Below are 144,179 nucleotides of genomic sequence, written 5' to 3' on the forward strand. Positions count from 1 at the left end.
ATAATGATGATCATCACACTTTATTTACTTACAACTCAAAAATTACAACTCGATACTTAGAACAAGATATGAATCTATGTGAATGCCTTCAGCGGTGTACCGGGATGTGCAATGATGCATGAGTGACATGTATGAAATTTATGAATGGTGGCTTTGCCACAAATACGATGTCAACTACATGATCATGCAAGAAATATGACAATGATGAAGTGAGTCATAATAACGGAACGATGGAAAGTTGCATGGCAATATTATCTCGGAATGGCTATGGAAATGCCATAATAGGTAGGTATGGTGGCTGTTTTGAGGAAGGTATATGGTGGGTTTATGGTACCGGTGAAAGTTGCATGATACTAGAGAGGATAGCAATGGTGGAAGGGTGAGAGTGCGTTTAGTCATAAAGAACTCACATACTTATTGCAAAAATCTACAAGTTATCAAAGCAAAGTATTCCACACATGCTCCTAGGGGGATAGATTGGTAAGAAAAGACCATCGCTTGTCCCCGACTGCCACTCATAAGGAAGACAATCAATAAATAAATCATGCTCCAACTTCATCACATAACGGTTCACCATACGTGCATGCTATGGGAATCACAAACTTCAACACAAGTATTTCTCAAATTCACAACTACTCAACTAGCATGACTATAATATCACCATCTCCATATCTCAAAACAATTATCAAGTATCAAACTTCTCATAGTATTCAATGCACTTTCATGAAGGTTTTTATTATTGCCATGTTGTTCTAAAGGACTCTCAAAATAATATGAGTGAAGCATGAGAGAACAATAGTTTCTATAAAACATAACCACCACCGTGCTCTAAAAGATATAAGTGAAGCACTAGAGCAAAAACTATATAGCTCAAAAGATCTAAGTGAAGCACATAGAGTATTCTAATAAATTCCCAATCGTGTGAGTCTCTCTCAAAAGGTGTGTACATCAAGGATGATTGTGGTAAACTAAAAAGCAAAGACTCAAATCATACAAGACGCTCCAAGCAAAACACATATCATGTGGTGAATAAAAATATAGCTCCAAGTAAAGTTACCGATAGACGAAGACGAAAGAGGGGATGCCTTCCGGGGCATCCCCAAGCTTAGGATTCTTGGTGTCCTTGAATTTTACCTTCGGGTGCAATGGGCATCCCCAATGTCGGTGTCAAAACCGGCGGATCTCGGGTAGGGGGTCCCGAACTATGCGTCTAGGCGGATGGTAACAGGAGGCAGGGGACACGATGTTTACCCAGGTTTGGGCCCTCTTGATGGAGGTAAAACCCTACGTCCTGCTTGATTGTTCTTGATAATATGAGTAGTACAAGAGTTGATCTACCACAAGATCAGAGAGGCTAAACCCTAGAAGCTAGCCTATGGTATGATTGTTGTTGTTGGTCCTACGGACTAAACCCTCTGGTTTATATAGACACCGGAGGGGGCTAGGGTTACACAGAGTCGGTTACAAGGAAGAAGATCTACATATCCGTACTGCCAAGCTTGCCTTCCACGCCAAGGAGAGTCCCATTCGGACACGGGACGAATTCTTCAATCTTGTATCTTCGTAATCCAACAGTCCAGCCAAAGGATATAATCCGGATGTACAGATACCCCCTAATCCAGGACTCCCTCAGTAGCCCCTGAACTAGGCTTCAATGACGATGAGTCCGGCGCGCAGATTGTCTTTGGCATTGCAAGGCGGGTTCCTCCCCCGAATACTTCATAGAATATTTTGAACATGAGGATCGTGTCTGGCTCTGCAAAACAAGTTCCACATACCACCGTAGAGAGAATAATATTTCCACAAATCTAATCTACTGACGTACCCTGTAGCGTGACATCACACCATAGCCAGGTCTTTATTCGAATCATTTTTCATAACCAATCTCAGCGTGTTTCGCGAGGCAGTTTCCTTGGCACGTCTTGTCGAAGCAGAGATCGTGTCCCCTTTATTACGAGATTCTCATCAATATGGACGTGGGTAACCCAACCGTGCCTATTGGTAGGACTCCCAGATCTTAGTCATGTCCCAAATGGCTATGAGGAGGACGCTTGATATTCACCCTCTTTATAAAGGGGACAGGGATTTTTCTTTTATCCCTCTCGTGCTTAATCAAATCCTTCCCCCCGCATCGAGTTCTAACACCCAAAACGCAGGGTCAGGTGCTTCAGACCTTCAACTATGTCCGGATCCAACCTTCAAGGTCGGTGGATTCCTTCCTCCGTCATGGAGAAGGACATCAAGAAGTTAAGAGAGGCCAGATATCTGACCGCCGAAATTTCGCATCGGCTGCCTGCCCGATGGCAGGCCGTCCCTACTCCCGAACCCAACGAGAGCGTCGTGTTCGTCTCCCACTTCCTCCGAAGACTAGGCCTCGCTTTGGATCCCTTTGTTAGGGGTCTTATGTTCTATTATGGGCTAGATTTTCACGATCTGGCCCCAGATTCCCTTCTTCACATCTCGACATTTATCGTCGTATGTGAGGCCTTCCTCCGCATTACCCCTCACTTCGGCCTGTGGCACAAGACCTTCGATGTGAAGCCGAAGATGATCGAGGGGCAGCATGCAGTGTGTGGAGGCGCTTTAATAAGCAAAATTGCTGACGCTCCATGGCCTGAGGGTTGCTTCCCAGAGGTGTCCGGGTTGTGGCAGCGGGAGTGGTTCTACATCACAGCTCCCCGAAGTGCCAAGTGGGTAGCTGCCCCCACCTTTCGCTCAGGCCCCCCACCACAACTGATGTCATGGATCAGCAGGGGGCTGGGCTGGGGTCTAGCCAAGGACGTGCCAATACTACAAAGCCATATCCGAGATCTCTTCGAGAGAGATTTCAGTCTGGTTATGGTAGTGCAAGTTATGCTAGTTCGTCAAGTCCAGCCTTGCAAACGCCGGCCCCTTCGCATGTGGGAATTTAACCCGGAAGGACCGCGAGCTGTTCAACATTTACTCAGCATGACGCACGAAGAGATGTACAAATTGTTCTTCGGACCACAAATAATGTGTCCGGACATCACTGAGGATGCAGGTCTGAGCTGCAATCGCCCGGATACCCAAGTAAGTAGCCCCGCATCCGAACACACTGTCCGTTGATTTATCGAAACATTGCCCTAAAAAAGCCGCTCTTTGACCAGGATTGGATATCAAAGGCGAAGTTGATCAGGTGTCCGGGCCCCCTCCCTGAGACCTCACCAAATCCCGTGCTAACCAAGATGCTGGAGATTGCGCCTTATCAAGCGCCTTGAGGAGAGGATAAAGGGGGGAACAAGGAGGCTAGCGCCTCCACGAAGGAGGTTAGCCAGGTAGGAGGAACTGAAATTTCCTCTCCCCAGTGAAGGAAGAGAACCGCCTCTGAGGACCCGGAGACAATGGTCTCTAAATGGGTGAAGAAATCTCCGCCCGAGGGTCCTGCCCTGGGGGATACCCTGGCCGCACTATGCCCTCAAGGGGATCATCCCTCCACGGAGCTGTAAGTAAAAGGGTACTTAATAATGAAAATATTTCGCTTTACCTCTGAGGAAAATAACCGAAGCATTTATCTTGCAGTTCGGATCTTAGCCCTTCTCCGCAGAGCTCGTCTTCAGGGGATCTTCTTCCAGAGATGATGGAGAGCGAAACGCCTCCTCCTGCCATACCGCCTCATGAGGCGGGCGACCCCGAGGTGTCATCGCAGAGGGTTTCTCCTGATCTGGCAAGGCCTGAAGGCAATCCTATGGCCACCCGAAGTCCTCAGTATCCGGCTCTTGAAGAGAGCAATCAAAAGAGTCCGACACCGTCTGGTGTGCGGTCGGACGTATTGAGGGATCTGCTAGAGCAAGCGGCTATCTCAGAAGAGCACCACACGTTGATGGGTATGGTGATTGAAAGGATTTCGTCCGCCGAAAGCGGGTTGCATGAAGCCTTTATGAGTCTACTGATGAGTTTTAAGGTACGTGAAATGATGTACATTTTTGACAGTACCGGACATTTTTAGATGTGCCCTATGTAGATAGTAGCCCCTGAGACTCTGGTTGTCGTCGAAAACGGCGGCAAATAGAGGATCATAGTCCCAGGTAATAACCAGACCGCCTTTATGTGCCGGTGGTTGAAGCTCCAGTGGCTAGCCGGACTGATGGGTTTGCCGAACTAAGGCGGCAACTAGATGCGGCAGATGCCGACATCGCGCTTGTTAACAAGTGGCTTGACGAGGCACAGGGTAGGTGATTTTTCTGGTGATTGTCACATAATAAGAGCAGCATGATGCCAGTATCTTTAATATGTTGTGACTGCAGATGGAGCTGCCACCGTGGAGACCCTTCGGGCGGAGCTTGCCCGAGCCAAGGAGCAAGCAAGGAGTAGCAATGCGGCCGCTTTGAAGGCGGCCGAAGAGTTAAGGGCCGAACAGGCCGCGCATTGCGAGAGCAAAGAAAAAATAGCCAAGATGGCTGTAGAGTTAAAAGATGATGCTGACCGTTACCAGCTTCTTGAAGAAGAAAACCGGGCGAAGGCGACGGACCTGGAAAAGGCCGGGTGGCTGCCAAGGAAGCCCGCTCCAAAATTAGAGCGACGAAGGAGGAGCTGCATCAAGCTGCGGATATTGTATCGGGGAAGCCCTTCTTGTTGCGGACTAAGTTTGGGGATCCGAAGTATGCGCCTCTGGACTGGCTATGGAGTTCTGCGGATTCCTACGTGGATTTGGCTGCAAGTGCTGCTGATGCGGCCGAGTACTTCAAGGATCGGAAAGATCACGAAGTGGAAAAACTGTTTTGGTCACAGTTGCATGCTCCAGCCCGTCCACTGCTATTGAATGAGCAAATGGCCGAGTGGGCCAAGCTCCATAGATTATCCGGACTTGCCATGAGGTCCGCTGTGGATCATCTGTGGCCGAGAGGGCCAAGGCCGAATAGCTACTTTAGCTTAGTGCAACAATTCCTTGGTGTTGTGCCACACATCGCTGCTGTAAAGAGGTCGGCGTGTATAGAAGGCTCGCGGATGGCCCTTGCCCGTGTCAAAACATACTGGGCAGAGATGGATGCCACCACTGTTGCGGCACAGGGTTCGGCCATAGGCCGAGTGGCTGCCGAGCACTACTTTGAAGAAGTTCTTGAAGGCGCTCATTCGATAGAGGCTCAGTGCTCGAATAATATTATGTTTGAGTGACATGTATTCTCATTGTAAAAACAATGTTTTATTGAGTTTATCAAGGCTGTATTTATACTTTTGCCCGAAAGTACTATGATGCCTCCTGTGCGGCCGTTTATGTATATATGTATATAACCTGAAAGATGGCAGTCGTCGGCTTCAGCCCCCACGCACATAATGCGGGGGTGTTCGCAAAAGACGCATGTTCACACTTGATCCAACGTCTTGGTCCATTAAGGAGGTGATAGCACAGCAAACTAGGCAATCAGACTATAATGCTTTAACACTTTCACTTAGCCGGAGGAGTTTGACAGTGGGGCTACTATATAGCCCCTGGTGGCTCCGCGCTCATCCGAATTCGGGGCGCGTACATGCCTGGCCGGGAAACGGCCCTTCGTTAAGGCGGAGGAATCCCGAAGATTCCGCTAGGTCATCGAGTGGTTGACCAGTCGCGCGCTATATCATGACAGTCAATTTTCAGCTTTCTCTACTGAGGTGCTCGTCCGGATGAACCAGGGCACAATCGCAGTAGTTCTCCTGGTGCCGCCCTAGCCGATAGAGCGGAACGTAAGGAAGCAAAACACAGGAGCCAGGAAAACCCAACATTTGACCAAAGACATGATTCGGAGCTGATGCATATAAGGCCAAACTCACGATGTCGAACACTCCCTAAGGTATTCGGTCTTTATGATGTAAACCGGGCTAAACAGTGCCCTTTGTAATAAGCCCCTGGTGTCCAGGTACATGCAATATTCTGACATGGCCACATGCCAATACGTCAGCATCCTTCTCAGTTGTACTGAGAATCCAGGGGATGTGTATCAACAAGAGACAGTAAAAAAGGTTTACGCAGGGTCTTAATCTAAAAAGAATCCTTGGAACGGGTCCCTGCTGCACGTCTGCGCCTGTGTCTCCGTTGTGCCATATCCTGGACGGGTGTAGCACGATGATCATCTGAAAAAGAGAGGAACCTAGTTGAAAAGTTGTCGTGTAAAAGGTAGGTTATACTAAATAAACCATGTACAGTTCAAGATGAGTAAAGTTGAGCCTAATTGCCAATTTTTTTACGCGCGTTGAGCCCCTTGTATTGTTACAGGGGTATAGCCATCAAACCTGTATCAATTACATATCGCTGCACCGGACTCGTCTAACCGGCGGAGTCCGGGAAGTGAACACAGTGTTGGAGTAATGCTTGACGTAGGTTGTTCTAGGATCACTTCTTGATCATAGATTTCTCGTACATGCTTTGCCTTCTCTTCTCGCTCTCTTTTGCGTATATGTTAGCCACCAAATACGCTAGTCGCTTGCTGCAGCTCCACCTCATACCTTTTACCCTTCCTATAAGCTTAAATAGTCTTGATCGTGAGGGTGTGAGATTGCTAAGTCCCCGTGACTCACAGATACTTCCAAAACCAGCTTGCAGGTGCCATTGAACTGTGCAGATCACTACAGGAATCAGCTACTTTGCCATCTGCCACGGCAGACGGCAAAGGCATGGATGGCTAACGGCAAAGGTCTTTGCCGTCTGCCGCGGATGGCAAAAGGGGACGGCAAAGTAAGGTTCGGCAAAGAGCTACTTTGCCGTCTGCTTCGGGCGGCTGGCGGCAAAGGGGCCTTTGCCATCAGCAGCGGACGGCAAAGAGTGCAGAGGGCAATAAATGCGCTGTTACTCCGTTAGGTGGTTAACGGCAGGCCTTTGCCGTCCGCCGCTGACGGCAAACTTCGGAAGGCCTTTGTCGTCCGCCACTGTAGGCAAAGTTTTTACTCTTTGCCGTCAGCCACTGTAGGCAAACTGACCAAATTGGTCAGCCTCCCAGGAAGCACAGTTGCCTGCCACGTGGCCTCTTTGCCGTCGGTGGCAGACGGCAAAGAGCCTGCATATTGTCTCTTTTTTTGTTTTTTTTAATCCAACAATTTTCACAACAAATATATATGACATATATAGATATATTTAACAACAAACATATCACATAGCAAAGTTTCATCAACATAGCAAGTTCCATCAAGTTCCATCCATACACATTGTTCCATATACATATTACATAGCAAAGTTTCATCAACATAGCAAGTTCTATCATAGCAAGCTAGATACAATGCAAAGTTTTAGCAAAGAAAAAGCAAGCACTCCATCATAGCAAGCTAGCTTCCATGAAGTGAGTGAAATCTGCAAAATGGTAAATAAGAAAGTTAGAAATAGGTGAATAGAACAAGAAGAAGACTAGAACAAGAAGTATATGTCATTTATGAGCTAACTTAGGTGAAATGGATCATATATGAGCTAACTAAGTTGAAATGGGTTGTTTATGAGCTAACTTAGTTGAAATGGATCATTTATGAGCTAACTTAGTTGAAATGGATCATTTATGAGCTAACTTAGTTGAAATGGGTCGTTTATGAGCTAACTAAGGTGAAATGGATCGTTTTTGAGCTAACTAAGGTGAAATGGATCGCTTTTTAGCTAACTTAGGTGAAATGGATCATTTATGAGCTAATTTAGTTGAAATGGGTCGTTTATGAGCTAACTAAGGTGAAATGCCACGTTTTTGAGCTAACTAAGGTGAAATGGATCATTTTTGAGCTAACTTAGGTTAAATGGATCATTTAAGAGCTAATTTAGGTGAAATGGATCGTTTTTAGCTAACTTAGGTGAAATGGACCGTTTAGGAGCTACTCTAGGTAAATTGGGTCATTTTAGAGCTAACTTGGATAAACTGGATCATTTATAAGCTAACCTAGGTAAGATGGGTCATTTTGGAGCTAACCTAGGTGAAATGGGTCATTTTGGAGCTAACCTAGGTGAAATGGGTCATTTTAAAGCTAACGTAGGTAAAATGGATCATTTAGGAGCTAATCTACGTAAAATGGGTCATTTTAGAGCTAACTTGGATAAATTGGATCACTTATAAGCTAACTAAGGTAAAATGAGTCATTTTAGAGCTAACTTAGGTAAAATGGATCGTTTATGAGCTAACTAAGTTAATTATGCAATTTTTGACATAAGTAAGCTAAGTACATATCGTTTTAGAGCTAACTTAGGTAAAATGGATGGTTTATGAGGTCAGTAAGCTTATTAAGTCATTTTGGAGGAAAAGAAGCTAACTCTAGGTCATTATGGTAAGCATATTGGAGGAAATAAAGCTAAGTCTAGGTCTTTATGCATTTGTTAAGCAAAACACTAGAGAAACTTACCGTGATCACGGAGGTGTAGGAGCGGGCTGGCTCGCGCCGGTAGCTAGAGAAGGATCGTGCGATGCGTTTCTGGAGTTAAGCTGCACCAAAGATCATTTCCAATGTCTCGTTAGCATTATGACACTCAAATGTTAAGACTAGCAAGTAATGTCCATTCAAATTAAACTCACCGTGCTCCCAGGAGCAATCACTGGCATCGGCGGAGCGGTCTGACCGGACTTCTCGCACACAGACTGCACATTTGGTTTTCACAACAGAGTCATACTAGTTGGTAATGAGACTCAAATGTTAAGACTAGCAAGTAATCTGCAGAAGAAACTTACCACAAGGAGCTCGTACATGGCCCTTGCCTGCATGTCATTCCGTGCCCTCTCCTCCTCCAACATCTTTGTCGTCCTCTCCTCCAACTCCCGCTGCCTCTCCACCGCCTCCGCCAGAAGTTTCTCCGTTGTATCTCTCTGACTCTGTATAGCAGCCTACAACAACACTCACATGACCATTTGTAATCATTGATGGAATCGCACACAATGTAATGGAGAAAGATAGCTGAGTACGTATAACTAACCTTGAAGGCGAGTTGGACTGGCCGTTCACGAGGCCTTATCTCAGGAGCGGAGCTCGACTGGCGCGCCTTGATCTCCGGGAGAGTGCTAGGACAATAGATAAGTCCATCTCCCATGGCTATGGAGCCATGGGACCTCCCGCCACCAGATATCATCAGCAGCTCTGTATCAATGGGACCCTGGCTCGGGTTAAAGTCCTCCCCTTTCCTCGCCTTCCCATGATCTCTATATTGCATGAGCTTGTCATGGGCGGAGATGTTGGTGAAGTTCTTTGGATCATCGAGGTCAGACGCAGAGAATGCCTTGACTTTCTTGTAAGGGCCAGTGTGGGCCATGGCATACAGGTCGTACACCTCTAGCACCTTATCTGCCTTATTGTAGCGTGCCTGAAAGAGAGAAACAAAGTAAATTAGTAATTAAAGGGCTAAAGCTAGCATGACGAATAAATCGAATCATGAAGCAAACCACATACCCAGTTCCGCCCGTACTGAAATAAGTTGGAGCTGCCTTGGTGGTGTGGCACACCTTCCATTTGGGCACATTTGTCCTTGGCCTCTTTGTGGGTGGCCAGCCATTCTTTTGAGCACCACGCATTGACCAACACCTCCCAACAATCCATCCGATCCGCACACCATCTCGGAGGGGCCTAAGTTAGCAAATAGAAACTTGAGCGCTACGGCTATGAATTACTAAATGAAGGAAGTAAGTACAAGCCAACTTGCGACCGGCCTGAAGCCAACGAAACTCAAGAGATCCCTTGCATGTGGGGCATGGGAACCTTCCATGCACACACCAGCCAACGAATAGCGCATACACCGGCAAGTCATGCGTAGAGTACATGTACCAGACACGCATTATGAAGTTCCGTTTGCTAAAGGCGTCGTATGTCTTGAACCCATTATCCCAGGCTTCTTGCAATTCGTCCTTAAGCGGCTGCATGTACACATTCATATTTTTCCCCAGATAGTTGGGCCCTGGAATTATCAACGTCAGGAAAATGTTCTTTCTTTGCATAATCTGTCCGGGGGGAGATTGAGTGGAAAGACAAATACGGGCCAACAACTATATTGAGCTGCCGTCATACCAAACACACTGAACCCATCCGTGTTGATGCCGACTCGAGGATGCCTCGGATCTGCCGCTTTGTCAGCATGTAATTCATCAAACTTTTTCCACGCAACACCATCCGATGTGTGTACCATCATCAGATTCCCATCTGCATCTAGTTCGGTTCTTTTGCCTGTTTTGTGCCATGTCATCTGTCTGGCCGTCTCTTCGACCATGAAAAGACGTTGAAGTCTTGGTACGATTGGCATATACCGAAGAACACTAACGGGGATTTTGGTCTGTGTCTTCTCACCCATACCGTTGTCTACCACAATATACCTGGAAGACTTGCAAATGGGACAATAGTTCAAGTCCGCATAGTCAAGCCTAAATAAGGCACATCCTTTCTCACAGGCATGTATCTTCTCTAGGGCATCTTCAGTGCACGGAGGATTTTGTCCGACTGGTACAGGTTTGCAGGCATTACATGGCCTTTGGGTAGAAAGCGTCCAAATACTGTCATAATTGCGTCATAGCATTCTCTGCCCAAGTTGAACTGAGCCTTCAGAGCCATTACTTGTGAGATGGCATCCAACTGACAAAGCTCAGTGTGCTCGTGGAGCGGACGTTTTGAAGACTCCAACATTTCATTGAAGGCCTTTGCAGATTCCTCCATCTCCTCGTCCGGATCCCGAGCATCATCATAGTCTTGCACCATGTTTTCCATCCCGGTACCATGCTCGTCGGTGCGACGACGACCCACCTCAGCTCGGTCACGTTGGGCAGACTCACCATGAAATGTCCACACTGTATAATCGGGCGTAAAACCACTCTTCTGCAGGTGTTTTCCCATTTCAGCCTCTGTCTTCTTGTCCCAATTGCCGCACCGGAAACAGGGGCACCAGGTTTTCTTCTGGCCATTTGCAAATGCGGCTTGCACAAACCCCTTGGTTTTTGTGAACCATTCAGCGCTCCAATTGTTCTGACCAGTGTGACCGGTACACATCCACGCACGGTCACTCATCTTGACTTTCAGAGCTACTGGACACACAACAATTATATATGTAATTCACCATGTATATATTCATCAGTTGATCTACTTTGTCAATTTTATTACGTCCATGCAACCTACACTCTAATAGGTAATGATAGGTCCTAATCCCACCCGTGTATGTGTAGATTGGGTTCATTTTCCCATGCTATGCTCCGGATCCGACGCAAAATTTCGGCAGCACCTCCCCGCTGTTCTCCTGATACACGTCTCTGCAATAAATAGAGAGGATGTGTACCCGGAGAACAACAGGGGAGGCACTGACGAAATTTATGCGTCGCATCCGGAGCAAAGCATATGGGAAAACAAACCCAATCTACACATACTCGGGCTGTCCATGGATAGCGTTGGACAATTCGAAAGAATCAAGGTTATAAATATGCAAATGCATGCATATTTATAACTATGACGCTTTCGAATGGGAGACACATATTGGTTACACATACTGATGATTCAAGACACATATATAGCTAGCTATCAAGTTTCATCGGAATAGATCAAATAATTAATGGGGGAGGAGGACATGTCATTTGTGCTCACCCACGAACGAAGGGGCAGAGCTCATCAAACGCACGGCGAGGTCGTTAAACACCAAACCTCGCAGCGATGAAACAACTGCACATTTAAAACTACCCGATCAACACAATTAGATATGATGTTTTTCATAACAAAATCGAAAAATATATGACCTAACTAATAATTCACAAATATATGACCCCGTTGGCCTCTGCAAGGCCAAAGAACACCTTTTTGGGAGGTGTCGGGGGTCGGGGTGTCGTGTCGGGGTCGGGGTGCTGTTTCGGGGTCGGGGGGTCGGGGTGTCGTGTCGGTGTCGGGGTCGGGGTGCTGTTTCGGGGTCGGGGTGTCGGGGTCGGGGTGTCGGGGTCGGGGTGTCGGGTCAGGCTCGGGGTCGATCGGGGTGTCGGGTCAGGCTCGGGGTCGATCGGGTGTCAGGGTCGGGGTCGGGGTCTCGGGGTCGGGGTGTCGGGTCGGGGTCGGGGTGCCGTGTCGGTGTCGGGGTCGGGGTGTCGGGTCAGGCTCGGGGTCGGGGTGTCGGGGTGTCGGGGTCGGGGTCGGGCTCGGGTTCTCGGGGTCGGGGTGTCGGGTCTCGGGGTGCCGGGTCGGGTTCGGGGTGCCGTGTCGGTGTCGGGGTCGGGGTGTCGGGTCAGGTTCGGGGTCGGGGTGTCGGGGTCGGGGTCTTAGGGTCGGGGTGTCGTGTCGGGGTGCTGGTCGGGGTCGGGGTACCGTGTCGGGTCTGGTTTTTTTCCCCTCTTTTTTCCTTTTCTTCTTATTCCTCTTCTTCCTTTTTTTCCTTCTTCTTCTTCTTCTTCTTCTTCTTCTTCCTCCTTTCCTTTTTCCTCTTCTTCTTCTCCTCCTCTCCACTTTTTTCTTCTTCTTCTTCCTCTTCTTCTTTTTTCTTCTCCTCCTCCTCTTCTTCTTCTTCCTTTCCTTTTTCCTCTTCTTCTTCTCCTCCTCTCCTCTTTTTCTCTTCTTCTTCTTTCCTAAAACTAAACTAAACCTAAACCTAAAACTAAAAAAACAGAAAAAAGGAAAAAAACTAAATCTAAACCTATAACTAAACTAAAACTAAACCTATAAACCTAAAACTAAAACTAAAACTAAATCTAAACTAAACATAAACCTAAAACAAAAAACAGAAAAAAGGAAAAAAAAAGGAGGCAGAGTTCACCTGTGGTGGAGGAGGGGGCGGGGCGGCCTGGGGCGACGGAGGAGGGGGGCGGGGGGGCCTGGGGCGCGGCGCCGGGCGGCAGTGGCGACGGGGCCGGGCCGGGGCGGTGGGGCGCGGGGAGGCCGGGGCGCGGTGGCGCCCAGACGGAAGGGCGGCGGGGGCGACGGGGCGGGGGGCGGTGGGGCGCCGGGCGGCAGTGGCGACGGGGCGGGGGGCGGTGGGGCGGCGCGCGGGGTGGTGGGGCGACGGGGGTGGCGGCGAGTGCTGGGGGCGGCGGCGCGTGTGTGAAGAAGAGAAAGAGAGAGAGGGGGGCGGGGTGGGGCGCGGCCGTTAACGTTAGTGGGGCCCCTCCCTCTTTGCCGTCCGCCCCCCTTTGCCATCCGCTTATTTTCTCTTTGCCGTCTGCTAGCGGACGGCAAAGAGGGGGGGCGTTAGGTTTTTTTAAGTAGCTCGTCACTGGGGCCCCCTCCCTCTTTGCCGTCCGCTAGCGGACGACAAAGAACTGGCTGATGGCAAATTAGGTCTTTGCCATCAGCCAGTTCTTTGCCCTCTGCTTTTTGGTAGCTGATGGCAAAGAGCTTCTTTGCCGTCCGCTAGCTGACGGCAAAGAGCTGGCAGATGGCAAAGTACCTGATTCCAGTAGTGGATGACACAACCAAGCTCAAGGAGGAGCTCGATGAAGATATTGTCCTTTGTGTTGTTTCGTTCTAGTTGATCAGTAGTGGAGCCCAGTTGGGGTCGATCGGGGATCTGTGTAGCATTTGGGGTAGACTTCCTTTATTTTGGTTCCGTAGTCGGACCTTGATTGTATCTGGTTGATGTAATGCTTTATTCATGTAATTGTGTGTGAAGTGGCGATTGTAAGCCAACTATGTATCTTTTTCCCTTATGTATTACATGGGTTGTGTGAAGATTACCTCACTTGCGACATTGCTTTCAATGAGGTTATGCCTTTAAGTCGTGCTTCGACACATGGGAGATATAGCCGCATCGAGGGCGTTATAAGTTGGTATCAGAGCCTTCCCCGACCTTAGGAGCCCGTTGCCTGATCGAATCGCTGGCATTATTGAGTCTAGAAATGTTTTGAGTCATTTAGGAATTATATAAATCGGAGAGTTAGGACTTCTTTTTACTCCTCAGTCCCTTCGTAGCTCTGGTGAGGCATCCTGACGTAGAGTTTTGACTCTTCTCTTCTCAAATTTCACTAAAACAATTTAGGATCACGCGTGTATCTTGGAATCGTTCCGATCGATTTGTGACGAGAACATTGTTCTTGGTGCCTCCTGTCATTTAGGGGTTGTGGCAGTGTCCCGGGGAGTTGAGCTCCGAGGTGTTGTCGTCACAATTTTATCGTTGAGATTCTGGAATACCTGAGTTTAGTTTCGCCGACATTGAAAATCTCTTTTATGCAGTTGTTGGTGAGATAACCTCGACGCCACCCAGTACTGGGGCGGGAGTTCGGGAGTATTGCCATAACTTGTATAACGGATGCTTTTCGAAGGTTGAGGTAAACGATTTCCGAAGGTTTCTTGGTTATGTGTTGAAGGATGGATACAGCTGGATGTAGGATTTGCTAGTTTTGGGTAGGACATTATGCTTCCCCTGTATCCCCAACACCTGATTGCATAACCGGAATGTTTCGGGAGTTTATAAGTGGGAATTCAAGTAGCTCTTAGGATATCTTTCCGACAGATGTATGATATGAAATTGGGGTTCGACATCTAGTGGTCCGCCTATCCACGGTTGGTTTTACAATGGTCTCGTTGTGTCTTAAAGAGTCCTTGGCTATGTTGACTCGGGGACGCTTCGTATGTCATGTGCACTGCCTTGTACATGATGGTGATGTACGATTGAGCCCGTGTAGTCCCCACCACGAAAACTTCAGACGAAATCTCTATCATATGTTTGTTCCGGCTTATTCTGCAAGCCAACCCTTTGTTTTTGGTTTTGAGTTGTGGTATTCGAGTTGCTTCGAAGTCAAATGTTGATTCCATACCTTTCCTAAACGGTGTTCTCATACTCCTATGTGAATACCGAACCTTCATGATAATCGAGACTGTCTGGTCAATCCTTTTCAACCGGTGTGCTTCTCTTCAAGTGGATCCGAACATTTCAACATCAGCAAGATCAAGTATCAGTTCTTCTCAACGGTATTTGTTTCATCCGTCTCAAAGTTGCCTTTGTTTTTTCCGCCCACCCACCCCTTTTTCTTCGAGGACTCGGATTTCTTTATCAAGTATCCTTTTATTCTTGGGAAGTCTCTCCATCCTTTTTCCGTCAATATTCTTATCCGGTGATTCTCATGAAGATGCTAACGGAGTATCAAGTTAATCATTCTTCATTCTTTTTCTTCTCCGGTGAATCCAATTCAAGCTTTCGGTGTTGATCATATTCTTTTCCGTATTTCAAATGCCTTGTCATGCCGGTGCACCTTATATTCAGTCATTTCTCGCTATTCAATTGTTCCGGAGTGTTCAAGATATCTTCAAGATTCGTGTTCACACTCTGCTTTCGTTCAAGATCTTTCGAGGATGTTCCCTCATTCAAGCCATTTATTTCAACCGGTGGAATCTCTCTTTTCAAGCAATCATTCCAACGGTGTATCTTTTCAGTGGGCCCTAACACACATGTCTTTTTCCAGGATCTTACCTGACTCTTCTTATTTTCCCGGAGTTATTCTCAAATTCTCTTCCATGTTTGACGTAAGAATGATTTATCATAAGTCAATTTCCTTTCTCCAAGATCGGTTAAATTATTTTCATCGTTGGCTCAACCTTTCCATTCTTCATTCCGGAGTGCCTAAAAAATTCTCAGTGGTGGTTTCTCGTTATCTTTCTCTGCATTTGAAGACCGAAGAAGATTTTTCCTCCATATCGTACTCCATTCTCTTCAAGATTAGTGGTTCTAGCTTAATGCCTTCCTCTCATAATTGTTTTCGATTGTGAGAATTCTTTTCACCCATCCGGAGTAATTCAGGAGTATTTTTTAGTTTGATTATCCGGAGGCCATCATCTCAGAATTATTCATTCTTAGCTTTCAGCTCTCGTTCTCCAAATCTTACCGGTGCATCATTCAAATATTCTCTAATCAATTCATGATCTATTGGCTCTCATGTATCTAAATCCTAGCAAGCATCTTCGTTCATTTGCTAACTTTACCCGGTGTTTCTTTATCTTTCATTCGTTCTTTCCAATCCTACCGGTGGTTTGTGGAAGACCTTTCTCAAGTTTATGTTATATCTCTCTTCAATCCTTTGCAACAGGAATAAGTAGTGTGCCAAATCCATTGTTTATCATCAATTTAATTGATGAAGGACAAGCATAACATAATTCTTATTCTTGTTCATCCAAGTGATTAATTCCTTATTTCGGGGGTTCATTGAAAAAATTCTTGGTTTCTTTTGCTCATATTTCTTTCCCGGAGTTCCAAGTTTCCACTTTATCTTGTTGCGAAGCTCCATTTAAATCATCGCAAGGTTTCACCTTGTGTTTTCAACTTCTCTTTCCTTTCGTGTGATCATCTTTTTGTTACCGGAATTCTTCATGGAGGTTCGACATGATGGTTCATCAAGGATTTAATTCCTTCTCCAAGTCTTCATTGAGATTCTTTTCTAAGGAGCTCAAGCATTTCTTTATCTTGCAATCCGGAGTGCAATTCTTTCTACCGTATCATTGGAGGTGGTATTATGTCATTCTTGATAATTTGAGTTCATGTTTCATGATTCACATGTTGTAAGAATGAGGTATTTTAAATCCATCAACCTCTTCGTTGGAGGTATCTTGTGCCATGTTTCACCTAAAGTCTTCCCTACGGATTGTTGCTATTTATGGTGCTCATAAATGACCCAATTTCTTCTTTTATCCTACCGGTGAAATAAGTTTCTCGTCTCCTTCTTGATATCAAGCCAATCTATTGTTTTGTTAGTGGCAGAATTTCACCTCATAATTTTGAGATGTCTTCCATAAGCCCACATCAAGCTTATTCTTTTCGTTGTTGATTTTCCAACAACTCCGTTCGACCCTTCTCCTTAAGATGCCTTTGCAAGGTCATTTGAGGTAAAAGATATTGTTTTCTTCCCCGTTCCTTTAATTCCATTCTTTCATTTCTTCCAGAGGCATTGTGATGTTGCTTTTTTTTCTCATCATCTTGAATGGTGAGGATCGTGTTCTTTTCATGTTTATCCGTTTAACTGGAGTGTTGTGTCATCTCTTCAAGATCTTTTCATCTTATCAAGTTTCGTATAACTTTTCAACCGGAGTGCTGCCCGAATTGGTTCTTCCTTGTTCCTCTTTTCTAATGGAGTGTTTTCAACTTTGTGCATCTTCGTTGTATTCTTTCATTCAATTTGTTCAACCTCTCAAGGTTCATGGTTTCACTCATTTGTCAAAGAAGCAACTTAGTTTTACCTCTTCTCTTTCTCTTTCATTTTTCCTCCGATGCCATCCTAGATCTCGGGACGAGATCCTCTCGTAGTGGTGGAGTGTTGTGACGCCCCAAGACCAGAGCTTCAGATGCCTTCCAGGGTTTCCGGGTTTTGTCGTGTGTTTTGTTTGGTTCATTGCTTTCATCATTGCATCATGTGCATTGCATCATGTCATCATGCCATCATGTCATTTCTTTTCTTAACTCAACTAAATATTGGCATGGACCTTTGATCCATTTAAACCGAGGGAATTCACATGGTGATTCTCTTTACAACATATCCTCTCGATATTTAGAGAGCTATTATAAATATTCCATCAACTTTGGAATCACCATAACACACTTGCAATTTAATTCCATGCCTCTTATGCTTCAAGTTGCACCTCCAAACTTTGCCAACAATTCTTTTCCCATTTTCTTCGAGGCTCCTCCTAAATTCTCAATATTTTTGGACCTACCGAATACCCACTCCTTATTCAAACTCATTTGGATTTAAATTCAAACGAGTTCGAATCCAATCTTCACGTACACGCTCACTTCTATTTTCTTGGTCCAAGCTCATCTTTGCGAGTCCGAGAAATTTATCCCCGTGTCCAAATTCCATCCCTAACCCTCTCTTTATATTTTTTTCTTCTATCTATATATTCTCTCTCTCTCTCTCTTTGGTTAAGAGAAGAGAGTGTGAGAGGGAGAAAGAGCCCAGCCAAGATCCAGGCGCATCCCCTTCTCTTTTGGGCCGGCCTCCAAGGCCCAAGCGTGCTCCCCCCGTAACCCTAGCCTGATCCCCATCTCACCCTTTCCCTCGTTTCCCTCAGCGCCGCCAGAGTCTGCCATCTCTCGCTCTCTCCCCGATCTCCTCCCTCCTCTCGCTTCCTCCCTCACATTCTCAGCGCGACCAAGGGGGGATCCCAATCCCCATGGCCATGTACCTCGTCGCTGCACGTCCCATGCCACTACCGCCGCCCGTGACGACCCTTCCCCGCGCCTGGTGCTGCCATTCCTCTCCCTCACTCCCTCAACTCCCTCGACAACGCCCGTGCCCGATCCTCATGGCGCCCCTGTTCCCCGCGCCCGTGTCCCTCGATGCTTGCCGTAGCTGCAGCTCGTTCTCCAGCCTCGTCAAATCCCAGCGCTGCCGGTGCCTCCTCCTCCCTTGCTCCTGGACGCGCCCGGCCGCCCGCAGCCGCCGTCGACCGCTCCCAGAGGAGCCGGCAGTTGCAGCCCTGAGCCCTCTGCTTCTTCCCTGCCGGCGTCCGAGGCCGCAGCCTCCCCTGCCGCGGCCGCCTTTTTTCCTCGCCCTTCCATCTTCGCTGCTGCGCCAGCTCGCCTCTGCTCCGCGCCGGTCCTCCTCTACCATGGCCTCGGCCTCCTCTGCATAGCTCCGCCCTCGCCGGACCTGCTCCATCCTCCGCTGCTGCCGCGAGCCACCATGGCATTTTTGCTATGTTTGCCGCCGTACCTCCCGCTGGCCCCTGCTTTGCCATGGCCTGTGCCCGCGTTTGCTGCCTCCCGCCTGGCCACTTGTCTGCTTCCGACCAGAGACTCTTTGGTTCTGCATTGTTTTGGGTCAGCAGGAGAGACGCCAAGACCTGTAACCGGGACCATCAGGCATTTTCTTTGAGCTTTTTGCCAAGTACCATGACGACGTGTCTTGTTCATCTACCGCCGTTTTCGGAACCGCTAAGAACGGCAAGTACCTCGGCAAGTACCTTGACGCCCGATGCATAGAACGACTACCGTCGCCGACGACCCGAGTATCACTACCGTCGACCCTCGAAGACTCCGTGGACGTAAAGATGCTCACCGTGACCTCGAACATCTACGAAATGTGCACGACTACAAAATGGGTACCACTACCATTGCCGAAGACCCGTGTAACGGTATCGTCAAGTCTGACTACCGTCGCGTGTACAACTACTTCCTCTACCATCGCCGAGTACCACTACTTCCCACGACGATTATGAACGACTACACTGTTTGACCGGAACCACTCCGCGAACACACACTTCGAAGGTATAACCGCCGAGAACGACCGCCCGTGGACGAATGCATGTGTGATGCATGAGATGCTCGAGCTTGCGCCGTGCCCGAATTGTTGGTGCACGTTGCCCCTCTTTTGCCTTGTCACCATCGTCGACTCGTGGGACACCCGGTATCCAGGAGTGCCCCACCATCTTTTGCACGCATCTGCATACTTCTCCTTTGCATCGGTATCTCAATCGAGTTACCGGAACCGGAACGTTGCAGTGGCACCGTTTTCGTTATCGTTGCCGTGGCACCCATTTTCTTTCCACCACGGTGACAAATGCCTCATAATATGCTCTTGTTAACATTTTCTTAAAACTTGCATAACTTGAACATGTCATCCGCATCATGATAACAACATCAAGAATGTTTAAAATTGTTGTTTGCATTAAATTACTAATGCATATGGGGATTTACCGGATTTGTTGTTTGTTATATCCGGCCCCATTTAAATTGTTTAGATGGTATAGTTTTGTTATGCCTCACCTCTTGCCATGTTTAACAACATTTAATATTGTTGGGCACCTAAATGAGAGAGAACTAAATAAGTCCCGTGGTGTTTCGTCAATATGCAACTCGTTGCATATTGAGCTCCACTTAACTTGTAGTTTTGCTTGTGCACTTTGCCATGTCATGCCCTCTTTAAACCGGACATGCATCATACTTGGTTGTGCATCGTGCCATGCTTATGTGATGTTTGTTTACTATGTTGTTTGCTTTTTTCTGGGTTGCTTCTCGCGTTAGCTTCGGTTTCGTTCCGGAGTTGTGAGGATCCGTTCGACTACGCCCGTTTGTCTTCTTCATGGATTCCTTCTTCTTCCTTGCGGGATCTCAGGCAAGATGACCATACCCTCAAAATCACTTCTATCTTTGCTTGCTAGTTGCTCGCTCTTTTGCTATGTCTATGCTGCGATACCTACCACTTGCTTATCATGCCTCCCATATTGTTGAACCAAGCCTCTAACCCACCTTGTCCAAGCAAACCGTTGTTTGGCTATGTTACCGCTTTACTCATCCCCTCTTATAGCATTGTTAGTTGCAGGTGAGGATGAATTTTGTTCCTTGTTGGAACATGGAGATGTTGTTCCTTGTTGGAACATGTTTACTTGTTGGGATATCACAATATCTCTTATTTAACTAATGCATCTATATACTTGGAAAAGGGTGGAAGGCTTGGCCTTATGTCTGGTGTTTTGTTCCACTCTTGCCGCCCTAGTTTTCGTCATATCAGTGTTATGTTCCCGGATTTTGCGTTCCTTACGCGGTTGGATTATAATGGGAACCCCTTGATACTTCGCCTTGAATAAAACTCCTCCAACAATGCCCAACATTGGTTTTACCATTCGCCACCTAGCCTTTTCTTTCCCTTGGGTTCTGCAGACTCAAGGGTCATCATTATTTAAACCCCCCCCGGGCCAGTGCTCCTCTGAGTGTTGGTCCAAACTAGAGCCCCTTGCAGTGCCACCTCGGGGAAACTCGAGGGCTAGTTTTAGTTGTATGGATTGCTCATCTGAGTGTGCCCTGAGAACGAGATATGTGCAGCTCCTATCGGGATTTGTCGGCACATTCGGGCGGTGTTGCTGGACTTATTTTACCATTGTCGAGGATGTCTTGTAACCTGGATGCCGAGTCTGATCGGAATGTCTTGGGAGAAGGAATATCCTTCATTGACCGTGAGAGCTTGTGATGGGCTAAGTTGGGACACCCCTGCAGGGATTGAACTTTCGAAAGTCGTGCCCGCGGTTATGGGCAGATGGGAATTTGTTAATGTCCGGTTGTAGAAAACCTGAAGTTGATCTTAATTAAAATACATCGACCACGTGTGTAACCGTGATGGTCTCTTTCCGGCGGAGTCCGGGAAGTGAACACGGTGTTGGAGTAATGCTTGACGTAGGTTGTTCTAGGATCACTTCTTGATCATAGATTTCTCGTACGTGCTTTGCCTTCTCTTCTCGCTCTCTTTTGCATATATGTTAGCCACCAAATAAGCTAGTCGCTTGCTGCAGCTCCACCTCATACCTTTTACCCTTCCTATAAGCTTAAATAGTCTTGATCGCGAGGGTGTGAGATTGCTGAGTCCCCGTGACTCACAGATACTTCCAAAACTAGCTTGCAGGTGCCGTTGAACCGTGCAGATGACGCAACCAAGCTCAAGGAGGAGCTCGATGAAGATCTTGTCCTTTGTGTTGTTTCGTTCTAGTTGATCAGTAGTGGAGCCCAGTTGGGGTCGATCGGGGATCTGTGTTGCATTTGGGGTAGTCTTCTTTTATTTTGGTTCCGTAATCAGACCTTGATTGTATCTGGTTGATGTAATGCTTTATTCATGTAATTGTGTGTGAAGTGGCGATTGTAAGCCAACTATGTATCTTTTTCCCTTATGTATTACATGGGTTGTGTGAAGATTACCTCACTTGCGACATTGCTTTCAATGCGGTTATGCCTCTAAGTCATGCTTCGACACGTGGGAGATATAGCCGCATCGAGGGCGTTATATTGGATTTCCCTGGTATGAGTCTAGAGACCCAAGAACTCCCCAATGTTTATCATGGACAATCCATCAGATATGTCAAGTTGATCACCCAAGCATCATGGTCCATAGTTTCTTGGATGCACCATTTCTTCTTTTTGGAGAGCTCAAAGAAGGTCGGAGCAACGTGTCAGGGTCTTTGACAATCAAGCCAAGGGTAGTCCCAAAAGGAAGCCTTCTTCTCATTACCAACATGGACCTTCGTGATGGCATGAAAGAGCTCCATATCGTCATGGGTACAACGGTTTCCCGATCCCACCCAAGTTTTTTCCGGTGAAACCCATTCCAATCAAGGCCACCGGAGCCTTAGTGCACGAGAAAATTTGTCAAGATGTAGGATACCAAGGCCACCAAGCTTGGTCGGTCGGCACCCCAACTCCTAGTTCACCTTGCACTTGCCTCCTGAGACTCTGTCGGATGCCTGCCAAAGGAAGGCCCTACGAAGCCTGTCAGAGATAATCTTGGTGCCTAGAGCCAACTCAAGGGATGTGAGATGATATATTGCTTGCGAGGTGAGAACAGACTGCGCAAGGGCGTGCCTCCCACCTATCGTGTAGTTGCGTACTAGCTAGCGGTTTAGCTTGGTGGCGGCCTTATCTTCGAGGTACTGAAAATGATTTCGCTTTGATTTTTGAATGGAGAGCGCCATGCTAAGGTTCTGCATTGAAAAGGTAGCGATTATGGCAGGGAGGTCACTGTGGATGTACAGAAGGTCAATGCCATGGCATCAAGTAGATGCTACTTGACTCTTATGGAAGTTGTTAACAAGGCTGGTCACGTTGCCGAACTCCTTCAAGATTGCAAAGGGTGGAGATGTCCTCTAATAGATAGCTACAAAAAAATTGATGCATCATCCACATAAAGTGAGGTTCGGTATTGCACACCTCGGCCATGTAATTGGTTCAATTACTCTGAGAGGTGGCAAAGTCAAGGATGCACTGAATGGGGTCGATGGCAAGGATGAGTAACCACTAGTACATCGACATGCTATACAAACGGTTTTTAACCCCTTTCCGCAACGACGTTTGGAACCGTCGCCAAGTGAGTGTGGGCGATAGGAGGTCCTTCCCACACGACCTAGAAACCATCGGGGATAGGCCCTCCTGGCATACCGGCTGGGGCAAAATGAGCTCGTTTGCGATCTGGCGGGGCATGGAAACCCAATTTTTTCCATTCATATGTACATCCCACACGGTGAATCCCATAAAATCATTCCTGTGCGTATGTATATCACACACAGTTTTTTGTGTGGAAACGTTTGTGCAAGGTGGCCTAACGCAACCAGTTCTCTGCCGGAAGCCGTGTGTGATTGTTAGTTGATCGAACACGCCTACTTTCTAGAAACTGTGCGAGTTGTTTGAGTTCATCGCCCACGGTGTTGTCCGAGTAACCGTCTGCAATAGAAAGCCCCAATAAGCAGGGTAATTAGCCTATTATTGATAATCCATGTACTAATCAAATTGATATATATTTCTTATAAAACACACCAGATATTTCATATTCATATAACAGCAACCAGGATTTCATAATCGAATTATATCAGGTAGCTTCGACACTTAGTTACGCCATGACACAACAGCACCAAGTTTCACATGCAACATAAAAAACCTTTGGAAAGTAGCATCATACATGGTAAACAGACAGATGAATCTCATCTGGGAAACTGCAGAAGCGGAAGGCAAATATTGAGCCTTCAGTGATGTTGAATGTCCTTGCAACTTTAGGCTAGTGGCTATGGATAATTGCCCGCCCAACCTTCTTCCTCTTCAGCAAGACTTCAATACCTTCCTCGCCTCTTGACCATTGATACGTCCATTTTGCATCATGCTTTTATATCGATATTTATTGCATTATTACACATTATGTCACAATACTTATGCCTTTTCTCTCTTATTTTACAAGGTTTACATGAAGAGGGAGAATGCCGGTAGCTAGAATCCTGGGCTGGAAAAGGAGCAAATATTAGAGACCTATTCCGCACAACTCCAAAAGTCCTGAAACTCCACGAAAGTCAGTTTTGGAATATATTAAAAATAATGGGTGAAGAAAGCACCAGAGGGGGGCCACCCACTTTCCACGAGGGTGGAGGGCGCGCCCTACCCCCCTTGGGGCGTCCCTGCCTCGTGGGCTACCTGGAAGCCCCCGGATGCCCATATTCTGGTATAAGGTGTCTTTTCCCCTGGAAAAAATCACAAGGAAGCTTTCAGGACGAAGCACCGCCGCCTGGAGGCGGAACCTTGGCGGAACCAATCTAGGGCTCCAGGGGAGCTGTTCTGCCGGGGAAACATCCCTCCGGGAGGGGGAAATCGTCACCATCGATCCTCTCATCGGGAGGGGGTCAATCTCCATCAACATCTTCACCAGCACCATCTCCTCTCAAACCCTAGTTCATCTCTTGTATCTGATCTTTGTCTCAAAACCTCTGATTGGTACCTGTGGGTTGCTAGTAGTGTTGATTACTCCTTGTAGTTGATGCTAGTTGGTTTATTCGGTGGAAGATTATATGTTCAAATCCTTTATGCACATTAATACCCCTCTGATTATGAACATGAATATGATTTGTGATTAGTTACGTTTGTTCCTGAGGACATGGGAGAAGTCTTGTTATAAGTAGTCATGTGAATTCGGTATTCGTTCGATATTTTGATGAGATGTATGTTGTCTTTCCTCTAGTGGTGTTATGTGAACGTCGACTACATGACACTTCACCATTGTTTGGGCCTAGGGGAAGGCATTGGGAAGTAATAAGTAGATGATGGGTTGCTAGAGTGACAGAAGCTTAAACCCTAGTTTATGCGTTGCTTCGTAAGGGGCTGATTTGGATCCATATGTTTCATGCTATGGCTAGGTTTACCCTAATTCTTCTTTCGTAGTTGCGGATGCTTGCGAGGGGGGTTAATCATAAGTGGTATGCTTGTCCAAGGAAGGGTAGTACCCAAGCACCGTTCCACCCACATATCAAATTATCAAAGTAACGAACGTGAATCATATGAGCATGATGAAAACTAGCTTGACGATAGTTCCCATGTGTCATCGGGAGCGCTTTCCTTTTTATAAGAGTTTGGACAGGCTTGTCCTTTGCTACAAAAAGGATTGGGCCATCTTGCTGCACCTTGTTTACTTTTTTTACTTGTTAACCCATTACGAATTACCTCATCACAAAACTATCTGTTACCGATAATTTCAGTGCTTGCAGAGAATACCTTACTGAAAACTGCTTGTCATTTCCTTCTGCTCCTCGTTGGGTTCGACACTCTTACTTATTGGAAGGACTACGATAGATCCCCTATACTTGCGGGTCATCAAGACTCTTTTCTGGCGCCGTTGCCAGGGAGTGAAGCGCCTTTGGTAGGTGGAATTTGGTATGGAAAAATTTATATAGTGTGCTGAAATTTACTGTCACTTGTTACTATGGAAAATGATCCTTTGAGGGGCTTGTTCAGGGTATCTTCACCCCGACCAGTAGAGCAAAGAGTTGCTCCTCAAACTACTGAACCTACTCAAAATGTTTACTTTGAAATTCCTTCAGGTATGATAGAGAAATTGCTAGCTAATTCTTTTATAGGAGATGGAACATTACATCCCGATATGCACCTAATCTATGTGGATGAAGTTTGTGGATTATTTAAGCTTGCAGGTATGCCCGAGGATGTTATCAAGAAGAAGGTCTTCCCTTTATATTTGAAGGGAAAGGAATTGACATGGTTTAGGCTATTTGATGATATTGGATCATGGAACTACAACCGATTGAAATTGGAATTTCATCAGAACTTTTATCCTATGCATCTGGTTCATCGTGATCATAATTATAGATATAATTTTTGGCCTCGCGAAGGAGAAAGTATCGCTCAAGCTTGGGGGAGGCTTAAGTCAAAGTTATATTCATGCCCCAATCTTGATCTCTCAAGAGAAATTATTATTCAAATTTTTTATGCTCGGCTTTCTCTTAATAATCGCTCCATGCTCGATACTTCTTGTACTAGATCTTTTATGATGAAGACTATTGAATTCAGATGGGATTTATAGGAAAGAATTAAATGCAACTCTGAATATTGGGAACTCGATGAAGGTAAGGAGTCAGGTATAACACCTAAATTTGATTGTGTTAAATCTTTTATGGATACCGATGCTTTTTGTGAATTTAGCACTAAATATGGACTTGACTCTGAGATAGTAGCTTCTTTCTGTGAATCATTTGCTACTCATGTTGATCTCCCTAAGGAGAAGTGGTTTAAATATCATCCTCCCATTGAAGTAAAAGTATTTGAACCTATTAAAGTTGAAGAATAGACTATCACTTATAATGTTGATCCTATTGTTCCTACCGCTTATATTGAGAAACCACCTTTCCGTGTTAGAATAAAGGATCATGCTAAAGCTTCAACTGTGGTTCGTAAGAGTAATGCTAGAACACCTCCACCCTCTAAGAAAATTAAAGTTGAACCTAGTATTGCTATGGTTAAGGATCTCCTGGTCGATAATATTGATGGGCATGTTATTTACTTCTGTGATGAAGTTGCTAGAATTGCTAGACCCGATACTAAAAATAAACATAGACCTGATGTTGGCATGCCTGTTGTTTCTGTTAAAATAGGAGATCACTGTTATCATGGCTTATGTGATATGGGTGCTAGTGTCAGTGCAATACCTTATACTTTATATAAAGAAATTATGCATGATATTGCACCTGCTGAAATAGAAGATATTGATGTTACTATTAAGCTTGCCAATAGAGTTACTATTTCACCAGTTCGGATTGTTAGATATGTTGAAGTCTTGTGTGGGAAAATTAAATATCCTACTGATTTTCTTGTTCTTGCTTCCCCACAAGATGACTTTTGTCCCATTATATTTTGTAGACCCTTCTTGAATACTTTTAATGCTAAGATAGACTGTGAAAAGGATATTGTTACTATTGGTTTAGGGGATATGTCTCATGATTTTAATTTTGCTAAATTTAGTAGACAACCCCATGATCTTATTGGTCTTGCTTCTATTGTCGTGCCTCCTAATGATCCTTTAGAAAATATTTGCTAGACCATGAAAATGATATGTTTACGAATGAAAGAACGAAAATAGATGAAGTATTCTTTAAATAGGGACCTATTTTGAAACACAACTTGCCTGTTGAAATTCTAGGGGATCCTCCTCCACCCAAGGGTGATCCCGTTTTTGAGCTTAAACCATTACCTGATACTCTTAAATATGCTTATCTTGATGAAAAGAAGATATATCCTATTATTATTAGTGCTAACCTTTCAAAGCAGGAAGAAGAGAAATTATTGAAAACTCTCAAGAAGCACTGTGCTGCTATTGGATATACTCTTGATGATCTTAAGGGCATTAGTCCCACTCTGTGCCGGCACAAAACAAAATTGGAGAAAGACGCTAAACCCGTTGTTGATCACCAACGACGGTTAAATCCTAAGATGAAAGAAGTGGTAAGAAATGAAATACTAAAGCTTCTGGAGATAGGTATAATTTATCCTGTTGCTGATAGTCAGTGGGTAAGTCCTGTCCATTGTGTCCCTAAGAAGGGAGGTATTACTGTTGTTCCTAATGATAAAGACGAATTGATCCCACAAAGAGTTGTTACAGGTTATAGAATGGTAATTGATTTCCGCAAATTAAATAAAGCTACTAGAAAGGATCATTACCCTTTACCTTTTATTGATCAAATGCTAGAAAGATTATCCAAACATACACATTTTTGCTTTCTAGACGGTTATTCTGGTTTCTCTCAAATACCTGTATCGAAAGAGGATCAGGAAAAGACCACTTTTACTTGCCCTTTTGGTACCTTTTCTTATAGACATATGCCTTTTGGTTTATGTAATGCACCTGCTACCTTTCAAAGATGTATGACTGCTATATTCTCTGACTTTTGTGAAAATATTGTTGAGGTTTTCATGGATGATTTCTCCATGTATGGAACTTCTTTTGATGATTTCTTAAGCAACCTTGATCAAGTTTTGCAGAGATGTGAAGAAACTAATCTTGTCTTGAATTGGGATAAGTGCCACTTTATGGTTAATGAAGGTAGTGTCTTGGGGCATAAAATTACTGAAAGAGGTATTGAAGTTGATAAAGCTAAAGTTGATGCTATTGAAAAGATGTCGTGTCTTAAGGACATTAAAGGTATAAGAAGTTTCCTTGGTCATGCCGGTTTTTATAGGAGGTTCATTAAATACTTCTCAATAATTTCTAGGCCTCTGACTAATCTCTTACAAAAAGATGTTCCTTTTGTCTTTGATGATGATTGTGTAGAAGCATTTGAAATACTTAAGAAAGCCTTGATTTCTGCACCTATTGTTCAGCCACCTAACTGGAATTTACCCTTTGAAATTATGTGTGATGCTAGTGATTATGCTGTAGGTGTTGTTCTAGGACAAAGAGTTGATAAGAAATTAAATGTTATCCAATATGCTAGTAAAACTCTAGACAGTGCCCAGAGAAATTATGCTACTACTGAAAAAGAATTTTTAGCATTTGTATTTGCTTGTGATAAGTTCATACCTTATATTGTTGATTCTAAAGTAACAATTCACACTGATCATGATGCTATTAAATACCTTATGGAAAAGAAATATGCTAAACCTAGACTTATTAGATGGGTTCTCTTGCTACAAGAATTTGATTTGCATATTATTGATAGAAAGGGAGCTGAGAACCCCATTGCAGACAACTTGTCTAGGTTAGAGAATGTTCTTGATGACCCACTACATATAGATGATAGCTTTCCTGATGAACAATTAGCTGTCATAAATGCTACTCGTACTGCTCCATGGTATGCTGATTATGCTAATTACATTGTTGCTAGATTTATACCACCTAGTTTCACATACCAGCAAAAGGAAAAGTTTTTCTATGATTTAAGACATTACTTCTGGGATGACCCACACCTTTATATAGAAGGAGTAGATGGTGTTATTAGACGTTGTGTACCTGAGCATGAACAGGAACAGATCCTACGCAAGTGTCACTTCAAGGCTTATGGAGGACACCACGCTGGAGATATAACTGCACATAAGGTATTACAATCCGGTTTTTATTGGCCTACACTTTTCAAAGATGCCTGTAAGTTTGTCTTGTCTTGTGATGAATGTCAAAGAGTTGGTAATATTTGTAGACATCAAGAAATGCCTATGAACTATTCACTTGTTATTGAACCATTTGATGTTTGGGGCTTTGATTATATGGGACCGTTTCCTTCCTCTAATGGGTATACACATATTTTAGTTGCTATTGATTACGTTACTAAGTGGGTAGAAGCTATTCCAACTAGTAGTGCTGATCATAACACGTCTATTAAGATGCTTAAATAAGTTATTCTTTCGAGGTTTGGAGTCCCTAGATATTTAATGACTGATGGTGGTCCACATTTTATTCATGGTGCTTTTTGTAAAATGCTTGCTAAGTATGATGTTAATCATAGAATTGCATCTACATACCACCCACAGTCTAGTGGTCAAGTAGAACTGAGTAATAGAGAGAGTAAATTAATCTTGCAAAAGACTGTTAATAGATCTAGGAAGAATTGGTCCAAGAAACTTGATGATGCATTATGGGCCTATAGAACTGCATATAAAAATCCTATGGGTATGTCTCCGTATAAAATGGTTTATGGAAAAGCATGTGACTTACCTCTCAAACTAGAACATAAGGCATATTTGGCCATTAAAGAGCTCAATTATGATTTCAAACTTGACGATGAGAAGAGACTATTTGACATTATCTCACTTGATGAGTGGAGAACCCAAGCCTATGAGAATGCCAAACTGTTTAAAGAAAAAAGTTAAAAGATGTCATGACAAAAGGATACAAAAGCATGATTTTAATGTAGGTGATTATGTTTTGTTGTACAACTCTCGTTTAAGATTTTTTGCAGGAAAACTCCTCTCTAAATGGGAAGGTCCTTACGTTATCGAGGAGATCTATCGTTCCGGTGCCATAAAGTCAACAACTTCGAAGGCACAAATCCGAAGGTGGTGAACAGTAAAAGAATCAAACATTATATCTCAGGTAATCCCATAAATGTTGAAACCAATGTTATTGACACCATAACCCCGGAGGAGTACATAAGGGACACTTTCCAGGACATTTCAGACTCCAAAAAGGAATAGGTATGTGGTACGGTAAGTAAACCGACTCCAAAATAGTTCTAATAGCATTTTTTCTCTATTTTGGAATATTCTAAAAATAGGAAAATAAGAAGTATTCCGAAAGGGACATGAGGCATCGACGAGGGTGGAGGGTGTGCCCTACCCCCTGGGCGCGTGAGGGAGTCCTGGATTAAGGGTTCCTCGGGCGTCTGGCCTGTTGGACATGGGCCGGACTGTTCGGCTATGAAGATACAAGATTGAAGATTCTCTCACCCGTGTCCGGATAGGACTTTCCTTGGCGTGGATGGCAAGCTTGGTGTTCGGATATGAAGATTCCTTTCTCTGTAACCGACTTTGTACAACCCTAGTCCCCTCCGGTGTCTATATAAATCCGAGGGTCTCGTCCGTAGGGGCAATCATAATCATATATGATAGACTTTTAGGGTTTTAGCCATGAAGATCTCGTGGTAGATCAACTCTTGTAACCCCCATACTCATCAATATTAATCAAGCAAGACGTAGGGTATTACCTCCATCAAGAGGGCCCGAACCAGGGTAAAACTTCGTGTCCCCTGTCTCCTATTACCATCAACCTCAGACGCACAGTTCGTGACCCCCTACCCGAGATCCGCCGGTTTTGACACCAACATTGGTGCTTTCATTGAGAGTTCCACTGTGTCGCCGTCAGAAGGTTTGATGGCTTCATCCATCATCTTCAACGATGCTGCCCTAGGGGAGGTTTTTCTCCTCGGCCAGATCTTCATATTTGGTGGCTTCGCACTGCGGGCCAACTCGCTTGGCCATCTGGAGCAGATCGACAGCTACGCCCCAGGTCACCAGATTAGTTTTGGAAACCTGGATTATGTCGCTGATATCCGAGGAGACTTGATCTTCCAAGGATTCACGACCCCAACCTCCGCTCTGGCCTTAGAGCCGGAGTGCCTCGCCAGTATCAAAGACATGATTTCTAAACCCGCCAGACTATCTGTGGCCACTAGGCCCAGTACGGGAGAGCCGGAGGAAGTAGTGTCACCGACGTCCATCACCAAGCCAGACTCTTCCCCGCACACCGGCTCCGAACTCTCGGAGTCAGCATCGTGTGAGCTCGGCCTAGGAATTCCCTTCTTGCCATACCCCACAAATTCTTTTCTCCCTTAACAAACCTTGCCTTTAAGCGAGGCCCTAGACTTGATGCGATCCCTCGTGATTACGGAGGGGCAAAGTCCGAACTACGCCCAGCCCGGACTAGGGGCAGAGAGCGGGGAATTTTACGTCCCACCCACCACCCACTTCATCGCCACAGTAGAGGACTTAACTGACATGCTCGATTACGGCTCCAAAGACATCGATGGTATGGACGACGATGCCGGAGAGGAGCAAGCCGAAAACCTACCGTTTACCGGATGCTGGACGGCCACCTCTTCATATGACATGTACATGGTGGATGCACCCAAGGAGGGTGACAACGATAAAGAGAAAAGTCTAGAGGATAAACCTCTCGAGATACAACAAAAGCTCCAACGACGCCGCTCTAAATCATGCCGCAGCAAAGACAGCAATACCGGCACGAGAGACAACAACACCTCGGACGATGTCGAAGACCAAGAAAACCCCGTTCAGCAAAACTCTAAACAAGACAATCGGGAGGGTGGGCGAGTTAGCCCTGATGAATAGGCTGCAAACGAAGACTCGGAGGACATTAATTATCTTCCACCCTTCGAGGGAAAGGTGAGCCTCGGCGATGAAGACTTTATCGTGCCTGAGGAACCTCTCGAGCAGGAGCACTTTAAGCAACAGCTAATAGCCACTGCAAGGAGCCTGAAAAAGAAGCAGCAACAGCTTCAAGCTGACCAAGATCTGCTCAATAATAGATGGACTGATGTCCTGGCAGCAGAAGAATATGGCCTCGAGCGCCCAACCAAAAGTTACCCGAAGCATGAACTGCTACCTCAATTCAATGACGAGGCACTTGAGCCCGTACCATCAGCGCATAATGCGGCTGATCGACCACCACGTGGCCGGGACAAAATGACAACTCAAGCCGAACGCTGGCCCATCCTACCTCGCCGTAAAGGCAGAGATAAAGCTGCTCAGGGATACACGTATGACCTGCGGTAGGACCTGAAGAATAAAGCAGGTCCGGCCAGATCGATCTATGGATCGCGGGGGCGTGCCACGATGCGAGACGACGGCTATCAAGCCGAACATGGCAAGCACAATCACGTCTGAGCCGAAAGCCGCAGATGGACTCCATCCGAACTACGTCACGATCTGGCCCAATATAGAGGTGCCACACACCCTCTCTTCTTCACTGATGAAGTAATGGAACATGAATTCCTAGAAGGGTTCAAACCCGTGAATATCGAATCATATGATGGAACCACAGATCCCGCGGTATGGATTGAAGACTTCATTCTCCATATTCATATGGCCCGCGGCGATGATCTTTATGCCATCAAATACCTCCCCCTAAAACTCAACGGGCTAGCCTGGCACTGGCTAAACAGCCTGCCTGAGAACTCCATTGGCAGCTGGGAGAACTTGGAAGAAACCTTCCTTGACAACTCCCGAGGTACATATGTTCGACCTCCGGATGCCGAAGACTTAAGTCACATAATTCAACAGCCCGGAGAGTCAGCCAGGAAATTCTGGACTAGGTTCTTAACCAAAAAGAACCAGCTCATCGACTGTCCGGATGCCGAAGCCCTAGCAGCCTTTAAACATAGCATCCGGGATGAATGGCTCACCCGACACCTCGGCCAAGAAAAGCAGAAGTCCATGGCAGCCCTCATGGTGCTTATGACCCGCTTTTGCGCCAGTGAAGATAGCTGGCTAGCCCGTAGCAATAACAAGGCAAGCGAACCTGACACTTCAGAAGCCAGAAATAGCAACGGCAAGCCCTGACGCAACAGGCACAAGCGTCGAAACAATGGTGACAATACCGATGACACGACGGTCAACGCCGGATTCAGTGGCTCCAAGTCCGGACAACGGAAGAAGCCATATAAAAGAAATAATCAAGGCCCTTCCAGTCTGGACCGCATACTCGACCGTCCATGTCAGATCCATGACACCCCTAATAAACCAGCCAATCATACCCACCGGAGTTGTTGGGTCTTCAAACAGGCCGGCAAGTTAAATGCCGAAGACAAGGAGAAGGGGTCGCAAAGCGAGAATGATGACGAGGAGCCCCGTCCACTGAACACAGGGGGATAGAAGAAGTTTCCCCTCAAGTCCAAACGGTGAACATGATATACGCTACCCATATCCCCAAGAGGGAGCGCAAGCGCGTGCTCAGGGACGTCTATGCAATAGAGCCAGTCGCCCCAAAATTCAACCCATGGTCGTCATGCCCGATCACCTTTGATCGCAGGGACCATCCGACCAGTATCCATCATGGCGGTTCAGCCACACTAGTTCTCGACCCAATAATTGATGGATTCCACCTCACACGAGTCATGGACGCTGGCAACAGCCTCAACCTACTCTATCAGGATACAGTGCGCAAAATGGGCATCGACCCATCAAGAATCAAGACCACCAAAAATACCTTTAAAGGAGTTATACCAGGTGTAGAGGTCCGCTGCTCGGGCTCAATCACATTGGAGGTCGTATTCGGATCTCCAGACAACCTCTGAAGCGAAGAGTTAATCTTCGATATCGTCCCCTTCCGCAGCGGCTATACACACTGCTTGGACGAACCGCATTTGCCCGATTCAATGTGGTGCCACACTATGCTTATCTCAAGCTGAAGATGCCCGGACCACGCGGTGTCATAACAGTCAATGGAAACACGGAGCGCTCCCTCTGTACCGAGGAGCACACCGCTGCCTTGGAAGCAGAGGTATAGAGCGGCCTTCACAAGCAGAACCTTAATTCGGCGGCCATGCTCCCGGACACTGTCAAACAAACCTGGACTACCATGTGGCAGGACAGCCCAGCTCGTCAGGAGTTCGATTAGCAATTCGACCTCCGTCTCAGTCCCGACCAAGTGGCGGCATACGTACCGCGCGTACATAACTACACACTAAAAATACCATGGGCAGAGACGGAGGCATAACCATACTGTGGTCCACAATACGGCTCGACCTTCCCAGGACACACATACGTTTACTTTTATTTTTATCTTTTCTTTAGGTTTCTTTTCACAGGCCCCTCTCAACGGCCTGATAAATCGGTCCTTTCGAAGGACGAATACACCAAGGTGACAAGTAGCACAGACGTATGGGGGAATCTCTAGATGTCCTTCTTAGCGATCATTCTACCTGTTTTCAGGACCCGTACGCAGCTCCCCCTTGGTCTTGGCATGTTAAATAGCCACTATTGCTTATCACACTATTTGTACAAATACGCTTTAACGTATTAATCAAAATCATAATGGAAACAGTTTGCGGCCCAATTTATGTGGCATTAGCTTACTACTTCATTTTTATTTCGTTATTCTTATTTGCACCCGTACACTTTGGTGCGTCATAATTCGCCAGGGGCTTTATTGCGCCCCATACTATGGCAACAAGTCCGAACACTTTTACAATATAGTTCGGCCCCTGAATTTAGCATTATATGCATTGGCTCCGAATCATGTCTTTGGTCAATAGTTGGGTTGCCCGGCTCATGTCCTTACTACCTTACGTTCCGCTCTATCGGCTAAGGTATTTGAGGGAGAACTACTGCGATTGTGCCCTGGTATATCCGGATGAGCAACTCAGTAGAGAAAGCCGAAAACTGACTGTCATGCTGCGGTGTGAGCCGGTTAGCTCTTCGGAGGTTAAAATCTCTTGCGATTTTTTCCACGTTATGCGACGGGTCGGCCTTCACCCGATCAGGTGTCTACAGCACCCTAGTCCGGACTAAACGAATACTATGGGCTGCGCCTACATTTCTATTGTCAAACTCATATGGCTAAGTGCGGGTGATAAAGCCACATAGTCTGATTGCCTGGTTCGTTGCGCTAAACACCTCCTTTAAGGACCAAACTTTTGGATAAAGAGTGTTTTAGATTCATCCCGAACACCCCCGTACTACCTACGTGGGGGCTAAAGTCGACGACTGGCCAACTCTCAGACTTAATAAAATGGCCGCACAAGAGGTAAAATTTTAAATAATAAACAGCAAAGCGTTATATTACATATCAGCCTTGTCTTCATCATACAGGAAGTGACAATATGAATGATTTCATTCAAAAATAATGTCTTTTGAACACTGCCCTTCTACAATACGAGATCCCTTCAGGACATCTTCAAAATACCGCTCGGGCATGCGGTGCTCCTTACCCGCGGGCGGTCCTTCGGTCGCAAGCTTGATGGCGTCCATCTTCGCCCATTGTATCTTGACACGGGTGAAGGCCATCCCCGCACCTTCTATGCAAACCGATCGCTTGATGGCATCAAGCCGAGGGCAGGCATCGACCAGCCTCTTCACAAGCCCGAAGTAGCTGTTGGGTACGGCTTTGGCAGGCCATAGCCGGATTATAAAATCCTTCATGGCTAGTTCGACCAGCCTATGCAGCTCGACCAGCTATTTAAGCTGATCGCTAAAGGGCACCGGATGTTCCGGCGCAAGGTAATGCGACCAGAACAGCTTCTCCATTGAGCTCCCCTCTTCGGCTCGGAAGAATTCCGTGGTGTCAGAAACACTGCGCGGCAGATCCGCAAATGCCCCTAGAGAACTCCAAATCCGGGTCAGTAAGAGATACCTATTCTTCACATACTTGCTTTGCATAATGAAAGCCTTACCCGCCGCGATTTTCTCGGCCTGTTGGATTTCCTAGAGGGTGCCTTGGGCTTCGGTCCAGGCCTCTTGTGCGCTTTGGCTGGCCTTAGCGAGTTCGGACTCTTGGTCCGCATTCTGGCGCTCCAAGGACTCACATTTCTTCACGGCATCCTGGAGCTCCTACTGGACCTCACCAACCCTAGCCTCATGCCTTTCACGGGCAGCTTGTTCCTTTGCCGCTCTCTCCTCTGCCTCGGCCAACGCCTTCTTGAGGGCATCCACCTTGGTCGCCTCCCCTAATAAATATCATAGCACTGTGGTAAGCACAAAAATATTCACCCTTTCCGGGCACGCACAAGGTCATTTCATACCTTGGGTGTCCTCCAACTGCTTTTTCGCACGGCCGAGCTCTTCCTCGGTCCTCTCCACCCTCTGCTTCAGTCTAGAGACTTCGGCAGCATGGGAAGTCGCGGCTAGCAGGGATGCCTGCTTATTCACAAAGACATATATGGTTAGTCTCCTGCGAAAAACTATTTGATCCTCTGTTCGGCTCTTCTTTCCAAACATCGGACAGAGTCTCAGGGGCTACTGTCTATACTATAACTTTCTTTTCACATAAATGCAGTGCTTACCTCAAAGCCTATTAGAAGGCTTGCGCAGGCTTCGGTCAGTCCGCTCTTCGCGGACTGGATCTTCTCAATCACCGCACCCATGAGGGTATGGTGTTCCTCGATAATGGAAGCACTTCGCAGCGCTTCCAGTAGAGTATCCGGTGCCTCTGGTTGGACAGAGGTCACCGTCGGAATAGGCATACCTCCTTCTTTCGAAGGAGGCTGCTTGCCAGATTCCGGAGCTGTATAGGTCTCCTGGGCCGTATTTGGCTGGGGGCCGAATTGGATATGGCCCCCGTCGCCAGTCTCCATGGGGATTCGCTCTCCCATGTGTCTGGCGGCTGAGATTTCACCCTCTGGCGCCGCCTTGACGACATCGTGCGTCCCTCCCTAGACTGGGGTCCTTCGGGACAGTACCTCGGTATCATCTGTGGCCCTGGGAGTGGAGGCCGCTGAGGGAGTCCTGGACTAAGGGGTCCTAGGGCGTCCGACCTGTTCTCCGTGGGCCGGATTGATGGGCTGTCAAGACACGAAGACCGAAGACTATACCCGTGTCCGGATTGGACTCTCCTTGGCGTGGAAGGAAAGCTAGGCGACTGATTATGAAGATTCCCTCATATGTAGTCGACTCCATGTAACCCTAGATCTCTCCGATGTCTATATAAACCGGAGGGCATAGTCCGGATAGGACAGATTCATTACCATATACTCATAGGCTAGACTTCTAGGGTTTAGCCATTACGATCTCGTGGTAGATCAACTCTTGTAACACTCATATTCATCAAGATCAATCAAGTAGGAAGTAGGGTATTACCACCATAGAGAGGGCCCGAACCTGGGTAAACATCGTGTCCCCCGTCTCCTGTTACCATCGATCCTAGAGGCACAATTCGGGACCCCCTACCCGAGATTCGCCGGTTTTGACACCGACATTGGTGCTTTCATTGAGAGTTCCACTGTGCCGTCGATGAAAGGATTCGATGGCCCCTTCAATCGTCAGTAATGACGCTGTCCAGGGAGGAACCTTCCTCCCCAGACAAAACTTTGTGTTCGGCGGCTTCGTACTGCAGGCCAACTCTTTTGGCCGTCTGGAGCAGGCCAATAGCTACGCCCCTGGCCATCAGGTCAGATTTGGAAGCTTGAACTATGTCACGGATATCCGTGGAGACTTGATCATCGATGTATTTGAGTCCGCGGCGATCGCTCCCCTTCTCCCCGATGAACATGACTTAAATCTGTCATCGAAACACACCCAGGAGATGGATCCTGCTGCTGCAACGGCCTCAGTACCGAAACAGGTTATCCCCTCCGAGGCCATAAAATCCACGGACTCGACATCCTACAATGCTTGCGTCGACAGAACTCCGGACTCGTATCCGGCCATACGTTCCGGACCAGAAGCATCTGCGGACACCGAGCTGGATCGGTTATCGATTTTCAAATTTAGCGCCGCAGACATCTTCCAGCATTCGCCTTTGGGTGACGTACTAAATTCTTTGAAGAAATTATCCTTGGTGGAGGACTCACGACCGAACTATATCCGGTTCGAGCTAAATACGGATGATGAGGAATTTTGCTTCCCACCCGCCACCCACATCATAGCCACCGTCGATGACTTAACCGATGTACTTGACTATGGCTCCGAAGACATCGATGGTATGGACGACGATGCCGACAGGGAGCAAGGCCAAGTCCCGCCATTCACTGGACGTTGGACGGACACCTCTTCGTACGACGTGTACATGGTTGATACACCTAAAGGATCTGGCGACGATAAAGGAGAGCCAGATAAGAATAAAACTTCCGAGACGCAGTCCAAGCACGGGCGCCCCAAACGCCGTTCTAAGCCTCGTCGCTCAAAGGATGGCAACACTGGCACCGGAGAGAATAGTACTCCGGGAGACGCCGAAAACAATGAAGACCCTGTCGGCGCTGCATCCGAACAGGAGGAACATGACAACACACAAAACAACCCTGATGAACAGGCCATAGAAGATAACTCAGAGGACGATAGTTACCATCCACCCTCCGAAGAGGAGATAAGCCTCGGCAACGAAGACTTCATCATGTCGGAGGACCCTCTGGAGAAGAAGCGTTTTAAACTCCAGCTCATAGCCACAACAAGGAGCCTGAAAAAGAAATAGTAGCAGCTTCAAGCTGAACAAGACCTGCTCGTCGACAGATGGACCGCCGTCCTGATAGCCGAAGAATACGGTCTCAAGTGCCCAGCCAAGAGCTACCCGAAATGCAAACTGCTACCTCAATTTGATGAGGAGGCACCGGAACACACATCTCCCTCGCGTAATGCAGAACGACCACCGCGTGGTCGAGACAGGAAGGCCGACCGGCCACCCCGCGGCCGGGACGAAGCGGCAACTCAGGCCGAACAGCAGCCTGCCCCACTGCCTTGCAAAAATAGAGACGGAAGAGTTCGGGGTCACACATACGACCTCCGTAAAATCTTGGACGATAGAACATGACACACAAGACCGATCTACGGATCGCGAGGGCGTGCCTTGAGGCACGAGGTGGGCTACTTATTCGGACGTGATAAATCTAACCACTCCCGGGCTGAACACGGCAGACGGACTCCATCGGAACTACGCCATGACGTAGCCCGATATAGAGGTGCCGCACACCCTCTCTGCTTTATAGATGAAGTACTGGACCATGAATTCCCCGAAGGGTTCAAGCCCGTCAATATGGAATCATACGACGGTACAACCGATCCCGCAGTATGGATCGAGGACTTTATCCTCCACATCCACATGGCTCGAGGAGATGATCTCCACGCCATTAAATACCTCCCACTAAAGCTTAAAAGGCCAGCTCGGCACTGGCTTAACAGCCTGCCTGAAAATTCCGTCGGCAGCTGGGAGGACTTGGAAGAAGCTTTCCTAGACAACTTCCAAGGAACTTATGTCCGGCCACCAGACGCCGATTACTTAAGCCACATAGTTCAACAACCTGGAGAATCAGCCAGAAAATTCTGGACTAGATTCCTAACCAAAAAGAACCAGATCATTGACTGTCCGGACGCCGAGGCCTTAGCAGCCTTCAAACACAAAATCCATGACGAATGGCTAGCATGCCACCTCGGCCAAGAAAAGCCGAAGTCCATGGTAGCCCTCACGGCACTCATGCCCCACTTTTGCACGGGAGAGGACAGTTGGCTGGCCCATAGTAACAATACGACCAATGAAACAAGCCCCTCCGAGGCCAAGAACAGCACCGGCAAGCTTCGGCGCAGCAGAAACAAACGCTGAAGCAATGGTGATAACACCGATGACACAACAGTTCATGCCGGGTTCAGTGGCTCCAAGTCCGGCCAGCGAAAGAAGCCCTATAAAAGGAGCAATGGAAAACAATCCATCTTGGACCGCATACTTGATCGTCCTTGCCAAATTCATGGCACCCCAGACAAACCGGCCAACCATAACAATAGAGATTGTCGGGTCTTCAAACAAGCCAGCAAGGCAAATAGCAGAGGTAGGGACGGGGAATCATAGAGCGAGAACAACGACGAAGAGCCCCGGCAGCCAAGCACCGGGAAAAAAAAGAGATTTCCCCCTCAAGTCAAAATGGTGAACATGATATATATTACATATATCCCGAAAACGGAGCGCAAGCGCGCACTCAGGGACGTCTATGCGGTAGAGCCAGTCGCCTCAAAATTCAATCCATGGTCGTCATTCCCGATCACCTTCGATCGACGAGACCATCCTACTAGTATCCGCCACGGCGGTTCAGCTGCACTAGTTCTTGACCCAATTATTGACGGGTTCGACCTAACTCGAGTCCTGATGGACGGTGGTAGCAGCCTCAACCCGCTCTACCAAGACACAATGCGGAAAATGGGAATTGACCCCTCATGAATCAAACCAACAAACACCACCTTTAAGGGAGTCATTCCAGGCGTAGAAGCCCGCTGTACGGGCTCAATAACGCTGGAAGTAGTATTCGGTTCTCCGGATAGCTTCCGAAACGAAGAACTAATCTTTGATATCGTCCCATTCCGCAGCGGCTATCATGCTCTGCTCGGACGAACTGCATTCGCTAGAATCAACGCGGTGCCACATTATGCTTATCTTAAACTGAAGATGCCCGGTCCACATGGCGTTATTGCGGTAAATGGAAATATGGAACGCTCCCTCCGTACAGAAGAGCACACTGCCACCCTAGCAGGAAAAGTACAGAGTGGCCTTCTCAAGCAGTGATATAATCCGGCTGCCGAGCCCCTGGACACCACTAAGAGAGTTCGGACTACACTGCAGCATGAGAGCTCGGCTTGTCACAAGCCAAACTAGCAATTTGGCCTCTGTCCCAGCCCTGATGAGGCAATGGTGTTAGTACCACGCGCATTTAAACTACACACTCAAAACGCCATGGGTACAGACGGAGGCACAACTCGATCGCGATCCACAGTATGGCTTGATAGACCCTGGGATTCGCACGTTTCTGCTTTTTATTTTTACGGGTTTTTCTTTTCCTTTTTCAAGGTCTATGCGGACGACCCGTTTGCAGAACACACCAAGGAGTCAACGAGCTCTGGCGTACAAGGGAACCCCCAGGTGGTGTCTAATAAATGATTAATATACTTGTTTTACATACTCACATGCAGCTCACCCTTGGTTGCGGCATGTTAAATAGCCTTACTTGCTTATCGCATTACTGGTACAAAGTATGCCTCGACATACCGATTATACCACAAAGGTGAATAAATGGTGGCGTCAGCTCATTACTTAATATTTTCCGTTCCCTCACATCAGTATCTATTACTCATTGCACACGTACACCATGGTACGTACTAATACGCCAGGGGCTTCATTATACCCAGCATCACGGCAATAAAAGTCCGAACTCTTTTTCAGTACAGTTCGGCACCCCGAACTTATAGCATTATATGCATCGGCTCCGAATCATGTCTTTGGTCAATAGTTGGGTTGCCCGGCTCCTGTGCTTACTACCTTACATTCCTCTATATCAGCTAGGGTAGTTGTCGGTGTCAAAACCGACGGATCTTGGGTAGGGGGTCCCGAACTGTGCGTCTAGGTCGGATGGTAACAGGAGGCAGGGGACACGATGTTTTACCCAGGTTCGGGCCCTCTTGATGGAGGTAAAACCCTACGTCCTGCTTGATTAATATTGATGATATGGGTAGTACAAGAGTAGATCTACCACGAGATCAGAGAGGCTAAACCCTAGAAGCTTGCCTATGGTATGATTGTTCTTCGTCCTATGGACTAAAACTCTCCGGTTTATATAGACACCGGAGAGGGCTAGGGTTACACAGAGTCGGTTACAATGGTAGGAGATCTACATATCCGTATCGCCAAGCTTGCCTTCCATGCCAAGGAAAGTTCCTTCCGGACACGGGACGAAGTCTTCAATCTTGTATCTTCATAGTCCAGGAGTCCAGCCGAAGGTATAGTCCGGCTATCCGGACACCCCCTAATCCAGGACTCCCTCAGTAGCCCCCGAACCAGGCTTCAATGACGACGAGTCCGGCGCGCAAATTGTCTTCGGCATTGCAAGGCGGGTTCTTCTCCAAATTCTGTGTACCTGTTGAATAGTGTCCGGTTTCTTGTAAATGTAGTGCTCCTTGGCTTCTACGCCCAATAATGGCCGTTTTCCACGTGTCAAACGAATATGAAAAGTCAGGGTGTTTTTTATATTTACACCCCTAGCCGCGTGAATGACCGCCTATTTAAGGGGACGAGGATTTAGATCCAAACCACACCTTCTCCCTTCCGCGAGTATTCATCAGAGCGTATCCGACAGAGGTCCATTCTATCATGGCCAGCCGCCGCAGCTCCTCCTCTCGCCCTTCCAGCCCTCAGCCTGGAGATTGGAAGAGGTGCTCCATCCCGCACAGCGAGCTAGTGAAGCTCCGGACCAAGGGATTTCTCCCCCCGGCCTATATGGTCCCGGTTCGAGCCGGACTTGCCACCTATAATGGTGGAGAGCAAGCGGAGAGCGCCCCCAATCCCTCCAAAGGAGAGCGGGTATGCCTTGCCCTTACTTAATAAGACGGCTCGGATTTCCAATTCACCCGTTTCTCCGGGGGCTTCTGGAGTTCTATGGCCTCCAGCTGCACAACCTCACGCCTGCCTCCATATTGCATATCGCGGGCTTCGTAGCCCTTTGCGAGCTGTTTTTGGGCTGCGAGGCTCATTTCGCGCTGCGGAAAAGGCTATTCTGCCTTGTACCCCGCTCTAAGGAGGGGTCCATATCAAGTGGGCGGAGCCGAAGTGTGGCGCATCACCGGGACCGGATATCTATCCGGAACCCCAAAGAAGGCGTCTGAAGACTGGCCTTCGGAATGGTTTTATATAGAGGATGTCCGGCTGCCGGATCCTGTCCGGATCGGCCTCCCTGAGTTCGACAGTGCTCTCCTAAAGAAGCGCCTAAGCTGGCGTCCACGGAGCTCTTAGAGGGAAAGTGACAGGGATGTCATTTACCTGATGGGCCGGATAAGATTGTTAGCTCATTTCGGACTGACCATGACCGGGGTCATGGCCGCATGCATCATGCGAGGGGTGCAGCCGCTTCAGTATAGAGGCCGCCCCATGTGGGACTTCAATGGGGAGGACGACGCCACCCGCTACGGCCGTAAGGGGCCGGATTCGGCTGCCGCTCTAATAAAGACCGTGTCCGCTTTGTACAAGGGAGAAGAGGAGGAAGTTCTGCGCGTCCACCCACAGGGTGGATTTTCTATGTACAATCCCCCAAGTTGGGTAAGTGGACACTTTTACTTGTCCATCCGTTTTATATTCCCATTGTTAAATTTTTAGTCTAACGACTTCAACGCAGGAACTACGCCAGGCTGTTAAAGAAATAAACAGAAGCATAATCGAGCTTGATGCCCATGTTTTTGCACCAGAGTTTTACCTCATCGGCCGTAAAGTTCGTGCCGTTATCAGTGATGATGCATTGGGGGACGCCGTAATGGTGTACAACCCCGGATATAAAGTCTATCACCGGTCCGGATTCGGCCGTCTTAACAGGCTTGGCTTCTATCCATTTGGTGAACTTATCCACCATGACCAGTAAGTATTTTTTCTTGTGGGTTCTGAAAGTGCGTTATATGGACTAGAGGGGGGGTGAATAGGCGATTTTTATGAAAGTCTTCAAAACGTGAGAGTTGTGAAGACAAACAGTGAAGATTATGCCTATTACTATGCAGCGGAAGTTAGATTACACTAGTCCAGCCATGGTCATGTATTCAATAGAGTGAAAGCGCAGTGACAAACAGCTTCAGTGTAATAAGGATCAGGTAGGAAGAAGTTATGAAGCCAAACAGATCATACATTCATGTTGTGAAGACAAAAGATAAAGCAAGCATGCAATGGCTTCACAATGAATAACTGTAAGCGAAAGGAAGTGAAGATGAAACCAGTGACACGCTGAAGACAATGATTTGTTGGACCAGTTCCAGTTGCTGTGACAACTGTACGTCTGGTTGGAGCGGCTAGGTATTTAAACCAAAGGACACACAGTCCCGGACACCCAGTCAAGGACACTTAGTCCAAGACACCCAGTCCTCACCGTTTTCTCCTTGAGCTAAGGTCACACAGACCTCGCCCAATCACTCTGGTAAGTCTTCAAGGTAGACTCCCAAACCTTCACAGACTTCGTTCACTGGCAATCCACAATTTCTCTTGGATGCTCTGAACGCGACGCCTAACCATCTGGAGGATGCACAGTCCTCAAGTGTAATAAGTCTTCAAATCACACAGACACGAAGACTTAAGTGATGCCCAATTTACTCTGGCTCTGGGTGGTTAGGGCTTTTCTCCTCACTGGGAATTTTTCTTTCAAAGGCTTCGAGGTGGGTTGCTCTCAAATGACAAAAGCCGTGCACTGAAATCTGAGCAGCCAACTCTTTAAGGTTGTGGGGGGGTGGACTATTTATAGCCACTTGGCAACCCGACCTGATCTGTCCGAAATGACCCTGGGTCACTAAGGAATTGACACGTGTACCAACGGTCGGATTTCGAACTCACACGGCAACTTTACTTGGGCTACAAGTAAAGCTGACTTGTCTGAGTCTGGACAAGATTTTCTCTCATAGGCTTCGCTCGAAGACATAGGATTTGAATTAGGCATCACTTCAGTCATTCTGACTGGTTCTTTTCGACCCCACTTAACAGTACGGTGGTTCCTATGACACAACATGAATGAAATAAAACTATGAAGGATCTAGGTCTTCGAGTTCCAAAAGCTTCATAGGGAGTCTTCTCATGTCATTGTCTTCAATATGAATATCTTCATAAACCACCATTGTCTTCAATGTCTTCGTACATTTTTAGGGGTCATCTCTGGTAGTAAAACCGAATCAATGAGGGACTTCTACCTGTGTTTTCCTGCAATTCTCACAAACACATTAGTCCCTCAACTAGGTTTGTCATCAATACTCCAAAACCAACTAGGGGTGGCACTAGATGCACTTACAATCTCCCCCTTTTTGGTGATTGATGACAAACTAGTTGAAGTTTTCAATGGGGAACATAATTTGTGAAATCGTAAAGGAATTTGTCTTCATAAGTTGCAAGGGCTCCCCCTGAAGATGTGCATATAAGTAATTTGCCTTTTGAATGCAAATGCACATGGCAGGTTGTACTTGTGGAGATCCACTTCAACTTATGATGACAATCCACTATGCATGTGAAAGTATATGAAGATAATGTCATGCATAATGGAAAATGGACGTCTGCAGTAAGAGATGTGTGCGGAATTTATCGTCGCACATGCGGAATTTATCTTCGCATAACGGAGTGACAAGCAGGTAGCAGACGGCCATCAAGGCTAAGTGTTACAACTCAAAGAAGCAAATGTAGCAAGAACGGGAGTTGTAAGCACGAAGCAAAATGTAGCAAAATATAGTGGCACCCGCCCAAAGTGACCCGCTTGAAGACTATAACCATCATATGCTTCTCCCCCTTTTGTCAGTGATGACCAAAAAGGTTTGAAGACATAGAGGTTTCTACGCGTTCCCAGGCGCAGCAGGGTCGGTGGAGTTGTTTGGCGGTGGTGCAGACGAGCTTGGTGCAGTTTCGACGCGCGTTGAAGCAGGTGGAGATGATGTAGCGTTGTCTTCCTCTTCAATGATCCGGGCAGACACGGTGGCAGCAGAAGAAGAGAACTCTGACTCTTCAAGTGATGGTGTGCTGCGCATCACCGCTCTTCTTGGAGGCGTGGAGTCAATTTGAAGTGCTCTGTGAAGCCATCCTCATGCAGTTCAGCTTCAGGGCACATCATGGTGAGGCCCTTCCAAGTGCGGCGACAGGTCTCGTGTGTGACAAATGCATTCTTGGTTGCCATATTTCTGAGGCGATTGACGTCTTGCATGATGCTTCTCATCTGCCTCTTGAGCCAGTCGTGATGCCTATCTTGCTTTTGGTGAAGAGCCACAAGAAGCTCTCTGTCATTGAGTGCATGAGCGCGCTTCTTGGGTCTCTTTGCAGCTGTGCTGTTGGTGGCTTCAGTTGATGCGGGGGCACGTGTGGTGCCAGCCATTGGATACACGCGAGAGAGAGCTTCAACACCTTCAATATTTTGAGTGAAGCTCTGGTGTTCTGCATTCTGAAGACTTAGTGGTTGCTTGGCCGGCTCTGGATATATTGCTTCAGCAGATGTGTCCATATCGGGCAAAAATATCTGTGGAGCTGATTGATGGAGTGTTTCATCAATTGAGCAAGGAAAACGCTTGGTGGCCATTACGGCCGATTATCCAGGGCTACTCCCAGCCTGGCAGGTAACTGAAACCGGAGTCCCAGCCCTTTGAAAAGGGATCTGTCCTCGCGTGTTTTCGATTGCCGTATGACAACCGTGTTTTGCAGGGGAGGTCCTTGAGATGGGAGGCCGAGCCTGCGGCGACTAGCCAACGAGGGGAGGCAAGGCCCCGCGAGCTGAAAAGAAGTGCGGTCCAGACTGAGGCACCGGCGCAAAGGTATAGCACGCCGCCTTATTCCCAGGTGTTATTCCTTCGAGGCATATTAACGCTCGTGCTCTCTTCGGGACGAAGAGACCTCGCCGGACTATATCCGGAGAGGCTGCCAATCGCGCCTCCACCAGCCAGGCTCCAAAGCCTGGTCCGTAAGCGGAGGCGAACACGAGGCGCGCACCGGACGCTTCTCCGACGGAGGATGCGGACAGGCTGTCTGCCACCAATTCCGAGGTGGAGAGTGCCCTGAACCACAGGCGTCGCCGAACAGTTCTTCGCGACGCTTGTTTCTCCCAAGAGGCATTGGATGCCTTCAATTCGGGAGACGCGTACCTCCGTGCCGCTCAAAATGGTCTAGCCAGAGCCACGGAGCAGTATGTGAAAGACATACGGGTAAGAAAATTTTGGTAATTATATATATATACCAGTAGCCCCCGAGTCTTGAAACAGTTAGAATAACTGTTTTAAGGATCATTTGTTATGCAGGTTCTTACAGAAAAGAATACCCTACTGTCCCAGGAGCTAGAAGAGTGCAAAGCCCAACTTGAGGCCGCACTAGCCGCGGCAGGGGAGCCCAAGGAGACCCCCTCTGGTAATATATGCTTCGAAAGATAAGTATTTTGCGAAGTGCGGCATGGGTGCAAATCTGACAAATGAAATTGCAGATGGCGCCGGATTAAATCCGGAAGTGCAACAACTCCGACGCCAGCTAAAGGCTGGTGAGAGCATGCTGACAAAGGTGAGGCGCGAGAAGAACGATCTCCAAGATGCCAACACCAAGCTGGGCGTTGAACTGAAGGACGTTCATGCCCAGCTGTCGGACTCCATGAAGGAGAATCAGCGGCTTCGACGCGGCATATATAGTAAGTGCTTAAACGAACTTTGAAAAAAAGAGTTCGGCGAGGAAGTCGACTAACAGAGTAATGTCTATAGGTATGCTAACAGGTCATCCTGCAGAGGAAATGCCCGGTTCTACGGGTGACCTTCTTCCCGAGCTCTCACAACTGCACGAGCGAGTTCGGCAGGTGATGCAAGGCGTTGCCCAGGCCTTGTGGCCATCCGTCTCCATGCCCGAAGGCCTTGGAGAGCTTGTAGAGAAGCTGAAGGGAGCTCGGCGGCGCTTCCGATTGTGGAAGATGTCGGCCTGCCGTCAAGGCGCCAGGGAGGCCTGGGCCATGGTGAAGACGCGGTACATGAAGGCTGACCCAAACCACATGGCCGAGGTCGGACCTGTAGGGCCCGATGGGAAGGAGATCCCTGTGAGCTTAGTATACGACCAAGTAGAGTTGGCTGCAAAGTATTCCCAATAGGACTGTAAACTAGACAGCCTGTTAGATGGTATTGAAGAGGAATACAATCGGTCAGATTGACTATGTAATTTTAATTGACATGTGTAATGCCTTCTAGCCGGATTGTAGATCGTTTGTCATGGCCGACCTTTTCGCTTCAACCTCGGGACCTGACGGTCCGAAGTGTGCCCGAATACCCTCGCGGTTATATAGGAACCGGGGTATGCATGGAGACCAGGCGTAGGGGTCATTAGTGCTTGAACAGACAAGTGCCCAACTAGTTATGTTATATTACATGGTTAGTAAGAAACATCTTCCAGGGAGAATAGTTCCATTAGGGGTTCCTTTCCCTGGGAGGCATGCCCTAAAGTGCATGTCCATTCTGCGAAAAGAGACGCAGGAAAAACATCTGGGGGCGTATAGATAAATAAGTGAAAGAAAAGATCATCTTTAGTTCACTGACCGAATATTCCCTTAAGAACGCTAGCTTTCGGCTTCACCTAGTCTGAGGTACACATCCGGCTGACCCGGCAGTAACAATCGCAGAGGTGCTCCCTTTACCACCTAGCCGAACAATCGGGAACGTAGGGGTAAGCACAGGAGCCAGGCAACCCAGCTTGGCCAAAACTTAAGTCATATCGATGCATATAATGGTGAATAAAAGGTACATGTGGAAGTGTGACACATGTGTTGGGCATGAAGCCCGTATAAATAAGCTTCTGTTTAAAGAAGCCCCCAGGTTTAATGAGCACGGATAGCACGTCACTTTATGAGCCTTTGAAGGCTATAAGAGAAAGATAGGAGAAGGAGAGAAATGTAAGACAGAAAGTATATAAAAAATGGACAGAGGAAGGAGACAAACACAGAGTCCGGCGCTAGGCATAGAATCTTCATAGACGGGCTGCGTTCCATGGGTTCGGCTCGAGTCGGTTATCCGATGCATCTCGCAGGCGGTATGCTCCACCAGTTAGGACTTGGTCGATTATGAAGGGACCTTCCCACTTGGGCTTGAGTTTGTCCTTTTTCTTCTCTGGCAGGCGTAGAACTAATTCGCCAACGTTGTAATTTTTGGCCCGTAATTCTCTGCTTTGGTATCTTCGAGCCTGCTATTGATAGAATGTGGAACGGGCTTTTGCCACATCACGCTCTTCCTTCAAGGCGTCCAAACTGTCCTACCGATCGAGCTTGGCTTCTCTTTCTTCGTACATGCGCACTCGAGGTGAGTCATGAATTATGTCGCAGGGAAAAACTGCCTCTGCACCGTACACCATGAAGAATGGTGTGTATCCGGTGGTGCGATTCGGCGTTGTCCGCAGCCCCCAGAGTACGGAGTCGAGCTCCTCTACCCAGTGCGTATTAGATTCCTTAAGGGATCGCACTAATCTGGGTTCGATGCCGCTCATGATAAGACCATTTGCACGTTCGACCTGGCCGTTGGTTTGTGGGTGATAGACAGAAGCATAATCGAGCTTGATGCCCATGTTTTTGCACCAGAGTTTTACCTCATCGGCCGTAAAGTTCGTACCGTTATCAGTGATGATGCATTGGGGGACGCCGTAATGGTGTACAACCCCGGATATAAAGTCTATCACCGGTCCGGATTCGGCCGTCTTAACAGGCTTGGCTTCTATCCATTTGGTGAACTTATCCACCATGACCAGTAAGTATTTTTTCTTGTGGGTTCTGAAAGTGCGTTATATGGACTAGAGGGGGGGGGGGTGAATAGGCGATTTTTATGAAAGTCTTCAAAACGTGAGAGTTATGAAGACAAACAGTGAAGATTATGCCTATTACTATGCAGCGGAAGTTAGATTACACTAGTCCAGCCATGGTCATGTATTCAATAGAGTGAAAGCGCAGTGACAAACAGCTTCAGTGTAATAAGGATCAGGTAGGAAGAAGTTATGAAGCCAAACAGATCATACATTCATGTTGTGAAGACAAAAGATAAAGCAAGCATGCAATGGCTTCACAATGAATAACTGTAAGCGAAAGGAAGTGAAGATGAAACCAGTGACACGCTGAAGACAATGATTTGTTGGACCAGTTCCAGTTGCTGTGACAACTGTACGTCTGGTTGGAGCGGCTAGGTATTTAAACCAAAGGACACACAGTCCCGGACACCCAGTCAAGGACACTTAGTCCAAGACACCCAGTCCTCACCGTTTTCTCCTTGAGCTAAGGTCACACAGACCTCGCCCAATCACTCTGGTAAGTCTTCAAGGTAGACTCCCAAACCTTCACAGACTTCGTTCACTGGCAATCCACAATTTCTCTTGGATGCTCTGAACGCGACGCCTAACCATCTGGAGGATGCACAGTCCTCAAGTGTAATAAGTCTTCAAATCACACAGACACGAAGACTTAAGTGATGCCCAATTTACTCTGGCTCTGGGTGGTTAGGGCTTTTCTCCTCACTGGGAATTTTTCTTTCAAAGGCTTCGAGGTGGGTTGCTCTCAAATGACAAAAGCCGTGCACTGAAATCTGAGCAGCCAACTCTTTAAGGTTGTGGGGGGGTGGACTATTTATAGCCACTTGGCAACCCGACCTGATCTGTCCGAAATGACCCTGGGTCACTAAGGAATTGACACGTGTACCAACGGGCGGATTTCGAACTCACACGGCAACTTTACTTGGGCTACAAGTAAAGCTGACTTGTCTGAGTCTGGACAAGATTTTCTCTCATAGGCTTCGCTCGAAGACATAGGATTTGAATTAGGCATCACTTCAGTCATTCTGACTGGTTCTTTTCGACCCCACTTAACAGTACGGTGGTTCCTATGACACAACATGAATGAAATAAAACTACGAAGGATCTAGGTCTTCGAGTTCCAAAAGCTTCATAGGGAGTCTTCTCATGTCATTGTCTTCAATATGAATATCTTCATAAACCACCATTGTCTTCAATGTCTTCGTACATTTTTAGGGGTCATCTCTGGTAGTAAAACCGAATCAATGAGGGACTTCTACCTGTGTTTTCCTGCAATTCTCACAAACACATTAGTCCCTCAACTAGGTTTGTCATCAATACTCCAAAACCAACTAGGGGTGGCACTAGATGCACTTACAATCTCCCCCTTTTTGGTGATTGATGACAAACTAGTTGAAGTTTTCAATGGGGAACATAATTTGTGAAATCGTAAAGGAATTTGTCTTCATAAGTTGCAAGGGCTCCCCCTGAAGATGTGCATATAAGTAATTTGCCTTTTGAATGCAAATGCACATGGCAGGTTGTACTTGTGGAGATCCACTTCAACTTATGATGACAATCCACTATGCATGTGAAAGTATATGAAGATAATGTCATGCATAATGGAAAATGGACGTCTGCAGTAAGAGATGTGTGCGAAATTTATCGTCGCACATGCGGAATTTATCTTCGCATAACGGAGTGACAAGCAGGTAGCAGACGGCCATCAAGGCTAAGTGTTACAACTCAAAGAAGCAAATGTAGCAAGAACGGGAGTTGTAAGCACGAAGCAAAATGTAGCAAAATATAGTGGCACCCGCCCAAAGTGACCCGCTTGAAGACTATAACCATCATATGCTTCTCCCCCTTTTGTCAGTGATGACCAAAAAGGTTTGAAGACATAGAGGTTTCTACGCGTTCCCAGGCGCAGCAGGGTCAGTGGAGTTGTTTGGCGGTGGTGCAGACGAGCTTGGTGCAGTTTCGACGCGCGTTGAAGCAGGTGGAGATGATGTAGCGTTGTCTTCCTCTTCAATGATCCGGGCAGACACGGTGGCAGCAGAAGAAGAGAACTCTGACTCTTCAAGTGATGGTGTGCTGCGCATCACCACTCTTCTTGGAGGCGTGGAGTCAAATTTGAAGTGCTCTGTGAAGCCATCCTCATGCAGTTCAGCTTCAGGGCACATCATGGTGAGGCCCTTCCAAGTGCGGCGACAGGTCTCGTGTGTGACAAATGCATTCTTGGTTGCCATATTTCTGAGGCGATTGACGTCTTGCATGATGCTTCTCATCTGCCTCTTGAGCCAGTCGTGATGCCTATCTTGCTTTTGGTGAAGAGCCACAAGAAGCTCTCTGTCATTGAGTGCACGAGCGCGCTTCTTGGGTCTCTTTGCAGCTGTGCTGTTGGTGGCTTCAGTTGATGCGGGGGCACGTGTGGTGCCAGCCATTGGATACACGCGAGAGAGAGCTTCAACACCTTCAATATTTTGAGTGAAGCTCTTGTGTTCTGCATTCTGAAGACTTAGTGGTTGCTTGGCCGGCTCTGGATATATTGCTTCAGCAGATGTGTCCATATCGGGCAAAAATATCTGTGGAGCTGATTGATGGAGTGTTTCATCAATTGAGCAAGGAAAACGCCTTGGTGGCCATTACGGCCGATTATCCAGGGCTACTCCCAGCCTGGCAGGTAACTGAAACCGGAGTCCCAACCCTTTGAAAAGGGATCTGTCCTCGCGTGTTTTCGATTGCCGTATGACAACCGTGTTTTGCAGGGGAGGTCCTTGAGATGGGAGGCCGAGCCTGCGGCGACTAGCCAACGAGGGGCGGCAAGGCCCCGCGAGCTGAAAAGAAGTGCGGTCCAGACTGAGGCACCGGCGCAAAGGTATAGCGCGCCGCCTTATTCCCAGGTGTTATTCCTTCGAGGCATATTAACGCTCGTGCTCTCTTCGGGACGAAGAGACCTCGCCGGACTATATCCGGAGAGGCTGCCAATCGCGCCTCCACCAGCCAGGCTCCAAAGCCTGGTCCGTAAGCGGAGGCGAACACGAGGCGCGCACCGGACGCTTCTCCGACGGAGGATGCGGACAGGCTGTCTGCCACCAATTCCGAGGTGGAGAGTGCCCTGAACCACAGGCGTCGCCGAACAGTTCTTCGCGACGCTTGTTTCTCCCAAGAGGCATTGGATGCCTTCAATTCGGGAGACGCGTACCTCCGTGCCGCTCAAAATGGTCTAGCCAGAGCCACGGAGCAGTATGTGAAAGACATACGGGTAAGAAAATTTTGGTAATTATATATATATACCAGTAGCCCCCGAGTCTTGAAACAGTTAGAATAACTGTTTTAAGGATCATTTGTTATGCAGGTTCTTACAGAAAAGAATACCCTACTGTCCCAGGAGCTAGAAGAGTGCAAAGCCCAACTTGAGGCCGCACTAGCCGCGGCAGGGGAGCCCAAGGAGACCCCCTCTGGTAATATATGCTTCGAAAGATAAGTATTTTGCGAAGTGCGGCATGGGTGCAAATCTGACAAATGAAATTGCAGATGGCACCGGATTAAATCCGGAAGTGCAACAACTCCGACGCCAGCTAAAGGCTGGTGAGAGCATGCTGACAAAGGTGAGGCGCGAGAAGAACGATCTCCAAGATGCCAACACCAAGCTGGGCGTTGAACTGAAGGACGTTCATGCCCAGCTGTCGGACCCCATGAAGGAGAATCAGTGGCTTCGACGCGGCATATATAGTAAGTGCTTAAACGAACTTTGAAAAAAAGAGTTCGGCGAGGAAGTCGACTAACAGAGTAATGTCTATAGGTATGCTAACAGGTCATCCTGCAGAGGAAATGCCCGGTTCTACGGGTGACCTTCTTCCCGAGCTCTCACAACTGCACGAGCGAGTTCGGCAGGTGATGCAAGGCGTTGCCCAGGCCTTGTGGCCATCCGTCTCCATGCCCGAAGGCCTTGGAGAGCTTGTAGAGAAGCTGAAGGGAGCTCGGCGGCGCTTCCGATTGTGGAAGATGTCGGCCTGCCGTCAAGGCGCCAGGGAGGCCTGGGCCATGGTGAAGACGCGGTACATGAAGGCTGACCCAAACCACATGGCCGAGGTCGGACCTGTAGGGCCCGATGGGAAGGAGATCCCTGTGAGCTTAGTATACGACCAAGTAGAGTTGGCTGCAAAGTATTCCCAATAGGACTGTAAACTAGACAGCCTGTTAGATGGTATTGAAGAGGAATACAATCGGTCAGATTGACTATGTAATTTTAATTGACATGTGTAATGCCTTCTAGCCGGATTGTAGATCGTTTGTCATGGCCGACCTTTTCGCTTCAACCTCGGGACCTGACGGTCCGAAGTGTGCCCGAATACCCTCGCGGTTATATAGGAACCGGGGTATGCATGGAGACCAGGCGTAGGGGTCATTAGTGCTTGAACAGACAAGTGCCCAACTAGTTATGTTATATTACATGGTTAGTAAGAAACATCTTCCAGGGAGAATAGTTCCATTAGGGGTTCCTTTCCCTGGGAGGCATGCCCTAAAGTGCATGTCCATTCTGCGAAAAGAGACGCAGGAAAAACATCTGGGGGCGTATAGATAAATAAGTGAAAGAAAAGATCATCTTTAGTTCACCGACCGAATATTCCCTTAAGAACGCTAGCTTTCGGCTTCACCTAGTCTGAGGTACACATCCGGCTGACCCGGCAGTAACAATCGCAGAGGTGCTCCCTTTACCACCTAGCCGAACAATCGGGAACGTAGGGGTAAGCACAGGAGCCAGGCAACCCAGCTTGGCCAAAACTTAAGTCATATCGATGCATATAATGGTGAATAAAAGGTACATGTGGAAGTGTGACACATGTGTTGGGCATGAAGCCCGTATAAATAAGCTTCTGTTTAAAGAAGCCCCCAGGTTTAATGAGCACGGATAGCACGTCACTTTATGATCCTTTGGAGGCTATAAGAGAAAGATAGGAGAAGGAGAGAAATGTAAGACAGAAAGTATATAAAAAATGGACAGAGGAAGGAGACAAACACAGAGTCCGGCGCTAGGCATAGAATCTTCATAGACGGGCTGCGTTCCATGGGTTCGGCTCGAGTCGGTTATCCGATGCATCTCGCAGGCGGTATGCTCCACCAGTTAGGACTTGGTCGATTATGAAGGGACCTTCCCACTTGGGCTTGAGTTTGTCCTTTTTCTTCTCTGGCAGGCGTAGAACTAATTCGCCAACGTTGTAATTTTTGGCCCGTAATTCTCTGCTTTGGTATCTTCGAGCCTGCTATTGATAGAATGTGGAACGGGCTTTTGCCACATCACGCTCTTCCTTCAAGGCGTCCAAACTGTCCTACCGATCGAGCTTGGCTTCTCTTTCTTCGTACATGCGCACTCGAGGTGAGTCATGAATTATGTCGCAGGGAAAAACTGCCTCTGCACCGTACACCATGAAGAATGGTGTGTATCCGGTGGTGCGATTCGGCGTTGTCCGCAGCCCCCAGAGTACGGAGTCGAGCTCCTCTACCCAGTGCGTATTAGATTCCTTAAGGGATCGCACTAATCTGGGTTCGATGCCGCTCATGATAAGACCATTTGCACGTTCGACCTGGCCGTTGGTTTGTGGGTGATAGACAGAAGCATAATCGAGCTTGATGCCCATGTTTTTGCACCAGAGTTTTACCTCATCGGCCGTAAAGTTCGTACCGTTATCAGTGATGATGCATTGGGGGACGCCGTAATGGTGTACAACCCCGGATATAAAGTCTATCACCGGTCCGGATTCGGCCGTCTTAACAGGCTTGGCTTCTATCCAGTTGGTGAACTTATCCACCATGACCAGTAAGTATTTTTTCTTGTGGGTTCTGAAAGTGCGTTATATGGACTAGAGGGGGGGGGTGAATAGGCGATTTTTATGAAAGTCTTCAAAACGTGAGAGTTATGAAGACAAACAGTGAAGATTATGCCTATTACTATGCAGCGGAAGTTAGATTACACTAGTCCAGCCATGGTCATGTATTCAATAGAGTGAAAGCGCAGTGACAAACAGCTTCAGTGTAATAAGGATCAGGTAGGAAGAAGTTATGAAGCCAAACAGATCATACATTCATGTTGTGAAGACAAAAGATAAAGCAAGCATGCAATGGCTTCACAATGAATAACTGTAAGCGAAAGGAAGTGAAGATGAAACCAGTGACACGCTGAAGACAATGATTTGTTGGACCAGTTCCAGTTGCTGTGACAACTGTACGTCTGGTTGGAGCGGCTAGGTATTTAAACCAAAGGACACACAGTCCCGGACACCCAGTCAAGGACACTTAGTCCAAGACACCCAGTCCTCACCGTTTTCTCCTTGAGCTAAGGTCACACAGACCTCGCCCAATCACTCTGGTAAGTCTTCAAGGTAGACTCCCAAACCTTCACAGACTTCGTTCACTGGCAATCCACAATTTCTCTTGGATGCTCTGAACGCGACGCCTAACCATCTGGAGGATGCACAGTCCTCAAGTGTAATAAGTCTTCAAATCACACAGACACGAAGACTTAAGTGATGCCCAATTTACTCTGGCTCTGGGTGGTTAGGGCTTTTCTCCTCACTGGGAATTTTTCTTTCAAAGGCTTCGAGGTGGGTTGCTCTCAAATGACAAAAGCCGTGCACTGAAATCTGAGCAGCCAACTCTTTAAGGTTGTGGGGGGGTGGACTATTTATAGCCACTTGGCAACCCGACCTGATCTGTCCGAAATGACCCTGGGTCACTAAGGAATTGACACGTGTACCAACGGTCGGATTTCGAACTCACACGGCAACTTTACTTGGGCTACAAGTAAAGCTGACTTGTCTGAGTCTGGACAAGATTTTCTCTCATAGGCTTCGCTCGAAGACATAGGATTTGAATTAGGCATCACTTCAGTCATTCTGACTGGTTCTTTTCGACCCCACTTAACAGTACGGTGGTTCCTATGACACAACATGAATGAAATAAAACTACGAAGGATCTAGGTCTTCGAGTTCCAAAAGCTTCATAGGGAGTCTTCTCATGTCATTGTCTTCAATATGAATATCTTCATAAACCACCATTGTCTTCAATGTCTTCGTACATTTTTAGGGGTCATCTCTGGTAGTAAAACCGAATCAATGAGGGACTTCTACCTGTGTTTTCCTGCAATTCTCACAAACACATTAGTCCCTCAACTAGGTTTGTCGTCAATACTCCAAAACCAACTAGGGGTGGCACTAGATGCACTTACAATCTCCCCCTTTTTGGTGATTGATGACAAACTAGTTGAAGTTTTCAATGGGGAACATAATTTGTGAAATCGTAAAGGAATTTGTCTTCATAAGTTGCAAGGGCTCCCCCTGAAGATGTGCATATAAGTAATTTGCCTTTTGAATGCAAATGCACATGGCAGGTTGTACTTGTGGAGATCCACTTCAACTTATGATGACAATCCACTATGCATGTGAAAGTATATGAAGATAATGTCATGCATAATGGAAAATGGACGTCTGCAGTAAGAGATGTGTGCGGAATTTATCGTCGCACATGCGGAATTTATCTTCGCATAACGGAGTGACAAGCAGGTAGCAGACGGCCATCAAGGCTAAGTGTTACAACTCAAAGAAGCAAATGTAGCAAGAACGGGAGTTGTAAGCACGAAGCAAAATGTAGCAAAATATAGTGGCACCTGCCCAAAGTGACCCGCTTGAAGACTATAACCATCATATGCTTCTCCCCCTTTTGTCAGTGATGACCAAAAAGGTTTGAAGACATAGAGGTTTCTACGCGTTCCCAGGCGCAGCAGGGTCGGTGGAGTTGTTTGGCGGTGGTGCAGACGAGCTTGGTGCAGTTTCGACGCGCGTTGAAGCAGGTGGAGATGATGTAGCGTTGTCTTCCTCTTCAATGATCCGGGCAGACACGGTGGCAGCAGAAGAAGAGAACTCTGACTCTTCAAGTGATGGTGTGCTGCGCATCACCGCTCTTCTTGGAGGCGTGGAGTCAAATTTGAAGTGCTCTGTGAAGCCATCCTCATGCAGTTCAGCTTCAGGGCACATCATGGTGAGGCCCTTCCAAGTGCGGCGACAGGTCTCGTGTGTGACAAATGCATTCTTGGTTGCCATATTTCTGAGGCGATTGACGTCTTGCATGATGCTTCTCATCTGCCTCTTGAGCCAGTCGTGATGCCTATCTTGCTTTTGGTGAAGAGCCACAAGAAGCTCTCTGTCATTGAGTGCACGAGCGCGCTTCTTGGGTCTCTTTGCAGCTGTGCTGTTGGTGGCTTCAGTTGATGCGGGGGCACGTGTGGTGCCAGCCATTGGATACACGCGAGAGAGAGCTTCAACACCTTCAATATTTTGAGTGAAGCTCTGGTGTTCTGCATTCTGAAGACTTAGTGGTTGCTTGGCTGGCTCTGGATATATTGCTTCAGCAGATGTGTCCATATCGGGCAAAAATATCCTATGATTGCGGGCTGAGGGTTGATAGGAGATTACAGAGTGAAGCTTGATCAGCCTCATAACCCAAGGAGCATAAAACTTTAAGCCAAACAGTTCTGAAGCAGATGCTGCAAATTGACGGATGAAGAGATCCTGTGCATTGAAGCATTTGCCATGAAGAATGCAGAAGATGAGAGTCTTCATTGCACCATCAATCGTTGCATATTGAGAGTGTCCCTTGACTGGCCAGAGAGTCCGCCTTATGATGTGATATATTGTTCTGGGCAGGTACTCTAAGTCTTCAACGAAGAACCTGGTTGGATAGGGTGCATTTGGAGGAAATGGCTTCATCATTGAGAGCATCTGACTCATATCTGGCTCAGGACGCTGAAATATGCTCTCAATGGCTTCAGCATGGAGTTGGCACCCTTCTTCAAAGAATTCGCCAGGAGTGGGAAGGCCGGTAAGCTCAATTAGGTCGAAAGCATTGGCTTCATGATGGATATTGCCTATCATCCACTCCAGGATCCATGTCTTCGGATCTCTGTTATAGCCTTTGATATGCAAAGTGGCATAGAACTGGAGCAGAAGCTCTTCGTTCCAGTGCTCTTCGTCAGTGATAAATGGAAGCAAACCCACTTGCTTGAAGCAATCCAGTGCTTCTTCCAGACCAGGCAGACCTGCAACAGCTTCAACCTCAAGGCGCTTGTGAGGAAAGATGCGGCCTTGGTTGTAGAGGATGCATGAATAATAGCTGCGCTGTTGATGGCTCCAGAACCTATCTGATACAATCCGTTCCCTTGAATAAGGGTTCTTGGAGTGGTCGAAAAACGTGTTATCTGCCCTGAAGCCGTTGATGTTGAAGGAACCAGGAGCTGATGCAGGACCTGGGAACCTTGGTAGTCGTGGGATCGGCTTCTGGACCTGGGGCCTGTGCGCAATATGATAGTTGAATTGTGGTCCGGCAGCAGACTCAGGCACAGAATGTTCAGGAGCAGTAGCTTCGGTGTCTTCTGAAGCTGTTGTTGGGGAGGGCTCCACATTTGCTTCGGCGTTGATTGTGGCAGCCTCAACATTTTCAGCTTTAGGCACGTTCTCCTTGAGAACTGCTTCTTGTTGGTGCGGGGGAGTTGGAGCTTGTGGTATTTCAGCTTGCTCTTCGGCTGATGCAGCCGGAATGTCTTCAGCAGCCTGAGCCCTTGGCCCTCTGCGAAGCCTATGGAGTGTAGGCGCCGGTGGAGTTGCAGTGGGTTGGGGCTCATCTTCCTCCTGTGGGCGATCTGCCCACGACTCATCTTGTGTGATTGGCGTCAATGGACGACCAATACTAATCTGTTCGCTTGTCTCAAGCTGAGGAAGGGCTGCATCACCTTGTACATTGTCTTGGGGACCAATGTCTTCAGCAGCATTGGGGTTGGCTGCTGGAATGTCTTCAGCGTGCGGAGCCTCTATGTAAGCAGGCTCATGCACTGTCAACTGACGATCTGCGTCAGGATAGTGGACGCAGAGTGGTTCAACTATCAGGGGCTCTGTGGGAGCAGCCCGAGATCTCTTGGTCTTGCGCTTCTTGATGATGGGTTCAGAAGGAGAGGCTTCAGAATGTTTTCTGTTTTTAGCTTTAGCCTCTGCAGTCCGTGTCTTCTTGTGCTGTGAGGCGGTTGATCGACTCTTTGGCTTCGAGCCAGTCGTTGCAGCGGGGAAGACAATCGGAGCATCAGGTTCTGACCTTGGCGCTTCAGGTTCGGGCACAGCCGCCTTCTTTTTCTTCTTCGCGGCCATCCTAGGGTCAATGCCGGGACGCCCAAGCGCCTTGCGCTTTTCTGCCTCATTGTAGGCTTGCACGCAGCGATCAGCCAAAGTCTTCATGCGTTCTCGCGAGCCTTGAGCTTCGGCACGCGTCTTCAGGAAGTTTTCTTTCAGCTCGTGCAACATGATCTTGAATTTTTTCACTTCTTGCACACTGAGCTTGGCCACGTGCTTCTTGAACTGAGCCTTTTCATGATCAATTTTCTGCTTCAGTTCTACAATTCACTGGGCTATTGCAAGTTCTGAAGCGATTGCTCCTTGAAAGGCAACGCTGAGGCCTATGGGTAGCTGCAGATCATTGAAGCTTATGTCTGGTGTGTCGAACCATTCATCGATGAAGTTGTGGATGATGGCGACATCAAACAGAGGCAGATTGTTGAAGATTTCAGCCTCCTCCTTGCTCTTGATGAGCTGCTCAAGAGCATCATCTCCAAGATCTTCATCGCTTGAGAGATCAATGGCTTCACAGCGCAGAATGTCAGCAGCTGTGAGCTCTTTGCCTGTGTGTGGCTGAGGCTTCTTGGCTTTTTGGGGCTTAGACACTCGTGATAAGCCTTCTGACTGCGCACTGGCTTCAGGAGGTGCAGTTGCCAAAGGCTTCACTCTTGCGATCTTGGGAGAAGCGGCTGGCTTTGAAGCTTTTGGAGCTTTTGGCTTCTTCTGCTTTGGCTTCAGAGCAGCAGGGGCGTCATCTGACTCAGTATCTGCTGGAGGGTCATTCACAGCAGTTCCTTGGACTAGGATGCGAGTGATGAGGCCTGCAAGATTGGCATACGGCCCGATGATATTGGGATCGGCGTTGCGTGTGCCATCTGCCCTTGGTGAGGAGGGACCAGGGTTGAAGTCAAGCCCAAATTTCTTCTTGTTTATCTTCGCTGACTGTTGTGCAAACTGAAAGTTGCGCTTGAAGAGATTATCATTGCGGCACCAAAGAAGTGATGACGGATGTGCCTCAGCTGGCTGTGGTCCTCTCACCATGCATGGATAGAAGCCTTGAGCAATGGCTTCGTCTCTGGACCTGGGTACGAGATTTTTGTACAATACATCTCCCCACGGTCTCTTGATGGCGCACTTCTCCGCATATTCCTGAGTGACGAAGCGGTAGTGGAACCATTGCTCTGCCCAATATCTTCGAATCCATTGGATTCGTGTCTTGCGCTGACCATAGCTTTCTTCAGGATCAGTTTTGTACATCTCTGCCAATTCATCAGGCAGATCTTTGGATGTTTCACCACGTCGCTGTCTGCCTCCCTTCCTTGCTGCTGTTTCTGAAGCCATGAATAACTTGGAAGGCTTCAAGATGTTCAAAGGCTTCAAAGGCTTCCTTTTGCAAGAACTGGCTTCAGGCGAGTTGATGTGATGCTGCAAGTACTCTGCAAATGAATGCAGACTGAGAACCAAAGGATTCTCCCACGGACATGTACCACACTTGGAACTGCTAGACGAAGTGAGATTTGAGGCCGAGCAGTTCGATCCTCCGTGCCCTAACTTGGCGACGGAAGACACCTACGGCGACGGCGGAGAGAGCGATGTCCGCTGTCGGCGTGAAAACGGCGTCGGAGAGGTTGCGGCAGTGAAGCGCTTCGTCGCCGGCGTCGTCGAGTGCTAGCGGTGGCGCTACGGTTTGTGCGAGGGTGGAAGAAGGAGATAATGACCGCAGTGAATCGTGTATTTATAGGGATAGAGGCGGCACTGCGCTATTACACAGGTACCCCTGGCGGTTCGCATTTGAGGCACGCGTGGCCAGTTAGAGGAAGATTGGGATTTGTTCCATGTCCCACGCACGCCTAAATTGTCGGGCGGTCGTTCCTTCTTCTCCGGATCTTATGTGGAGGAATGAGCATTAAAAACGGACTTTTATGGTTGTCACTATGTCTTCAGCTGACAAGGACACAGTGAAGACATTTGACAGTTTCAACAGAATGCATATGACTTGGAGAGATAGAGTTTGAGATAGAAAGCATAGAGAGGTTAGGGTCCGATCACATTCACTTAGTTCAAAAGATTCAACCAAGAAGACATAGCTATAAGTGAATGCTGTAGAGGACAGAACATCAGTACATATATATCCATATAATCAACGCAGTGAAAATAATCATGAAGACATATTGAGAATGAAACCAAACCAATTGTGAAGACATTGAGAGGTAACGCCATGAGAGAAACACTTCAAAATGGAACGTTTGGTGGTGGCGTTACCCACCGTATAGGAAGTACTAGACCCAGACACGGCGCACAATTATCGTGGCGCTCCGAAGTCAAATTCCACATTAATGTATTCACACTAAGAATGTATGTCTTCATTGTTTGAAGATATATGCTACTTCGTGTGTTGCACATCTAAGTCATCAATATGCTTAAGTGTTAGGATGTGTGCCTGATCACAGGACATTTGAGGATTCCAAGATATTTAGCTCACACCGTAACTTGCAAAATCTCTTCTCATCCAAGGGCTTTGTGAAGATATCTGCCAATTGCTCTTCAGTGTTGACGTGTATGATATCAATGTCTTCCTTCACAACATGATCTCTGAGAAAGTGATGACGAATTTCAATGTGCTTTGTCTTCGAGTGCTGAACTGGGTTGTTGGCAATCTTGATGGCGCTTTCGTTGTCGCAGTAAAGTGGCACTTGCTTCAGATGAATGCCATAATCCTTGAGTGTTTGCTTCATCCACAGAAGCTGAGCGCAGCAAGATCCAGCAGCAATGTATTCAGATTTAGCAGTGGAGAGAGGTACACAGTTCTGCTTCTTTGAAGACCAACATACAAGTGATCGTCCCAGAAAATGACATGTGCCTGATGTAGATTTGCGATCAACTTTGTCACCAGCATAATCAGCATCCAAAAATCCAACCAGATCAAACTCTGAGCCCTTTGGATACCATAATCCTAGAGTTGGGGTGTGAGCCAAATATCGAAGAATTCGCTTCACAGCTAAGTGATGCGACTCCTTTGGTGCCGCTTGAAATCGAGCACACATGCAAACACTAAGCATGATATCTGGCCTAGATGCACATAAATAAAGCAAAGACCCAATCATGGAGCGGTATACCTTTTGATCAAACTCTTTACCATTGTCGTCGGGACCCAGATGATGCTTGGCTGGCGTTGGTGTTGTGAAGCCTTTGCAGTCTTGCATACCGAACTTCTTCAGGCACTCTTTAAGATATTTCTCTTGAGATATGAAGATGCCGTTGCGTTGTTGCCGTATTTGAAGACCGAGAAAGAACTTCAGCTCCCCCATCATGGACATCTGATATTGCTCTTGCATCATGTATCCAAACTCTTCACTATACTTCTGATTGGTGCAGCCGAAGATAATGTCATCCACATATATTTGGCACACAAACAGTTCACCATCATATGTCTTCGTGAAAAGAGTGGGATCCAGGGAACCAGGTATGAAGCCTTTGCTCTTCAGAAAGTACTTGAGTGTATCATACCAGGCCCTAGGGGCTTGTTTGAGGCCATACAGTGCCTTGTTGAGCTTGTATACCATATCAGGATGTTTTGGATTTTCAAAGCCAGGTGGTTGTGCAACATACACTTCTTCTTCAATCTTGCCATTGAGAAAGGCACTTTTCACATCCATCTGATAGAGAAGTATGTTATGATGATTTGCATAGGCCAGCAGTATGCGTATGGCTTCAAGCCTAGCCACAGGAGCAAATGTTTCATCGAAGTCAATGCCCTCCACTTGAGTATATCCTTGAGCAACTAGACGAGCTTTGTTTCTGACAACTTGACCATGCTCATCTTGCTTGTTGCGGTATATCCATTTGGTGCCTATTATGTTGTGCTTCCGTGGATCAGGACGCTTAACCAGTTCCCATACATTATTCAGCTCAAACTGTTGAAGCTCTTCTTGCATAGCTTGAATCCATTCAGGTTCCATGAAGGCTTCTTCAACTTTCTTGGGTTCTGATATTGAGACAAATGCGAAATGCCCACAGAAGTTTGTTAGCTGAGTTGCCCTTGAACGAGTGAGTGGACCAGGTGCATTGATGCTGTCCAGTATTTTGTCAATTTGTACTTCATTTGCAACACGAGGGTGTGTGGGGCGAAGACTTTGCTCTTGCTGATCTATGTGGTCATTTGAAGGTATATCTTCAGTCTGAGCATTGTCTTCATGTGGATCAGGTGCTGAGATGATAAGTTCTTCTTCAGGTTGAGCTTCAGAAGGTACAATTTCTCCAGTTCCCATAAGCTTGATTGATTCATTTGCTGGAACTTCATCTAGCACATTTGGCAATTGCTCTCTTTGTGATCCATTGGTTTCATCAAACCGCACATCCACTGTTTCAACCACTTTGTAGTGGAAGAGATTGAAGACTCTGTAGGAGTGCGAATCCTTTCCATGTCCAAGCATGAAGCCCTCATGTGCTTTTGGTGCAAACTTTGAGGTGTGGTGTGGGTCCTTGATCCGGCATTTTGCGCCAAATACTCTGAAGTAACTGACATTTGGCTTCTTGCCAGTTAGGAGTTCATAGGATGTCTTGTTCAGGAGCTTGTGAAGATAAACACGATTGATTGTATGGCATGCAGTATCAATGGCTTCAGTCCAGAATTTTCTTGGAGTCTTGTATTCATCTAGCATTGTTCTGGCCATCTCAATGAGTGTTCTGTTCTTGCGTTCGACGACGCCATTCTGCTGTGGCGTGTATGGAGCTGAGAATTCATGTGTGATGCCCAAGGTGTCCAGATATGTATCAAGACCAGTGTTCTTGAATTCAGTGTCATTGTCACTTCTGATGTGTTTTATCTTGGCGCCAAAATTGTTCATAGCTAGATTTGCGAAGCGTCTGAAGACATCCTGCACTTCAGTCTTGTAAAGGATTATGTGCACCCAAGTATATCTAGAATAATCATCAACAATTACGAAGCCATAGAGGCATGCAGAAGTAGTAAAAGTTGAGTAGTGAGTGGGACCGAAGAGATCCATGTGAAGCAGTTCGAAGGGTTGAGTAGTGGTCATGCTTGTCTTCGAAGGATGTTTTGCCCTTGTCATCTTCCCTGCTTCACAGGCACCGCATAAGTGATCTTTCTTGAACTTGACGCCTTCGATGCCTATGACGTGCTTTTTCTTCGCAAGGGTGTGGAGGTTCCTCATGCCAGCATGCCCAAGCCTTCGATGCCAAAGCCAGCATTCTGAAGCTTTTGCAAGAAGACATACTGCAAGTTGTGGTCCTGCTGAGAAATCTACCACATACAAATCACCTTTCCTATACCCTTCAAACACTAGAGATTTGTCAGATTCCATTAGCACCAGGCAGCGATATTTGCCAAACATTACAATCATATTCAAATCGCAAAGCATTGAGACAGACATTAAGTTGAAGCCAAGGGATTTAACAAGCATGACTTTATCCATGTGTTGATCCTTTGAGATTGCAACTCTACCTAGACCCAATACCTTACTTTTACCAGTGTCAGCGAATGTAATGTGGCTCTTATCGGATGGACGTAAAGTTGAGTCCATAAGAAGGCTTCTTCTGCCAGTCATGTGATTTGTACACCCACTGTCAATAATCCATTCTGAAGACTTTGAAGTCGCTGGTATCGTACCCTACAGTGCAGTTAGGGGGATAGGCTTCACGAAGAGTGTTGTGAAGCATAAACATTTGACGAACCAGTGGGTTATGAAAACTTAGATCCAGATTAGGACTAATGGGGAGAGTAGCATGCGATTTAGGAACGAAGTACATAATGATGCCATTTGGGCATTTTATCTTGCGCCCCACAAGATTTTTATGGTCCCCAGCAATAGCATCAGAAGATTTTGTTTTTGTGCTGGAGACCTTTCCCTGCAAAGGAGAGTTAAGCTTTCTTAACCACCCACATCTTCAAGGGTGGCTTAGAAGCTATAAGTCTAAGTGTAGCATCTGAGAATTTTGGCTTTGAAACCTTAGCAAACAGTCTAGCAGGGGGACAATAATACTCATAGGCATAAGCATAATAATTTTTGGTCATATGAATATGACGGTTCGATGAATCGCTCTCATATTCATATGCCTGAGTATGGTTTCCCTGCAAAACATTTGCGTTAGTGTGACTCAGGTGAGTCCTCTGTCTGTATGAAGCATTTGGACCATATGAAGCCTTTGGTCTGAGGTTTTTCTTCTTCAAGTGAGGTGTCATGAAGACATTCATAGGAAGATTTTCCAGACATGTTTTTGGAACCCAGATCTTCTTCATAGGCGGTCCATTCCTGCAATTAGTACTAATGTACCTGGCAAACACTTCATCATTCTGATTCTTAAACAGTTTATAGTTTGCATCAAAGGATTCATCAATGATAATTGGGTTAGCACAAGTGAAGCCAGACAGATTGGATGGATCTGCTGAGGATTCCTGTGCAGCAACCCAAGTGGTTTTGGGGTACTGCTCAGGTTTCCAGTAATACCCATCTGCATTAATTTTCCTCATGAACCCAACACCCTCTTTCCTAGGGTTTTGGTTCAGAATCTGCTTCTTAAGGACATCACATAATGTCTGATGCCCTTTCAGACTTCTGTACATCCCTGTTTCAAGCAATGTCTTCAACCTAGCATTCTCATCAGCAATAGCAGTGGTATCCTCAGCAGAGGGGTTAGTTACCACATCAACAGTTGAAGATATTGAAACAGTAGTAGCAGTGGAACATTCAGCAACAGAAGCAGCATTATCACGCTCAATGCATTTAAGACATGGTGGTTCAAATCCTTCCTGAGCGGGACTGATCTGTTCAGCGCGAAGTGACTCGTTTTCCTTTTGAAGATCTTCATGAGCCACCCTTAATTTCTAAAGTTCTTGCTTCCTTTGAATATAATCATAGGAAAGCTTTTCATGAGTTGTTGAGAGAGTATCATGACGATCTTCAAGTTCCTGATACTTAACGTGAAGGTTTTTTATGTCTTCAATTAAGGATTCAGATCGAGTCATTTCAGCACCCAACAGATCATCGCTTCTGTCTAACAATTTTTGAATATGTTCCATAGCTTTCTGTTGTTCAGTTGCAATTTTAGCAAGTGTTTTGTAGCTAGGTTTTGAATCACATTCAGAGTCATCATCACTAGATGTTTCATAGCGAGTTGTGCGTGTGTTTACCTTGGCACCGCGTGCCATGAAGCAGTAGGTAGGAGTGAAGTCGTTCTTGTCATTTGCGTCGGTGTCGGTGATGCAGTCATTGTCTTCAGTATTGAAGATGGACTTGGCGACGTATGCTGTAGCCAGACTCGCAATGCCAGAATCAGACTCCTCCTCAGACTCCACCTCTGCCTCCTCAGATGTGGACTCCTCCTCTGAATCCATCTCCTTTCCAACAAACGCACGTGCCTTGCCAGATGAGCTCTTCTTGTGTGATGAAGACCTTGATGAGGTTCTGGAAGAAGACTTTGAGTATTTTTTCTTCTTCTTGTCGTCAGAATCATATTCCTTGCTCTTCTTCTTCCTTCTGTTCTCATTGTCCCACTGTGGACACTCAGAGATGAAGTGTCCAGTTTTCTTGCACTTGTGACATGTTTTCTTCTTGTAGTCATGAGCAGAAGCTTCATCATTCCTTGAGCTTGATCGTGAAGATTTCCTGAAGCCTTTCTTCTTAGTGAATTTTTGGAACTTCTTCACTAGCATTGCAAGTTCTCTTCCAATGTCTTCAGGATCATCAGAACTGCAGTCAGATTCTTCTTCAGATGAGGAGACAGCTTTTGCCTTCAAGGCGCGAGTTCGCCCATAGTTTGGACCGTAGATATCTCTTTTCTCAGAAAGCTGAAACTCATGTGTGTTGAGCCTCTCAAGTATGTCAGATGGATCGAGTGTCTTGAAATCAGGACGTTCTTGAATCATCAGGGCCAGAATGTCAAACGAACTATCAAGTGATCTCAGCAGCGTCTTGACGATTTCATGTTTGGTGATCTCAGTAGCGCCGAGGGCTTGAAGCTCATTTGTGATGTCAGTGAGCCGATCAAAGGTGTGCTGGACATTGTCATTGTCATTTCGTTTGAAGCGGTTGAAGAGATTGCGAAGGACACTGATTCTTTGATCTCTCTGGGTTGATATGCCTTCATTAACTTTGGAGAGCCAATCCCAGACCAGTTTGGATGTCTTCAAGGCACTCACACGGCCATACTGTCCTTTGGTCAAATGACCACAGATGATATTCTTGGCAGTAGAGTCCAGTTGAACGAACTTCTTGACATCAGCAGCAGTGACACCTTCTCCAGCCTTGGGAACGCCGTTTTTGATGACATACCATAGGTCAACGTCGATGGCTTCAAGATGCATGCGCATCTTATTCTTCCAGCAGGGATATTCAGTTCCATCGAAGACGGGACAAGCAGCGGAGACTTTGATTATCCCTGCAGTCGACATAGCTAAAACTCCAGGTGGTTAAACCGAATCACACAGAACAAGGGAGCACCTCGCTCTGATACCAATTGAAAGTGCGTTATATCGACTAGAGGGGGGGTGAATAGGCGATTTTTATGAAAGTCTTCAAAACGTGAGAGTTATGAAGACAAACAGTGAAGATTATGCCTATTACTATGCAGCGGAAGTTAGATTACACTAGTCTAGCCATGGTCATGTATTCAATAGAGTGAAAGCGCAGTGACAAACAGCTTCGGTGTAATAAGGATCAGGTAGGAAGAAGTTATGAAGCCAAACAGATCATACATTCATGTTGTGAAGACAAAAGATAAAGCAAGCATGCAATGGCTTCACAATGAATAACTGTAAGCGAAAGGAAGTGAAGATGAAACCAGTGACACGCTGAAGACAATGATTTGTTGGACCAGTTCCAGTTGCTGTGACAACTGTACGTCTGGTTGGAGCGGCTAGGTATTTAAACCAAAGGACACACAGTCCCGGACACCCAGTCAAGGACACTTAGTCCAAGACACCCAGTCCTCACCGTTTTCTCCTTGAGCTAAGGTCACACAGACCTCGCCCAATCACTCTGGTAAGTCTTCAAGGTAGACTCCCAAACCTTCACAGACTTCGTTCACTGGCAATCCACAATTTCTCTTGGATGCTCTGAACGCGACGCCTAACCATCTGGAGGATGCACAGTCCTCAAGTGTAATAAGTCTTCAAATCACACAGACACGAAGACTTAAGTGATGCCCAATTTACTCTGGCTCTGGGTGGTTAGGGCTTTTCTCCTCACTGGGAATTTTTCTTTCAAAGGCTTCGAGGTGGGTTGCTCTCAAACGACAAAAGCCGTGCACTAAAATCTGAGCAGCCAACTCTTTAAGGTTGTGGGGGGGTGGAGTATTTATAGCCACTTGGCAACACGACCTGATCTGTCCGAAATGACCCTGGGTCACTAAGGAATTGACACGTGTACCAACGGTCGGATTTCGAACTCACACGGCAACTTTACTTGGGCTACAAGTAAAGCCCACTTGTCTGACTCTGGACAAGATTTTCTCTCATAGGCTTCGCTCGAAGACATAGGATTTGAATTAGGCATCACTTCAGTCATTCTGACTGGTTCTTTTCGACCCCACTTAACAGTACGGTGGTTCCTATGACACAACATGAATGAAATAAAACTACGAAGGATCTAGGTCTTCGAGTTCCAAAAGCTTCATAGGGAGTCTTCTCATGTCATTGTCTTCAATATGAATATCTTCATAAACCACCATTGTCTTCAATGTCTTCGTACATTTTTAGGGGTCATCTCTGGTAGTAAAACCGAATCAATGAGGGACTTCTACCTGTGTTTTCCTGCAATTCTCACAAACACATTAGTCCCTCAACTAGGTTTGTCGTCAATACTCCAAAACCAACTAGGGGTGGCACTGGATGCACTTATAGGTTCCGCCTTTAAGGGGTCCAACCATGTCAAGCCCCCAGACCGTAGAGGGCCAAGTGATGGGGATAGTTTCGAGGGCGGTGGGTGGCATATGGCTTTGTTTTGCAAAAAGCTGGCAACCGACGCATCGTTGGACTAAGTCCTGGGCGTCTGCCCGGGCCGTCGGCCAATAAAAGCCTGTACGGAAGGCCTTGCTTACAAGGGACCGAGCTGCAGCGTGATGTCCGCCGAGTCCGGCATGAATTTCAGCCAGGAGGTTCCGCCCTTCCTCTTCGGAGATGCACCTTTGAAGGACTCCGGTAGTGCTTTTCTTATAAAGCTCTCCCTCATGGACTTTATAGGCTTTAGATCGCCGCACTATGCAGCGTGCCTCATTTTGGTCCTCAGGGAGTTCCTGCCTAGTAAGGTAGGCGAGAAATGGTTCTGTCCACGAGGCGATGACGACCATTATTACGTGGGCTGAAGGTCTTATTTCATTGGCAGAGCCTCCAATTGTGCCAGAGTGTTCGGTGTCGGGCAGTGCCGTTGGGTCCGGGCTGCTATTGCCAGGTTCCCCTTCCCATACTACGGACGACTTGAACAGCCTTTCCAAGAAGATGTTGGGGGGGGACTACATCGCGTTTTGCGCCGATGCATGCTAGGACATCTATCGCCTGATTATTTTCACGAGCTATATGGTGAAATTCGAGCCCTTCGAACCGAGCTGACATTTTTAGGATAGCGTTGCGATAAGCTGCCATTTTTGGATCTTTGGCATCAAAGTCTCCGTTTATTTGGGATATTGCGAGGTTTGAGTCCCCGCGCACCTCTAGGCGATGAATGCCCATGGATACTGCCATCCGGAGACCATGTAAAAGGGCCTCATATTTGTCTGCATTGTTGGAGTCTGTGTACATTATCTGGAGTACGTATTGAACTGTGTCTCCTGTGGGGGACGTCAAAATGACGCCAGCCCCTAGACCAGCCAACATTTTGGAGCCGTTGAAGTGCATGACCCAGTTTGAATATGTGCCGTACTCTTTAGGGAGTTCAGCCTCCGTCCATTCTGCGACGAAGTCGGCCAAAACTTGCGACTTGATAGCTCGCCGTGGCTTGTAAGTTATGTCAAACGGGAGGAGCTCAATGGCCCATTTTGCAATCCGGCCCGTCGCGTCGCGGTTGTTTATAATATCGGTAAGTGGCACTTCCGAGGCTACTGTTATTGAACACTCTTGAAAGTAGTGTCGCAGCTTCCGGGATGCCATAAATACCATGTACGCAATATTTTGATAATGCGGGTACCGTGACTTGCACAGAGTAAGGACAGTGGACACGTAATAGACCGGCTTTTGAAGGGGGAATTTGTGTCCGTCCATTTCTCGCTCGACGACGGGCACTGCGCTTACAACCTGATGGGTTGCTGCAATGTATAATAGCATTGGTTCGCCAATGTTTGACGCGGCCAGGACTAGGTTTGTTGCCAAGATGGCTTTTATTTCGTCGAGTCCGGCCGTGGTTGCATCCGTCCACTCGAAGTGTTCAGGGCGCCGAAGGAGGTGGTAAAGGGGTAGGGCATTTTCTCCTAGGCGGGAGATAAAGCGGCTTAGAGCCGCCACGCATCCGGTTAATTTTTGTATTTGTTTGAGGTCCTTCGGGATATCCAATTGTGACAGAGCTCGGATCTTGGCTAGATTTGCTTCAATTCCTCTACCGGATACAATGAAGCCCAAGAGCTTTCCGGCTGGAACGCCGAAAACGCATTTTTCCGGGTTGAGCTTGTTGTCGTATGTTCAGAGGTTATCGAATGTTAGCCTCAAGTCGTCTACTAGAGATTCGACATGTCTTGTTTTAACGACCACATCATCTACGTATGCCTCCACTGTTTTGCTGATCTGGTTTGCCAGACATGTCTGAATCATGCGCTAATATGTTGCGCCGGCGTTTTTGAGCCCGAAGGGCATTGTGTTGAAACAGAATGGGCCGTATGGTGTGATGAATGCCGTTGCGGCTTGGTCTGACTCTGCCATCTTTATTTGATGGTAGCCGGAGTATGCGTCGAGGGAACACAACGAATCGTGTCCTGCGGTAGCGTCGATAATTTGATTGATGCAGGGGAGAGGGAAGGGATCCTTTGGGAAAGCCTTGTTAAGGTCTTTGAAATCAACGCACAGGCGCCAGGATTTGTCCTTCTTTGGTACCATCACCAGGTTTGCTAGCTAGTCCGGATGTTTTATGTCTTTGATGAATCCGGCCTCCAATAGCTTGGCTAGTTTCTCTCCCATGGCCTGTCTCTTAGGTTCGGAAAAACGCCGAAGAGCCTCTTTGACTGGCTTGAATCCTTTTAGGATATTTAAGCTGTGTTCGGCCAGCCTGCATGGGATTCCTGGCATGTCTGAAGGGTGCCAGGCGAAAATGTCCCAGTTCTCTCGTAGGATCTCTCGCAGTGCGGCGTCTATATCAGGGTTTAACTGTGCCCTGATGGAAGCCATTTTATTGGGGTCCATTGGATGGACCTGGAATTTGACTATTTCGTCCGCCGGTTTAAAGGAGGTGGACTTGGATCTTTTATCGAGTATCACATCGTCCCTATTCAACGTGGAGCATAGCGCAGTCAGTTCCTCAACCGCTAGGGCTTCGGATAGCGCCTCGAGGGCCAGTGCGGCTGTCTTGTTTTCGGCGCGGAGTGCTATGTCCAGATCACTAACGAGAGTGATAATTTCGTTAGGCCCGGGCATCTTGAGCTTCATGTACCCGTAATGGGGTATTGCTTGGAAGACTGTAAACGCTTCCTGCCCTAGCAGAGCGTGATATGCACTATTGAACGGGGCCACCTGGAACGTGACCTCTTCGGACCTGTAATTATCCGGTGTGCCGAACACCACATCTAGTGTGATTTTTCCTGTACAGCGCGCTTCCCGACTGGGGATTATTCCTCTAAAGGTTGTGCTGCTTCGCTCAATGCGGTTCAAGTCTATTTCCATTTTTTGAAGGGTTTCCTCATAAATGAGGTTCAATCCGCTGCCGCCATCCATGAGTACCTTGGTAAGACGAAAGCCGTCCACTATTGGACTGAGGACCAATGCGGCTGGTGCTCGGGCTGTTCGGAATTTAGGTTCATCACTGGCGTTAAAAGTAATAGCCGTGTCACTCCATGGGTTTATTGTTGCTACTTGGTAGACTTCGGCAAGGCCGCGGAGTGTTCTTTTTCGCATATTATTTGATGCGAAAGTCTCGAAGACTGTTAATACCGTACTGGTTTCTCAGGGGTGGCTTTCTGTGGCTTCTGGAATTAGAAGATCTTTGCCAATTTTTGCCACCTGCCGGAGTATCCAACATGCTCTAAGGCAGTGAGTTGGTGTGGCGCCCTCTGCACTGTGGATTTTACAGGGTCCATTAAGCCATCCTTCCAGTATGGTTCCGTGCCCTGTAGAGGGCTTTTGCTTTTTGGTATTAAACTCGGGTGTCTGGCGATGATGCACCCTTTTGTTTCAGACTGGGTTTGTATTCAGGGTCGGATTGTCCCAAAATTTTATTTCGGTTTTCCAGGCGCTTTCCATCGCACAGTACTTTCGTACTATGGACGCCAAGTCAGTGAAGCATGTAATATCACGGCGACTTATGGCGTTGAGGATTCCCTTGTCCATGCAATTATTGCAGAAGAATAAAATTGCATCTTCCTCGCGGCAGTCCTTTATCCTGTTCATAACCAGGAGGAATCTGGCCCAGTAATGATGTACTATTTCTTCGGGCTCTTGCCTAATTTGGGATAGATCGCTTATGTACGGGTGGGTGGGCGGAATCAAATCTGAAACCTCACCCAATCTAAGACCCGGGGGCCAAGGAGTTTCCGAACTCGGAAGTTTGGATTCTTGGATGCTGTCCAATGAATCTAGCCCGTCACCTGACTTTAAGTTCAGGTCTTGAGTGATGTCCTCCCCTCCGCGGGTATCCGACTTGGAGGGATCGGGAATCCGGACATATCTAGTCCTTAAGATAGATGAAGGGTTGCCGCACTGTCCCTCAACCATGGCAACGTGATGGGTGACCTGGGGGGAGTTAATCTCTCACAAATCGGGTTTAGACCCAATCTGGTTGTAATCCGTAGTGACTCCCAGGGCGGCGAAGCGATCCAAGAGCTTGTTTAGGGAAGAGAGCTCCATTGGATCTAGCTGCTCGGCGAATTCTGAGCTGACGTGAAGATTGCTTTTGATGACCCGAGAGGTCATCGTCGGCGCAGCAGCCGAACAGGTGGTCATAAGGAAACCGCCTAGCCAGAGAGTTTGGCCGACAGCCAAAGCTCCCTTAGCAACGGCGTCGTCTTTAAAGACGGGATGAGGCATCCTTCCTGATGTCGACGGCACAAAGGAACTCTCAATGAAAGCACCAATGTCGGTGTCAAAACCGGCGGATCTCGGGTAGGGGGTCCCGAACTATGCGTCTAGGTCGGATGGTAACAGGAGGCAGGGGACACGATGTTTTACCTAGGTTCGGGCCCTCTTGATGGAGGTAAAACCCTATGTCCTGCTTGATTAATATTGATGATATGGGTAGTACAAGAGTAGATCTACCACGAGATCAGGGAGGCTAAACCCTAGAAGCTAGCCTATGGTATGATTGTTCTTCGTCCTATGGACTAAAACTCTCCGGTTTATATAGACACCGGAGAGGGCTAGGGTTACACAGAGTCGGTTACAATGGTAGGAGATCTACATATCCATATCGCCAAGCTTGCCTTCCACGCCAAGGAAAATCCCTTCCGGACACGGGACGAAGTCTTCAATCTTGTATCTTCATAGTCCAGGAGTCCGGCCGAAGGTATAGTCCGGCTATCCGGACACCCCCTAATCCAGGACTCCCTCAGTAGTAAAGGGAGAACTACTGCTATTGTGTCCCGGTTCTTCCGGATGAGCACCTTAGTAGAGAAAGCCGAAAACTGACCGTCATGATGCAGCGAGAGCCGGTCAGCTGTTCGTGAGGTTCCAAATTGTTGGAGATTTTTTCCGCTTCTTGCGAAGAATCGGTTCTTCCAATTTGGCGTGTATAGCGCCCCTAATTCAGCCTTCCAAACACCAGGGGCTTCGCCATACTTTATTCATTGTCAAACTCCTATGGCTAAGTGAGGGCGGTAAAGGACGCATAGTCTGATTGCCTTGTTCATTGCGCTAAACACCTCCTTTAAGGACCAGAATGTGGAGTAAAGAGTGTTTAGATTTATCCCGAACACCCCCGTACTATCTATGTGGGGGCTGAAGCCGACGACTGTTCATCCCTCATATTTAATAAACGGCCGCACAGGAGGTAAAATTCAAAATTATTAACATTATATTACATAACATCTTTGTTCCATATTACAGGGCAAGAAAATACATATGTTCTCATGGGAATATAATATCCTTCGAACACTTCTCCGCCGCAAGACGGGACCCCTCCAAGACACCATGAAAATAGTGAGCGGGTCGATGATGCTCCTTGCCCTCCGGCGGCCCCTCGGTCATCAGCTTCTTGGCATCTAGCTTCGCCCAATGCGTCTTGACATAGGCAAAAGCCATACTCGCACCTTCAACACAGACCGACCGCTTCACGGCTTCGAGCCAGGCACTCATGAGCCGCCGCACAAGTCCGAAATAGCTGCCAGGTATGGGATCGGCAGGCCACAGCCAGACTATAAAGTCCTTCGTGGCTAACTCTGCCAACCAGTGCAGCTCGACCAGCTGCTTTAGCTGGTCACTGAAGGGTACCGGATGTTCAGATCCCAGATATTGGGACCAGAATAGATTCTCCGTGGACATCCCTTCCTCGGCTCTATAATGCTCGGCCGCATCCGATACACTACGCGGTAGACCTATAAATGCCCCTGGAATACCGAAATTCAGGGTAAGTACAAGGGACGTTGATTCTACATACTTGCTTAGCATGGTGAAGGTCTTACCCGTCGCAATCTATTGGGCCACCTAAATCTCCTGGAGGGCGCTTTGAGCTTCGGCTCGTGCATCCCGAGTGCTCGGACGAGCCTTCGCCAATTCGGCCTCTTGCACCTTACAATCGCGCTCCAGGGCCTCAAATTTTTCTATCGCGCCCTGGAGCTGTTGCTGCGCCTCGCCAACCCGGGTCTCGTGCTTCTCGCGCAAAACGCGCTCCTTGGCCGCTTTGTCCTTAGCCTCGGCCAGCGCCTTCCTCAGGGTTGCCACCTCGGCCGCGGCCCCTAATAAAGATTATGACACTCTCAGTCCGGTGGGACTATTCATTTTCTCGAAATGTACCCACGGGTTACTGTATGCCTTGGCTATCCTCCAACTGCTTTTTCACATGGCCGAGCTCCTCCTCGGCCCACTCCAATTTGTGCTTCAATCCGGAGACCTCCGCAGCATGAGCAGTGGAAGCCTGCAGCGATTCCTGCTTATTCACATAGACAACTCATGTTAGACTCCTGAGATTTTTTGATCCTCGGTTAGGCTTTTCTTCCCGAACACCAAACAGAGTATCAGGGGCTACTATCTATACTGTGATATTTTTCCTATAAACACATTACTTACCTCAAAGCCTCCTAGTAGGCTAGTGCAGGCTTCAGTCAGTCCGCTCTTAGCAAACTGAACCTTCTCTATTACCGTGTCCATAAGGACACGATGTTCATCCACGATAGAGGCGCCTCACAGTGCCTCCAACAGATTATCCGGTGCCTCTGGTTGGACAGAGGTCACCGGTGGAACAGGCACGCTCCCTCTTTGGGGGGAAGGTCGTTCGCTGGACCCCGGAGCCATATAGATTTCCGGAATGGTATCCGGCTGAGGTCCGAAGGGAACTCAGACCCCCTCACCAGTCTTCCTGGGGGCTTTTACCCCCATGTGTCCGGCGCCCTAGGAGTCATCCTGGGGTGTCACCCCGATGAACTCCGGAACCTCCCCCCGGCCTGGGAAGACCTTTTTGGACATCACCTCGTCATCACCCCTGGGTGACACGGGATGAGCAGGTGGCGGAGGTATGCTAGCCATCTCCTCTGTGTCTAGCGAATCCTCTGTCGAGGATCGCGGAGAGTCACCGCGTGCCGGACTGCAATGACAAAAGTTCACAATATGTCAATATTACAAACCAGGGAGGCCAGACTTTTGCGAATTCTGGTACTCATGAAGCGGCCCGGGGCTTGGTCTGGCGAGTTCATTCCGGACTGCTGTCGACGTCCCATGCGTAGTTATCCGCGAGGGAGCCTTTAACCCTTTTAGGCGCTTCCGCCTCCGAGCTTGTGGAGGCCTCTCTCTTCTTCCTCCCCGCTTCAGGTGGGGAGTTGTTTTCCTCTTCCTCTTCATCGCCGTCGTCAGCGGACGAAGAGGAAGTCTCGCTTTCGGACGTCTCGTCCGGAGTGCTTTCCCGACGAAGGTCCTTCTTGGCCCCTCGGACCGCCTTCTTAGTCGTCTTCTCTGGCACCTCATAAGGCATGGGGAACAACATCTTCTCCAATAATGGGGATACCTGGTCCTCGGGTAGCGGAGCCGGACAGTTAATCTTCTCGGCCAACTTAATCCAGACCTAAAAATTAAGGAAGGAAGCTTAAGGAACTAACCGGATTGGGCTGACGCTTTAAGCTAAGCCCGCGGTCTTCGGTCGTAGGCGGTGGATCTCACCGGCCTTGAAGAGCACCTTCCAGATTTATTCGTGCGTTGTGCTGAAGAGCTCCTGTAGCGTCTAGTGCTTGGCCGGCTCGAACACCCACAAACTATAAGTCCGGCGTTGGCACGGAAGGATCCAACAAACAAGCATAACCTGGACTACGGTGACAAGCTTGATCTTGTTCTCTATCATGTTTTGGATGCACGTCTGGAGCCCTGTCGGCTCGGCCAAGGGCCCCCAGGTTAGGCCTCGCTCTTGCCAAGAAGTGAGCCGCATCGGGGTTCTGGATTGAAATTCGGGGTCTGCCACCCAGTTGGCATCACGCGGCTCGGTGATATAAAACCACCCAGATTGCCACCCCTTCACCGTCTCCGTGAACGAGCCTTCGGGCCAGGTGACGTTGGGCATCTTGCCTACCATGGCGCCTCCACACTCTGCTTGTTAACCGCGCATTACCTTCGACCTCACATTGAAGGTCTTCAGCCACAGGCTAAAGTGAGGCGGGATGCGGAGGAAAGCCTCACAAACGACGATAAACACCGAGATATTGAGGATGAAGTTAGGGGCTAGGTCATGAAAATCCGGCCCATAGTAAAACACCAACCCACGGACGAATGGGTGAAGGGGGAACCCAAGCCCACAGACAAAGTGTGTGAGAAACACAACCCTCTCATGGGGCTCAAGAGTGGGGACGATCTGTCCCTTGGCCGGGAGTCGATGAGCGATCTCTTTGGCCAAATATTCGGCCTCCCGGAGCTCCTTGATGTCCTTCTTCCAGACGGAAGAAGTCATCCACCTACCTCCAGCTCCGGATCCTGGCATCTTTGGAGTATTTCTTTGAACGAGAGAGAAGCTAAAGCTTGGGCGCTGGAGCTCAGGGACGGAAGGGCTAAGGAAGAGAAAGGGCGTGGGTGGAAGAAGGGAGTCCTTACCCCTTATAGAGGCCGCGAATGTCGAACGCCCCTCTACTCGCCTTAAACTCGCCTATTCCCAAGGGTCGTATAAACGACACGGTTGGGTTACCCATGCCCGCATTGATGAGAATCCCGCAATAAGGGGACATGATCTCTGCTTCGACAAGACGTGCCAGTAGCAACCGCGTATTGAAACGTGGGATGGCAGAAGAAAAATGGTTCGAAATTATGACCGGAAGGGCATGATATCACGTTGCCGAAAGCTGTCAGCGGATAGAACTCGTGTGGAAAAAATATATTCTCTCTGCAGTTGTGCATGGTGTGTAACAGGTCCGGATACAATCATCACGTCCGAAGACTATCTTGGAAGTTCGGAAGAAGGGGAACCCGCCTTGCAATGCCCAAGACAATCTGCGCGCCGGACTCCTCGTCATTGAAGCCAAGTTCAGGGGCTACTAAGGGAGTCCTGGACTAAGGGGTCCTTGGGCGTTCGACCTGTTATCCATGGGCCGGACTGATGGGTTGTGAAGACACGAAGACCGAAGACTATACCCGTGTCCGGATTGGACTCTCCATGGCGTGGGAGGCAAGCTAGGCGACTGATTATGAAGATTCCCTCCTATGTAACCGACTCCATGTAACCCTAGATCTCTCCGGTGTCTATATAAATCGGAGGGCATAGTCCGGATAGAATAGATTCATTACCATATACTCATAGGCTAGACTTCTAGGGTTTAGCCATTACGATCTCATGGTAGATCAACTCTTGTAACACTCATATTCATCAAGATCAATCAAGCAGGAAGTAGGGTATTACCTCCAAAGAGAGGGCGAGAACCTGGGTAAATATCGTGTCCCCCGTCTCCTGTTACCATTGATCCTAGACGCATAGTTCGGGACCCCCTACCCGAGATCCGCTGATTTTGACACCGACAGCCGCCAGAAGGGACCCACTGTCCATCACCTTCGGGTCCAGCGAATTTCCTGAAGATGAGGATCGCTCGAGGTCGGAACGAGCCGGACTGCAAGTGCACGATTCAGCATGTCAAAACTATGAATTAAAGAGGCTGATATATGAATGCGTCAAGGTCTTTGGATACTCACGATTCGGCTGGGGGCTTATCTCGGGGGCTTCACTCTGGGCTGCTATCGATATCCCACGCGGAGTTATCCGCGAGGGAGGCTTTCCCCTTCTTGGACGCCTGTGCTTCTAGAGTTGTGGAAGCCGCCCTCTTCTTCGTTCTCCCCTCGGGGGGAGAGTTGCTTTCCTCCTCCTCGTCGTCATCTTAGGTGACAGAGTGAGTTTCGGCGTCTTCGGACGTGGACGTCATGTCCGAAGTACCCTTGTAACGGAGGCCACATCTAGTCCCCTTGGCCTTCTTCTTGGCCTTCTTCCCCGGTGCCTGGTAGGGCGCTGGAACCAGCATCTTCATCAGAAGCGGGATGATTGTTTCCTCGGGTAGCGGAGCCGGACATTGAATCCACTCCGCTTTCTTTGTCCAGCCCTGAATATATATATATAGGGTGGCTTATGCCCTTCTCTGAAAAAGTAAGTAAAGGATACGCCTTGAAATGTGAAAGTCTTACCGGACTGGCGGGATGGGCCAGGTTGTGCCTGCGGTCCTCGGTCGTCTTCGGCCACGTCTCGTTAGCCTTGAAGAGATCCTTCCAGATATCTTCGTGCGTAGTTCCGAAGAACAACTGCAAGGTCTGGTGCTCGGCCAGATCGAACTCCCATAGATGGCAAGCCCGGCTCTGGCATGGAAGGATCCCACGAAGTAGCATCACCTGAATCACATTGACAAGTTTGACGTTCTTGTCCACCATGCGCTGTATGCGCGTTTGCGGCATTGTCAGCTCGTTTGACGAAACCCAATTTAGGCCCTTCTCTAGCCAGGAGGTGAGCCGCATTGGGGCGCCGGACTTGAATTCTGGAGCCGCGGCCCTGGTGGCGTCGCGGGGCTCTATGATATAGAACCACAATTGCTGCCACCCTTTGACGGTCTCCATGAAGGAGTCTTCGGGCCATGTGACGTAGGGCATCTTGCTCACCATGGCGCCTCCGCACTCTGCGTGTTGGCCACCCACCACCTTGGGCTTCATGTTGAAGATCTTCAGCCACAATCCGAAATGGGGTGGGATGCGGAGGAAAGCCTCACACATGACAATAAATGCCGAGATGTTGAGGATGGAATTTGGGGCAAGATCATGGAATCTAGCCCATAATAGAACATAAGTCCACAGACGAATGGGTGGAGTGGAAACCCCAGCCCGCAGATGAAGTAGGGGATGAAAACTACCCTCTCGTGGGGCTCCGGTGAAGGGACGATCTGTCCCTCGATCGGAAGTTGATGGGCAACTTCCTTGGCCAAATATCCGGCCTCCCGGAGTTGGGTGATGTCCTTCTCCTTGACACAGGAGACCATCCACTTTCCCTGCGCTCCGGATGCGGACATGGTTAGAGTGCTTTTTTGGAGGCGGGAAAATGAGAACTTGGGCGCTGGAGCTCGAGAGTGGGTAGGCAGAGAGAGAGGAGGTGTGGGTGAAAGAGGGTGAATCCTTATCCCCTTATAAAGGCGGCGAATATCAAGCGGCCCTGATACGTCTCCAACGTATCTACTTTTCCAAACACTTTTGCCCTTGTTTTGGACTCTAACTTGTATGATTTGAATGGAACTAACCCGGACTGATGCTGTTTTTAGCAGAATTGCCATGATGTTGTTTTATGTGCAGAAAACAAAAGTTCTTAGAATGACCTGAAACTCCACAGGATATCTTCCAATAAATAATAAAAAATCCTCGCCAAAGATGAAGACCAGGGGGCCCACACCCTTCTCACGAGGGTGGGGGGCGCGCCCACTACCTCGTGGGCCCCCTAGAGACCCCCCGACTCCAACTCCAACTCTATATAACTACTTTTGGGGAGAAAACACCAGGGAGAAGAAATCATCGCGTTTTACGATACGGAGCCGCCGCCAAGCCCTAAAACCTCTCGGGAGGGCTGATCTGGAGTCCGTTCGGGGCTCCGGAGAGGGGGATTCGTCGCCGTCGTCATCATCAACCATCCTCCATCACCAATTTGATGATGCTCACCGTCGTGCGTGAGTAATTCCATCATAGGCTTGCTGGACGATGATGGGTTGGATGAGATTCTCCATGTAATCGAGTTAGTTTTGTTAGGGTTTGATCCCTAGTATCCACTATGTTCTGAGATTGATGTTTCTATGACTTTGCTATGCTTAATGCTTGTCACTAGGGCCCGAGTGCCATGATTTCAGATCTGAACCTATTATGTTTTCATCAATATATGAGAGTTCTTGATCCTATCTTGCAGGTCTATAGTCACCTATTATGTGTTATGATCCGTTAACCCCGAAGTGACAATAATCGGGATACTTACCGGTGATGACCGTAGTTTGAGGAGTTCATGTATTCACTATGTGCTAATGCTTTGTTCCGGTTCTCTATTAAAAGGAGGCCTTAATATCCCTTAGTTTCCATTAGGACCCCGCTGCCACGGGAGGGTAGGACTAAAGATGTCATGCAAGTTCTTTTCCATAAGCACGTATGACTATATTCAGAATACATGCCTACATTACATTGACGAATTGGAGCTAGTTCTGTGTCACCCTATGTTATGACTGTTACATGATGAACCACATCCGGCATAATTATCCATCATTGATCCGATGCCTACGAGCTTTCCATATACTAGTTTACGCTTATTTACTTTCCCGTTGCTATTGTTACAATTACTACAAAATACCAAAAACATTACTTTGCTTACATTACTCTTTTGTTACCGTTACCATCACTATCATATTACTTTGCTACTAAACACTTTGCTACAGATACTAAGTTTCCAGGTGTGGTTGAATTGACAACTCAGCTGCTAATACTTGAAAATATTCTTTGGCTCCCCTTGTGTCGAATCAATAAATTTGGGTTGAATACTCTACCCTCGAAAGCTGTTGCGATCCCCTATACTTGTGGGTTATCAAGACCAATTTCTGGTGCCGTTGCCAGGGAGCATAGATCTATTCTTTGAGTCACTTGGGATTTATATCTGTTTATCACTATGAAGAACTTGAGAGATCCAAAAACCAAGATCTATCCCTCAACTATGAGGGGGGTTAAGGAACTGACATCTAGCTCTGCACTTGATTCACCTTCTACTATGAGTAAGCTTGCGACACCTAAACCTTCTTCTGCTATTCGTTCTGATATGTCGCATGTTATTGATGATGCTACTTCTGCTATGCATGATACTTGTGATGAAACTACCTCTATGCATGATACTACTATGCCACTTAGTGATTTTCTCGAGGAACGACTTGCTAGGGCTAGAGATATTGAAAATATTGAATCTGATTATGAAGATGAAAGTGATGATGAAGAATCACTTGTTATTCCTGAGGGTTATTTATTTAATCAAGATGCTTCTTTAGCTATTTTAGCTTGCAAATATAGATATGAACTCAAAAGGTTATTAGCTAAATGGAATAAGCAATCTCTAAATGCTAGGATGAGACCTGACCCTGCTTTTGCTACCTCACCTATCTATGTTGCTCATAAGGATTATGAATTCTCTATTGATCCTGATATAATTACTTTGGTTGAATCTGATCCTTTTCATGGCTATGAATCTGAAACTGTTGTAGCACATCTTACTAAATTAAATGATATAGCCACCCTGTTCACTAATGATGAGAGATCTCGCTACTTTTATATCCTTAAAATATTTCCATTCTCATTAAAGGGTGATGCTAAGATATGGTTTAATTCTCTTGATCCTGGTTGTGTGCATAGTCCCCAGGATATGACCTATTACTTCTCTGCTAAATATTTCCCTGCTCATAAGAAATAAGCTGCTTTAAAGGAGATATACAACTTTGTGAAAATTAAAGAAGAGAGTCTCCCACAAGCTTGGGGGAGGCTTCTCAAGTTACTTAATGCTTTGCCTTATCATCCTCTTAAGAAAAATGAAGTACTTGATATCTTTTACAATGGACTAACCGATGCTTCCAGAGATTACCTGGATAGTTGTGTTGGTTCTCTTTTCAGGGAAAGAACACTAGATGAAGCTGAAATCTTATTGAATAATATGTTGACAAATGAAAATAATTGGACACCTCCGGAGCCAGCTCCTGCTCCAATTAATGATCCTATTCCTAAAACAACTCCGAAGAAGAGAGGTATTCTATTTCTCAGTCCTGGTAATGAGCATACGGTACACTTTCCGAGGAAACAACCTCAAGTTCATAGTATCAATTCTATCAGAAAAATTCCATCAATTATATTTGGAGGTTTTGAATTTCCTCTTCCCACTGTCAAGAAGAAATATCATATACTTATTATTGGGGATGTGCATATCCCCGTTGAGGTAACCTAGTGTTATTCGAAATTTCTCCGGTTTCATGTTAATCGGAATGAGTTTGTTAACAAGACTTGATCAACCTTGTTAGTGGATTCCTTTTGACGAGCATGAGATGGATGAAACTAGAAGCACAACCTTATGTACCCTCTCTATACTTTCTATTATTTAGTTGAAATAAAATAAAAAATAAATAATTTTCTGTATGTTATCTGATTATCCGTGCAATATAAAAATACCTCGAAAATAAAAGTTCTCCAAATGCCCTGAAAATTAAATATGATTTTTTAGAGAATATTTGAGGATTTATGGAACAAAGAACACACCAGGGGGGCCAACCACCTTGCCACGAGGGTGGAGGGCGCGCCCACCCCCTAGGGCACGCCCCCAGCCTCGTGGGCCCACGGTGGCCCTCCTCCACTTATTCTTTCAGCCACACACTTCATCTTCCTCCCCCAAACACGAAAAAACAACTCAAACCCGAGTCCAAGCTCGTTTTGCTGCCATTTTCGATCTCCTTGCTCAAAGCACCTCTCACAAAATTGCTTGGGGAGATTGTTCCTTGGTATGTGACTCCTCCATTGATCCAATTAGTTTTTGTTCTAGTGCTTTATTCATTGCAAATTTGTGTTGCTTAGGTGACCCTGTTCTTGAGCTCGCATGTCAAATTTATACGGTCAAAAGTAGTTTTGATGCATGATATAGGCCCTAGGCACTTGTAGGAGTAGTTGCTATCAATATTATTGAGTTTGGTTTACTTTTATTTTGAAGTTACTAAAAATTTCAGATTTTTTTTAGAAAATGATGAGGAGATTATTGAGGGGCTCATCGAGCCAAAGCTCGAAGGAAAAGGCACCGAAGCCTAAGTGCAATTTGTCGCGCACCGTGGAGGTTCGGGCGTGTGAATGGCCTTCCGAGGATTTCTTGAGAGCAGCCGGGATTTATGAAGATTTTCATGAGTTGGCTCATAATGCAGGCCTCACCGCTTTCCTCCACGACCAATGCGATCAGTATCTCTTACTCACAAATACCTTTGTGCAAAACTTTCATTTTCATTCTAGGAACTCACCACCTACGGTGGAGTTTCATTTATATGATGAGCATAAGGAGATGTCACTTTATGATTTATGTCGGATTTGTTTAGTCCCTTCTTGGGGCAAGACAGAAGAACCACATCATGATGATGTGGAGGGATTTATTAGTACTATCACTGTAAGGGAAACTAGGAAGGTTTCCGATGCACGAATCACTAGCATACATTTTCCTGTTTTACGTTACTTTGCATTATTTGCTAGTTGTTGCTTAATTGGTCACGGAAACTGTGGAAACCTTAGTATCCCTGATATTATTATTTTGCTCCAAGGTTTATACAGTGGCAACACTTTTAGTATGGGCGGCATTATTGCTAGACGGTTAAGTATGAACCGTACTAAGGGTCCCATTTTTGGAGGCATCTATGCTACACGTCTAGCTGCACATTTTAACATACCTATTAGGCATGCTGAGCAGGAAGAAAAAGTGCTGCCTCATGTTTATTTAGATTATAAAAGTATGGTGGCATATGATTTCATTGTTAAGAATAGGGCAGGAGAGCTTAAATATCAATTGTTCTTTAATAAACATCATCCTGAGACCATTACCTTGCCTACTCCTGCTTTGTTTGATTTTACTGTAGGCAAGTACCTTGTTCCGTTGACGGCTATCCACGCCTACCGGAACCTTGCACCAGCAGAGGAGCCAGAACCGGAACCACAATTTGATCCTTCACGACAGTCTAACTATCAGTGGGATCCGGAGATGATTGCCAGCCAGTGGCAATCGGAGCCTTCTTCTTCCTCATCATAGTACGACCCCAACAACTATTATTATGGATATCAGCCAGGGCCAGCCGTGGCCATAGACCAACTTAGGCCAAAAGCCTAAGGTTGGGGGAGTACGTATTTCCCACTGACATTACATTTATGTTCACACACACTCATTGCTAGATGTCGATGCTCATACTTTTTCATTGTATCATCCATGCTAGTTTATTTCCTTTTATGCTTTCTTCTTGTGTGTTTAATAAATCTTAAGAAAACCAAAAAAATTAGTTGTAGCTTTTAATTAATTTACTTTCCATGCCTGTAGTAGTAATTAAAAAGAAAACCCAAAAATATTTCATGTTCTTCTTTTGCTTGTTGGGAGCTTTCCCGTGTAAATAGTTTTATTTCTTTTCTTTCTTTGTGGGTCAGTAGGAGAAGATCATGATTAAATTGTTGAAGTGGCTCTTTTATGCATTATTGTTTATATGACGGAAGAGCCCATATTGCCTTGTCTTCTCCTATTTATTGAATGCCTGCAGATTCTAGCTTAGTCCAATGCACGTGCACTCTTATTATTATTCACATCGTTCGGTCGTGTAAGTGAAAGGCAATTATAATGATATATGATGGACTGACTGAGATGAGAAAATCCGGCACGAACTCGACCTCTTTTGTTTTTGTAAATATGATGAGTTCATCATTCTTGATTCAGCTCGTTATGAATAAACATGTTTGCAATGACAATTAGAGATCATAGTTGTTTATGCCATGCTTGATTAGCTATGGGTTATAATGGTTTACCTTGCGTGCCAACATGCTATTAAAATGGTTATGATGTGGTATGATAGGGTGGTATCCTCCTCTGAATGATTTAAGTGACTTGACTTGGCACATGTTCATGCATGTAGTTGAAACAAATCAACATAGCCTTCACGATATTTATGTTCATGGTGGATTATATCCTACTCATGCTTGCATCCAATGTTTATTAATTTTAATGCATGTACATGGCTGTTGTCGCTCTCTAGTTGGTTGCTTCCCAGTCTTTCACTAGCATTCACCTGTACTAAGCAGGAATACTGCTTGTGCATCCAAACCCCTTAAACCCCAAACTTATTCCACATGAGTCCACTATACCTTCCTATATGCGGTATCTACCTGCCGTTCCAAGTAAATTTGTATGTGCCAAACTCTAAACCTTCAAATAATTATCCTGTTTTGTATGCTCGAATAGCTCATATATCAACTAGGGTTGTCTGTATCTTCCATGTTAGGCGGGTTATTCTCAAGAGGAGTGGACTCCGCTCCTCACTCATGAGATAAAGGGCTGGTCACCGGGATGCCCAGTCCCATGATTTATGCAAACTAAATAAAAATAATTGCAAACAAAACTCCCCCTGGGACCTGATGTATGTTGGATGCACTCGTTGTTTCGAGCAAGCCATGGATTGATGTTTGTTGGTGGAGGGGGAGTATAAACTTTACCATTCTGTTTGGGAACCGCCTATAATGTGTGTAGCATGGAAGATATCGCCATCTCTTAGTTGTTATGTTGACAATGAAAGTATACCGCTCAAAATGTTATTCACCTCTATTTCAAAACCGAGCTCTGGCACCTCTACAAATCCCTGCTTCCCTCTACGAAGGGTCTATCTATTTACTTTTATCTTGAGTCATCACCCTCTTATTAAAAAGCAGTTGCTGGAGAGCGCAACTGTCATTTGCATTCATTACTGTTAATTTATATTGGGTGTGACTATGATTGGATCTCTTTTACCATGCATTACAATGTCTAGTCAGTCCTTGATCTTTAAAGGTGCTCTGCATTTATATTTTGCGGTCTCAGAAAGGGCTAGCGAGATACCATCTTGTTATATCATATTATGATTGTTTTGAGAAAGTGTTGTCATCCGAGATTTATTATTATGGCTTGCTAGTTGATTATGCTATTGATATGGGTAATCATGAGACCTGAGAATTATTGCAAATGTGGTTAGTTATAATCTTTGCTGAAAACTTGAATGCTAGCTTGACATATTTACAACAACAAGAGCAAACAGAGTTTGTAAAACTTTTTTCTTTATTTCTTTCAGTTTGTCAACTGAATTGCTTGAGGACAAGCAAGGGTTTAAGCTTGGGGGAGTTGATACGTCTCCAACGTATCTACTTTTCGAAACACTTTTGCCCTTGTTTTGGACTCTAACTTATATGATTTGAATGGAACTAACCCGGACTGACGTTGTTTTCAGCAGAATTGCCATGATATTGTTTTATGTGCAGAAAACAGAAGTTCTCGGAATGACCTGATACTCCACGGGATATCTTGCAATAAATAATAATAAATCCTCGCCAAAGATGAAGACCAGGGGGCCCACACCCTTCTCACGAGGGTGGGGGCGCGCCCCCTACCTCGTGGCCCCCTTGGAGACCCCCCGACTCCAACTCCAACTCTATATAACTGCTTTCGGGGAGAAAAAAAACAGGGAGAAGAAATCATCGCGTTTTACGATACGGAGCCGCTGCTAAGCCCTAAAACCTCTCGAGAGGGCTGATCTGGAGTTCGTTCAGGACTCCGGAGAGGGGGATTCATCACCGTCGTCATCATCAACCATCCTCCATCACCAATTTCATGATGCTCACCGCCGTGCGTGAGTAATTCCATCATAGGCTTGCTGGACGGTGATGGGTTGGATGAGATTCACCATGTAATCGAGTTAGTTTTGTTAGGGTTTGATCCCTAGTATCCACTATGTTCTGAGATTGATGTTGCTATGACTTTGCTATGCTTAATGCTTGTCACTAGGGCCTGAGTGCCATGATTTCAGATCTGAACCTATTATGTTTTCATCAATATATGAGAGTTCTTGATCCTATCTTGCAAGTCTATAGTCACCCATTATGTGTTATGATCCGTTAACCCCGAAGTGACAATAATCGGGATACTTACCGATGATGACCGTAGTTTGAGGAGTTCACTATTCACTATGTGCTAATGCTTTGTTCCGGTTCTCTATTAAAAGGAGGCCTTAATATCCCTTAGTTCCATTAGGACCCCGCTGCCACGGGAGAGTAGGACAAAAGATGGCATGCAAGTTCTTTTCCATAAGCACATATGACTATATTCAAAATACATGCCTACATTACATTGACGAATTGGAGCTAGTTCTGTGTCACCCTATGTTATGACTGTTACATGATGAACCACATCCGGCATAATTAACCATCATTGATCCGATGCCTACGAGGTTTTCATATACTGGTTTACGCTTATTTACTTTCCCGTTGCTATTGTTACAATTACTACAAAATACCAAAAACATTACTTTGCTTTCATTACTCTTTTGTTACCATTACCATCACTATCATATTACTTTGCTACTAAACACTTTGCTGCAGATACTAAGTTTCCATGTGTGGTTGAATTGACAACTCAGCTGCTAATACTTGAGAACATTCTTTGGCTCCCCTTGTGTCGAATCAATAAATTTGGGTTTTATACTCTACCCTCGAAAGCTGTTGCGATCCCCTATACTTGTGGGTTATCAGCCCCCCCACTAGCCTTAAAACTCGCATGTTTCCCAAGGGCCATCTAGATGGCGCGGTTGGATTTCCCACGCCCGTATTAATGAGAATCCCACAATAAGGGGACATGATCTCTGCTTTGACAAGACGTGCCAGTAAAACCGCATCCCGAAATATGAATGGCAGGCCGAAAAATAGTTTGAAATAATGACCGGGTGGTGATGTGATGTCATGCTACAAAAAGTTGTTAGTGGATTGGACTCGTGGAATATTATACTCTCTCCGGTTGTGCGTGGTGCTTGTTTTGCAGAGTCGGACACATTCTTTGTGTTCGAAGGTTGTTTTGTCGTATTCGGAGGAGGAACCCGCCTTGCAATACCGAAGACAATCTGCACGCTGGACACCTTGTCATTGAAGCCTGGTTCAGGGGCTACTCAGGGAGTCCTGGATTAAGGGGTCCTCGGGCGTCCGACCTGTTGGACATGGGCCGGCCTGTTGGGCTATGAAGATACAAGATTGAAGATTCTCGCACCCGTGTCCAGATAGGACTCTCCTTGGCTTGGATGGCAAGCTTGGTGTCCGGATATGAAGATTCCTTTCTCTGTAACCGACTTTGTACAACCCTAGTCCCCTCCGGTGTCTATATAAACCGGAGGGTTTAGTCCGTAGGGGCAATCATAATCATATAGGCTAGACTTTTAGGGTTTTAGCCATGACGATCTCGTGGTAGATCAACTCTTGTAACCCCCATACTCATCAATATTAATCAAGCAGTGTCGGATGTGGGGTTCCAGCAAACCCTTAAGGTTCGAACACTAGGGTGCGCGCGAAGACTTTCCCTCCTATCGATCTACGCCCTAGCTCACTAAGATCTCGTGGACGAACTCGACGAACTCGCAGCACAGAAAGACACAGGATTTATACTGGTTCGGGCCACCATTGTGGTGTAACACCCTACTTTAGTGTGGTTGTGGTGGATTGCCTCTTGGGCTGATGATGAACAATACAAGGGGAAGAACAGCCTCCTGAGGTTGAGGTGTTCTTGTGCGTGGCTAACTTGTGCGAGTGACAGAGTGATCTAAGATGTCGTCCTCTCCCTTTCTCTTCCCTCTCTTCGTCCCCCTCCCTTCTCTTCGTCCTCTCCCCTTATGGTGGTGGCTAGCCCTACTTATAGAGGCCCTGGTCCTCTTCCCAAATATTGAGCGGGAAGGGAGCCAACAACGACGGGCTAATTTGAAGGGGGATAGCTAGTACAAGCCACCCTGACAAAAGGTGGTCTGCGCCTGCGAAAGGCTCTGGTGGTGACGCCGTCTTGGGCTCCATGATGACCTCTTTCTTGCCGTCCTTCTGGTCTTGGTCTTGTTGCACCAAAATGGCAACCTTTGCCTGATGCCTCGGTACTCCTCGCCTACGCTAGTTTCCTTAGCACCAAAGAAGAAACAAGGACGCTGCGGGGGTTGGCGCCCGCCTGGCGCCCGCCTGGTGTCGATCGTCATGGCTCACGTCACGAGAGCCTCGTGAGGTTCGTCTCGCCTTGATATCTCTGCTCCTCGTGAGCCTGCCTGACTAGGCTGCCCTGGAGGAGGTCTCGTGTCGTCCGCCTTGCGAGGCTTGGCCCCTCGCGAGGGTCTTGGGTGCCTTGTTGGTGAAGATGGGCCGTATGGCCTGCTGGCTCTGCCACGCAACGGGCCACAGGCAGGCAAGTCTGGGGACCCCCGTTCCTAGGACGCCGACAGTAGCCCCCGGGCCCAAGGTGCGCTCGGGCTTGGCTTCATGGCGATGCCAAGGGCCAAGTACGAAGCGCCGCAGGCCCCAAAAGCCTGCGGCCTCGATTGACGCATGGTGGGTTATTGGATGTGGGCATCTCTGCTTCCCCACGCTGCCCTTGAATTCGCCGGGCTATGCGGCCCCGCCTCCTACACAGTTATTCCTCCTTTGCCATGCCTGGCTCTTCAATCTCCCTGCTTCCTCGACACCCTGCTCCGCCTTCTCAATCCAACCTGTGCTCTGCCCGCTTCACCGCCATGGCGCCGAAATAAGCCGAAAAGGTGAAGAAACCTCTGTCCTTGCCAACCACAACTCCGTCCTTCGAGTCGGCTCTCGGCCGGCCTCGGGTGCTCAATGACGAGGCCATGGACAAGGTGCGCCCCATGCTTGCCTCCAGTTTCAACGAATGGGGAGAGACGCCGGCTTGGCCCGCGTCTCGCACCAGCATGGCTCGGGCAGTTACCGAGGTTCCGATCTTCATTGATGCCCTCTGGGCTGGCCTAATTCCTCCCTTCTCTGCCTTCTTCAATGCGGTGCTTGAGCACTATCAGATCCACATGCTCCATCTCGATCCTCAGGCTGTGACCCTACTCGCCGTCTTCGCCTTCGTGTGCGAGGCCATGGTGAGCATTGCCCCCTCCGTGGCACTCCTCCGCCACTTCTTCTCGTTGCATCTCACCGGTCCCCGGCAGAGCTCAAGGTGCGTGGGCTTCCAGGCCATGGCTGCGACGGCAGGCACGTGGATTGACTTCGAGCTCCCTTCATCCACAAGAGAATTCCGTACGCGATGGGTGTTTGTTGACGCCAGCGTGCTCAACCCTCTGCTCCAAGCTCCGGTGGGGCCTGCTATTCCAAACTCCGCCTGGGGTCATCAGAAGCTCACGAGCCCCTGCCTTGCTCCTGTCCGGGCCAGGCTGAGGTGGTTGAAGGACCTTGGCATGACTGCGCCCATGGTGGTGAGGGAGTTCGTCAGGAATCGAGTTGCTCCACTTCAGCGCCACTCTCGCCCGATGTGGGACTTGCTTAGCAGACAGGACAACATGAGGTTTCAGGAGGAGGGGCTTCATCTTGCTGCTCGGCAAACAGTGCTCACGGTCCTATCCGGTGTCCCTCTACCGGACGAGATGCCCAGGAACAGCTTCATGTTGTACCGCCGTGAGAACAAAGTCACATTTGCCCCGAACGTGCCTTCCTTTGATGAGTGGGGGCCACGCCCAATCGGCTTGGTAGGGCCCCGTGAAAACCCCGTCGTCGTGGTCCCCTTCTTCGCCGCCGGTGCCGGGCTCGCCCCAGGTGACGGTGCAGGGGAGCGAGCCGCGACGGGGGCCGGCGGCTCAGGTGCTGAGGAGCACATGCCGGGTGGTGATCCGGGGGCGTCGTCCTCGGGGGCCTGCGACCCCCTCCTGAGGCATCGGTTGCCGAGGAGATGCGGCGTGCGGCTCCTGAGGCTGAGGCTCCAGGAGCCTCGGGAGGTCGTGATGGGGAGGAGCTGGGATGTTCTCCACAGTGGGGCTCCCCTGAGGCCATCCCTCTTGGTTCTTCTACGGCTCCGCCATGCATCGGCCGTCACGTCCAGCGCTTCGGTCGCCTTTGCGTGGACTTCGAGGAGCTCCGCAAGAGGAAGGGATCCCCCAGCGGCAGCAACATCTTCAGGCCGTTGAAGCGACAGGAGTACATCGCTATTGACGCATCAATATCTTGTCGTCGTGGCTTTTTGTGTGTGGTCTTCTTATCCTGATGCCTGTCCTCCAGGGGCTCCTTCTGCTGAAGTTGTTGTGTCTTCTGAGAGGCGGCCTCCTCCTTCACGAACTCCTCCATCGGCATTGAGCGTTCCTGGCCAGCTTGCCACCCCTGGAGCAGGGTCAGTCGGAGGAGCGTCCCCACCTTCGGGACGTGCTGAGTCCGTGGTTTGGCCGTCCCTCGCTCGCGGTCTGACGTGGAGCTTGGGGGGCGCACCCAAGACTCCTCCTCTGCTCATGAGCAGTCGATGGCTGACCTCGGTCTTCGGTTCCTCTTCAAATAGTGAGCCCCGATCAGCTTGGGCTCCTCGCGAGGATGGGCTGACATCAGGCATGGCACTAGCCCCCAGCCCCCAGCAGGGAGGTGGCGCGCCACTTGATGCTCCACCCACAGCCCCCGAGGTGGAGGATGAGGCGGGTCGAGCGTTTGAGCTCGAGCGTGGGCGCAGCGTAGTCCGTTACCAGCTCTTCCAGGAGGCTATGGGCGCAATGAGCCGCCTCGGTGAAGAGCTTGCTAGTGTCGACTCGTGCCTTGAGGCTGAAGGTCTTCGGTTGGTGGAGGAGCGGCGCAAGCTGCGAGTGGCCATCAACCTTGGTCGCTATCAGCATGACCTCGAGAACGCGAAGGCCGAGGCGTCCCTCAAGATTGCCAGTGAGGCACGCTCGCGAGCTTTGGAAGAAGCTCGCGAGGCCGATCGCCGCCGCGAGGCTGCGGAGGAGCGCGTGTGGGAGCTCCAGGCCTGGAGCGCGTCCCTTTAGCAGCAGGTGGAGGCACACGGGGCCGCTCTTGCATCGCTGAGGGGGACGCCCGCGGAGGAAGAGGTGGTCCGGAAGCGCGAGGAGGCGTTGGCCCTGGAAGCCGTGGAGTGCAGCCTCGAGCTCAAGCGACTGGAGATGAGGAAGCGTCAAGTTGCTCAAGCAGAAGACGCCGTCGGGGCCCGCGAGGCCGGAGTCGAGGAGGAGATCAATCGCCGGGTGGCCGAGGTTCGTGCAAACCTGGAGGGCAGGTACGACTTGAAGCTAAAGCTCGCGGGTCTGGAGGGCGCGGGCAGGGCCGCCGCCCTCAGGCCGAGGTTGGACGAAGCCGAGAGGCGTGCGGAGGCCATAGCCGCCGCCCTGGTTATGGTGCAGGCAGACTTGGCCTCCGCCCGCGCCGAGCTGCTTTCCCTCCGGAGACGAGTTGACGAGGCCGAGGCCGTCGCACGGCAAAACATGGAGGAAGTGCTCCAACGCAGAACGCTGGAGCGCGAGCATGCTCCTATGTTTCAAGACCTTCGGAACAAGGCCAACACCGCCCTAGGTTACATCTGCGACGAGAACGCCCCGGCCCCTCACTCGAACGACTACGCCAGCCACCTAACCTTCTTCACCGAGGTGGTGATGCACCTGGAGGCTCAATCTGCCAGAGCTCGACAGCTTGTGGAGGAGAGGAGTCGTGGCCTGCTTCAGCGCGCCTTCTCCCATGTCTTCAGCCACCTTCTGAATGCCTACCCCAACTTCGACTTCGACGCCGCCATTGCCCCCGTACCCACAGCCGTCCGAGGTGACCTGGCGTGTTGGGTAGAGGACCATGTCGACGCGTTGGTAAGGGCCTTCACCTCGGAGGATGACATGGTGGTGGTCGTCACAGACGAAGGTGACGTGGCCAACGACGGTGACGGGGGCGTCGCCGACGGGGGCGATGATACTGACGAAGATGATGACTATGCGAGTGACGTGTCCGCGGGTGATGTAGCGAGCGATATCTCTGGCTGATCCCATGTTCTCCTGTTGTTTCATCATGCACGCAAAACTCGGGCGTGCCCTTGGAAGACTTGTAAGAGCATTTTGAGAGGGGGTGCCCTCGTGTAAGCAAATTGCAGATTTTACTTTCCTATGCGATGTGGGCATGTGTCCTCGTGAGCTCACGAAGTCGGAGGTGAGCTCCCCGACGTGGTTTACCTTAGTCAGCGCCAGCTTAGGGCTGGGTCTTGAGGCGACGAGTTCCTGAGAATCCTGCGAAGCTTATCGCCCCGTTTGAGGGGGGGCCGTAAGAGGTGAGCACCAGGCACAGTGCTAGCGCGTGCTTGATGAGTGTGTGCTTTGTGTGGTCCGGCTCGCGAGGAGCTTCGCGAGGGGAAGGCGATGGACGTGAGTCCCAAAACAAACAAGATCCAGAAGGCAGGAAATGGCTCGAACGAGAAAAGGCACCCCCCACGCGTATCGATAAAAATTCAGCTTCAACTCAAGTCCAGATCTAGAAAGCAAAGCCACAGAAAGAGAGATCCAAAGTAAAAGGCCCTCCGGCACCTAGTCTAGTCTTCGGGTCTTCAAGTCTTCTCACTAGCGCGGAGCTAAGTGCTGCCACTAGGCGTGGGAGGGAGCCCCAGGGCCTGAGGCCGGCGCTCTTGAGACTCCGGGGCGTGTACAACCCCAACTCATTATTACGTGAGAGTGTCACGGGCAGCGAGCTTCACAGGCACTGGGCCTTCTTCACAGGTACTGTAGCGACCCGACCTCAGACGATCAAGCCTCTGTGTATCTCTGCCATCCCTGGATTGGTATGCTGGCAAACACAGTACATCAATGTATATATCAAAGTGCAATCACATGTATAAATAACGTAAAACTGATATATACCTCATAAGTCTCAGCGGAAACAAACAATCGGATGTGGAGTCCCATCAACGCCATCGGCAGGTTGAGTGTAGACCGTAACCCTATGACGTAACTCTTGCTCGTCGGAAGAAACATATCTGCAACAAGAGACGTTGCAGCCATGTAGGTCAGTACATTGAATGTACCGGCAAGATCACTGTAAGAAGAACAGATGATAAACTATACTATATGCAATATGGCTTTGTGGCTCTGTATCTGAGTTTTGTTTGCATAAAAGCTGGTTTTATTTTCCCTACATCAAAGGAATTATCCGGGGTCTGTACTACGGAGTTTTCTATCATGACATGGTTCCGCCAACCGATGTCTCATAGCCCAAATCATCATAAGTTGCCCACAATTAATTTATCAGTCCGGTGTTGAGAGTTCCGAGATAGATCCAAGTCCAGAGGCTCAAATGTCCGTAACCGGGGACACGGCTAATCGATTAGGTTTTAACCCTCTGCAGAGGTTTGTACACTTTACCCGCAAGATTCAATCCCTCTCTTTACATTCTTACACTTCAGGGTGTTTGAGAATAAGATGACCGAAACATGGTCTTCCGAAGAGTTCCTCTGACCACTGCCCGATGCTCATCCAATCCTACCGTAGTTCTACATCTGCTAGCACCGTCGCAGCCAGAGTCACCACTAAAGGTCAACCAAGCCAGAGCCCATAGTGACTTGCAGTTGCACAGGTAAGCTTCCGGGCATGAAGTATTCTTCCGTCTCTTTGAGTCTGGGTGAAGCTTTCCGCAAGATGTCATGGCGCTTCTCCATGCATCCCGGCCAACCACTGGTTTCTCAAGGGTGCCCGTCGACCGTCCTTCACCCAGTAGTGTGTATTGAATTCTTGTCTCGAGTCTCAAAATCTTGAGGAGTCCAGAAGATGCAGTCCTTGCCGGTGCCATCATGAAGTTGTCTCTATTGACGTAGAGTCCTCCTTCTTCACACCACTCTCATGCACTCATACCAAACCCCGTCTACTATAGCATAGCATTAAAACTATATAACGTCCCGGGCTTGAATAACAAGGAGATGGGTTCCTACCTCATGCCTTCTACTCAACTACAAGAAATCAATATCACTACTAGCGGGATTATTGAAAAGGTGGTACTACATGCAAATAAAACATAGGTATGAAAAACATGGTTAAAGTGAACTTGCCTGGTAAGTTGATGAAGATAACAACGCTCTTGAAACTAACTTGATAGGACTATTCGCAACTCCCCGATGAAATTTATAATAAGAAACATGACATTCACATAAGCAAGCATTCTAGCAAGCAAATCTAACAATCAAAAGAAAACTCAATAAGAAAACCCAACACAAAACAATTAGCACATCGAAAGAACTAGTAGGGGAAAACTATAAAGAACCTACTAGGAAAACCTTTTGCCTTAACTACAAAAATAGTTTTGTCCTAAGCAAAACTTAACAAAGAAAATACTAAACTAATAATTTCAACTGAAAATAAAATTTAAATCAACTAAGTTAACATAAAGTATTTTTCATAAAACTTTATTTGCAACAAGAAACAAATAAAAAGCTTTTATAAAACTTTAACTATGACCTATACAAGTTTCCATACAAAACTAACAAAATAAAATTTTAAAATAATAATAAAATCGTCTATAGTTAAATAACAGAAAGAAAACTAAATTTGTCAAAAGTCACAAAAATAAATAATTTAAAAACAATTAAAACTATAAAGAAAAGGTTAAAACAAAAGTAGAACTAAAACAATACTGTTTTGCCTAAAAATCTAATTTAAAAATAAATTAAAATAAATAGCTATATTCTACTAGATAAACCAAACGATAACAAAACAGTAGAAAAAAGAATCAATCAAAAATATTTAATAAAACTCAAGATACGGCCAAAATAGTGATTTGAACAAATTTCATCAAACTCAAATTTACACTACTCAAATTTGAAGACTAAGTACACAAACAGAAACTTCAACAAATTTGTGACACAATGCAAAAAGAATCACTCAATTTGGATATAAAACATAAAAGTTATAGAATATCTAAGATTGAAACTTTTCTGTTTTTTTAGAAACGAAAATAAAACATAACAGGCAAGTCTACTGGGCTAGGATCTGAGCGATCTGTAACTAACCGTCGCTCGGCCGAAACTTTATAGAAACGTGCACGTACGTATAATAAAAAGAAACCGATGAACCAGTGTGATCTAAACCGAAGTAAACTGACTAATAGAACCGATATACTAAAACCGATCTAATCTTATTTGCACTTAACGCTTCGAAAAAAAATGGAGGGAGGCGCTCGTTGCTTACAGAGAGGAGCTCGTGTATGCAGGGAAGTGGATGGCGTCGGGGGCGACGGCTCCGGTGACCGGCGGCGGAGACGGCGATGTCCAGCAGGTGGAGGACTCCGAGGGGGTCCGATTTCTGTGGATAGTGAGGCGAGGGAACGTCGGAGTCGAGCGTGGCGTCCAGGTGAACTTCGTGAACTCCGGCGGCGTTGTGAGCTCGAGGCGGTGGCTCCGGTGCTCCCTGGGCGTCCAAAACATGTCAAAGAGGTTCGCAACAACGAGGGATAGTTGGCTATGGAAGGAAAGGTTTCGAGGATACTTACAAGCGTCGGAAACGACCGGTGAACCGCGTGAACTCCGGCGAGATCCAAACGATGAGGTCGCGTGACACGGTGGGTTTTGGCGAGGGTTTTCGAGGGGGTCAGGAGAGGATGGTTGTGGCTATTTATAGGACAACTTGCTTGGACGAGGGGAAGGTTTTAGCTAGGGTTTGGGAGAGGCACGGACTCGGCTGGTGTCGGTGCGTGAGATACGTGCGAGATACGTACGCGTATCTTGCGGTAGGTTGGGGATGGAGTGGGGTCCAATGATCAGAGGGAGTTAAGGAAAAAGAAAGAAATAAAAATGAGAGAGAGGGGGTTACGTGAGGGAGAGAGATCCAGGCGAGCGAGGGGATCGAGCGTGCGTGGGGAGCGGCGCTGGTGGCCGCCTGCGCGGGCGGCTGGGCTGGCGCCTGCTGGTGGGCTGCGGCCCGGGTGGCTGGGCTCTCTTCAGTCGTTTTTAAAAAAAGGTTTTTCCTATTCTTTTTAAACACAGAACAAAAATAAAGAAATAAACAAACTAAATAATAAATGTATATAGGCATATAATATATCAAAATGGCCGCAAAAATAAATCCTACAACATGAACATTTTTACAAAGTGAAATAAAATACATAAAAATTCTAATAAATAAAAAGGTACTTCTGAAGCAATTAAAATTTAAAATAATACTACTTTAAAATACCAAAATTATTTCAAACTTAATTTTCTCCATTTTTCTAATGTAGGGAATCATTTTACCCTATTTTCTATATATTTTAAATTTGAAATAAAACCAAATAACTCCAAATGGTTTTGAAATTAAGAAAAAAAATCAAACCTTTCTTCATACTTCCAACTCATATTTCATATGTTTTGAAGAAGTCATTTTATCTTCTCTCATGAAAATCATTGAGTTGCATAAAGTTTATAAATTTGAAATACCTTCAAAATGAAATTCAAAAATCTTTCGAAACCCTTTTTGTTTCTGGAAGAAGTCATGTTTTCTTCGCTCTAGGGTTGTGGTGATGAAAGAAATTTGAATTTCATTGAGATCAAATGCAAGGATGAAAGTTTGGGAAGTCATTTCATTCCCTCTCATTCAACTTTCAAAAAGTTTCCAATTTCACTCAATTTCACACAATCAATCACTCACAATCAAACAAATAATCAAAGTGATTTATTTAATATAACATTCCAAAATTTAGAATTTTGGGATGTTACTGGTACCGGCCTTGCTTCATATAGCCAGACGAGGGCCCCGCCTTGCGCCACCCTCGACCTCCAGCGGTTCCCTTGGCGACCATGAGTCCTCTGCCGGGGGAAGGGTTGTCGAAGCCACCTCGGCAGAGGGCCTACCTTCGGGTGTCCTCCGGTTTCACGTGCCTTGGTGACGGGCCTGGCTCTCGACCTCTCTCCTGCAGCCCCCAACGCGACCCTCCCGCCGCCAGGGGGGGTGTCGAGTTGGGGCTGCCTGCCGCCGCGGTGACCTGCTCCTCCTACGACTCATGGTTAGTGTAAGCTTGCTCCTGAGGGATTAGTGGTACCATGTAGTGGTCATTGCACATGTGCCGTGGTGGTTCCCCGGCAACTCCTGGAAGGCTTCGGCTCCTAGCGCTCCTTCTTCCCAATCTTCTCCAACAAACGAGCCCGGGCCGTCCTCCGGTGTGTACTCCTAGTCCGTCATGCGGGGCATGTAGGCTTCCGGGCTGTTACCCCGAATACCTCGCTGTGGTTCCCCACACTCCAGGTCGCTCGGCCCATCGTGGCATCCTGGGGGTGATAGCATGGCATCCCTCTCGGGCTAAGGAAGGCACGCTTGCACCCATGCTTGTTGTGGGCGGTGCGGGCGCGGTAGAGCCCCCGGCGCCACCGTCCATGCCGGCATTGACGAAGACCCCTGGCTCACCCGACGGTGCGTGATGGCGGCGTGGCCCGCCGAAGATCCCCGTAGCGGCCTGAGGAGGAAGCTGATGGTAGAAGGGTGGGGCTCCCAAGGCCGCTGCATCCAGCAGCTCGGCGACGCGCTCCAGCAGCGTGTCCCGGCCGCTTTTCGTCAGCCGGCACTGCAGCAACTCCCTTGCCACGGTAAGTGTTGCCCGCGTGTTTGCTTGCTCCCGTCATGAGTGCGGCGCTGTCGCCGCGGCGTGGCTTGCTGCTTTGTCAGCGGCTCATAATTGCCGTGTAGTGAGGGTAGCCGACGCCCCGCCGCGTCGCCCACGCCCCGCAAGATTGGGCGGCGCCCGGGCTGCTTGGAGCGCGGGGTTGAGGTCTTCGTAGGCGGGCGGCGACGACCGGGCTGGCCAGGCTGCCCAGCGGTCGGGGTCAACTCTTGGGTCGTCGGACATCGCAACCGCGGTGCGTATGCAAGTCAATTGTCGGAGAAGAAGCTCCGGCACACCCCTACCTTGTGCGCCAAATGTTGGATGTGAGGTTCCGGCAAACCCTTAAGGTTCGAACACTTGGGTGCGTGCGAAGTCTTTCACTCCTATCGATCTACGCCCTATCTCACTAAGATCTCGCGGACGAACTCGACGAACTCGCAGCACAGAAAGACAAAGGATTTATACTGGTTCGGGCCACCGTTGTGGTGTAACACCATACTCCAGTGTGGTTGTGGTGGATTGCCTCTTGGGCTGATGATGAACAATACAAGGGAAGAATAGCCTCCTAAGGTTGAGGTGTTCTTGTGCGTGGCTAACTCGTGCGGGTGAGAGAGTGATCTAAGATGCCGTCCTCTCCCTTTCTCTTCCTTCTCTTAGTCCCCCTCCCTTCTCTTCGTCCTCCTCCCTTCTCTTCGTCCTCCTCCCTTCTCTTTGTCCTCTCCCCTTATGGTGGTGGCGAGCCCTACTTATAGAGGCCCTGGTCCTCTTCCCAAATATTGAACGGGAAGGGAGACAACAATGGCGGGCTAATTTGAAGGGGGACAACTAGTACATGCCACCCTGACAAAAGGTGGTATGCGTCTGCGAAAGGCTCTGGTGGTGATGCCGTCTTGGGCTCCACGATGACCTCCGTCTTGCCGTCCTTCTGTTATTGGTCTTGTTGCACCAAAATGGCAACCTTTGCCTGATGCCTCGGTACTCCTCTCCTGCGCTAGTTTCCTTAGCACCAAAGAGGAAACAAGGACGCTGCGCGCACTGGCGCCCGCCTGGCGCCCGCCTGGTGTCGATCGTCATGGCTCACGCCATGAGAGCCTCGTGAGGTTCGCCTCGCCTTGATATCTCCGCTCCTCATGAGACTGCCTGACTAGGCTGCCCCGGAAGATGTCTCGTGTCGTCCGCCTCGCGAGGCTTGGCCCCTCGCAAGGGTCTTGGGTGCCTTGTTGGTGAAGATGGGTCGTACGGCCTGTTGGCTCTGCCACGCAACGGGCCGCAGGCAGGCAAGTCTGGGGACCCCCGTTCCCAAGACGCCGACAAGTAGGACGTACGGTATTACCTACATCAAGAGGGCCCGAACCTAGGTAAAACTTCGTGCCCCCTGTCTCCTGTTACCATCAACCTCAGATGCACAGTTCGGGACCCCCTACCCAAGATCCACCGGTTTTGACACCGACAGCGCGCCCCCTGCCTCGTGGGCACCTTGTGTGCCCTCCGAACTCCGTTTTCTTGCATGATACTTCTTTTGGTCGGTAAAAATTCATCATATAATCTCCCGAAGGTTTTGACCACCGTACCACGACAAAATCCTTTGTTTTTGTTTTGAGTTGTTGCTGCCGCAGATTAGAGCAATATGTCGTCCCAGGATTGGGAGGGAGAAAGCTATGTGGCTGATTACCTTACAGACTGTTACCTCTTGAGCATGTGTTGGTTTTCACTTGAAGAGGAAAGGGTGATGCAGCAAAGTAGCGTAAGTATTTCCCTCAGTTTTTGAGAACCAAGGTATCACTCCAGTAGGAGATAACACGCAAGTCACCTAGTCCCTGCACAGACAATCAAGAACCTTGCAACCAACGCAGTAAAGGGGTTGTCAATCCCTTCACGGTCACTCGCAAAAGTGAGATCTGATAAAGATAATAAGATAAATATTTTTGGTATTCTTGTTGTATAGATTGGAAATTAAAGATTGCAAAAATAGTAAACGAGATGCGATGTAAATAAAAAGAGATGCAATATAATAAGAAAGAGACCCGGGGGCCATAGGTTTCTCTAGTGGCTTCTCTCATGATAGCATGTATTACGGTGGGTGAACAAATTGCTGCCGAGGAATTGATAGAAGAGCACATAGTTATCAGAATATCTAGGCAATGATTATGAATATACGCATCACGTCCGTGTTAAGTAGACCGAAACGATTCTGCATCTACTACTATTACTCCACACATCGACCGCTATCCAGCATGCATCTAGAGTATTAAGTTCATAAGAACAGAGTAACACTTTAAGCAAGATGACATGATGTACAGGGATAAAGTCAGGCAATATGATATAAACCCAATATTTTTATCCTCGATGGAAACAATACAATACGTGCCTTGCTGCACCTACTATCACTGGGAAAGGACACCGCAAGATTGAACCCAAAGCTAAGCACTTCTCCCATTGCAAGAAAGATCAATATAGTAGGCCAAAGTAAAACCGATAATTCAAGGAGACTTGCAAAGATATCAAATCAGGCATATAAGAATTCAGAGAAGAACCAAATATTATTCATAGATAAACTTGATCATAAATCCACAATTCATCAGATCTCGGCAAACACACCGCAAAACATATTACATCGAATAGATCTCCAAGAACATCGAGGAGAAGTTTGTATTGAAAACCAAAGAGAGAGAAGAAGCCATATAGCTAATAACTATGGACCCGAAGGTCTATGTTAAACTACTCACACATCATCGAAGAGGCTATGGTGTTGATGTAGAAGCCCTCCGTGATCGATTCCCCCTCCGGCAGATCGCTGGAAAAGGCCCCAGATGGGACCTCACGGGTACGGAAGGTTGTGGCAGTGGAGAAGTGGTTTCGTGGCTCCCCCTGATGTTTTTAGGGTATAAGAGTATATATAGGCAAAAGAAGTACGTCGGTGGAGCTCCATGGGGACCTACCTCCAGCTCCGGATCCGGACATCTTTGGAGTATTTCTTTGAATGAGAGAGAAGCTAAAGCTTGGGCGCTGGAGCTCAGGGACGGAAGGGCTGGGGAAGAGAAAGGGCGTGGGTGGAAGAAGGGAGTCCTTACCCCCTTATAGAGGCCGCGAATGTCAAACACCCCTCTACTCGCCTTAAACTCGCCTATTCCCAAGGGCCGTGTAAACGACACTGTTGGGTTACCCATGCCTGCATTGATGAGAATCCTTCAATAAGGGGACACTATCTCTGCTTCAACAAGATGTGCCAGTAGCAACCGCATTTTGAAACATTGGTTGGCAGAAGAAAAACGGTTCAAATTATGACTGGACCGGCGTGATATCACGTTGCCAAAAGCTGTCAGCGAATAGAACTCGTGTGGAAAATATATATTCTCTCTGCAATTGTGCATGGTGTGTAACAGGTCCGGATACAATCATCACGTCCGAAGACTATCTTGGAAGTTCGGAAGAAGGGGAACCCGCCTTGCAATGCCGAACACAATCTGTGCGCCGGACTCCTCGTCATTGAATCCAGGTTCAGGGGTTACTAAGGGAGTCCTGGACTACGGGGTCCTCGGGCGTCCGGCCTATTATCCGTGGGCCGGACTGATGGGCTGTGAAGACACGAAGACTGAAGACTATACCCGTGGCCGGATTGGACTCTCCTTGGCATGGAAGGCAAGCCATGCGACTGATTATGAAGATTCCCTCCTATGTAACCGACTCCATGTAACCCTAGATCTCTCCGGTGTCTATATAAACCGGGGGGAATAGTCCGGATAGGACAGATTCATTACCATATACTCATATGCTAGACTTCTAGGGTTTAGCCATTACGATCTCGTGGCAGATCAACTCTTGTAACACTCATATTCATCAAGATCAGTCAAGTAGGAAGTAGGGTATTACCTCCATAGAGAGGGCCCGAACCTGGGTAAATATCGTGTCCCCTGTCTCCTGTTACCATCGATCCTAGACGCACAGTTCGGGACCCCCTACCCGAGATCCGCCGGTTTTGACACCGACAGCCGTCGGAAGGGACCCGCTGTCCATCACCTTCGGGTCCAGCGAATTTCCTGAAGATGAGGATCACTCGAGGTCGGAACGAGCTGGACTGCAGGTGCACGATTTAGCATGTCAAAACTATGAAGTAAAGAGGCTGATATATGAATGCGTCAGGGTCTTTGGATACTCACGATTCGGCTGGGGGCTTATCTCGGGGGCGCCGCTCTAGGCTGCTATCGATATCCCATGCGGAGTTATCCGCGAGGGAGGCTTTCCCCTTCTTGGACGCATGTGCTTCCAGAGTTGTGGAAGCCGCCCTCTTCTTCCTTCCCCCTCAGGGGGAGAGTTGCTTTCCTCCTCCTCACCATCATCTTAGGTGACGGAGGAGTGAGTTTCGGCGTCTTCGGACGTCATGTCCGAAGTACCCTTGCAATGGAGGCCACCTCTGGTCCCCTTGGCCTTCTTCTTGTCCTTCTTCCCCGGCGCCTGGTAGGGCGCTGGAACCAGCACCTTCATCAGAAGCGGGATGACTGTCTCCTCAGGTAGCGGAGCCGGACATTGAATCCACTCCGCCTTCTTTGTCCAGCCCTGAAAATATATATATATATATATATATAGGGTGGCTTATGCCCCTTCTCTGAAAAAGCAAGTAAAGGATACGCCTTGAAATGTGAAAGTCTTACCAGAATGGCGGGATGGGCCAGGTTGTGCCCGCGGTCCTCGGTCATCTTTGGCCACGTCTCGTTAGCCTTGAAGAGCACCTTCCAGATATCTTCGTGCGTAGTTCCGAAGAACCGTTGCAAGGTCTGGTGCTCGGCCGGATCGAACTCCCATGGATGGCAAGCCCGGCTCTGGCATGGAAGGATCCGGCGAACAAGCATCACCTGAATCACATTGATAAGTTTGACGTTCTTGTCCACCATGCGCTGTATGCGCGTTTGCAGCGTTGTCAGCTCGTTTGACGAAACCCAATTTAGGCCCTTCTCTAGCCAGGAGGTGAGCCGCATTGGGGCGCCGGACTTGAATTCTGGAGCCGCGGCCCTGGTGGCGTCGCGGGGCTCTGTGATATAGAACCAAAATTATTGCCACCCTTTGACGGTCTCCACGAAGGAGCCTTTAGGCCATGTGACGTAGGGCATCTTGTTCACCATGGCGCCTCCGCACTCTGCGTGTTGGCCACCCACCACCTTCGGCTTCACCTTGAAGATCTTTAGCCACAATCCGAAATGGGGTGGGATGCGGAGGAAAGCCTCGCACACGACAATAAATCCCGAGATGTTGAGGATGGAATTTGGGGCTAGATCATGGAAATCTAGCCCATAATAGAACATAAATCCAAAGACGAATGGGTGGAGTGGAAACCCCAGCCCACAGACGAAGTGGGGGATGAAAACTACCCTCTCGTGGGGCTCCGGGGTAGGGACGATCTGTCCCTCAGTCGAAAGCCGATGGACGACTTCCTTGGCCAAATATTCGGCCTCGCGGAGCTAGGTGATGTCCTTCTCCTTGACAGAGGAGACCAACCACTTGCCCTGCGCTCCGGATCCGGACATGGTTAGAGTGCTTTTTTGGAGGTGGAAAAATGAGAACTTCGGCGCTGGAGCTCGAGAGTGGGTAGGCAGAGAGAGAGAAGGTGTGGGTGAAAGAGGGTGAATCCTTATCCCCTTATAAAGGCGGCGAATATCAAGCGCCCCCCCACTAGCCTTAAAACTCGCCTGTTTCCCAAGGGCCATCCAGATGGCATGGTTGGATTTCCCACGCCCGTATTAATGAGAATCCCGCAATAAGGGAACACGATCTCTGCTTTGACAAGACATGCCAGTAAAACCGCATCTTGAAATATGAATGGCAAGCCGAAAAACAGTTTGAAATAATGACCGGGAGGTGATGTGATGTCATGCTACAAAAAGTTGTTAGTGGATTGGACTCGTGGAATATTATACTCTCTCCGGTTGTGTGTGGTGCTTGTTTTGCAGAGCCGGACACATTCTTTGTGTTCGAAGGTTGTTTTGAAGTATTCGTAGGAGGAACCCTCCTTGCAATACCGAAGACAATCTGCGCACTGTACACCTCGTCATTGAAGCATGGTTCAGGGGCTACTGAGGGAGTCCTGGATTAAGGGGTCCTCGGGCGTCCGGCCTGTTGGACATGGGCCGGCCTGTTGGGCTATGAAGATACAAGATTGAAGATTCTCTCACCCGTGGCCAGATAGGACTCTCCTTGCCTTGGATGGCAAGCTTGGTGTTCGGATATGAAGATTCCTTTCTCTGTAACCGACTTTGTACAACCCTAGTCCCCTACGGTGTTTATATAAACCGGAGGGTTTAGTCCATAGGGGCAATCATAATCATATAGGCTAGACTTTTAGGGTTTTAGCCATGACGATCTCGTGGTAGATCAACTCTTGTAACCCCCATACTCATCAATATTATTCAAGCATTGTCGGATGTGGGGTTCCGGCAAACCCTGAAGGTTCGAACACTGGGGTGCGCGCGAAATCTTTCCCTCCTATCGATCTACGCCCTAGCTCACTAAGATCTCGTGGACGAACTCGACGAACTCGCAGCAGAGAAAGACACATGATTTATACTGGTTCGGGCCACCGTTCTGGTGTAACACCCTACTTTAGTGTGGTTGTGGTGGATTGCCTCTTGGGCTAATGATGAACAATACAAGGGGAAGAACAGCCTCCTGAGGTTGAGGTGTTCTTGTGCGTGGCTAACTTGTGCGGGTGAGAGAGTGATCTAAGATGCCGTCCTCTCCCTTTCTCTTCCTTCTCTTCGTCCTCCTCCCTTCTCTTCGTCCTCTCCCCTTATGGTGGTGGCTAGCCCTACTTATTGAGGCCCTGGTCCTCTTCCCAAATATTGAGCGGGAAGGGAGCCAACAACAACGGGATAATTTGAAGGGGGACAACTAGTATAATCCACCCTGACAAAAGGTGGTCTGCGCCTGCGAAAGGCTCTGGTGGTGACGCCGTCTTGGGCTCCATGATGACCTCCGTCTTGCCGTCCTTCTGGTCTTGGTCTTATTGCACCAAAATGGCAACCTATGCCTGATGCCTCGGTACTCCTCGCCTGTGCTAGTTTCCTTAGCACCAAAGAGGAAACAAGGACGCTGCGCGCACTAGCGCCCGCCTGGTGTCGATCGTCATGGCTCACGTCATGAGAGCCTTGTGAGGTTCACCTCGCCTTGATATATCCACTCCTCGTGAGCCTGCCTGACTAGGCTGCCCCGGAGGAGTTCTTGTGTCGTCCGCCTCGCGAGGCTTGGCCTCTCGTGAGGGTCTTGGGTGCCTTGTTGGTGAAGATGGGCCGTACGGCCTGCTGGCTCTGCCACGCAACGGGCCGCAGGCAGGCAAGTCTGGGGACCACCGTTCCCAGGACGCCGACAAGCAGGACGTACGGTATTACCTCCATCAAGAGGGCCCGAACCTGGGTAAAACTTCGTGTCCCCTGTCTCCTGTTACCATCAACCTCAGACGCATAGTTCAGGACCGCCTACCCGAGATCCGCCGGTTTTGACACCGACAGCACGCCCCCTGCCTCGTGGTCACCTCGTGTGCCCTCCGGACTCCATTTTCTTGCACGATACTTCTTTTGGTCGGTAAAAATTCATCATATAATCTCCCGAAGGTTTTGACCACCGTACCATGACAAAATCTTCTGTTTTTGTTTTGAGTTGTTTTTGCCGCAGATTAGAGCAATATGTCGTCCCAGGATTAGGAGGGAGAAAGCTATGTGGCTGATTACCTTACAGAATGTTACCTCTTGAGCATGCGTTGGTTTTCACTTGAAGAGGAAAGGGTGATGCAGCAAAGTAGCGTAAGTATTTCCCTCAGTTTTTGAGAACCAAGGTATCAATCCAGTAGGAGATAACACGCAAGTCACCTAGTCCCTGCACAAACAATCAAGAACCTTGCAACCAATGCGATAAAGGGGTTGTCAATCCCTTCACGGTCACTCGCAAAAGTGAGATCTGATAAAGATAATAAGATAAATATTTTTGGTATTTTTGTTGTATAGATTGGAAAGTAAAGATTGCAAAAATAGTAAACGAGATGCGATGTAAATAAAAAGAGATGCAATATGATAAGAAAGAGACCCGGGGGCCATAGGTTTCTCTAGTGGCTTCTCTCATGATAGCATGTATTACGGTGGGTGAACAAATTACTGCCGAGCAATTGATAGAAGAGCACATAGTTATGAGAATATCTAGGTAATGATTATGAATATAGGCATCATGTCTGTGTTAAGTAGACTGAAACGATTCTACATCTACTACTATTACTCCACACATCGACCGCTCTCTAGCATGCATCTAGAGTATTAAGTTCATAAGAACAGAGTAACGCTTTAAGCAAGATGACATGATGTAGAGGGATAAATTCAAGCAATATGATATAAACCCCATATTTTTCTCCTCGATGGAAACAATACAATACGTGCCGTGCTGCACCTACTGTCATTGGGAAAGGACACCGCACGATTGAACCCAAAGCTAAGCACTTCTCCCATTGCAAGAAAGATCAATCTAGTAGGCCAAACTAAACCGATAATTCAAAGAGACTTGCAAAGATATCAAATCAGGCATATAAGAATTCAGAGAAGAACCAAATATTATTCACAGATAAACTTGATCATAAATCCACAATTCATCGGATCTCGGCAAACACACCACAAAAAGTATTACATCGAATAGATCTCCAAGAACATCGAGGAGAACTTTGTATTGAGAACCAAAGAGAGAGAAGAAGCCATCTAGCTAATAACGATGGACCCGAAGGTCTGTGGTAAACTAGTCACAAATCATCGGAGAGGCTATGGTGTTGATGTAGAAGCCCTCCGCGATCCATTCCCCCTCTGGTAGATCGACAAAAAAGGCACCAGATGGGACCTCACGGGTACGGAAGGTTGTGGTGGTGGAGAAGTGGTTTCGTGGCTCCCCTTGATGTTTTTAGGGTATAAGAGTATATATAGGTGAAAGAAGTACGTCGATGGAGCTCCATGGGGCCCACGAGGGTGGGGGCACGCCTACCCCCCTGGGCGCGCCCTCCTATCTCGTGGACGCCTCACGGAGTTCCAGACTTCCACTCCAAATATCCTGGGTTGCGTTTGTTCCAAGAAAGATCCTTGCGAAGGTTTTGTTCCGTTTGGATTCCGTTTGATATTCCTTTTCTGCGAAACACTAAAATAGGCAAAAACAGAAACTGGCACTGGGCCTCCGGTTAATAGGTTAGTCCCAAAAATAATATAAAAGAGCATATTAAATCCCATTAAATATCCAAAACACATAATACTATAGCATGGAACAATAAAAAATTACAGATACGTTGGAGACGTATCAAGCATCACCAAGCTTAATTCATGCTCGTCCTTGAGTAGGTAAATGATAAAAATAGAATTTTTTATGTGGAATGCTACCTAACATAACTTTCAATGTAATTTTCTTTATTGTGGCATGAATGTTCAGATCTAAAAGATTCAAGACAAAAGTTTAATATTAACATAAAAATAATAATACTTCAAGCATACTAACCAAGCAATTATGTCTTCTCAAAATAACATAGCCAAAGAAAGCTCATCTCTACAAAATCATATAGTTTGGCCATGCTTCATTTTCGTCACACAAAATGCTCCCATCATGCACAACCCCGATGACAAGCCAAGCAATTGTTTCATACTTTAGCATTCTCAAACTTTTTCAACTTTCACGCAATATATGAGCGTGAGCCATGAACATAGCACTATAGGTGGAATAGAACGGTGGTAATGGAGAAGACAAAACGGAGGAAGATAGTCTCACATTAACTAGGCGTATCAATGGGCTATGGAGATGCCCATCGATAGATATCAATGTGAGTGAGTAGGGATTGCCATGCAATAGATGCACTAGAGCTATAAGTGTATGAAAGCTCAACAAAAGTAACTAAGTGGGTGTGCATCCAACTTGCTTGCTCATGAAGACCTAGGGCAATTTGAGGAAGCCCATCATTGGAATATACAAGCCAAGTTCTATAATGAAAAATTTCCACTAGTATATGGAAGTGACAACATAAGAGACTATCTATCATGAAAATGATGGTGCTACTTTGAAGCACAAGTGTGGAAAAAGGATAGCAACATTGCCCCTTCTATCTTTTTCTCTCATTTTTTTGTTTGGGCCTTCTTTTTTTGGTCTCTTTTTATTCGTCCAGAGTCTCATCCCGACTTGTGGGGGAATCATAGTCTCCATCATCCTTTCCTCACATGGGACAATGCTCTAATAATGAAGATCATCACACTTTTATTTACTTAAAATCAAGAATTACAACTCGATACTTAGAACAAAATATGACTCTATGTGAATGCCTCCGACGGTGTACCGGGATGTGCAATGAATCAAGAGTGACATGTATAAAAAAATTATGAATGGTGGCCATGCCACAAATATAATGTCAACTACATGATCACGCCAAGCAATATGACTATGATGAAGTGTGTCATAATAAATGGAACGGTGGAAAGTTACATGGCAATATATCTCGTAATGGCTATGGAAAAAACCATATTAGGTAGGTATGGTGGCTGTTTTGAGGAAGGTAAATGGTGGGTTTATGGTACCGGCGAAAGTTGCACGACACAAGAGAGGCTAGCAATGGTGGAAGGGTGAGAGTGCGTATAATCCATGGACTCAACATTAGTCATAAAGAACTCACATACTTATTGCAAAAATCTACAAGTCATCAAAACGAAGCACTACGCGCATGCTCCTAGGGGGATAGATTGGTAGGAAAATACCATTGCTCGTCCCCGGCCGCCACTCATAAGGAAGGCAATCAAAGAACACCTCATGCTTCAAATTTGTCACACAACTGTTACCATACGTGCATGATACGGGACTCACAAACCTCAACACAAGTATTTCTCAATTTCACAATTACTCAACTAGCACGACTCTAATATCACCATCTTTATATCTCAAAACAATTACCAAGTATCAAACTTCTCATAGTATTTAATGCACTCTATATGAAAGTTTTTATTATACCAATCTTGGATGCCCATCATATTAGGACTAATTTTATAACCAAAGCAAATTACCATGCTGTTATAAAAGACTCTCAAAATAATATAAGTGAATCATGAGAGATCAATAATTTTTATAAAATAAAACCACCACTGTGCTCTAAAAAGATATAAGTGAAGCACTAGAGCAAAATTATCTAGCTCAAAAGATATAAGTGAAGCACATAGAGTATTCTAATAAATTCCGATTCATGTGTGTCTCTCCAAAAGGTGTGTACAGCAAGGATGATTGTGGTAAACTAAAAATCAAGGACTCAAATCATATAAGACGTTCCAAGCAAAACACATATCATGTGGTGAATAAAAATATAGCCTCAAGTAAAGTTACCGATAGACAAAGACGAAAGAGGGGATGCCTTCCGGGGCATCCCCAAGCTTAGGCTTTTGGTTGTCCTTGAATTATTCCTTGGGGTGCCTTGGGCATCCCCAAGCTTAGGCCCTTGCCACTCCTTGTTCCAAAATCCATCAAATCTTTACCCAAAAACTTGAAAACTTCACAACACAAAACTCAACAGAAAATTTCATCAGCTCCGTTAGTACAAGAAAACAAACCACCAATTTAAGGTACTGTAATGAACTCATTATTTATTTATATTGGTGTTAAACCTACTGTATTATAAGTTCTCTATGGTTCATACCCCCCGATACTAGCCATAGATTCATCAAAATAAGCAAACAACACACGAAAAATAGAATCTGTCAAAAACAGAACAGCATGTAGTAATCTGGAGGTTTCGAATACTTCTGTAACTCCAAAATTTCTGGAAAATTAAGACGTCCTAAATAATTTATATGTCGATCTATTGCAGTTGGAATTGGTATTTTATCGCTCTATGGTAAAAAAATTAAAATTATTTTCGTGAGCGCATACTTTCTATTTTTTCAGCAAGATTAAACAACAATTACCAAGAAGATCCTAAAGGCTTTACTTCGCACAAACACTAATTAAAACATAAGAACACAATCATAATAGTGGCTAGATAAATTATTTATTACTAAACAGGAATAAAAAGTAAAGAACAAAAATAAAATTGGGTTGCCTCCGAACAAGCGCTATCGTTTAACGCCCCTAGCTGGGCATTGACAATTTCGATGATGCTCGCACGAAAGACAAGAATTGAAGCACAAAGAGAGCATCATATAGCATGTGAAAAACACATCTAAGTCTAACATACTTCCTATGCATAGGCATCTTATAGGGAAACAAATTATCATAGCAAGCAAAAACTAGCATATGCAAGGAAGGAGAAAGAAACAATATCAATCTCAACATAACGAGAGGTAATTTAGTGACACGAAAATTTCTAAAAACATATTTTCCTCTCTCATAATAATTAGATGTAGGATCATAATCAAATTCAACAATATAGCTATCACATAAAATTTTCTCTTCATGATCCACACGCGTGCAAAGTTGACACTCTTCCAAAATAGTGGAATTATCATAAAATAAAGTCATGACCTCTCCGTACCCACTTTTATCAAAAACTTCATAACATTGAACGTTATCCAAATATGTGGGATCTAAACTTGACACTCTTCCAAACCAACTTTCAATATTATTGCAAACATTATTATCAATCTCATATTCATCATGGGTCTTAAAAAAACTTTTAAGATTATACAAAGAATCACCCTAATCATGATCATTGCAACAAGTAGTAGACATAGCAAAATTAGCATCCCCAAGCTTAGGGTTTTGCATATTATTAGAACAATTAATATTAATAGAATTTATAATAACATCATTTAAATCATTCTTTTTATTCAAAGATCTATCGTGAATCACTTTATAAAGCACTTCATCACAATTTTTAGATTCACGGATTTCAATCAAAACTCCATAAAGATAATCTAGTGCACTCAACTCACTAGCAATTGGTTCATCATAATTGGATCCTTTAAAAAGATTAGAAAGTGGATGGGGATCCATAAACTTTTAGCAAGTGAAGATGCAAGCAAATAGAAGGCACATGGTAACACAAGATAGAATGGAAAAGGGGCGAAGGAAAGGCAAAGGTTTTCAAAAATTGTTTTAGAAGTAGGGGAGAGGAAAATGAGAGGCAAATGGAAAATAATGTAATGCTAGGGAGAAGAGTTTATGATGGGTACTTGGTATTTCTTGACTTGGCGTAGATCTCCCCGGCAACGGCGCCAGAAATCCTTCTTGCTACCTCTTGAGCATGCGTTGGTTTTCCCTTGAAGAGGAAAGGGTGATGCAGCAAAGTAGCATAAGTATTTCCCTCAGTTCTTGAGAACCAAGGTATCAATCCAGTAGAAGATAACACGCAAGTCACCTAGTACCTGCACAAACAATCAAGAACCTTGCAACCAACGCGATAAAGGGGTTGTCACTCGCAAAAGTGAGATCTAATAAAGATAATAAGATAAATATTTTTGGTATTCTTGTTGGATATATTGGAAAGTAAAGATTGCAAAAATAGTAAATGAGATGCGATGTAAATAAAAAGAGATGCAATATAATAAGAAAGAGACCCGGGGGCCATAGGTTTCTCTAGTGGCTTATGAGAATATCTAGGCAATGTTTATGAATATAGGCATCACGTCCATGTTAAGTAGACCGAAACAATTCCACATCTACTACTATTACTCCACACATCGACTGCTATCCAGCATGCATCTAGAGTATTAAGTTCATAAGAACAGAGTAACGCTTTAAGCAAGATGACATGATGTAGAGGGATAAAGTCAAGCAACATGATATAAACCCATATTTTTATCCTCGATGGAAACAATACAATACATGCCTTGCTGCCCCTAATGTCACTGGGAAAGGACACCGCAAGATTGAACCCAAAGCTAAGCACTTCTCCCATTGCAAGAAAGATCAATATAGTAGGCCAAACTAAACCAATAATTCAAAGATACTTGCAAAGATATCAAATCAGGCATATAAGAATCAGAGAAGAACCAAATATTATTCATAGATAAACTTGATCATAAATCCACAATTCATCAGATCTCGGCAAACACACCGCAAAAAGTATTACATCGAATAGATCTCAAAGAACATCGAGGAGAACTTTGTATAGAGAACCAAAGATAGAGAAGAAGCCATCTAGCTAATAACTATGGACCCGGAGGTGTGTGGTAAAATACTCACACATCATCAGAGAGGCTATGGTGTTGATGTAGAAGCCCTCCGTGATCGATTCCCCCTCCGGCAGATCGTCAGAAAAGGCCCAGATAGGACCTCACGGATACGGAAGGTTGTGGCAGTGGAGAAGTGGTTTCGTGGCTCCCCTGATGTTTTTATGGTATAAGAGTATATATAGGCGAAATAAGTACGTCGGTGGAGCTCCAAGGGGCCCACGAGGGTGGGGGCGCGCCTACCCCCTTGGGCGCGCCCTCCTATCTTGTGGACGCCTCACAGAGTTCCAGACTTCCACTCCAAGTCTCCTGGTTTGTGTTTGTTCCAAGAAAGATCCTCGCAAAGGTTTCGTTCCGTTTGGATTCCGTTTGGTATTCCTTTTCTACGAAACACTAAAATAGGCAAAAACAGAAAGTGGCACGAGGCCTCCAGTTAATAGGTTAGTCCAAAAAATAATATAAAAGAGCATATTAAAGCCCATTAAATATCCAAAATAGATAATATAATAGCACGGAACAATAAAAAATTATAGATACGTTGGAGACGTATCAAGCATCCCCAAGCTTAATTCATGCTCGTCCTCGAGTAGGTAAATGATAAAAATAGTTTTTTTGATGTGGAATGCTACCTAACATAACTTTCAATGTAATTTTCTTTATTGTGGCATGAATGTTCAGATCCAAAAGATTCAAGACAAAAGTTTAATATTGACATAAAAATAATAATACTTCAAGCATACTAACCAAGCAATTATGTCTTCTCAAAATAACATAGCCAAAGAAAGCTCATCCCTACAAAATCATATAGTTTGTGTCGGATTTCGGGTTCCGGCAAAACCCTTAAGGTTCGAACACTGGGGTGCGCACAAAGATCTCTCCCCCCTCTAGCCCGCACTCCGTATGATCTCACAGCCTAGCTCGACGAACCCGAGAACAATAGACACAAGATTTATACTGGTTTGGGCCACCGTTGTGGTGTAACACCCTACTCTAGTGTGGTGTGGTGGATTGCCTCTTGGGCTGAGGATGAACAGTTACAAGGGAAGAACAACCTCCTGAGGAGAGGTGTTCTTGTGCTAGGCGAACTTGTGTGGTTGAGGATGACCTGAGTGATCCAGAATCCCATCCCTAGCTATGGTGGTGGCTAGCCCTATTTATAGAGGCCCTGGTCCTCTTCCCAAATATTGAGCGAGAAGGGATCCCAAAATGACCAAATTCGAAGGGAGACAACTAGTACAAGTTATCCTGACAAAAGTCGTCTTCGCCTGCCAATGGCTCTGGTGGTGACGTCGTCTTGGGCTCCATGGTGACCTCCGTCCTGCCGTCCTTCTGGTCTTGGTCTTGTTGCACCGATATGGAAATCTTTGCCTGATGCCTTGGGACTCCTCGCTTGCGCTTGCCTCTTTAGCACCAAAGAGGAAACAAGGACACGGCGCGCGCTGGCGCCCGCCTGGTGCCCGCCTGGCTCCAGTCGTCATGGCTTGCATCAGAGAAACCTCGCGAGGCATCCCTTGCCTTGATCTCTCTGCCCCTCGCGAGCCAGCCTGGTGAGGCCGTCCCGAGGAGGTCTTGCGTCGTCCGCCTCGCGAGGGTCTTGAGTGTTGCTGGTGCAGATGGGTCGTACAGGGCCGCCGGAGGAGCTACGCCGCGGGCCGTAGGCAAGCAAGTCTAGGGACCCCCATTCCCAGGATGTCGACAGTAGCCCCCGGGCCCAAGGCACGCTCGGGCTTAGCTTTGAGGCGAAGCCAAAGGGCAAGTGCGGAGCGCCGCGGGCCCCAACAGCATGCGGCCTCGCTTGATGCGTGGTGATTGATTGGTCGTGGGCGTCTCCGTTTCCCCACGCCAGCTCGGCAACTGCCTGACTTGATGAGTCCTTGCTACATGCAGAAAAAGGTCATTATTACCTTATATCTTGGATGCCGGCAGTTGGCCTCCCCTTGGATATAAATGAGGGAAGGGGTGACGGAGCCCCCGTCACCCATCTCCTTCTTCGCTTCTCCCGCTCCTTCTTCTTCTTCGCTCTACCACCGGCAGCGACACCCATGGTACCTGTGAAGAGGCTCTCGGCCGCAGAGAAGGGGAAGGCTCGCCAGGAGGGGCCTGGCTCACCGCCGCCCAACAAGGGGCGCGGCCGTCCTCACAAGCACACCACGACCCCCGTCGCAGCCCCTTGTGGCCGCGGTGGTGCCTCTTCGCGTGGCAGCAGCCGCCCAGGTCGTGGTAGTCCTGTTGATGAGGTGAGGCATGCCATGGTTGCGCGGCCTCCTCGGCCGTGCTTCCATTCGGCGGAGGTGATGCCGGAGTTCATCGTGTGGTCGGAGAACACGGCTGGCACCTGGCTTCAGCTCCCGCGGTTCTTTGTCAGCGAACTACCGTCCGCAAGTCCAGGCGGTCTCTGGCTACTGGAGGACGGTTGCTGCAGCAGGGCTTCGTGGGTCGTGGTGGAAGTCTCCGCCGCGGGCAACGCGACCTTGGCCCGCGGCTGGCAGACGTTCGCCCACGCGCACGGACTGGGCAGGCGGTGTGCCCTCCTCTTCAAGTACGATGGCGATGCGACCCTCTTCGTGAGGGTATTTGGGGAAGATGGTCGCCGCGTCGGGTGCTGTCCCGAGGATAATGACGGCGACGATGTGCTCGGCCTTGGCAATGGCCGCGACGAGAGTGACGGCGGGCCCACCCTCGGCGCTAGCCATGTCTCGTCCAGCTACGACGACTCTTCTTCTGGCGATAGCTCCAGCAGTGGCGGCTACGCCCAGCTGCCGCGCCCGCTTCGAAGGTGGCAGCGGGTCGTCTCGTCGCCGCGGTCTGGTGAAGCGCGAGGAGGGGTCTGGCTGAGCTCAGGAGAGTGCCATGGGCCCATCCTCGCGAGTTGCCGCAGAAGCACGTGCCGCTTTTGTTTCATTTTACCTTTCCTTCCCGCATTAAGAGAGAGACAAGTATGGGGCCCCCGCTAGGGCGTGTAACAACTATGATTTCCAAGTGGATGTGCTATGTTTATTGCCCTTGTGTCATGTTGCAGCATCAACGTTTTATGTAGGCGCGTAGGAATAACTTAGCTTGGCGTGCCTGAAGTAGTTTTTGCCTCGCGAAGCATGCGTTCCCAGTGCCTGGTGAGGCTTCCTGTGTCCGGAAGGCGTCTGAGAACTGCAAAAATTTGTTAGGAGATTCTTACTCTTCTGAATCCTGGTGGCGGGCGCCCGCCTGGCCACGACCCAGCGCTTTGCATCGCGGTACCCAGGGGGCATGGATTGAGAGGGGTGCACCAGCTTGTGAGCTCGAGCGAGGGTGCCTTGTGAAGAACAGGAAAACGCTCACGAGGGCACCTGTCGAGCCCCCTCGCGAGGCACGCGAGGGAGAGTACGGGACAGAAAATGAGGAGCCGAGGGCAGAAAAGGATGCAAAAACGCAATCGGACCAGGCCAACAAGGAACACCAGAAGGAAAATTCTCATTAAAGAAAAGCAAATGAAAATCCGCGTCCGGCACCTAGTCTAGTCTTCTTGTCTTCTCAGCAGCGCGAAGCTAAGTGTTGCCACTAAGATGTGGGAGGGATCCCTCGAGGCCCGAGGGCAGCACCCCTGAGATTCCGGGGCGTGTACAGCCCCACTCAATATTACGTGAGAGTGTCACGAGCGGAGATTCTTCACAGGCATTGGGCCTTGCTTCACAGGCGATGGGCCTTGGTTCATGGGTAGAACTTCCAGAGGTGCTGGATGTTCCAGGCGTTCTGGATGGGATCCCGTCCTGCGTCTCCAGGCGCGCGGCACTAGGCCTGGAGATGTGGGCAACCCGAAACGGGCCCACCCACATGGGTGAGAGCTTGTGCAGGCCCTCCCTTGGAGAGCACCCGCCTCAGGACAAGATCGCCCACCTCGAGCGTCCTAGAGAGCATGTTGCGGCAGTGGTACCGCCGCAGCGCCTGCTGGTACCTCGCAGCTCGGAGCGAGGCTTCACGGTGGCGTTCCTCCCCCAGCACGAGGTCCATCCCCCGCATGGCGTCCTGCCGCGTTTCATCAAACGACAGGACCCGCGCTGAGCGATGCTTGACTTCATGTGGGAGAACCGCTTCTGCTCCATAGACGAGGAAGAACGGGGTCTCGCCTGTCGGCCTAGTGGCGGTGGTGCGGATGGACCACAACACGGACTGGAGCTCGTCGTGCCAGCCCCTGCCACAGGCCTCGAGCTTCTTCTTGAAGGTCCTTGTCTTGAGACCCCTCAGGACCTCCGCGTTGGCGCGGTCGGCCTGGCCGTTGCTCCTGGGGTGTGCCACGGAGGCGTAGCAGATCTGCGTTCCAAGGTTAGCACAATATTTTTTGAAGAGATTGCTAGTGAACTATGAGCCGTTGTCGGTGATGATGCGATTAGGGACCCCAAATCGGCTTACGAGGCCCTTTTATGAACTTGACTTCTTACCCGGCTAGGATGGTGCGGGCAACTTCCACTTCTGCCCACTTGGTGAATTTGTCGATGGCGATGTAGAGGTAGCGGTAACCTCCAGACGCTTGAGGGAATGGGCCCAGGATATCCGGCCCCCAGACCGCGAACGACCATGAGAGCGGGATAGACTGGAGGCCCTGAGCTGGCTGGTGGATCTGCTTGGTGTGGAATTGGCAGGCCTCGCAGGATTTCACCAACTCGGCCATATTGTTGAGTGCCGTGGGCTAGTAGAACCCACTGCGGAAAGCCTTGCCGACCAGGGTGCGCGACGACGAGTGGTGCCCGCAGTCTCTGCCATATATGTCAGCCAGTAGCTCGTTCCCCTGTTCCCTGGAAATGCATCATAGAGAAACATCATTTGGCCGCTTCCTATATAGCTCACCGTCTTGAATGCAGTACGATGTAGCCTACCGGGCCACATGCTCCGCGTCTTCTTCCTTCTCTGGCAATGTGCCTTCCGTCAGGTACGCCCTGAACTCCTCGGTCCAGAACCCCTCCTGAGGCTCGAGTGCTAAGAGGAGACGCGCTCCTGAGGTCGGGCTGCAGGCGAGGGCTCCCGAGGCTAGTGGCTAGGGGAGTTCCTCCTGAGGTGGCGCCGGTTTCACAGGCGGAGGTGCTGCCAAAGGCTTGAAGAGCCGCTCTTCGAAGACACCAGGCTCTTGAGGTAGCCACTTGGATGCTCTTTTGGCGATGTTGTCGGCCTCCTTGTTGGTGCCAGAGGCACATGCTGTAGCTCCAGACCCAGGAACTGCTTCTCCATTTTGCGTACCTCCGTGAGATATGCCTCCATGTGCTCATCCTTTGGCTCGTACATCTTGTTGGAGAAGTTGACGAGGAGCTGCGAGTCTCCCTTGATGGTGAGGCGTTTCACCCCCAGGGCCACCGCAGCCCTGAGGCCGGCGATGAGGCCCTCGTACTCTGTGATGTTGTTGGAGACCTTCTTGCCCCGCTGGAAGCAGAGCTGCACGGCGTAGCAGAGTTTGTCCTGAGTGGGCGAGATGAGCACGGCTCCAGCCCCCGCACCCTGGCATGCGAATGCGCCATCGAAGTACATGACCCAGCCATCTGGCGCTTCACTCCCTGGCAAGAGGGATCGATTCTCGCCTGCTTCGAGCTCTGGTGTGTCGGTCCATTCTGCCACAAAGTCGCGAGCGCAGCCCCCTTGATGACCCTGGTTGTGTTGAACTCCAGGTCAAACGCTTGCAGCTCGATGTTCCATTCAGTGACCCTTCCCGCTGCATTGGGGCTCCTGAGCACTCTCTCCAATGGGTAAGCTGAGACGACCTTGATGGGGTGACCCTGGAAGTAGTGGTGCAGCTTACGCGAGGCCACCAGGAGCGCGCGCAAGAGCTTCTGAGGCATGGGGTACCAGGCTCTCACATCTCGTAGCACTGTGCTGAGGAAGTACACTGGGTGCTCGACGAGGGCGGGAGAGCTGAAGGAGTTTTTGGATCCCGAGGGCTGAGGTGTTTCCTGTGGATCTCCAGCTCCTGGGGCTTGATGACTAGCTGGGGCAGCCGCTATCTCGGGAGCATCGCCTTGGTGTTGTGCAGCCTCATCCGGCTTGGCGGCTCCATTTGGCAGGCCCTTGACTTTGGACTCCTCTTTGAGGGCCACCAGCGCCGCGCTGGCGGAGTGGGGTGTGGCAGACAGGTAGAGTACCAAGGGCTCGCGAGGCAGAGGCGCCACCATCACCGGCGGGCTGGTCAAGTATCTCTTGAGGTCTTGAAATGTCAGGTCGGCCTTGAGGGTCCACTCGAATGAACCCTTCTTTTTCTTCAGCTTGAAGAATGGCAAGGCGCGCTCCCCCAACTTTGAGATGAAGCGCCCCAGCGAAGTCACGCAGCCTGCAAGTTTCTGCATCTCCTTGAGGGTTTGTGGTGGGCTCATGTCTTTGATTGCCTTGACCTTCTATGGGTTGGCCTCGATCCCCCTGTGGGACACGAGGAAGCCCAGCAGCTTGCCGGAAGGGACACCGAACACACATTTCTCTGGGTTGAGCCGCAGGTCCATCCGGCGCAGGCTCGCGAAGGTCTCCTCCAGGTCCAGAATCAGAGTTCTCATCTCCCGAGACTTCACCACAATGTCGTCGATGTAGGCCTCAGCGTTTCTCCCGAGCTGCCACCCCAAGGCAATGTGCATCAGCCGCTAGAAGGTCGCTCCTGCTTTGCGCAGCCCGAATGGCATGCAAGTGCAGTAGTATACCCCGCACAGGGTCAAGAAAGCCGTTTTCTCCACATATTCCACCGCCATCTTGATCTGGTGGTAGCCTGAGAAGGCATCCAGGAAACATAGCAGATCACACTCTGCGGTGGAGTTGACAATCTGGTCGATGCGCGGCAGCGGGAATGGGTCTTGAGGGCAAGCCTTGTTGAGGTTGGTGAAGTCTACACACATGCGCTCCTTCCCTCCTTTCTTCGGCATGACGACCGGGTTCGCCAGCCATTCTGGGTACCGGACCTCGCGAATGACACCTTCTGCGTCCAGCTTGCGGGTTTCCTGAACGATGAAGGACTGCTTCTTTGTGGACTGTCGCCTCACCTTCTGCTTCACAGGGCGCACTTTGGGGCATACCCTCAGATGATGCTCGGTCACTCCTCTCGGGACCCCAACTAGCTGCTTGGGCTCCCAGGCGAACACTTCCTTGTTCACGCGCAGGAAGTCGACCAACTCCCTTTCTTGATCTGGGGCAAGATCGGCACCTATAGTAAAGGTGGCGCCTGAGGCCCTGTCCTCGTCGACCGGTATCTGCTTCGTCTTGGCTTGACCTTGAGTGAATAGCTGCTTCTTCTTGGTCGAAGCAGCCCCCTTGGCCCTGGGTGCGGACTTGTCGGCCGGGCAAGCTGCAGCCGTGGCCCTGAAGGCGAGTTTGAGGGCCGCCAAGGCTTCCTTGGTGTCTCCGGCCACGGTGAGGACGCCCTTGCTTCCTAGCATCTTCATGAGGTTGTAGGCGGGATGAGTAGATGCCATGAATTGGGCCAGCACCGGGTACCCGAGGATGCCGTTGTATGGTAAGTCGATGTGGGCGATGTCGAAGTCGATTAGCTCTGTGCAGTAGTTGTTGCGTGTGCCGAAGGTCACGGGGAGGCGGATCTGCCCCAGGGGGTTAGAGGAGCCGCCGTCGACTCCGGAGAAGGGCTTGCTGGGGTGGAGCCGCTCAAGTAGTACGTGAAGGAGGCTAAAAGCCTCCACGGAGAGTATGTTGAGGCCGGCGCAGCTGTTGATGAGGGTCTTGGTGACGGCAACGCTGCAGATGGTGGGCGTGCAAAGCATCGCGAGCACGCCCGAATCGATGGTGGTGACGGGGTGATCCCCCAAGTCGAAGGTCAGGTCGGCCATGGGCGCCGCCCAACCCAGGGGAGCCCCCTACCGCGTGGAGGCATCGCCGATTCGGCGAAAGAACGGCCTCACGTGACGGTCTGAGGGCGGCCCTTGCGAGCCGCCGAGGATAGCCGCAACGACGGGGGGTGCTTGTCCCCCGAAGCGCGTGATGAAGAGGTCTCGCAGCTCCTCCCAGGAGGCCACAGCAGATCCTGGAAGATGGAGGAGCCAGGCGTGTGGCACGCCAGCGAGGGCCATTGGGAGCCAGTTGGCCATGACTTTATCGTCACCCCCAGCCTCCAGAATGGCCTCCTCGTATGCCAGCAGGAAGGCCGTCGGATCTGTCACGCCGTCGTAGCGGGGCGGCATTTCCGGCTTGAACTTGTGCGGCCACCGCACCCGCTGCAAGGTGGGGGTGAAGGCCCGGGGCCCCACGGCGCCACGGAGGGCGCACTTCGATCCAATTGGAGAAGGGCGGCGTCCATGAGAGCCGGTCGGAGATGCGAGGCCGTCGGGGGTGAAGCTTCGGCGCACCCCTACCCAGCGCGCCAAATGTCGGATTTCGGGTTTTGGCAAAACCCTTGAGGTTCGAGCACTGGGGTGCGCACAAAGATCTCTCCCCCCTCTAGCTCGCACGCCGTATGATCTCATAGCCTAGCTCGACGAACCCAAGAACAAGAGAGACAAGATTTATACTGGTTCGGGCCACTGTTGTGGTGTAATACCCTACTCCAGTGTGGTGTGGTGGATTGCCTCTTGGGCTAATGATGAACGGTTACAAGGGAAGAACAGCCTCCTGAGGAGAGGTGTTCCTGTGCTAGGCAAACTTGTGTGGTTGAGGATGACCTGAGTGATCCGGAATCCCATCCCTAGCTATGGTGGTGGCTAGCCCTATTTATAGAGGCCCTGGTCCTCATCCCAAATATTGAGGGGGAAGGGATCCCACAACGGCCAAATTCGAAGGGAGACAATTAGTACAAGTTATCCTGAAAAAAGGAGTCTTCGCCTGCCAAAGGCTCTGGTGGTGACGCCGTCTTGGGCTGCATGGTGACCCCCGTCCTGCCGTCCTGCTGGTCTTGGTCTTGTTGCACCGATATGGAAACCTTTGCCTGATGCCTCGGGACTTCTCTCCTGCGCTTGCCTCTTTAGCACCAAAGAGGAAACAGGGACACTGCGCGCTGGCGCCCGCCTGGCTCCAGTCGTCATGGCTTGCGTCACAGATATCTCACGAGGTGTCCCTTGCCTTGATCTCTCTGCCCCTCGCGAGCCAGCCTGGTGAGGCTGCCCCAAGGGGGTCTTGCGTCGTCCGCGTCGCGAGGGTCTTGAGTGTTGCTGGTGCAGATGGGTCGTACATGGCCGCCGGAGGAGCCATGCCGCGGGCCGCAGGCAGGCAAGTCTAGGGACGCCCGTTCCCAAGAGGCTGACAGTTTGGCTATGCTTCATTTTCATCACACAAAATGCTCCCATCATGCACAACCCCGATGACAAGTCAAGCAATTGTTTCATACTTTAGCATTCTCAAACTTTTTCAACTTTCACGCAATATATGAGCGCGAGCCATGGACATAGCACTATAGGTGGAATAGAACGGTGGTTGTGGAGAAGACAAAAAGGAGGAAGATAGTCTCACATTAACTAGGCGTATCAATGGGCTATGGAGATGCCCATTGATAGATATCAATGTGAGTGAGTAGGGATTGCCATGCAATGGGTCGTGCATCCAACTTGCTTGCTCACGAAGACCTAGGGAAATTTGAGGAAACCCGTCATTGGAATATACAAGCCAAGTTCTATAATGAAAAATTCCCACTAGTATATGAAAGTGACAACATAAGAGACTCTCTATCTTGAAAATCATGGTGCTACTTTGAAGCACAAGTGTGGAAAAGGGATAGTAACATCGCCCCTTCTCTCTTTTTCTCTCATTTTTTTGTTTGGGCCTTCTTTTTTTTGCCTCTTTTTTTCGTCCAGAGTCTCATCCCGACTTGTGGGGAATCATAGTCTCCATCATCCTTTCCTCACATGGGATAATGCTCCAATAATGAAGATCATCTCACTTTTATTTACTTACAACTCAAGAATTACAACTCCATGCATAGAACAAAATATGACTCTATATGAATGCCTCCGGCGGTGTACCGGGATGTGCAATGAATCAAGAGTGACATGTATAAAAAATTATGAATGGTGGCCATATCACAAATATGATGTTAACTACATGATCATGCAAAGCAATATGACTATGATGAAGCGTGTCATAATAAATGGAACGGTGGAAAGTCGCATGGCAATATATCTCGGAATGGCTATGTAAATGCCATAATAGGTAGGTATGGTGGCTGTTTTGAGGAAGGTAAATGATGGGTTTATGGTACCGGCGAAAGTTGCGCGGCACAAGAGAGGCTAGCAATGGTGGAAGGGTGAGAGTGTGTATAATCCATGGACTCAACATTAGTCATAAAGAACTCACATACTTATTGCAAAAATCTACAAGTCATCAAAACCAAGCACTACGCGCATGCTCCTAGGGGGATAGATTGGTAGGAAAATACCATCGTGTAACATCCCAAATTTTCAATTTGGAATGTTATACATAGGTCATCGTATGCATATCATATTTTATTTGCATTTTGGCTTTGTGATCCCAAAATCCTAAGTAACTCAAGGACCCACGAAGAGAGTTGGGGATTTTATTATTTTCATATTTGAATTTTCTCAAATATTGAAAGGTGGATCAATTTGATTTTATTATTTTTCTCTCCAAAAATATTTCAAATTAAAATAAATGAGAGGAGATAATATGACTTCTCCAAAGTAATTGAAATATTTGAGGAAATTTATTAAAATCGAATAAATTATTTTATTTGGATTGTATCACTATTTTATTCGAATTAGAAAATATGCATTTTTAGGCTAAGAAAATGTTCACTTTATTTTAAATATTCTATTTAGATGGTGAAAATTTGTTTTGGCATTTTAGTTTTTTATTTTATTTTTTAGGATTTTTCCTGCGAAATCTATTTTTTTAAAGTCAGCCGACCTAACGGGCCATGACCGACCCGGACTCCCGCCGGGGCAGGCTTTATAAGCCGACCGCCCGAGACCCCAGCCCTCCAAGCGCCGCCGCCCCACCCGAACCCTAACCTTAGGCGCCCGCGCCGCCGCCGCCTTGCCGCCCGCGCCGCTCGCCGGAGCCGCCGCCGCCGTTCGCTGGACCCGCCGTTGTTTTTTTCCATTTTAGGTAAATAAACCGTTTGGTTTCTTAAAAACCCTAGTTGCGTTTTTTTATTTTTATCGGTTCGGTTTTCTTCAGTTTATTTATTTAGCGGACGTTTGTTCGTTCGTTCGTTCCAACGAACGCTATTCACCGGTTAGGTTCAGACAGCGAACGTTCATTCGTTAGTCTTTTCTTTTTATTTTATTTTCGGCTAGGGACCTATCCATGATTATTTTTATCATAGTTTAGCCCCTGATCTTCAAACGCCAAAATCAGTGAAACCAAAGCCAAAATCTTCATCTCGAAACCCTCTTTCTGTTTAATCAACTTGAACAAGGTTTTGACAATTTAAACTTTGGTTTCAAGTAGATTTGTTTTTGAAGTTCTTTTGACCATAGTTTCAGTTCCATATCTCTGATTTGATTGTTTCTTTTTGCGGATCGAATCTCTTCAGTTGAGTTTTCAGATTCGGTCTTCTTACTCAAAGTTTTCCCCGTGCATCTATGCTTGAGTGCTTATGTATGCTATTGTTTGTTTGCGCTAGAATTCCCGGAGTGCGCAGCATGCTACTACGAGTCACTAGGTTTTGCGGATCATTAGTAAGGCAAGTAACACTTTGATCATATCCCTTTTACCCAGTTTTTATGCATTAGTTTCAACCCTTAAACATTGCATGAGTAGGATCTCTTAACTTGTGGGTTTGGGAAGTAAATGATGACGTAGAACCTATTACCCTTTTTATTATCAATCCCTGGGAGTTACTTCTATGTTATGCTACTTATTGCCATGCTATGCTCATAGAGGTGGATTGGGTTTGAGTGTATCCATGACAGATGTGAGAATATTAATTAATGGTTTACTTAAGGTGGCTACTTAAACACACATCTGGGTGGATTGGTTGTGGGCACTTGGGGATATACCAGTGCTGTCCTTTTTGGTTCGCCACCCGGGCTCAAAGGGATCATAAGATTATTCATGCTGGAAACTTCTGAGTGCAACCAAAAGCCATTATGGGCTTTGGCATAGTTGAGTAAGTTGTGGGAAACCTTTCCATGATGTGCTAGCAGATGTAGGGGATTGTAGGTGTACCGGCCTATCTATCGGTTAAGGGGACCTCTTCGGAAAGACTGTGTCTCGGTCATCCGTTTCTCAAACACCATGCAGTGCGAGAAATACAATGGAGGAGATCGAGTCTTGTGGGGAAAAGTGCGCAAACCTCTGCAGAGTGTACAAACTAATCATGATTAGCCCTGTCCCGGTTATGGACATCTTGAGTATCTGGTTCTTGGATTATCATGTGGATCTCATCACTCTAAATTAATTTGTTTGGATGTTAATTACTTTTAATTGGGATTGAGATGGGGATTTACCATTCTCAATGTTTTCAACCACCATGATAGTTAAATAAATTATATTCCTTTGTTGTAGGGAAAAAATGGCTTTTCGCAAAAACATTATACCCATAGAGCCTCCACCGGCCATATATGCATGTAGTGATAGCATTTACTTGTTCATTGCTCTACTGTGTTATCTTGCCAGCATATTCCATGTGCTGACCCGTTTTGGGCTGCAACATGTCATGTTGCTGACTTTTCAAACGAAGAGTAAGGTGTGCTAGGTCATTTTTCGTGCACTCAGCTATGCTGTTGGAGTTGATGGACTCACTTTATCTACCAAGGCTTTCGTTGTTATCTTACTTAGATGGCCTTAAGCCATAATTATTGTAATAAGTTCTCTTTTGAGACATTCGATGTAATAAGTGTGTGATTGCTACTCTGTTATAAATCCTTCAAGTACTGTGTGTGTCAGCATTACCGATCCAGGTATGACACTTATGCACAGAGATTTGACCGTTTGAGGTCGGATCGCTACAAGATGGTATTAGAGCACACGCTGAATGTAGGACATGACCACTATGATGAGCCATAGGTCACTCTTCTCTACTCATTTCTGACTCCTCTCCCTTTTCTATGCTTTAGGATGGCAGACTCAAGGAATAAGTTTACACGGCCGGATGAAGACACACCTTTTGGACGACACTTGAAGGAAGTCACTAGGTACCTGAACATTGGAATACCAAGCTTCACATTACTAGAATAGAAACATTGGATGATTCAAGTTCAAGTGCCAGGAAGGACATTCACGCTAGTCACTGAGCCCATAGAATTTTCCTTCGATGCACCAACCTGGAGTCTAGGAAAGAGCATGGCAGCCCACATCGCCATGGGACGCATCGGCGAAGTTTATCACAAGGAGCTTAAGGACACTATCTACCAGATATGTGGGTGCCGAGATGAGCAATGGGAGATGATCAGCACCAGGAAGGACAGGTCCATTGTAGCCTTCGTCTAGGAGTTAAATCATCACATTCGTCGCCAGGAGAACCAGATGTGCGCAAGCATGATAGATATGAAGAAGTTGATGACTAGGAACATGGAGATGGAAGAGGAACTCAAGTCTACAAGTGAAGGATATGAGGAGGAAATCATCATACTAGTGGAGAAGAATGACAACCTGACAAGGAAGCTAGGAGTATTCATGGGAGACCCTGCGCCAGGAGGAGATAATGACCACCCCTAGGACTAAATCATCATCGACGACACCGAATCCGACACAAGTGATGATGATTATGAAGACGAAGCTGGAGAAGATATCATGGAATCTTCTATCGATCAAAATTTCTAGTAGACCACCATATTAGTATTAGTATTCCCCCATGTATATAGTAGTAGTCCGAGCACTGTAACGATAGTTAGATAGATTGTATGCCCTTGCTTGATATTGTTTTGGAGTGATATTGATTGTGTTTGTCTCATGTGCATATGGGTAGTGCTTTCTCATTAGACCTCATCCTATTCTAATCTCTCCCCTCTAAACAAACCCACCAGATGCCTCCGAGATGTGACCCCGGATTTTCCTTCCCACCGAAGCTCACTCAGTTGATCCAACAGCAGAATACACGGATGCAGTTGCTAGTTCAGAATCAAGGCAACAACAACAACAACCCACCACCACCTCCTCTAGTTGACAACTTAGCCCGTTTTCTGAGGTTACAACCACCGGTGTTTTCCAGTAGCATCGAGCCATAGTTGCGGATGACTGGCTACGCAGGATTGGAAGGGAGTTAACCATTGCATGTTGCACAGATCCTGAGAAGGTGTGTTTTGCCGCACACCAATTGGATGCACCTGGAGCCTCATGGTGGGAGAATTACATAGCCACCTTCCCCATAACCAATGTTACTTGGGAGCAGTTTCAGCAAGCATTCCGCACTGCTCATGTCTCGACTGGAGCTATGACCATGAAGAAGCGCGAGTTTCGCAACTTACGCCAGGGCAACCGTACTATAGGGCAGTATGTGGAGGAGTTTAGCAAGCTAGCTCGTTATGCTCCAGATGACGTGGCCACTAATGCCGCGAAACAGGAGAAGTTTATGGAAGGGCTGAATGATGAGATGAGTATGCAGTTGATGGTGGCAACATTCAACAACTGCCAGGAGTTGGTAGATAAGGCTCTTATGATTGAAGGGAAGTAGCAGCAGATTGAGAGCCGCAAAAGGGAAATACAATTCAGGAGCTCAGCAGAAACCCTGTTTCACCCTGAACTCGGGAGGATTTACCCATAACCATGGAGGCCACACTCACAATGGAGGGAGTTCGCATAACCACAATGGCCCTAGGAATGGAAATGGGAGTGGAGCAAGCAATCAGAACCGCTCTAACCCAAGCACACTCATCAAGAAGGACCAAAGCCACATTACTTGTTTCAAGTGCGGGAAGACTGGACACTATGTCAATGAGTGCCCTAAACTCAAGAATGGAAATGGCAATGGAAGCTCGGGAAAGAAGCCCAACCCTTTCAACAAGGGACAAGTGAACCACGTGAATGTGGAGGAGGTTGAGGAGCAGCCAGATGCAGTTATCAGTAAGTTTTTGGTTAAGTCATTTACCGCAATAGTTCTTTTTGATACTGGTGCATCACATTCATACATTTCAAGGGGATTCGTGGATAAGTATAAGTTGCCCACCCAAGTTCTTAAGACACCTATGTTAGTAAGCTCACCCGGAGCGAAGTATATGGCAAGCAGTGGATGTTTTCAGATGCCATTGACCATAGGTAGGCATGTTTTCCCCTCAGACTTAATAATTTTGGAATCACAAGGATTGGATGTGATGCTCGGTATGGATTGGCTATCAAAGTATGGAGGAAACATTGATTGCGCTAGTAGGTCAATTCTACTCACCACACCGGAGGGAAAAAGGATCAAGTATGTATCCAGGCATACTCCTAAGAGTACTCGCTTAAATACCCTCACGGGAGTTGTTCGGGAAGAAGTGCCTGTAGTGAAGGATTACCCGGATGTATTTCCAGAGGAACTACTAGGCATGCCCTCGGATTGAGACATTGATTTTTTGATAGAGTTATTTCCAGGCACCGGACCAATATCAAAGAGACCCTACCGGATGCCCGCAAATGATCTGGAGGTGTGACGCCCCCAATTTGACCGTACACTAATCATACACGCAAACGTGTACGATCAAAATCAGGAACTCACGGGAAGATATCACAACACAACTCTACAAATAAAATAAGTCATACAAGCATCATATTACAAGCCAGGGGCCTCGAGGGCTCGAATACAAGAGCTCGATCATAGATGAGTCAGCGGAAGCAACAATATCTGAGTACAGACATAAGTAAACAAGTTTGCCTTAAGAAGGCTAGCACAAACTGGGATACAGATCGAAAGAGGCGCAGGCCTCCTGCCTGGGATCCTCCTAAACTACTCCTGGTCGTCGTCAGCGGGCTCCACGTAGTAGTAGGCTCCTTCCGAGTAGTAGTAGTAGTCGTCATCGAGAGTGGCGTCTGGCTCCTGGACTCCAACGTCTGGTCGCAGCAATCGGGTATAGAAAGGGGGAAAGGGGGGAGCAAGGCAAATGTGAGTACTCATCCAAAGTACTCGCAAGCAAGGAGCTACACTACAAATGTATGCATTGGTATCAAATGGAATAAGGGTATCATATGTGGACTGAACTGCAGAATGCCAGAATAAGAGGGGGATAGCTAGTCCTATCGAAGACTACGCTTCTGGCCACCTCCATCTTGCAGCATGTAGAAGAGAGTAGATGGTAAGTTCACCAAGTAGCATCGCATAGCATAATCCTAACTGATGATCCTCCCCTCGTCGCCCTGTGAGAGAGCGATCACTGGTTGTATCTGGCACTTGGAAGGGTGTGTTTTATTAAGTATCCGGTTCTAGTTGTCAAAAGGTCAAGGTACAAATCCAAGTCATCCTGTTACCGAAGATCACGGCTATTCGAATAGATTAACTTCCCTGCAGGGGTGCACCACATTTCCCAACACGCTCGATCCCCTTTGTCCGAACACACTTTCCTGGGTCATGCCCGGCCTCGGAAGATCAACACGTCGCAGCCCTACCTAGGCACAATAGAGAGGTCAGCACGCCGGTCGAAATCCTATGGCGCAGGGGTCTGGGCCCATCGCCCATTGCACACCTGCACGTTGCGAACGCGGCCGGAGAGCAGACCTAGCAACCTCCATTACAAAGGAAGTTGCGTTACGCGGTCCAACCCGGCGCGCACCGCTCAGTCGCTGACGTCAAAAAGGCTTCGGCTGATACCACGACGTCGAGTGCCCATAACTGTTCCCGCGTAGTTGGTTAGTGCGTATAGGCCAGTAGCCAGACTCAGATCAAATACCAAGATCTCATTAAGCGTGTTATTTTGAAACAACCACGGATGCCGACCAGGGCCCGGCCCACCTCTCTCCTAGGTGGTCTCAACCTACCCTGTCGCTCCGCCATAGTGTAACAGTCGGGGCCTCTGGGAACTCAGGCCCACCTCTACCGGGATGGAGCCACCTGCCCCTTCAGCCCCCAACATCGGAATCACTCGCGGGTACTCAACGAACCGACCCGACTTTAGTCACCACCTGTATAGCATGTATATATGTATAAGTATATACCCGTGATCACCTCCCGAATGATCACGGCCCGATAGTATAGCATGGCAGACGGACAAGAATGTAGGGCCACTGATGATAAACTAGCATCCTATAATAAGCATTTAGGATTGCATGTAAGGTATCAACAGCTGTAGCAACAATGCCAGGCTATGCATCAGAATATGATTAACGGAAAGCAGTAACATGCTACACTACTCTAATGCAAGCATTATAGAGAAGAGTAGGCGATATATGGTGATCAAGGGGGGGCTTGCCTGGAAGCTCTCTTGCATAAGAAGAAGGGTTGTCGGTGACGTAGTCGTACTCAGTCACACCAACGTCGGTCTCGGGGTGTACCGGAGAAGAAGAGGGGGAAGAAACAATAAATACAGAGCAAATAAATGCATCACAAAGCATAACTATGGCAATACGCGGTCCTAGGGATGACCTAACGCGGTGCTACACGTTACAGACGGAGCGAGAAAATACCTGTGGATATATCCCAGGCTTTGGGCATTTACCGAATGGACGATCCGAAGGGGGAGGTTCCATGTTTGTTGTGTTGGAAGCATGTGACGGATGGACGTGAAGCATATTCGGACTCGTCTTATTTTTCTTATCATTTTTCATATATAAATCTTTTTCATCCGAGCTACGGTTATTTTTGTATGAATTTCCAAAGTTTTAACAATATTCTAGAATTTTGTGTTTAATTTAAATCCGAATTGACCAAGTCAATGTGACTAGTCAAAAGGAGAGGTGGTGGCCCATATGACACTGATTTAATAATTTCCAAAATATTTATCTAATCTATTTAGATGGGACCACTTGTCATTTGCTAAAAGGGCTAATTAGCACCAAACTAATCCTAAGCTAAACATAGACGAATTAACAAGGGCCGGCCATTAGAGCATCTCCAACAGCCGCGCTAAACTAGCGCCGCGCCGCAAATTAGGCCGTTTTAGCGCGCGCGCAACGCGGCGGGTCGCTCCAGCGGGTGCGCAAAAACGACGCGCGCACTATAATGGGTTGGGCGCGCGGTTGAAAACACTTACCCGCGCGGCGTATTTCGGGCGCCAGCTACAGCGCGCGGCACACTCGAGCGCTCGCGCCGCACTCTCTCCTCTCCTCGTCCTACGCCCCGCGCGCGCCGGCGCCGGCGCCCTACCACCCACCCATGGACACGCACACCGGCGCCCCGCTCACCCCGCTGTACAGCCGCGACCCCCCCCCCCCCGCCGCCGCCGCCACAGCCGCCGCCGCCGCCGGAAACCCTAGCGCGGGAAGCGCTGGCGTCGCCACCGCCGGAGCTCCGCCGAGTGTCGGCCTCGCGCGCAGCCTCTTCTTGCCGCCGCGGATGACCACGGCGCCGGGTGGCGTCGCGCCGGCGCCGCCCCGTGCCGCCGCCGCACCGTCGAAGAAGGTCCCCAATGCGGCGCGGACGAAGAAGGGCAAAACATCCGCGAAGAAAAACAAGGCGGCAGACGGCTCCGGCACCACGAAGGCGAGGGGAAAGAAGCTTGCAACGCGTTCGACGGCCGCGGCGGCTACCGAAGCGCCAGCGAGCTCACTCGTTGAGCCGGCCGCCGACGCGCACCACGTGTTCGACGAAATGCCCCCAAGGTGAAAAAATTTCCAACTTTTCTTTTCTTCTTATTTTTTCAATGCGTCATCATCACATATAGATAGCTTATTTGCATTGTTCAAAAAACTTTGTAGTATCAACGATGATGCATACATGTCCACTATGGGTGTTGGGTCATACTTGTTTTTGGTGACCGAAGTGCTAACTTGTTTTGTTTTTCTTGTAGTACAACATTGCACAAAACTTGTTCAAAGAAGAGACAAGGACAACCAAGAAGGGGAAGATCAAGAAAGGCAGGGTCTTTACCTTGCCTCATTGCTATGAAGTGTTAAAGGATGATGAGAAATGGAAGAAGCGTGATGGTTTGGAGGATTTGCATTTGAGCAACAAACGGAAGCGATGGGTCCACCTCCGGCCGCCATGGGACGCATGGGTGGCTTTGGAGCACCCTCCGACGCTATGGCCGCCATGGGAGGCATGAGTTTTGCTTCTCTCGTGGGAGGCATGGGTGCACCTCCGGCCGTCATGGGTGCAATGTCTTTCGATGTGCCTTCTCACACACATTCCCATGAAGATGCTGTTGAAGATCTTGCCAACACCGTCGGAGCTTCACATGATGCGGTGCATGATGAGGAGAGGGAGGAAGATTCATCTTCGGAGGCGGAAGAGTCGTCTTCGGAAGATGAGGACGAAGACGAAGACGAGGAAGATGAAGATTGATGTGTCTTTCATGTGTTGAACTTTAGTTTGCATTTGAACTTGGTTGGATGAACTTGTGGGCATGATTTTGAACTTGTGGGCATGAACTTTTATTCATCAACTTGTTTGTGTCAAATTTCACTTGTTCATTTTTTTTCAAAATATTATATATGCAAAATGTCCGGTGAGTCACACGCGCTGTATTTTTGCGCTCTGCTGGAGCGGTGCGCGCGCGCTGCATTATAGCGCGGCTGCTGGAGCCAGCGCAGGCGGGCGCGCAAAACCAGCCGCAGCGCGCGCGGTAAACAGGTTTCTTGCGCGCGGCGCTTAGTGCGGCTGTTGGAGATGCTCTTTGTGGACAGAGTCCAGCCGGCCACACACGCACACCACACACAAGCACTACACACACGCGCGCGCTGTACACACAACACACATACATACACAACACACGCATACACAGTGCTAGGGGTTAATCATGTTCTCTGTTTAGAAAAGATAGCATTTTGTGATTTTCATAAAAATTAATCCATGCATCAAATTGATTTGGTCCAATGGAAACATTTGAGCTTTGACAAGTATACTATCTACAAATATTATTCTTACTCCTGTTAACGGTTGTTTAGCCACAGTTTAGGGGCTGCTTAGAGGGTTACTCAGTGTAATATTCATAAAGCTAGCCATACTAGAGTAACTAGCAGCAGTATAAGCAGAGCGGTGGGCATTGGCGTGGCGCAGGCTCGACTGGGGAAGGCGAGGCAGGGGATGGGGACGGCGACCTACGGCGTCTACAGCGAGTGGAAGAAAGGCGAGCGAAGGAGGGGAGGGTGAGCTCACCCACGAGCAGGGAAACAGGGGTGGCGAGGCTCGACGAGGCCGGTCGGGGAGGAGACGGAGACGCGACGCGACAGCGGGGAATGGGGAGGACGAGGATGGATCGGGCACCGCGGGATCTCCAGCTCGAACGGCTCCTCCAAGACGATGTAGTCGATGACGACGCTTCCGCTAGACAGCCTCTCATGGCACGGGGACGATGGTGGCCACGTGGGCAAGGGTCTCCATGGCGGCGGCGGTTTGGGGTCCTTCCAGATTAAGGAGAGGGAGCAGGGAGAAGGACAAATGGGGATCATAGGGTTCGAGGGGCAGACGGACGCGGTCTTGTAGGCGAGGGTAGAGCCGGCCGATGGCTGCCACCGCGGCAAGGCGCCGTGGATGGCTGCCACAGCCCCCTCCCCGTGAACAGGAGGTGGGAGGAGGGTGGTTGGGCCTGACCTTGTTGGCTAAAGGGGCCAAGTGACCCAATAGGTTTAGGTCTTCCTTTATGTTTCTTCTGTGTTTCTTTTATTTCTACTTTGGTTTGCAAATTGTTAGACCATGCATTCACATTTTTAAAATATGAGACTTGGCTCGATAAATTACATGCAATATTTAGCACTGCCAGAAAAAGGTTTGATGGCAAGATGATTTCATTTGGATTTGTATTAATTATAAATGGGATAGATATTGCTATTTTGGCACTGTTTTATTCAGAAAAGAGCATTTAAATACTTTTACAGAAATGTTGGGTCAGCACCATAATTGGTTATGAAATATTTGTCACACTTTGAACATTTTATTTTATAGGTTTGAGAAATTTGAATTTTGGACTTTAATTTGAACTTGAATCGAATTATGTTTTGAATCAAGCGAGGATTAGCAACAGAAATGTGATGACCTGGCACCATTAATGGGGGATTAATGTAGCTTAATTATCCGGGCGTTACAATTCTCCTCCACTACAAGAAATCTCGTCCCGAGATTTAAGAGGTGGAGTAAGGGAAAAAAAATTGGTTACGATATTCTAACGATTCTTCTCAGTCTTGGTTGCCCTTCTCGAAGAGGTCGATCCATTACTTTGATGTCCTTCTTTCTCTGCTATAGGTCAACATGATGTAGTACGCATCTGTTCTTCAGGATCTTCATTGTACTTACGGAAAGGATAAGGGGTGGCTTTGAAAGGACATACCTCTACAAGGTTGCTTATCTGGTAGATAATGCCGGGAAAGTGGCGGAAAATATCTCTCGAATTGAAACTTAAGAAATTATCAAGAGCAAAGTAAGAAGGTGCAAAATAGAAGTTTCAAGCGCATAGGCAATTATTCGACGCCTGTAACCGGGCCTAAAAAGGGGTTTAGAGCCACGGGAATGAGTATGGTGTCTGATACTAGAATAGATCATATCTAGGAAGGTGACCCGGTCAAACACGAGGAATAAATATGGCAAACAAGGGTGTACAGGAGAGTCAGGTTTCGATCCTATGGAACTATGGGTTATGGGCCCACCATGTGGTTTTAAAAGTAGAAAGAGCGGTGAAATCTTGCATGGTTAAAATAGTAGGGTATGTCAGAGGATAACCAGTCAGTTATGTTGGCAACAGCGTTGGTACCAAGGGAGAGGGACGAGGAGAACCATTTTCCTGCTCGTTGAACGAGGCGGACCAATAGGCAAAGTTATGATCCATCGGTGGTTACCGGAATGTCATCAACAATAGTAACAGGGTCTTGCTGACAGAATTGTACAATGAGGTGTTTTACATAAGTAGGATAATATTACTCCTTAGATCATATAGATCACAAGAAAGGTTAAACCAAACAATGGAAAGGAAAATATGATTATTAGATTAAACAGAACAATGGAAAGGAAAATGTGTTAAAACACATATTCCAGGGGTATATCCTTCTCAAGGACAAGAAGAGCACGATATCCATGATATGATAGAAAGTAGAAAACCATTTAGGTGATGGGAGAGGAATTTTCATGGCATTACCCATACAACGGTGTTTGGATAATGGATAAAGAAAACTTAGTATTGCGCTCTCAATGCTCTTATTGAAAATCGGAGTACCACAGACATGCTCCGAAATAGCATTGACATGGTCTTCAAGCAAGGCCGGACTCTGGATACTCAAAGTATTCATCAGGAACAACTTATAGAATAAGTCTTACAATTTCCTCATGGAAGAATGGTTAACCTTGCTAAAAAGGAAACTATAACAATGAGGCCTCCGGCCAGGTGTGCTAGGCATGACACCACCTTATCGGGTCATAAAAGACCAGTGTCATAACTCTTGGAATTATGTTCCAACCATCATATCTGACCGAGATTCAGATCCGATTGGTGTCAGGATACCTCAGACTTAGGATGTCTGAGAAGAAAAGGTGCAACACAAATTGTCAAGATGACATTGTAAGATTCTCGGGAACTGAACTACGGAAGCGAGTTCCAAAACAAGAGTTCATCATTAAATGAAGGAGGGGTGAGGGGGTGGCTGATTGACTCAGCGACAATTCATTGCGGCTTTCAAAAGATGGATTTCCACACTTATGTGAACAAGGGGATAACATTTGTCATATCAAATGATATAATGATGTATGTTAGAGGAAAAACATACACAATTAAACATTGGCTGAAAGGTGCACCCGAAATATGGGCTTAGGTAGTACGATCCATGTTAGAATGGTGATTCGATAATCAATGGCCTAAGGATGTAATGTTGACCATTAACTCCAAAGAAATAGGGTTGATAGAAGGGCAGAATCCAAACATCACCGTTCACCTGTTGATATCCCGGTTAGAAACAACACAAGAAAGAATGGTGATGGTGAGAAGTATCACTATACCAAGAATTCTTAAGAGGTGGAGCAATTCTCACATCATTCTTGACATAAAAGATGGTAATACTCCAAGGTAGAACATAATACAAACTAGATAGCAAGGAAATCAAGATACAACAAAAAACATGAACAAGTTTGTGTTGGGGGGAAGGCAAGAATATTGCCGATGATAACACAAATCATCGCGGGGAAAGGATGGTATTTCCTATCATGAATTCGATTGATATCCTGGAAGAGCTCAGAATGTTGTTGATGATCACGACCCAATTGTCGAGAGATTTCATGAAGGTGTAATCGACCGGTGATGACATCGAGTCAAATGAATGGTGAATCGAAAGGTTATTGGAACCAAGGGTATGACACAAACTCCAAACCAAGTTTGCTGTTCATGGCGAAACGACATGATGAGGAAGATCGACGTAAGCTTAGCTCATCATCGAAAATTGTGCTCCGGGAAGAAGGACCAGGTAGCACAGTTAAAATCGGCACGATAATGATATAGCCGATCGGGCTAGGAATGGCTTGAAGGATTATTAAACTCATAAGCAACAAAAATTACTTAGGGTTATTGAACCGGAATGCGGAATCGGTTCACATATCAGTGTTCTCGGTTGACGACAACCCAGAACCCATGAAAAATTGGAATCAATGAGAAATAATAGCTAATGAAGACTCATAAGATGCAACACAGTTCTTAGATATTCTCGGGATACTGGAGGGTATTACTCGAAGGAAGATCGACATAGGGGTTGCGGAGATGTATTAATCCACAGAAGACAAGTGTTTTCACTTGCTTGAGAAATGGGATCAAGTAGAAAATATGGTCGGACCACGATTGCAAAGAATCAATTCACCGATACCAGATGATATTATATCAAGGCAATAGTTATTATTACAAGAAGCTTCCATGATAGGGTCTACATCGTGTCCATGGGCATGAACGCAAACTTCAAGGTCGACTCCCACTTCTTCAATGCATAACCTTTCATTTTGCTTCTCGCTTTTGATGAAGCTGTAGTGTAGAAATTTTATCTAGCGAAATACTAGAAGAGTATGACTCGTGAAAACTTTTGAGTTCACACATAATAAGGAAGGCATAGGTTCAACCTGTCAGGGTATCATGGAAACATATACCACAAGCTTCAATAGTAAATACCACCAGCTCAAAAACAGAGCATGGTTGAGAAAGCAGATGATACAATTTACCAAAGGCTTTATATATCCATGGAAAGGCTCACAAGATTACCTGAATATGAAGAACACTGTCGGATAATAATCCAACAAGAGGTCTGGTGGTCTACAACGGAGCTGATGTGAGTATCGGTTCTCTATCAAAGGAAGAAGGAATGCACGTGCATCCGATTATAGAAACAACTGACTAACTCAAGGCTCAAATGCAAAGGAATTATGAATTCCAAGACAAGGGATCAGTAGCAATGCTCTGATTAGGGATGGATAAGTTGAATAGCCTCAGGGGTACAATCAATGGCAATTTGAGTGGTTGAGATCCAGCTCGTGTCCGGAATGACGTCTGAATCGGAAGGATAAATTCCAGGGAACAACTGATGATTGTGTGCATTCACACACATGTTGAATCAAAAGGATCAGAATGACAATCACAAAGGTTTTTATAGTAAATTGCTAGACCAATGGAATTAATCGGAATGCAAGTATGCAAGAATTCCAAGAACAACATGTTGTTGAGGATTTTCTAAACATCAAATAGTATTTCGAAGTCTTTTGCAGAACACAAGAACAACTTGGAATGAATGGATACTCGATAGGTGCGAGGAATTATCCGTAGGGGTATTTATACGGCAAGGAACTACAAGGCAGTGGTACAAGGGATTCTTAAAAGTCGGAGAGCAATTCGATGCATCTTGTAACAACAAGAGAAACTCGGAGTAATTGTATGAACAACAAGTGTATGTCGTTATCCATATGGATATATCGGTAATAGGGAATTGAAAGGCAGAGGGCAGAAGGGTCTTGGGAATGATCGAAGAGCATTTTCAAAAAAATTGGTGCAGTAGACGATCTTCTGTGATAAGGGGCTCTCCGGGAGAAGTAGTTACGAGAACCTTGAGTCAGATTTAGTAAAATCATTTAACCCGAATAGAAGAGAGATCAGAGTCCCAGAGTATATATCGAGGAATAAAAGATCCTACTACCACCCAAATGGCGACGTGGGCCCGTAAGACACACAACCATGTTAGTAAAAGTTTTGTAATGTCTAGACTCGACTTCGGCCAAGGAGTGTGGAAGGGGGATTCCGACAGGCAATCGGCTCTGATACCAACTTGTGATGCCCCCGATTTGACCGTACACTAATCATACACGCAACGTGTATGATCAAGATCAGGGACTCACGGGAAGATATCACAACACAACTCTACAAATAAAATAAGTCATACAAGTATCATATTACAAGCCAGGGGCCTCGAGGGCTCGAATACAAGAGCTCGATCATAGACGAGTCAGCGGAAGCAACAATATCTGAGTACAGACATAAGTAAACAAGTTTGCCTTAAGAAGGCTAGCACAAACTGGGATACAGATCGAAAGAGGTGCAGGCCTCCTGCCTGGGATCCTCCTAAACTACTCCTGGTCGTCGTCAGCGGGCTGCACATAGTAGTAGGCACCTCCCGAGTAGTAGTAGTCGTCATCGAGAGTGGCGTCTGGCTCCTGGACTCCAACGTTTTGTCGCAACAATCGGGTATAGAAAGGGGGAAAAGGGGGAGCAAGGCAACCGTGAGTACTCATCCAAAGTACTCGCAAGCAATGAGCTACACTACAAATATATGCATTGGTATCAAATGGAATAAGGGTATCATATGTGGACTGAACTGTAGAATGCCGGAATAAGAGGGGGATATCTAGTCCTATCGAAGACTATGTTTCTGGCCACGTCCATCTTGTAGCATGTAGAAGAGAGTAGATGGTAAGTTCACCAAGTAGCATCGCATATCATAATCCTAACCGACGATCCTCCCCTCGTCACCCTGTGAGAGAGCGATCACCGGTTGTATCTGGCACTTGGAAGGGTGTGTTTTATTAAGTATCTGGTTCTAGTTGTTATAAGGTCAAGGTACAACTCCAAGTCATCCTGTTACCGAAGATCACGGCTATTCGAATAGATTAACTTCCCTGCAGGGGTGCACCACATTTCCCAACACGCTCGATCCCCTTTGTCCGGACACACTTTCCTGGGATATGCCCGGCCGGAAGATCAACACGTCGCAGCCCTACCTAGGCACAACAGAAAGGTCAGCATGCCGGTCTAAATCCTATGGCGCAGGGGTCTGGGCCCATCGCCCATTGCACACCTGCACATTGCGAACTTGGCCGGAGAGCAGACCTAGCAACCTCCATTACAAAGGAAGTTGCGTTACGCGGTCCAACCCGGCGCACGCCGCTCAGTCGCTGACGTCAAGAAGGCTTCGGCTAATACCATGACGTCGAGTGCCCATAACTGTTCCCGCGTAGTTGGTTAGTGTGTATAGGCCAGTAGCCAGACTCAGATCAAATACCAAGATCTCGTTAAGCGTGTTATTTTGCAATAACCATGGACGCCGACCAGGGCCAGGCCCACCTCTCTCCTAGGTGGTCTCAACCTACCCTGTCGCTCCATCATAGTGTAACAGTCGGGGGCCTTCGGGAACTCAGGCCCACCTCTACCGGGATGGAGCCACCTGCCCGTTCAGTCCCCAACATCGGAATCACTCACGGGTACTCAACGAGCCGACCTGACTTTAGTCACCACCTGTATAGCATATATATATATATATATATATATAAGTATATACTCGTGATCACCTCCCGAGTGATCATGGCCCAATAGTATAGCACGGCAGGCAGAGAAGAATGTAGGGCCATTGATGATAAACTAGCATCCTATACTAAGCATTTAGGATTGCAGGTAAGGTATCAACAGCTGTAGCAACAATGACAGGCTATGCATCAGAATAGGATTAACGAAAAGCAATAACATGCTACACTACTCTAATGCAAGCAGTATAGAGAAGAGTAGGCGATATCTGGTGATCAAGGGGGGGGGCTTGCCTGGAAGCTCTCTTGCACAAGAAGAAGGGTCGTCGGTGACGTAGTCGTACTCAGTCACACCAACGTCGGTCTCGGGGTGTACCGGAGAAGAAGAGGGGGAAGAAACAATAAATATAGAGCAAACAAATGAATCACAAAGCATAAATATGGCAATACACGGTCCTAGGGATGAACTAACGCGGTGCTACACGTTACAGACGGAGCGGGAAAATATCTGTGGATATCTCCCGGGCTTTGGGCATTTATCGAACGGACGATCCGAACGGGGAGGTTCCATGTTTGTTGTGTTGGAGGCATGTGACGGATGGACGTGAAGCATATTCAGACCCGTCTTATTTTTCTGATCATTTTTCATATATAAATCTTTTTCATCCGAGCTACGGTTATTTTTGTATGAATTTCCAAAGTTTTAACAATATTCTAGAATTTTGTGTTTAATTTAAATCTGAATTGACCAAGTCAATGTGACTAGTCAAAAGGAGAGGTGGTGGCCCATATGACACCGATTTAATAATTTCTAAAATATTTATCTAATCTATTTAGATGGGACGCACTTATCATTTGATAAAAGGGCTAATTAGCATCAAACTAATCCTAAGCTAAACATAGACGAATTAACAAGGGCCGGCCATTAGTGGACAGAGTCCAGCCGGCCACACACGCACTACACACACGCGCTGTACACACAACACACATACATACACAACACACGCATACACAGTGCTAGGGGTTAATCATGTTCTTTGTTTAGAAAAGATAGCATTTTGTGATTTTCATAGAAATTAATCCATGCATCAAATTGATTTGGTCCAATGGAAACATTTGAGCTTTGACAAGTGTACTATCTATAAATATTATTCTTACTCCTGTTAACGGTTGTTTAGCCGCAGTTTAGGGGCTGCTCAGAGGGTTACTCAGTGTAATATTCATAAAGGAGGTAATATCACCGGGAGTCATAAAACTTGCGCTCAATGTTCAGTTTGGTGCTAAAACTTTAAAAATACGGATTTATGGTCACATAACTTGTCCCCGCGTGCATATACGGTGCTTCCTCTCGTATCCAGCCACATGGCCTGTCAACATGGCGTGCCAGCCCGGTGGAGGCCCACTTGTCAGTGGTTGGGAATGCACAAGGCAGCAGGTGACCATAGCACGCTGGATTTTTTTTACAGAGAACTCCCTCACAATTTATTTAACGCGCACAAAGCCCTCAAATATAATGAAAAAAGATGGCACACGTGGAGTTCAAACACGGGACCTGTCAATAAAATAGTCCGCCATACATCATTCCATCGGTGCCGATTGACGTTCAACATGATCAACTAAAATTCGTTTAATCACAAACAGAAGCCCCAACGCGAATTGAGTGACAAAAAAGGGTGGCCCAACAGATTCGATCTCTCAACCTCAAGCGTGGACACACTGCAGCTAAACGCTACACTAAGTACCAACCAATGCCTGTAAAGAGAGAAGCCCGATTTTATATATTGTCCACGACCACTACTCGTATTCAGGTTCTTTTTCTCTCAGACCGAATTTTCGACAACTGATCAGTCCCCAGAAAATTTGGCGGTCCCTGGAAAAAATGTTGTCGCCCGAGATTTTGAATTTAAACAACAAAAACAATGTCAAATATAATAATTTGTGTGTGCATACAATATCATAATGACATAGTTAGCTTAGTGGCAGGGGCCGCGATTCTATTCCTTGTATTGTGAAATTTATTTTTCTTTATTCATGCTCATTTATAAAAATGGTCTCGAACTGTAACAATGAATTGAACATGCAAACTTCTATATAAGAGAGGAGTTGAGCTGACCACCGTAACAGGCGTCACTTTCTTTTTGCTAAATTAAATATATTTAGACGATAAAAAGATTTGAATTCAAAATTCATTTCAAAATTTTGGTAGATAAAAACTGGAATTGCGAAGATATTTTGAAACCCGGATTTTTTCCAACCCTCTCGAAGAAAATGGAATAAAAAATTCTCGCTCATGACAAGGTTTTGTATGGTATGGATTAAACATTATACATTTTGAAACAGTTTTCTTAATTGCTTTTTGGTGAAAAATGGTGAGATTTTCCGGTATCCAGTTTTTACTAGCCGAACCTAGGAAAAGCAGAATCTAGGAAGAACTGCGTCTAATATAAAATCAGGTTTACCTCTTTACAGTAAGGAATATGTAGTTGGTGTAGTGGTTTGCTTGTGCATGGATGTACCCGAGGTGTATGGAGTTAAAATCCCTGTGCGTGTACTTTTTATTTTCATTTTTCACACCACCTCATGCTGACAAGTGGGACACACAGAGGGGATTATGCTCAATTAAATTAATTAAATACAGAGCAAGGGTGCTTCTGCAAAGAAAAAATGCGACGAGCTGTTTCGGTCACTAACAATGGGCCGTAGCCACGCTGGGGTGCCACGTAAGCGCGGGATACGTCTGAATATGACTAAAGTGACCGTATTTGCATAAGAACGTATTTGCATAAGAACGCAAGTTGGATAACCACAAATCTGTATTTTTAAAGTTTTAGCATCAAACTGAACATCAAACACAAGTTCTATGACTTTCAATGATATTACCTCTTCATAAAGCTAGCCATACTAGAGTAACTAGCAGCAGTATAAGCAGAGCGGTGGGCATTGGCGTGGCGCAGGCTCGACTGGGGAAGGCGAGGCAGGCACGGGTGAGCGCGGGGCGCGGCCGACGCGGCTAGCGGAAGCCAGGGTAGCGAGCGTCAGCAGAGCAGCGGTAGCATGTGGCTACGGCGACGTGCAGCACGGCACGGCGGCGTGCGACAGCGGCGCATGCAGTGCGCGGAGCAGAGCAGGTGCGGCAGTGGCGTGAACGTGTATGCACGCGCGGGCGTAGACAGAGTACGGCTACGGCCAAGCACGGCCAAGGGAGGCGCAGGGCGCGGGCAGTGCGCCGGCTGGCGGAGGCGCGCACAGGGCGGCCGGGCACGCGTGGAGGCGCGACCGGGCGTAGCCGTTCGCGGCTAGAGGTCCGTTGTGGGCGCGGCTTCGGGCAGGGGATGGGGACGGCGACCTACGACGTCTACAGCGAGTGGAAGAAAGGCGAACGAATGAGGGGAGGGTGAGTTCACCCACGAGCAGGGAAACAGGGGCGGCGAGGCTCGACGAGGCCGGTCGGGGAGGAGACGGAGACGCGACGCGACAGCGGGGAATGGGGAGGACGAGGACGGATCGGGCACCGCGGGGATCTCCAGCTCGAACGGCTCCTCCAAGACGATGTAGTCGACGACGGCGCTTCTGCTGGACAGCCTCTCATGGCACGGGGACGATGGTGGCCACGTGGGCAAGGGTCTCCATGGCGGCGGCGGTTTGGGGTCCTTCCAGATTAAGGAGAGGGAGCATGGAGAAGGACAAATGGGGATCTAGGGTTCGAGGGGCGGACGGACGCGGTCTTGTAGGCGAGGGCAGAGCCGGCCGATGGCTGCCACCGCGGCAAGGCGCCGTGGATGGCTGCCACAGCCCCCTCCCCGTGAACAGGAGGTGGGAGGAGGGTGGTTGGGCCTGACCTTGTTGGCTAAAGGGGCCAAGTGGCCCAATAGGTTTAGGTCTTCCTTTATGTTTCTTCTCTGTTTCTTTTATTTCTACTTTGGTTTGCAAATTGTTAGACCATGCTTTCACATTTGTAAAATATGAGACTTGGCTTGATAAATTACATGCAATATTTAGCACTGCTAGAAAAAGGTTTGATGGCAAGATGATTTCATTTGGATTTGTATTAATTATAAATGGGATAGATATGCTATTTTGGCACTGTTTTATTCAGAAAAGAGCATTTAAATACTTTTACAGAAATGTTGGGTCAGCACCATAATTGGTTATGAAATATTTGTCACACTTTGAACATTTTATTTTGTAGGTTTGAGAAATTTCAATTTTGGACTTTAATTTGAATTTGTACCGAATAATGTTTTGAATCAAGCGAGGATTAGCAACAGAAATATGATGACCTGGCACCATTAATGGGGGATTACTGTAGCTTAATTATCCGGGCATTATAGGAGGAGATTAAGAAACAAATTGAGGAGTTATTGGAGAAAGGTTACATTCGACGAA

The 144,179-nt window shown here is 47.6% G+C and overlaps 1 pseudogene; it reads left to right on the top strand.

Annotated features, from left to right (window-relative positions):
- Positions 1–130,614: 130,614 nt before the first annotated feature.
- Positions 130,615–131,727, top strand: LOC147980452 (uncharacterized; annotated as a pseudogene).
- Positions 131,728–144,179: the final 12,452 nt, after the last annotated feature.

The sequence above is a fragment of the Triticum urartu genome, chromosome 3A (assembly GCF_056163025.1).
Source record: "Triticum urartu cultivar PI428250 chromosome 3A, HENAU_Tu73, whole genome shotgun sequence".
In the NCBI taxonomy this organism is placed as follows: Eukaryota; Viridiplantae; Streptophyta; class Magnoliopsida; order Poales; family Poaceae; genus Triticum; species Triticum urartu.